Here is a 109,889-nt window from a genome sequence, read left to right as displayed (position 1 = left end):
ACTTGTACTTTTGCTCAGTCTAGCATGAAACTTGAACTCATTTTTGTGACTTAGAATTTCTTGTTGAAAATAATTCTACTGTAAGTTGTCCTTCATTTAGTTTCAAACTAACACACACTTATATATACATATTGTTTTTATATGTAGTTTTTGGCCTTCTGTATGAATTGTATTTTAGATAACGGTATAAGCTAAAAATGTTAGAAAACCCCCCGAAAAGTTTGTTTAAATTTTTTGATGTGATATTTTTGTGTGAATTTTGCAAGAGAAGTCAAATATACGAACCACATAAATGTCAGTTATGCTTCTTTTGATGTGAAATGAAAGTGATATGTCTTCTGTCATGTTTTTTGACACTGTGGCAGCCCCTTTTTCACACATCTGCAAAGACTTGTTGCACAAGAGCGTCAAAGAGATTGTGAAACAGTCCTCAAAATTATCATCAAGCTACCTTTAAACTGGTAACTACATATACATATTTAGTTGAGTTAACTTAACGATTTAATGCATTAGTTTTTGAGATTTTTTCATAAGTGGCAAAAGTACCGCATCCGAATAAAAGTTATTTCTTAATGGACATCCCATTAATAACAACAGAGATTTATCAAATCTAATTTAGGCAGAAATCTTGAAATTCAAAAGCACAGAGTTTCCCAAAGTGTGGGGCCCGCCCCCTAGGGTGGGCGCAGAGCCATTGCAGGGGTTGACAGGGCTCCCACACAAACGCAAAGCAGGAGATGAAGCATCGCCAAATATGTTTCCAAACCAACTTCCTTCCAAGCCAAAGACTAGAAAATGGTGAAGCATATCTTCCCTTTGGCTTCAGCTGCACGAGTGCCAAGGTAGGTTTCCCCTGCAGAATTGGTTTTCCCTGCGTCAGGAACACACGCTGTCCAAATCACAGACAAACTGTATCCCTAATTCTTAATTTTTAGTTCACAAACACTTCTTGTAATGGCGGGGTTAGGTGGTGGGGGTGTGTGAACATTTTTCTTGTAAAACAAAGGGGGGCCTAGCAAAAAAAGTTGGGGAACCACTGAAAAGTGTTTCATAATTTCATAATTATGAGGTTTTTATAATTATTTAAGTGCACCTGCAAATACACTGTTTTCAGTCACTATGTTTGAGTGATTTTCTTATCTGTATTTAACCAGGCAAAAAATACCCATTGAGATTAGAAAATGTCTTTTGCAAGAATGTTGTGGCCAAGATGAGAGATCTGACGCCCTCTAGTTGATGGCGCAAATGTTTTAGCCGCATTCTTCGGACGCTGGCTCGAAGCCGACCGGGAGGTCGAGGCACGATGTGCCGGGAAAGCGGTGTTCCTCCCGGCTGTAGTAGGTCTCGACCTCCCATTAGCTAACGGGAAGAATGCTGCTAAAACTTTTGCGAGATCCCGAGTTTGTTTTGCGAGATCTCGCAAAAGTCCGTCTTAATTTTTTTCCCTCCCATGTCCCCTGCGGGGCTCCGTACAATTGACATGATCAATGACATGATATCCTATAAAATCAGGAAGTACTGGGGCGGCCTTTCCCATATACCTGTTTTACACATTGGACCTGCTCAAAGGAACACACAATGGTAAGTATAACCAAACTACATAAACAAATGAAAGATTCAAATCAATTAATGATGAAGTGACATTCATCTTTAAGAAAATTTGCTCAGATGAAATGAATATAACCAATGCCACCACAAACAGACACGGGATAGTATGTAGAGCCAAGGTTACATGTGCTGTGTTTACATTAAAGCATTATGATAGACTATAAGATAACAGAACACAAAATAACAATATATGCAAGTGACAAATGGTAAATGAATTCAGTCCTAGCCACTTTGTCACAAGCACAAATAGAAAAGGATAATGTGTTGCCAACTGCTGCACCTGTGACAAAAAAGGGGGGCGGGGTGCATACAACACCTGGAACAAAAAAAAAAGGAAAATGCACAGATATATAAATCAAAAGTCAACTTGGTGTGAGTGTGTGTGCATGTGTGTGTGAGAGAGTGTCTGTGTATGTGTCTTTGTCTTAAACAAAACATGTAAACAAGGTGAACTGCAAGAGGAAAGGCAACACCTACGTCTACGTGTACTGAAACACGCACAAAAAGTCAGTGCTGACAACAATCCAGCAACCTGCTACGTCACCATCCTGTAGATCAGATCTTGATCCTATCTGTTGTTTTCCTGTTTATGACTTGTATTTTTGGCTTACTCCACAATTTTATATCTTTATTGTAATAGAATATCCTTAGTCTGTTAATTAGTGACATAATACTGAACATAGTTAAGTTCAGGTTATTGTTGGTTTGGCCCTCTGAAACAGCTCAGTGTTCTGATATGCCCCTTTGGGAAAATTAATTGCCCTCCCCTGCTGTAGATAATCGATCCCATAGATGATGATTTCATTTATTAAGGGAAAAAGCTATCCAATCCTACCTGACCCTGTGTGAAAAAACAAACAACTTTTAAACATTTGTTTAAAAAAATGCTATCTAGGTTAATTGTTTTCTTCTCTTGTGCCAAGAAATGTCGGCCAATTGCAATCTTCAATTTTTGAGCAGTTTATATTATAACAGAGAGGAGAGGATTAAATACAAATTACCTGCACAGTAGTTTGGCGTTGATAAACCGGTGTCAAAGTTAACTTTGACACTGGAAAACATTGTCTTCTGTGAATGACTGAATTATTATCTGTGACAATTCCTTTGAAACTCCACAATTTTAATGTAGGTGTGACTGGAATTTTTTTTCTTCTTTTTTTACATTTACTGAAGCATCTTCATACTTTGTCTTTTAAATAATGTATTCTGTGGTTTATGCTAAACATCTAATGCCTCTAAAATAAACTATGATCACTATAAAGGTCAGTTGTTGTTGAGCTCTAGGTGTCCATGAAAAGTTTCTATATTTGCCCTCTGTACATTTGTTTTTCTGACAGTCTGCCCAGTATTTAAATGCATTCTGAGAGAAGGAAGAAAGGAAAAGGGCCTGGTGGTTATGACCTAAAGAGAATTGGGTGTAATTGAAAACCTAAGGTCAAAGGTTCTGCTGAAAAGCTTGTGAATGTGACAACTCGAGAATGAGATGATGTAGGATTTTGAATTGATACCATAGGTGCATCTACTAAAAAATGTGTTAAAAGTATATGTATATATTTTTTTCTACAAGTAACTGATTAGTAATGACAGTAACATGTTTGAGGTAGGTGCCTGGTACTAAGAAGCTATTTAAACAATGACATTGTTCATTCCATACAAAGAACTACAAACTGACTAGTCCAAGTTTTGTTCAGTTGCCAAAGAAATACGTGTCATTGCCAACTGCTGCACCCATAAGAAAAAAAACAAAGGGGAATAAACCCACAGCACCTTGAACACAAAAACATGAAAAGCACAGTTATACATATCAATAGTCTTCTGAGGCATGAGAAACATTAAAACATAAAGACAATAAAATCTTTCCTCAGCTTTCAGCAAACACCCAACTTTTTTAGCCATTTGTTAAACTGTATTGAAAACACAATATTAGCACATAATGAGCTCAGACTCACTGCAAAGACTCCTAAACGTTACTTTAAAAAATGAAGCAGCTCAACTCACACAGACCTTCCAAAGCTAATATACACCTCTGCATGCAAGCCATTATTATTTGAATTGGATGCTCTTTGAATCCTGTGATAGACTGCAGACCTGTCCAGGGTTTAATCTGCTTCTTGCAAGACAACAGACAGCAGTTCTTATCATCTTGCAAGAGGCACCTCGCCCCTGGTGGAACTGAACTTTATAAAGATAAGATAAGTCTTCACTGTCATTGCACAGTACACTAGTACAACGGAATTGGAAACTCCCTTGTCAGCTCCATGCACAACACAACACAAAACACAACACAGTAACTTAACTTAAAGTGGATTTATAGGTTGCAAGGAAGGTATGAACAAAGGAATGGCTTAATAAATGTATGTTTATTGCAAGTTGACTATCAGCTCTTTTGTCTTGGTGATATTGAGGTCCAGGTTTTTGTCTGCACACCAATCCGACAGCCTCTGAACCTCGGCTCTATATGCCGTCTTGTCTCCCCCAGAGATGAGCCCCACAACGGTGGTATCATTTGCAAACTTAATGACTGCGTTGTCAGGGTGGGTACTAACACAGTCATGTGTGTACAGAGTGTACAGTAGGGGACTCAGTACACAGCCTTGTGGAGAGCCGGTGTTAAGGCTGAGGACTGGGAAAAGATCAGGCCCCACTCTAACTCTCTCTACATAGTCTGAGAGGAAGTCTCTGATCCAGTGGCAGGTGGTAGAAGGAGCTCCAATATCCAGCAGTTTTACTATTAGTCTGTCCGGGAGTATCGTATTAAAAGCAGAGCTAAAGTCAACAAAGAGCAACCTGGCATAACGCCCCTGTTGTTCCAGGTGAGAGATGGCGGTGTGGAGTGTTGTAATGATGGCGTCTTCAGTTGATCTGTTAGCTCTGTATGTGAAATGGACCTGGTCGAGTGTGGGTGGCAGGCAGGACATGATGATAACAGGTGTTAGAGCAACTGGTCAGTGGTTGTTGAGGCTGCTCCGCTTAGGCAGTGGGACAATTGTGGCTGACTTTAGGCACGGCGGGATGCAGGACTGGGACAGTGAAGCGTTGAAGGTCTTAGTGAAGACCCCAGCTAGCTGGTCTGCACATTTTTTTAGAACCCTTCCGGTCAACCCATCTGGACCGGTGGCCTTCCTGGGGTTCACTGCCCTCAGTGTGCACCTCACCTCATATTCCTGCACCATGAAGCTTGGGCTGCTGCTGTCATCCGATGTTTTAGCCGCGGCTGCCTCTGGTCCCTTCACCTCAAAGCATGCAAAGAAGTGGTTCAGTTCCTCCAGAAACGCCGCGTCAATGTGGTATTGCCAGGCTTGTAGTTGGTTAAGTGCCAAACTCCGTGCCATACCGGTCGTGAGTTATTGTTGTTAAAGTGGTCTTCAATCTTCCTCTTGTGTGCTGCCTTCTAAATATTAGAAGGTGGATAGATAATATTGTAGCATCTCACCTGTAGCATCTTTTATTATGTGCATGCTGCATCTTGTTTTCAATTTAGGTTGTTTTGTCTACAGTTTTATAGATGTGCATCTTCATTTAATTTTTTTTCTTTTGGACACCATCTCTTTCTAAACTGTCACGGGGCAGATGTATTAGGTTTTAGATGTATAAGTACAACTACACAAGTAGGTGCTTGAGTAAATCTATTTTCTAACATCGACAGCAAAAGATGAGGTGCAATGTGGTTGAAAAGCTGTACAGCCAGTTGCTGAAAATATAAATAATATATTCTTTTTGTTCTTTTGTCAATAAAAATGGCCAAAACAGTCTTGTACAGCATGAACAATGAGTTGAGCTGTCAGGTTTCACTGTATTCTACTTTTTCCTACCTATGAGCTATGTGACACATGCCACTCACTTATCTTACTGGTAAGATAAGTTAAGTGATATCCCACTATAAAATCTTACATCTTAAAATTCAGTTAAGCATTTGAGTACAAAAAGATTTATTTATAATGAAAATAATTGTAAGTTTCTTCTTAGTTCTCTGAATCTGCAAAGGAATGTATGCAGCATTTCCTCCTGAGCGGTCACAAGGTAAATGTATTAACTAACAGAAAAACTAAAAGTAACATCCAGCTACATAAGTAGGTGCTTGAGTAAATGTATTTTCTATTATCAACTGCAGGAGATGAGATGAGGTGTGGTTGAAAACCTGGACAGCCAACTTAACCCTTTCATGCATGAATTATGACAACCTCCATCAGGATTTTTTCTTAAGTATTTTTATTCATCTTTAGGCATGAAAAGACAAATGAAAATTCCTGATGGAGGTTGCCATAATTCATGCATGACAGGGTTAAATAACAATAATTACAATGAAACACGTCAAACATCTACAGTAACCTTAAACGACCAGTGGGTGGCAGGGTATGGAGTGACATGTCAGTGTCCAATGTAGTGGTTTATGTGCAAGTATACCATCAACACTGACACATATACAAGAAAACAGCCTTTAAATAGCTGTCCACTGTAGTGACCAGTATGTGTGAAAGGGTTAAGAAAATAGAAATAAGATATTATTTTTGTTCTTTTGAAGCATGAAGAATGCACTAGCTATAATTATTTTCTACAGGAGTTTAGTCAATGTTGTAAAGACAAGCCCGCCTTTTTTTAAAGGGAGCATATTTTATGTTAAATAAATAAAGAGGAGACTGAGGATATTTGGGTTAACGTGGACATTATGTTCAGAAATAATGTGTTGAAGAAGGACATGAACGTCTAATCTGACTTTTTAAGACTGATATTAAATGTATGTCGAAAAGAGATGACGAGCGAATGTGTTTTCTGCCTTGCTGCTGATGGTGATGATGAAAACACAGAGATACACAATACAGACAAAAATACTGGGTTACAGATCATTTTCAAGGCACTCAACAAAAGCATGGGGTTGTGTTTCTTGGCTGGAATGGGTCTCTTAAACCTTTTGGATATTTTGCACAATTCCATGATTCTGACTTTGTGGAAACAGTTTGGGAGAAGGCCCTTTTTTGTTCGAGCACGACTTTTCCCAGTGCACAAAGCAAGGCCCGTTAAGCTATGATAGCTTGACTTGCAGACACAGAGCCCCCCTTGTTTTTTTACAGGAACCCCACCCCCGGCACAAAAACATCCTCCAAACATAAACAAACATATTTGTTTTCAGTCTCCATTGCAGTGTATTCACACCTCAAACCTTTTATAAACAGTTAAACAAATAAAAGTAAAGTGCAATAAATTACAGGCTGCAATAAAATAAACCACTAAACAATTAATCTTCATGGTGTAATTATTTTTACATATAGTTTTTGTTTGGTTTTTACTGTGTAATAATATTCAACATTGCTTTGGGAACCACTGCTGTAGGTGTACAGCACGGTGGCATGTTGGTTAGCACTGTTTCCGCACAGCAAGAAGGTCCTGAGTTCAATTCCACCACAGGGTCTTTCTGTGTGGAGTTTGCATGCGCTCCCCGTGTTTGCATGGGTTCTTTCCGGGTACTCCAGCTTCCTCCCACAGTCCAAAGACATGCAGTTTGTGGGGATAGGTTAATTGATTAATCTAAATTGCCCTAAAGTGAATCTGTGAGTGAATGTGAGTGCGAATGGTTGTTTGTGTCTCTTTGTGTTAGCCCTGCGACAGAATGGTGACCTGTCCAGGGTGTACCCTGCCTCTTGCCCTATGACAGCTGGGATAGGCTCCAGCGCCCCCAATGACCCTGGAAAGGATAAGCGGAAGCTTATGGATAGATGCTGTTGGTGACCCAATACTTTTGGTCATATAGTCTATTATAGTCTATTTCAATATTAGTGAAATACCATCTGTAAAAAATTTACTATTTTGTGTAATTTCTGCTTAAAAAGTGTGAAATGACTCTGGCAAATCTCTGAGTGTTTACGGTTGTTTGTGTTGTTTAGCAGAAGGAATAAAACTGAGGAGCGAAAAGTGGAAAGCTGTGCTGTCTCTCGTTTATCTGTCACTGTCACTTACTTTAATTCATTTGGATTAAATCCTTAAACCTTGTCTCTGTGCAGTCTGACATTGTGCAGACGTCACCATCAGATCAACTGTGAGATGCCCTTTTCTGCAGTACAGCACCTCAAAAACAAACAAAAAACAGCTAAACTACTGTTTTGCTTGAGGCATTCCTTATCAGCTCGAGGCAAATGCTGAAGCCTGTCTCATTTGTTTTCTTTTTCCTGTCGTATAAAGATGTGTCTGCCATCTAGTCCTTTAAGTGTTGATATAGTTATCTCACAGGAAGTCACACATGTGAGACAGAGACACGTGTGCAGAAGGCGCCATGAACTATCTCTCATGTGATTCTCTATTTGTATTTCAGTCCTTTTTGTCTGTAGTGTGAAAGTTGAGACAGAGAAAGTGTTGCTGTCAAAGTGTTAATTTACTCCTAAGACAAAGCTCCATGGGAATGTGTTTTACATTTTACAAAAAGTCAGGTAGCTCTCCACAAAACCTGTTTGTAATGTTAAAAATATAAATATTAGGCAAACAAAACAACACTGCAGTGCTTTGTCTGCCTACATGGCTATATTAACCTGCTGAGGCCTCAGGGGGAAACATTTACTGCTTCGCTCCCGTTAACTCTTAAAATACAATCAGCCTCGTCATTAACCCAAGCAGCCATTATGGTTAAAAAGAGCCTGTTGTCCTTGTTTTTGATCACATTATTTTGCAATAGCGGATGTTCATATTAATTATGGGCCACATAAAAAAAAAAAGTTCAGTGGGTGTTCAATTAATCCCTTTAAACCAAAGGTTCAGGTTTTAGACCGCTATAAACTCTCTCTTTGAGTCTTTTTTTTTTAACTCTCAGCTGTATGTGATGCCATAGAGAGCAACAATCACTACTATAGTTATCTAGGACGCACAGCTTTTAATGGGGGCACAGAAGCCCCACCCAGCAGCTTCTTGCAAGAGTTTCTATAGGGTCCAGGAATTTAAAAAATTTGAAGCGATAACTGAGTTTTGTTCTTCTACGTCCTCACTGTGCATTTTTTTAAGGTAATTTTTTTTTATATTTCTGTCCATGTAATCTAGGTTTCTATGTTTTTGGGGTGTAAGTGTGTATGTTCTTTTATTCTTTTCTTTTTTTTTCTTTTTTAAAATCTCCTACTTTTGATTAATGTCAGACTGGTTTAATCAAACTTAGTGTTAGTGTCTAGAGTTTTTGTTTATATCTTGTTATCAAAATTTCATCTCTGTGTTCTGTGATTCCCTGTTCAGGTGTTCCTGTTTTATTTTGGTAGTCATTTGTTTTGTGTGATCTATTTACGTTACTTGCTTTGTCATCACTTTCATTAATTTTAGCAGAGTACCTCATTTGCTTCTCGGTCTCCTTCCAGTGTTTGTCAGAGTGTCTAATCTCGTTTTAATGTGGTGGTCACATTTGGACATTCTCGGATTCTAGTTTGCTTTCATCACTCGACCTTTGTACATCGTAGGCTTTAGTTTTCTGTCTAAATAAAAAAAAAACTTTCTTTGTTTCTTGTTTACTTATTCAGTCTCTGAGTTTTGGATTCGAACCATGCCTCATCATAACATGAGCAATATTAGGGCTGAAACTTTCGAGGTTAAATGATCAGTACTGAAGATTAAGGTCTGTTAGAAAATATCCAGTAAAACTGTTTTTTATAGATGCAGCTGGGCAAATTAAAAATAAAAAACTTAAGACTGAATTTAACATGAAACTACCAACGTGTGTGCAGATAATCAGGTTCTTAAGTACCATTAATATGAGTGTGTTGTGAGTAAATTCATCAACTTTAGGGCCTCCCCTCACCCTAATCCATATAAATAAAGTTGTTTAAATTCATAGTTCTGGCTGGTTTAATTTTCATGACAATGGTGGCAAGAACTCAAAGGCATTATTCATTATAGCCATATGAAAATAAAACATAAAAAAGTATTCACTCTAACACACCAAGGGATAGTCGAATGCCACTGAGAGCATCCTCACTGGATGCATCACCACCTGGTATGGCAACAGCACCGCTTACAACCGCAAAGCTCTCCAGAGAGTAGTGCGGTGCTCTGAACGGATAATTGGAGGTGAGCTTCCCTCCCTCCAAGACATCTACAGGAAGTGGTGCCTGAGGAAAGCGGGGAGGATTATCAAGGACTCCAGTCACCCCAGCCATAAACTGTTCAGACTACTTCCACCAGGAAGGAGGTTCTGCAGCATCCCGTACCAGCAGACTGAGAGACAGCTTTTTCCACCAGGCCATCAGACTGCTGAACACTTCATAGACACCTCACCCTTACTACTGGAACGTCAACATTATGCACTACACACTGTGTATAAATGGCACTTGTTTTGCACATGTTCAACTACCAACCTCTGTATATATTTTATATATTTTATTGTTTACTCTATTTAATTTGTAAAATATGTATATACACACGTACACACACACACACACACACGTAGAAAAACATATTTAGTATACACATCCAGTAATGCATACACTCTTATATTGTACATATATTTATTACTCTCAGATTTAGCCATTCTTATATTTTGCTTGTTTTATGTTATTGTATTTTTTTGCACACCTCTGTTGCTTGTGAAGCTCGCATACAAGAATTTCACTCGCATGCACTGTACCAGTGTACCTGCACATGTGATGTGACAATAAAAGTGATTTGATTTGATTTGAATGGAGTTTGGTTAAGGAGAAACTGAAGTCATCTGGAAACATATTTAAACAGACTTCATTTCCAGAACAATTACAGGGCAGTCTGAGAAATATTGTAGTAGTATATCACAGGCTCCTATAGTTCCCAAATGCCATTGTAAATTACATCTACATTTAAAAGCATTTAAAGTACAGCCCTTCAGTGAACATTGCTGAACACTCTGTCCCACTATTATTGGTAATTGTTTACAGAGTGATAATATATTAGCTGGCTAAATTTATGGCCTGGTCTCATCTGCAGCTTAAAAACAAAATGAACAGAAACTCATAAATGTGAGTGCCAAAAACCACTGGAATGAAATGCATGACATTAAAATATGGGCCAATTACAGCCCAATTAAGTTTCTAAGACTTCAGCTGACTGAACTACAGATAAAATTACTGAAGCTTCTTTTTTTTCTTCCTTCTCTTTATGGGGATATACACACAGGTTTATTTCAGTTCAGAGATAAATTAATTTGACTTGTATTAATTCTTGAAAACTAGCTACAGGTTACCTAAAAAGAACCTAAATTAACCTAATAAGCTCATAACTTATGTTTAATTAACATAAATCAAACCTGATCTAAGAAGCTATACTTGAACCTATTGTTGGATTTTATCTCCTTGCTTTTTCTCAACAAAGCCGAGAAGGCCTAACCAGATATATCTGGAAACTCTTTGCTGCCATTTTGCAAAATTTTAAAGACTCAACTCTGCAACATGCCTGTAACACAAACACACCCAAAAAACCGCACCGTTAGAAAGAAAAAAATGTTTTTTGGGTGGTAAAAAAAATCTCCTCTCTCGCCAAGCCCCTCCCCTCCCGGTGGGTGGGGTCTCTGTTCTGCATCATCATGCCCTCAGCTCTGCTGCTCCTCTAACAGAAAGGAAGAAAATCTAACTGGTGTCTGTTGCAGCTGCTGCTCCTTCGTGTAAGTGCTTTTCGGTTTGTTCTTCTCGGAGCTTTGTGCGGTTTTACCGGCCGTTTACTGGCTCGTTATGCGTCTAAAGCCGTGTATCAATCATTCTGAGTAACGGCGTGTTCGTAACTCGGGCTAGAAACTTCTTAAAGTTTCCACCAAAACTTAACGCATTTTGAAGCCAGGTTTACTCCGGATTGTGCTGTTTTTCTCTTGGCGTGGATTGCTTGTTTGTGTTGTGATTTTTAAAGGAAAGGAAAAGGCGTGAGATACTTTAGAAGGAGGCAGATAACGTTGGGGGGTGGGTTGGGGACAAATACCTTCAGACTTGAGGTCTGTACTTTTCTATTTTTGTAGCTGCCCGTCTGCTGCTGGGGGACATGCAGTTGCAGTTCTTTGTATATCCAATTTTAAGGAACCACAACTTACACAAAGTGCTTCCTTAAAATTATTTTAGAACTTTGCTCTGGTCTTTATATCTGCATCCCTATCATATTTTAGCTTATTTTTGCTTGTCCTACATAATAATAGCGATTTTCATGGTGGTGTTAGAAGATTCTCATTTGTCAACTTCTATGCCTTTCTGCAGTATTTGATGTACCTTTAGCTATAATGGCCTGCTTCATGTATTCCTGAAATATTGCTGTAGTTTATCTGTTTAAACGGACTGATTGTTTTTATTGTACTTTTAATATATTTTACCTAAGGGATGTTTACAGTATGTCTATAGTCTTGTGATCCTGTGTGTTGTAGCTTGCCTCATAGACTTTACTTATCGCTCATATTACTCCTGTAATATTCATTAGCTTGTCAGAAGTCTGTCCGCCCACCCATCTATTCATGAGGAAATGAGGACCTTACCAGAAGATTCATGTAATGCCGCCCCCTCAAAGAATATACTAACAGTAACAGTGTGGGACATCCAGTAAAGCCTTCAGTTGGTTCCACACAGAAGCGTCATCAAAAACTGTACAAGTTACTTAGCCTTCATAATGCTTAGTCAAGCAAAATAATGTATTTGCATGATAGTTTTACAAGTAAACCAATGTAAACCGGTGTCCTTATTTACAACCCTGAGGATAAATACTGATAAGCATGGAGCGAAGAATGTAAAAGTAAAAAAAAGTCTAGTTGTAGCTTGTTGTACACCACGCTATTGAAAAAAAGAACTTCTTTGAATAGGAAGTTAAGGAGAAATGTCAGGCATACATACATAAAATGTATATTTAATAGTACTTCTCTGTTATGCTGCGCTCAGTTTGGTGTATTTACACGTAGCTGCACTCTACTGTGTTATTTTCCTCCCACATCTAACTTCAGTGTATCGCTAGTCTGTAGTTATCTTACTGAGAGTCTTTATAGATTACAGTTGGTGGTGCTCGGCTGCTTTGTGTGCATTTAATGTGTTCTTGGAGTGGAGTTGGCCTGTTGTCTGCTAGTGCTTTAACAATATTATATTATGTGTTGAGGTTTTCTTGGTGTATTGTTGCCCTACTGTAGAGTTCAGCGTTAGTGTTACTGGTAAAAGAGCATCAAGTGTTTATATAGCGCAGCTGCTGTAATATTTGTGCTGTTGACAGTGTGGCCTGTTTTGACTCCAGGTTGTTATCATCTCTGTGATATTAGCCTGCTGGTAGCCTGCGATTGTCTGTGCGTAGCACTTCTTCATTACAGCGTTTCCTGTTGACATCCTGGAGACAATCAGCAGTTTTGTCCCAGACACCTTATCAACATAAATCTAATTATTAATCCTCAGGACATTTACCATTGCAGCAAAACACACACAACAGAGCAACTGTGCTAAATATAATTTTTTGTCATCTTCCCCTGGCTGTCAATATTATGCATTGCAGTATCGCTGTAATAGCAGTTAATCACTTAGTTGTTGTTGACATCTCATCATGAAACTTTAGGATCAATAGAAGTTTTCCAGTCAGTTTTAGGGCGATGTGCCTCCTCATCAGCTCACTAGACCAGTGTTTGTTTGCCTCATCACAATCAGGTCATGAACTGTGGCAAACAAATACACAGACCTTGGCGTGGTAGTGTAAAATGCCCCTGGACTGCTGACTATTTGTTGTTTTTGTGTTGGCTCTAATTCTTGGAATGCAGCGGGCTCCGCCTATGCAAGATGAATGTACATATAATAACCCTAAATTCAATTTAATTAAATTAGATCAGCAGAGTGTCAGAGATGCCAGTTGTGCTACTGGAGTCTGTATGATACCTGATGCGTCCCTATTTTCGGTTGTTCTGCAGGTCTTTGGCAAGTAGTATTTGTGGCTTCATCGTGTACCTTTTGTTGTGGTCTCTAAGTTCATGGATCAAAGGAACCCAAGACACTTAAACACAAATAAGGGAGATGGCACCATGGCAAAATCAAACAAAAGAGGGAAAAGGCCTGGAACCAACCGTCATTCAGGCTTATCCTCCAAGTTAATGTCAGTAAGCAGAAAAAAGGTCTTGCAGTAAGTTCTAAATTAAATAATAATTAAACAACACTACAAAAAGTAACTGAAGGGAAAGGCCAGTGCTGACGGGAGAGAGACCACTTGCCCCTTGGTGAGAGAATTTAAAAGAAGAAGAAGAAAGCAATCAGAGGGTGAAGGGACAAACACATCAAGACTTCTACAAATTATTTTGAACTGACAGGGCTCAGAATATATTACTTTCAAGGTCACTGTGTTCCATACAGTCCTAGCATTTTACCATAACCGATTATGTATGTATGTATTTGTAAACTAGCTGTTGATTTACAGAAGAAGGGCACGGACATATAGCCATGTCTATGATACTGACTGTCTTGTATTTAATTTTACAGTCCCAGTTATTATTGCTCTCCTGCTTTGCATTGTTTATAGTCAAATGGTAGAACAAAAAAAAAAAATCAGTGCTTTATGTTCAAAACTTCAAAGAAGTGACAGAATTGTGGTTCATTTTATATCGAGGACTCGCTACAGCCCACTTTGATCATAGGTGTGCCAGACCAGTAAAACTCCCCGTGTAATTATGTTTGGGACTGTCTGTGATATTTATGTTTATGTGACAACTGAAATGGTACGCTTGAATGTAATGTAATGTAATGATAGTCAGTGGAGCAGGTTGTGTGGTCATTTAGTGTTTTTTTTTTTTTTTTTTTCTTTTCTTTTTAGACTGGGTTGGGGCTAAAGTAATTATAGAGGCCTGACTAAATCTGAGTCAGTTTTTACAGACTCACTGTCTGCTCATTTGCCTGAATCCATTTTCATTTCCTCACCAAACATTCAGAGTAAGAGGAATTTTGTGTGGCAATACTTAATGCTGAATAGATGTTGTCTTTTTATAAAATGGACTGTCAGACTACAAGGACAGCCATTATGTAGAAAAACAGGACAATGACACGTTTAGGTTCAGTAAAAATATGTAATAAGGGTCCCACCCCCAAAAAAAATCATGCCTGTGAGTCAAGGCTTCCTGTACCGGATATGAGAGCAAGCTTTTTTTTTTAGCCTCTCTTCTTTCTGTGCTGTATTGCTGTTAAAATGTGCTGTGTGTATAGTCGATCGTCTATCTTTGTGAGGACCGCTGTAAGTTACATTTCTGAAAGTCAGAATGTTTTTTTTCCTCAGTAGGGACTGTTTGAAGATAAATACAAGGTTTTAAATTTGGAGTTGGCGTGTTTTATGAAAGACTAGGGAATGCGTTTCTGACTGTTGGTGTAGTGTGTAATTCACGAGGATTGTACAAAGTGCAATTTTAGGACATCGTGGCTGATCCTTCTTTCTTCAAAGAGATGTTTAAGGGTTCAGACTTGGACCCAAGGAATTAATTTTATATCAGTCACTGTCCTCTCAAAGGCTCAAAAACGCACGTATGGCTTTTACCTTCATAAACTTTTAAGAGCTTGACACACTTTCTTTCCTAATTCAGTTCAGCTATACTTCTGAAAATGGCAGAAATAAAGTACTGTCTCTGTTATACTTAAAGAAACTTAAATACTCCTACAATCCTGGTATCTAACAAAGGATTGTGCTTAGTGTTTACTTTGTTCCTTTGTGAATGAACAGTGTGCATCAACAAGGTGCTCAATATTCATTTTAGATGGAAGTTCACACATTGATCAGGAGTCAGTGAGTTCAACAAGAAAGAATTAGGCCTTTAAAATGAATCAATAATGGCATTAAAAGTTATTCTAACCATATCAATGTAAATTCATGGTAATCATATTATTACTGCTACAGTAAACCGGTATGTGGATCCAGATTTGGACGTGGCGGATGTCTCTCCTGAAACATGTAAATACAGGAACACAGGAAGGTTAAACAAAACTTTGGACTGTTGAATATCTTATCTGTCGGGATCAGTAGCCTATTGGTCAACAGTTTTGTATTGAAGTGAAGCAGTTTAGTTAGCTATATCACAGGAAGAAACTGACAATACAAGAAATCATCCAAAAATAAAACGGTTTATAAAGAAAAGCAGAAATTATCAATAATACCTTAATTTGACTTATTTTTCTTCTTAGTATTTTCACCTTTTTTTTACATTAGAGGAAGCATATGAGGCTCTGCAGTTTTAACAAGAATATAAAAGAGAGGGGGAATTGTTAGTGATATGAAAGACTGTGGGGAAGGCAACAGCTGCTGTGTGCAGGGCTCAAGAGTGCAAGATTTTAACTTAAATTTGCAACTACAAACAAGTGTTTGTAGTTTTGCTTTTTCCCCTCTAACTAAAATGTTATATTGACGGTGTCACAGTCATTAGAGCTGTTCTTTATTATATACAAAGTGAAACTTTCCCAGAGTCTGTAACAGCTGAGCTCATTAGTACAAGTGTAATGAAACTTTTGTGAGCCAAAGAGTTTATTACATCAGAGGATCTGGTCTGATCGTATCAAGTAGACGGAACTTACTTTTCCACGGGTCTCGACAAGGCCTTGTTCCTTTTTACAGAAATTTGAGAAAGCAAGCAGCTGTTGCTTTGTCAGCTGACTAATTTGCTTTATCAACATGGAGCTTTAGACTCCACTATAACCCAGTTAAAGTGAACGTCCGCAGTTGCCTGGACGTTTTTACACATCAGCTGAAGAGACCTTTGGTGCTGCATATTGGGATTAATAAACGCAAAAGGGACTTCTCAAAAGAGGTGTCAGAGTTCACAGAGAAGGGGAGGAAGCAAGACAGGAAGCCCTGTTGTTGCAATGTGTTCTTGGGACAGGAAATTATCTGTCCCTTTTCCCCATCCTGAAAACCCTAAAACAACATCCAGACCCTCCACTGTCTTTTCAACTCTCAACTCTCTGGGATATTTACATTGCCTTAAATCAGGGGGGTCGAACTCCAGGCCTCGAGGGCCGGCGTCCTGCAGGTTTTAGATCTCACCCTGGGTCAACACACCTGAATCTAATGATTAGTTCGTTACCAGGCCTCCGGAGAACTTCAAGACATTTTGAGGAGCTCTTATAGCCATTCAAGTCAGCTGTGTTGGATCAAGGACACATCAAAAACCTGCAGTACACCGGCCCTTGAGGCCTGGAGTTTAACACCCCTGCCTTAAGTGGATGTTTCCTATTTCGTTAATAAGGGAAACAGGTTTTCTGAACAGGTTTACAAATGTATGAAAGACTTCAGGCATGAAGCCAGCAGAAGAGGAAATGAATGACTGTCCACCCCACAGTCCAAAGACATGCAGTTTGTGGGGTTAGGTTAATTTATCAATCTAAATTGCCCATAGGTGTGAATGCGGGAGCGAATGTGAGTGCGAATGGTTGCCTGTCTCTGTGCGTTAGTCCTGCGACAGACAGACTGGATCCTATTTTTCTTAAACAAAAATCAGGTAAAAGAAATATCACGTAATTCTTTGTTTTTACATTCATCAGGTCCCAATCAGCCCAAATATAAAGAGAAATTAAAAATGCATGCCATGAAAGAGTTCGGGTCTTAGGAGGTTAGTTTGTTTTCTTCTCCCATTCCTGGACGAACTCCGCTGTTGCTCTTTTCTCTATTTTGTTCCATTTGTCAACCGATAGGCATTCAGCAGCTGCATATGTCATCTGCTTCCAGTGACGTGCTTGCTGTCCAAATGGAAAGGCGGGCAGACACATTTGCATGACTATAACTTGCACACAGAGCTTTTCTTAACTTTTATGACTTTAGGGTTGGCAAGCATCTCCATAGTCCAAACTTCCTTCTGTAAAACTGACAATTGCTGATACCATTTATGGCAGGGTGAGACACGCACACACACATATACCCGCACACACACATATACCCGCACACACACATATACCCGCACACACACATATACCCGCACACACACATATACCCGCACTGGGAAGGTTAATTATGGACTTCAACAGGGTTCAGTGTTAGAACCAATTCTGTTCACATTATTAATGCAGTATCATCAGTATAGGTTTTCAGTATAGGCAGTATCATCAGAAGACACAGCATAGATTTTCACTGCTAAGCAGATGACACCCAGCTCTATCGATCCATGTGTTGTGGAAGTTTTCCATTTAAATAAAGCCTGCAGACGAGCGGTGAGCAGTAGCTAACATTCTTTAATCAAAACACACAAAGAACAGACAACCAAGCTTGATGGAGCCCCTGCATGTCCGCGGGGCAGACGGTCAGCAGAGTCTCACTGAGCCTAACATGGCTCTCAGTTAAATACCTTCTCCAGGAACAAAAGGCAGTACAGCTGTTACACACCTTAAGGTTCACACTCCCTTGCTACCTCCCAGAGTCCTCAAAGAGACAAAAGATTCTTCCTGTGGAGTTGTCTGCTTCTCCCAACTTCCTAACTAGACTCCCACCATTTGTCTTACTGTATGAGTGTGAGACTTGTTAAAATCCAGTGGCACCAAGGCATTATACAATAAAATAATGTGATTAATACACAAGTAAAAGAAATTCCTATACAATCCCACCCTTTGATTCTTAAATCAAAGAATCACATTAATACCAGAATTTCTTTCCTGACATTCTGTATATCACATCAACATTATTGTTCACTTAAAGGAGTTTCACACTGTGTATCCTCACTTTACTGTTCTCTCAACACCCTTTGTTCATCTTTAATCTTCCCCACAATCTAAGCTCTCACATGCAAATGGCAACAAAAATGATACAGAAAGGTCTTCTCCAGAGTGTCAAAGTACTTTGCATGGCAAAGTGAAACAGCATTAGGTGGTCATTCCCAGTCACGGTCATGGCTCCTGGTGTCTGTGCCATTTACAGAGTCATAATTCCAGCGCTGATCTCTCTTTGCGCTTTCACTTTTGGAGCTTGGCATGCTCTCTCCATCCCTCGATTTCTGTTCCAACGCAGCTGTAGATTAGGAGCAGAGCAAGTCGTACACTCCTGTAGTCTTCCTCAACGTCAACGTAGAAACTCTTTATTTTATTTTAAGATTTTGCTGTTCAAAAAGTCCTCATGACAATCTTTTGGAGGCTCAGTGGTGCAGCCCACTGTCGTTTGTCAGTTGTCCTGGAGATGGTTCCTGCTTCTCACTGGTCCTCTTGAAGCCTTCTCTCCTGGTCATGGTCTGCATCTGCGCCTCAGTCAATCCTTCCATATCCCTAATGTCACGGTCTCTGCAATTTAAAAATGAAAGCTTCCCCAGAAAACCCTCTTTTGCCGTATGTCAGCTTAGCACAATTAGACATGCACAATAAAGTTGTTCATTGTCTCTTAAAAATTCCCAGGGATTCTCCCCTGGAGTAGTTTCACTCCAGGCCCTGTTGTAAGAAAAAGTAAAACATTAGCCAGCGGTGTGTCCTGCTGTAAATCGTGCAATTAGATCCCACGATTATGAGACATTTTGATCATTCTTATCACTGCTTAAAACAACACATCTCCTCTCTCTGGTTCTAAACTCTCCTTTCTTAAAACCCAGAAAGTGAGACTGTAGTTGCCCTACGTTGAAAAACACCAAACCCTCTTCCTGTTTTGTTTTTTTTTACCTTTCTCACTCACTATGTGTTAATACAGTGGTTCTCAAACTGTGGTACGTGGGAAGTCTACCCCCCCCCCCCCCCCCTTCCCCCAAACTTTTAAGATTAAATAATACACATTGATTGAGGGATTTCAGAAAAATTAAAACGTACAGCTCTGCTATCACTTACGACATAAATGAAGACAGGAAACTAAACAGCAATGACATTTGTAGGAGTTGAAGTTGGGCTAGCTGGTATATAATGATGTACTATGTGGTGGATAGCTACACAGCTAGGGTTAGCATAACATAAACACATTAGCACAGTGAAGCTGGAGGATGAACGCTAACGCGAGGGTTCCCGATGTTTAGGGACAAATCCAATTGCATGTCGGGTTGATGTAAACAGACCAAACTTCAGTCAGGAGAAATACTGAGACAATCCATCCACAATACAAGGTTAGCAATTAATATACTGCTACATGGGCTGGGCTGTAGTTACATCATAAGGTTTTAAAAACTGAGCTTTAAAATAAACAGTGGTAATAAAAGCCGAGAGAGGCCGACAGTGATCACTGCCTTTTTTTAGGGGCTTGTTCAGATTAAATAGAACAAAGTAGAAAACATTAAACGTTTTCTGGTTGACTCCAGCTCCCAGAAGAGCTTCGGGAACTCTTGTGTCATCTTTGCATAGAGATTTCCCGTGTACCACCATAGAGAGCCCAAGTAACACAGTTTGAGAAAGACTGAAATAGAGTAAAATCATATGTCATAATTGTCAGAAAGATTACACTGCACATAAGCGAGACTAGCGAAGGCTACCATGGTTTATTGGTTATGTGTGTTTCTGTCTGCGCGTGTGTGGTCATTTCCAGTCTTTGTTGTGGAGTCTGACAGCAGTTGGAAGGAAAGACCTCTGCCCACATTGTGGGTGCTGCAGCCTGCCACAGAAAGAGCTGCTCAGTGCTGTCAGAGTCTCCTTCTGGTGTGGGAGATGTTGTCCAACAATAACAACAATGTGTCACCTCTCCATAGGTCTGTGGAAGTAGATGATGATTTTGGAGATCGACCGTGGTGAAAGCAATCAGTGATTGCTTGCCAGTCTAGGTGACTTTTAGGTCTCTTCCCCAGCTATACACACAAGTTAATATTGTTATGAGCACCATAATTAATTAAATCTGCATTGCTTTAATTGCGTCCCACATCTCCACATATAACTGGCAGTTCTAACAGATGTGGTTTTTGGCTTGCATGGACACATGGACTCATCAGGAGAGAAAACAGGAGGACATTTTTGAGAGATATCTGATCTTTTCAACTAGCTGGTTCACAGGGGACGGAGCTGATGGCGGAAGGCTCTGCCTCACATTCTACTTTTACAGACTCGGCAGACTTACTTGTGGTTCCTAATCTGAGAGGCAAGTGCTCTGTTGGAAAAATAAGGTACTTGCAGGTTAAGCTAATAACATGGAATTGAAAATGGAGTGTTTAGTAAACCTCCTGATCAAATGGGGGAAAAAATAAATTCAAAAATAATAAAAGAATATAAAATATTTGCATGTACGAGTTGTATTTTGTATCAAATTTGCTACATCACACTTCTTCTTTCTTTTCTTTTTTTACTTAAAAATTTATTGTGCAGTTTCTACAAAACACCGAGTCTCAGACTGGCTGCTGCACTTTGCTTTAAAGCATTAGGGTAAGATGGCGACTGATTATTCAAGACTTTGTATGTGTGAGGAAATATTTTAAATTCAACAGATTTAACAGGAGGCCATCAAAGAGAAGCCAATATATGGGCAGTGCATATTGGAAAAATATAATAATATATACGAGACTTTTTACTACTGTGACCACTATGCTTGAATTAACTTTCCCCCCTTTTGTTCCCAAGGACGTTTGAAGCATTTCCTAATTCTCAGGGTGGATTTTTAGCAGACACGTTGGTCCGTGTGCTGCCTCCTGTGTGGAATTACAGGGCCAATCATAATATCCGCTCTGAGCTGCCTCTGTGTTAAAAGCTCTTTGTACTGGAGCAAGTTTGGACATTCCAACTTGGCATACAGTTACAGCCCCATTATACTCGCTGTGCACTGCCTGGCAAACCGCACCATTCACCACCTCTTGATTTTTGTAACCTTGGTCTTTGTACTGCAGCCACTGGGTTGAGGACACAAGTGTTCAACTGTGTTGCTTTTTACCACCATTTTAATGATACATCAGTACAGAAGCTCAGAGATTCATATATTACAGAGGAATATGTTGCAAGAGTTTGAAAATACGTTGTGGGGGAAAATCACTTTCTTTGATTCCAGTTTTGTTTCCTTCATCATCTTCATCTTCAACAAATCCAGGGGGCCCTAAGCTCTGTGCAGTTATGTTTATCCAGGAAGTTGCCTTTGTGTCAGAATCTTTGTCCTTTGAGTGCCACTCTTCTCATCTGGAGTGGATGACTTTAAGAGAAAAGTATCAATGTTGATAATCATTCGTCATGAGGCTGACTTGTTTGGTCTTGTTCTGAAAATGTTGTAACAGGTGTAATTATTTTTTTTTTTAGTTTCACTTACCACTTTGTTTACTACACCTCAATCTAAATCCATTTGGGGTTACATGAGGAAAGGCATCCAGCATAAAAACAAATCAAACAAGTGGTACTGACAGTAGCTGCTTCCTCTCATCCTACACAGGAAGAAACTCCTAAGCAATTTTTTCCAGTGATATAAAAAAAATATCTTAGATTTTAATGTTAAGTCTTTTGTGCGATTTAGATTAGATGAAACTTTATTAATTCGTCGGGTGGGTTCCTCCAGGAAATACAGTTTCCAGTAGTACAGCACCAACAGAAGTTGCATATTCCAGATACAATAAAAGGGAATGAGAGTAAGGATATACGCATAAATATACCACACATATACAGTAGCTTGCAAAAGTATTCGGTCCCCTTGAACTTTTCCACATTTTGTCACATTACAGCCACAAACATGAATCAATTTTATTGGAATTCCACATGAAGGACCAATACAAAGTGGAACGAAAATCATACATGATTCCAAACATTTTTTACAAATGGAGTGAGCGTAATTATTCAGCCCCCTGAGTCAATACTTTGTAGAACCACCTTTTTCTGCAATTACAGCTGCCAGTCTTTTAGGGTATGTCTCTACCAGCTTTGCACATCTAGAGACTGAAATTCTTGCCCATTCTTCTTTGCAAAACAGCTCCAGCTCAGTCAGATTAGATGGACAGCGTTTGTGAACAGCAGTTTTCAGATCTTGCCACAGATTCTCGATTGGATTTAGATCTGGACTTTGACTGGGCCATTCTAACACATGGATATGTTTTGTTTTAAACCATTCCATTGTTGCCCTGGCTTTATGTTTAGGGTTGTTGTCCTGCTGGAAGGTGAACCTCCGCCCCAGTCTCAAGTCTTTTGCAGACTCCAAGAGGTTTTCTTCCAAGATTGCCCTGTATTTGGCTCCATCCATCTTCCCATCAACTCTGACCAGCTTCCCTGTCCCTGCTGAAGAGAAGCACCCCCAGAGCATGATGCTGCCACCACCATATTTGACAGTGGGGATGGTGTGTTCAGAGTGATGTGCAGTGCTAGTTTTCCGCCACACATAGCATTTTGCATTTTGGCCAAAAAGTTCCATTTTGGTCTCATCTGGCCAGAGCACCTTCTTCCACATGTTTGCTGTGTCCCCCACATGGCTTGTGGCAAACTGCAAACCTCTTATGGTTTTCTGTTGACAATGGCTTTCTTCTTGCCACTCTTCCATAAAGGCCAACTTTGTGCAGTGCACGACTAATAGTTGTCCTATGGACAGATTCCCCCACCTGAGCTGTAGATCTCTGCAGCTCATCCAGAGTCACCATGGGCCTCTTGGCTGCATTTCTGATCAGCGCTCTCCTTGTTTGGCCTGTGAGTTTAGGTGGACGGCCTTGTCTTGGTAGGTTTACAGTTGTGCCATACTCCTTCCATTTCTGAATGATCGCTTGAACAGTGCTCCGTAGGATGTTCAAGGCTTGGGAAATCTTTTTGTAGCCTAAGCCTGCTTTAAATTTCTCAATAACTTTATCCCTGACCTGTCGGGTGTGTTCTTTGGACTTCATGGTGTTGTTGCTCCCAATATTCTCTTAGACAACCTCTGAGGCCATCACAGAGCAGCTGTATTTGTACTGACATTAGATTACACACAGGTGCACTCTATTTAGTCATTAGCACTCATCAGGCAATGTCTAAGGACAACTGACTGCACTTAGACTAAATAATTACGCACACCCCACTTTGCAGTTATTTATTTGTAAAAAATGTTTGGAATCAAGTATGATTTTCGTTCCACTTCTCACGTGTACACCACTTTGTGTTGGTCTTTCACGTGGAATTCCAATAAAATTGATTCATGTTTGTGGCTGTAATGTGACAAAATGTGGAAAAGTTCAAGGGGGCTGAATACTTTTGCAAGCCACTGTATAAATACAGAATATATCATATGGATATAGGGCTGTGCGATATGACCAAAATCTCATATCCCGATATAAGACATTTATCGTCTTGACAACGATATAAATCACAAAAATGTAACATTTTCTGTAAATCCTGTGAATCTCGGGCAGCTCGACTTGCGTGAAGTGTTTTCAGCTGGGCGTCGTGTACCTGGAGTCGAGTGTTTTAACCGATGCATGAAACTGTACATTTTTAGACATAGGTTGTAACGGCCGCCGTTTTCTTTGTGAGTATTTATTACATGGCGTGCTGCGGGGAAAAGCCTGTTCTAAAACATACAAGTAAAGAAAGTAAAACATTCTCTCCAAAAAACTTGTAGATTCTAAACAAGCAAATCAGTCCGTGCATGATTACATTGCTCCGCCCATCAAAAAGTACCTGAGACAATATACCGACTATCATCATTTATTGGACTGAGGAATGTCAGTTGGAAAAAATGTACATATCGCACAAATTTTCCAAGGTTTGAATGAACTAATAATAATTTTATAATATGTCACAGATGATCAGTTTCCAGATATTCCCCTGGTTTTATGATATTATTTTTTGGATGGATGGATGGATGGATATTTGGCTTTTTATGAATAAACAGAAATGCACTGCGATTTGTTTGCTTAAGGTTTTTTCAAATGATCTGAATATAGATTGATACTGGGCTCCAGAGAGTGTGATTGCCAGTGGCTGATTTGTCAGTATCAGATTTTTATGGAATCTTTAGTCAGTTCTGCAGTGGTTTTTAAGGTATTTAAACACTGCTGAGTTGCAATGCAAAGAATGCAAAAAAAAAATATGCATGTTTCACATATTTAGTTTATTATTAATGATGCAATATTCACTGTGTCTCCAACAATAGATCTTGTATCTACCAATCAGAAAGCAACAGCGGTCTCAGCCTTAATGGAGGAAAAGCCGAGTGGTGTCGTGACAGAACAAAGGAAAATGTCCAGATGACAGCAGGTGACACATTCCCACTATGCTGACATAGCTGGTCAATTGACAGCTCAAGAACACGCCCTTCCTGCTGAACACCCATAGTGCAGCAATGATTGTTAGGAGGAAGGCTTGTGTTGCCTTGGTGATCGCTACCATCCTCTTCCTCATGATTGCCAGCCAGAGCATTCAGAGGAGGTATTTCCTGTTGCAGCCTGCAGCTCCGCCCAGAGGCCACAGCGCGCCCAGTGGCAGGATGACAGGTGAAGCGCGGGTGTGAGAAATGAATGGGGGTTTTTTTTGTTGTTGTTTTTTAAGTATTGATCCACACGGCCTGAACTTTTTTCTGTTTCCAGCAGCTGAATTCACAGGCCCAATTTCAGGTCAGGACCCTCCTTACCTGAAACCTGAACAAATTCCCTTTGGTCCCACTGAGGAAGAGATAGTTGAGGAAGAAAATGACGAGGAGGAGGAAGAGATGGTGATTCAGGAGCAGCTTATGAAAAACGCTAAGTATGACATGTAACACTTGTAACCCTGCATATCCACTAATACCCTGGTCTGACACCTGTGTTTTGTGCTCTTTCAGGCTGTGTGGCTGCTCTGATGCCTGTATTTCAGACAACAATGGGTCAACATGGTTCAGCCAGCGCTACGACGCTAAACAGCAGCCCATCATCAAAGAGACCGGCAATAATTTTGACTCTGATGCACTTCAATGGTGGCTGGTAAGGACAAAATGTAGTGATAGTTCAGATTTTATTTCATTATTTCCAACTCTACATTTTTATTCTTGGACTAGATAGTTTTGCACAATTCACTTTTTAAAAAATGATCCTTATTTATCTAATACGCCACCTTAGTGTAGCCCCCAAAGGTCTGAAGGTCGGTCTGAAACAAGCTGTTTAAGCTCCTTTCCCTTTAAGTTTCCTTTCTTTTGAATGTTATTGTCCCTTTTAACCAGGAAATGTGAAAAGCAGAACTGTGGCTTTTTAATGGCCAGCAGGGTCACTAACTCCAGTGGCAGTGACTGCTTTGTTTACTTAAACTCTAAATCCAAAACACTTTCTGTGAATAGTGAATAAAGTTTAGTAGAGTTTTTTGCAAATGGTAATGTCCAAATTATAAACTTAGCCTGAATTATCAGTGTTTTTTTTATTAAAATAGTACAGCAGTATTAGTAATGTCTACTTAAGCAACAGTACTGTCTTTAAAATAACGCATCATTTGTTAATTCAACTTTTGTAAAGCTTTTTTTAAACTACATAAATAAATAAACAAGGCGTTTTTTTGTTTTTTACAGTAAATGGCTTTTATTGCAAGTAAGTAAATAATTACCAAGTCATTTACAGTTTGTCCCTTGATTTCCTTTGCTTTAGTTTATGAACAAAGAAGATTCACAGGAAATCATTGCAGCCTTCAAAGGGGAAATGACTCAACAGCAAATCAGCTTAATCTCTGGGCATTGTTTTAAATTGAAAGACCAACAGATATTTTGTAACATACTGGATGATGTTGCAGTAAATAGTCAAGACCAGTTATGAAGTTTTGTATTTTCAGAAGCCTGAATTTGTCCTTGTGGAGACTGGCTGCAGTTTGCATGAGAAGACAAATGTCTGAGTCTTTTTCCTGCATTTAGAGAGATGAACTCCTGCTGCAGAAACCATTAGTAGATTAAAAAGAGGAGGCCAGTAATGCTGCTAACATAATTAGTTCTGGGCCACAGAAGGCAGTAAACTGTGTGTGTGTGTGTGTGTGTGTGTGTGTGTGTGTGTGTGTGTGTGTGTGTGTGTGTGTGTGTGTGTGTGTGTGTGTGTGTGTGTGTGTGTGTGTGTGTGTGTGTGTGTGCGCGCGCGGGTGGGGGGAGGGGTGTCAGTACTCTTTCACCTGCTTCTTTTTTAAAATTAAGAAATGATTTAACTAAAAATTATTTTACTGTCATGAAAGACAGAGATAAGCACCAATAACAAGCCTTTTGACACTGGAAGTTTAAGAATTTTTAACGTGACTCATTATGCAAATGTTTTACTTGAGTGTTTGTCTGCTCTTCCACAGAGTCTTCAACGGGCCGGTAACGATCAGTCCTTGGAGGAAGTGATCTCAAAGATGTTCCAGGTCATATCCCCACCCTCTATAGACTTGGAGCCCGTGCCCTCACGTTGCCGTAGTTGTGCAGTGGTTGGCAACTCTGGCAACTTACGGCATTCTGGACACGGCGCACTCATTGATTCTCATGGCTCCGTGTTCCGGTACATGCACACACACACACACACACACGTACATGCACACACACGCACACACACGCAATCACATGCACACATACACACGCAATCACATGCACACACATACACACGCAATCACATGCACACAGCCCTCACCCTCCTCATGTGTTTTTTTCTTCAGGATGAACAAGGCGGTGACTGAAGGGTTTGAGGAAGATGTCGGTCGTCGGACGACGCATCACTTCCTGTACCCAGAGAGTGCAGTGGACATCAGTAATGGTACAAGCCTCATCCTGCTGCCATTCAAACTGAGAGACCTGGAGTGGCTGACCAGCGCGCTGTCCACCGGAACAGTCAAAATGTACGATATATAAAAAAACAAGTACGCTCATTGTCTCATGCATTCATCAAAAAGACATCAAAAAACATATCAGACAGGAGAGATTATTTGATGTAAGAGGGAAAAGTTTATTTAAAAAAAAATCTAAAATTAAACTTCTGGAGTCTAGACCAGCGGTCCCCAACTTTTTTTTGCGCCACGGATAGGGATGGGTACCGGTATCCGGTGCCATGATGGCACCGGTTCTGACATAAACGGTAGTAACCAGACCGAAAAGCAGCGCACATTTCGGTGCTTCATTTCGGTGCTTTTTTTTTCTGAGATGTCATACACTTTGAATTCTAGCCAATCATTTTACGTTTCCGAGGATAGTAGGCGGGCCCAGGTACGTACGTACTTTTAGAACAGAGCTACAGATTAAAAATGCCCAAGACGAAGCGGTCAAAAGTCTGGCTGTACTTCACAGCAAAATATGCAAACTCACCAGCCTGCAACAAGTGCTTTAAGGTGATACTGTGATACTGTCAAAGGAGGTAACACCTCAAATCCGATGAAACACCTGGCGACGCATAGCGTTTTTTTTAAAGCAGAAAAATGCGCTGTATTTGATAGCTTGCTGCGAGACCTCACACCGAGCGCATCTACTGCGGGTGTGGTGGTGACGGATGATGATGGCAGCAGCAGCCGTTCTTCTCTGCGTGAGTAGCTTCATGTTGTTCGTGTGCAATTTACGTTGAGTAGGCTAACCACGTTATTACATTAATGCATGTAAGGTGAACTAGCAAACACTGTCGTAGTTACGTGCAGCTGTCTTCTTGTTTGATGGCAGATACTCCCTTCACCCTGGCGAAAAGGCTAAAATGACCAAAGAAAAAGTGGAAAACAGTTAAACATGAGAGGTTTTTGGACAAAGTTTGTTTTTTCCATTGTTTAAGCACTGCTTCCAGCAAAGAGTGATATCATATATGCCCTATAGCTGCAGAAAAGGCTAACATTGTTATCTTTTTACAATAAAACCAGCTGAACATGAGAGGTTTTTGGACCAATTTTGTGTTCTCCATTCTTTAAGCACCGGTTTGAGCACCGTTTAAGCACCGGCACCGTTTCAAAAGTACCAGTTTGGCACCGGTATCGGATAAAACCTAAACGATACCCATCCCTAGCCACGGATTTAATGTCAGTATTTTCACGGACCGGCCTTTAAGGTGTCGCTGATATATACAACAAAATAAAATGATACGACCAAGACAAAACTGTGGTATTTGGTAAATATAATAATAAACGCAAATTCACTGTGTGATTGTGTAACTTTATTAGCAGCGCCAACAACATTGAGAGTAACATCCTCCTCTCTGCCCCTTAATGCTCTCTGGTTGCTATGGTAACGCGTAAATATTTCTTTCAAAATAAGACACACAACTACAACATGGGAAAAATACCCAGGGAAACAGAGTTTACAATAAAAACCCTGAAAACCATCAATTTCAAACCTGAGCCTCAACTTTCGTGTCCCGGTACCAAAAGAAAAACAGAAGGTTTATTACCACAACTGAAAGCCGTTAGTGAAACAACTCACTAGGCAATGGGGTGATGTAAACAAACATAACAAACAACTCATATATTCAAATAACGCTAATAGCAATAGTAGAACACTAATCACTAGGGCTGCACGATTTTGCATAAAATGAGAATCACGATTTTTTTGCTTAGAATTGAGATCACGATTCTCTCACGATTTTCTTTTTCAGTATAAATATTTATTGCGCTTATTAACTGCACATTAGCTTCGTAACAGTTGAGACTGAACATAAAAACAATAAATAAACATAAAAACAACAAATGTGTCACATTTTGTCGTTGCCGCAAAATGTTGTACTGCTTGAAATTCCGTCTCCACCGTCGCTCGACACTGCGTGTATAGAGCAGGTAGTGCAACAATATAAAAATAGTTGCGGGACGGCACTGTGTAGCGTTTATCTAGGGTGTTGATCATTTTCCTAAATCCCTCGTTTTGCACAGTGTTGATGGAGCCATATCTTTGGTCAGGTGATAAGTAATAGCCTCTGTAATTTCTTTGTGCCTGCGGGAGTTTGACAGGTATAGGGAAGCGCTGTATAAGGTTCCCGTTATTGATGTTTGGGTGGTTGACCGGGACGGATTTTCTCCTGTCACTTTCTCGTCATCCCTGACGTGCTCTCCGTTTTTTTTCCCTGCCAATTTTAGCAGCCAGCTTCTGTATCACGTGGTATAAGGCTCCGCCCTTGTCATTTGTTGAGCAGGAAGAGTGAGCGCTTGTTTTCATGCAGATTACGTCCCGGATCAAAATGCGGTACAATCGTCGTCGTCTTTTTTTTTTTTTTTTTTTTTTTTTTTTTTTTTTTTTAATCGTTGTCATTTGGAAATGAGATCGCACATAAGTATGAATTGAGATCGCGATTTTCTAACGCTTAATCGTGCAGCTCTACTAATCACCTAAACATCTCACCGGCAGCTACTCAAAACAAAGGTTCAAAGGCAGCAGGGCAAAGGCAGGAGGGACAGTCTGCACAGTCTATTCAAATCAACAAGTCCCCCATAGAACAGAATTAAAACCACATTCACTTTCAGCAGAAAAAGGTAAAACACTCGAGAGGATGACAGTCTGAGAACCTCCAGTATCCCTAAAATGTGCACAGGTTTTAAATCACAGGGATTGTCGGTTAGCGATACTGAGCCATCAAAAATGAATGGTTCGAAACATGGGTCCGGCACCTCATTACAGGCCTCAGCTTTCACAAAACCCACCCCTTTGGGTTGCTGAGCATTTGATGTTTTGCGTTTTAAGGCTAAACAGTCAGCAATCACATGTCCAGTTTTATGACAGTAAAAACATTCGTGGTTTTCCCTGGACCCAGACACTTTAGCTGTGTGGGGCTGTTGCACAGCGCTAACCCGTGGCTTCTCACTGCCAGTAAACGAGGCTTTATGAGTGAGCACAAACTCATCAGCAAGAACAGCAGCAGATGCGAGAGAAGTCGCTTTCTGTACATTTAAATATAACACAATACGCTCAGGAAAACAAAGACCCCCTATGAGGGATCCCGGGATATAGATAGATAGATAGATAGATAGATGAGAGAGAGAGAGAGAGAAAAGTAAGAGTTGCATATGTTTATACACTAATATACATGAATGCAAAAAGATAAAAAGAAACATGACACACTGTAAACATATATGACCTGTATGTAAGTGTGTGTGTGTGTGTCTTTTTTTCAGGACCTACATGAGGGTGAAAGCAAGAGTGCACGCTGATAAAGACAAGGTAAATTATAATCTCGACTGATCTCTGTTTTCTCTACAGCGCTTTCTTTTGCTATTTTTACTTTCAGCTTCACCCTTTTTTTTCTAACTCATTTTTTTGTTTTGTTTTTGCTGCTGCTCCTATTTTTAGTTCTTAGTTTTATCTACCGGTATTTACAAGATTTTTACAATTGCATTTGCTAAAGAATAAGGGAACCAAGATAAGCAAATAAATCTTTGTAGTATTTTTATTCTTTAAGACGAGTGAGAGTGAAGGAAGTGTCTATACCAGAAACCACACATGATGAAATATACACTTCTCGTCTGATCTGGACACAGATGCCCCCTACATTTGATGTTCAAATATGACCTGTTATGCATTTCCTTATTTTCTGTCATATCTACCCTGATAAACTCAGGGGTTGCAACAAGAGTCTTTTTATAAGTACACGAGGCTTATTTTGGAACTATGGGCAATGCAAACCTACTCTTGTGTAAAACACGTCAATTTTAAACAAACTGTGTGTGTGTGTGTGTGTGTGTGTGTGTGTGTGTGTGTGTGTGTGTGTGTGTGTGTGTGTGTGTGTGTGTGTGTGTGTGTGTGTGTGTGTGTGTGTGTGTGTGTGTGTGTGTGTAGGTTGTTGTGGTGAACCCAGTGTTCTTTAAGTATGTTCATGAACGTTGGAACGAGCATCATGGTCGCTACCCGTCCACTGGCATGCTGGCCATCGTCTTTGCTCTGCATGTCTGTGACCAGGTAAGAGGAAAGTAAAGACTGGGTGTAGCGAGAAAGACCACATTTGTTCTTTCTTTTTTTGTATATTCACAAAATATGGTGTTACTAACCAAAAACAGACTAGTCCAAACAATATTGTAGCATGTCCAGACTAGCAAGTCATGGCAATACAACCAAGACTAGGAAAAGTTGCATTTCCTGCGAAAATGCAGTTTGAATGCCGTGTAGTGGAATCTGCTAAAAAACAGCTGAAGAAGCAGAATTATCTGCTGAAGAGGTGTAGAAGCTGAACTGCTGAAGACAGTTGTATTTGAAAGGGTAGACTGAAGAGTGTCAAGAAAGCAGAGTGCATGCAAGCGGGAGAAGATGTGCGGCAACCGCCACAGGTAAGATTCGAACCTTTGCTACCGGGTCTCACGGCGGCTGCTCATCCCACTGAGCCAAACCAGTTCTGGTCCCAAACAAAGATGTGATGAGAGAAAAAATGTGTACTGTGCAGAAGAAGCTGAATTGTGCTGAAAAAAGGTGAAGAAACTTAAATTTGTGCTGAAAAGAGGTGAAAAAACTGAAAATTCTGCTGAAATGGGGTGAAGAAGCTGAAATTTGTGTTGAAAAGAGTTTAAAAAGTTGAACTGTTAACTGAATAAAATGTTGCCATAAGCGGCCTTACAGCATTCACATAAAAATTAATATGTGAGGTTAGAAGTCACACATGAAATGAAGCGTATAAAAGCGGGATGTATTTAGTATCAGTATGACCTGTCAGCAGTGTGTCATGCATGGTTGATGAAATAGCTTCCTTCTCTCTGTCCAGGTGTCAGTGTTTGGTTATGGTGCAGACAAGCAAGGAAACTGGCATCATTACTGGGAGAAGAATCAGTTTGCCGGAGCCTTCAAGAAGACCGGCGTCCACAGCGCTGATTTTGAGAGTCAGATCATCCAACACCTTGCCAACGAAGGCAAGATCACTCTACACCTCAACACAACCACATCCGTGCAGACAGAACTAGGCACCAACGACAGACTGGCACATAAACTCAACTGACCTCTACCTGGCTGATCGTCAAAACACCTGGCTGTCCTCTGGCACTCAAAAACCAAATCTGAGCCAGTTTTTAGACCATACATTTGTTGTTTTGGGTAGAAATTAGACTCCTGCACTTTTTCTGTCAGTCACCACAACTGCCTTGAGTCAGACATCCAGGAATGCTGGATTAATGAATGTTGTTAAGCTTTTCAGACAGCTGAATTACCTGTGGACACATCTGTGAGGCTTATCTAATTTAGAGATCCCCTGCCTCTTCCAACATTTGCTGGCTGAAAGAAGTTAAAGCTCAGCTCAAAAAAATCAGTCTGTTTTTCTAGACCTAAAACCAACTTTCCTGACGTGTGCAACTGCTGGGGTAGACCACAAAGACCTTTGCTGTGAGCTGGAAACAACCACAAACTTTATTTTATCCTATCTTTGTTTTTATTGGATTTTATAGGTACACAGGGATAACCTTTTTTCTTCTTCTTTTTTTAAATGTTTTAAATAAAAGCACTTTTTCCTTAAGAAGAAATGGTGGAAAGAGGCCAAGTGAAGGAAGTGTTCACTTGGCCACATACGATTTCTTGCATTGTATATCATTTATAATCCCTCCATTTTATTTGATCCTAATTTTAACACAAACCGTCCTGACCTAGAAGATCATGACAAACTTTTTAAGCCTTGTTACTTCTGCATTTTCAGAATGTAAGCCAATGATACTTGGAACTTCCTGTCCGTTCTTGGTTCTCAGCCTGTGTGATTCAGCAGTCTCCTGCAGTCTCAAGGTTTGCAGCTGATTTAATCCAAAATAGGGAGATATTAGTTTGGTTTACTTTTCTAATCAATGCACATAAGCCCCTGTTGTATCCAACCTTCATGGGAAAAGTAAAGTCAGGAGAACCAGTCCTTCTGTTCCACGTCAATACAAAAATACTCAAAATGTGGTGATACTTGAAACCTAAACTTAGTTATTGGAAATATAAGGGCTGATATTGGCACATCGCAGGTAATATCACTGTTAGTCTGCATGTCAGATACACTTCAATATGGAAACTTGTGTGTAATGTGTACACAGAATGAAAGGTGAGCGTGACGACCTTTATGCTCTCTAAGTAAAGTTCCAGGGGGTTAATTTTGCTTAGGCTAACATAGCTTGTAACTTGAGCTAGGTGCACCTCGTGATGATTATTATTAAATAAACTCAGCAAAAAGCATGTAAATTCAGTGTCAGTATAAACTACCAATCTTCTTCAGATATGCTTCGGTTATTGAAGCATAGGAAAGAGGGAGGAGGGCTATGTTATATTAACCCCGATTCTTTTGTCCCCATGATAATTAATAGGCTGGTGTGAAAAATTGCTGCCACACCGCCCCCTCGGCCTGTGCTTCGACGTTTCTGGTAGTTAGAATGACTCGGGGGTGTTGATTCATTTAAACTAACATAATCATCCGGCTGCAACCAGGTTTCTGTAAGGCAGAGTAAATCAATTTGTTGATCAACTATTAAGTCATGTACTAACAGAGACTTTGAGGAGAGAGACCTAATATTTATTAATCCACATTTCACTGTGAACTCTTTGGTTCAGATGTGGATACTGTATTGTTCTTTCAATCCCAGTTTAAAACCACTCCTGACTTCCCTCAGTGTACACTGTAAACTCCAAACAGATACAAGTAGCTTTTCTGGTAAAAGGTCCTAGATTATTTTGTCAACCTTTGGTAACATCCTCTATAGAGTTAACCTGTTTCATCTTTAAACTTTAGGCCTGGTTTCCTCGCCCCCTTTAACGGGTAGCGCATATCTTTTATGCTCACATTTAAACTGTCTTACGAGCTTTTAATCTCCTAAACACATCTTCTGGAACAATGGTTCTCTGTGCTTCTTTTTGGGGTCTGAACACCGTGGACTTGAAGAGTTAATAGCAGGCAAAAGACAGTGCAACTGACCTATAACACTGAAGGGTCAAGCAGCAGCATGTATGAATACCACTGATGGAGCTTTGAATCACAAGCTGGAAACTTGACAAGTGACATGACTGTTTGAAGGCACTGGACGTGATATTTGCCATGCTGGGAGTTAACCTACAAGAAAAGGCTGAAAGATTAACAGAGAAGAAGAAACAGCTGAGTGGAGCCTGTGTTTGCTGGAGATTTGAAGGCCACACAGGACACTGTGAGAAGAGGGACGGGGACCAGTGAGAGGTCAAGCCCGGACGAGTTCGAGTGAGAGAGTACAGGATATAATTGGATTGAAAATGGAGGCTGAACTCATGGAGGTTTAGGATTGTCCACCACATCACAAAAAAAAGGAAGAGAAAGACAGAGAAAGATAAATACATGAACTAACAATTACGTGAATGAATAGAAAACACACATACACAAATTGTTACATGTGAAATTATTTTTGGAAAGAATCAGAAGTGCGATAGTTTGAATCCACAGCTCAGTGCAAGGATGCATGAATTAAACCTGACTATAAAAATACACATGCAATGAAGAAGCAGCTTACACTCGACCTCTTTTCCCGAAAATCAAACTTGCAGCGTAACATCTCACAGTCCATGTCCACACTGGGGACAAAGAATGAGAAGAATTCATCTGTGAGTGGCAGCTGCTGATCTGGTCTCAATGTCAACTCTCCTGATGTTAAGAAGAAATTCAAATTGGGACACAAACGAACCGGGTGGAAACACCAAATATTAACCCCGATTCTTTTGTCCCCATGATAGAACAGAGAAAACCGACCCATAGTGTGTTAAAACATTTATATTTCTTTTTATTCAATCATCTTCCAGAAGAGAGAGACCCCTGCACAGCCCAAAACGCCAGTCTCAGGATCTCTAACATTAGAATCATAAACTGTGTCTCATATAGATATTATTTTGGTACTTTACACGTCACAGTTTCAATACAACCATTACTTATATGGCAAAGTTTCTCTTTTCTGTCTGGCTTCCTATATTTATTAATATGCTGTACAGCTCTACACTTCCTGTTTTCAGTCTGGCTAAGCACTTAGTTTATGAGTCAAAAGTGGCCTTTTCTCTACAAACCTTCATTATTAAAGTACATAAAACAATATAATAAGAAAATAAGGATACTAAGGATATATTAATTACATGACAGTTACCAGCTGATGTTTGCAAGCCTGGTTACTAACTAGACTTTAGATTAGTGTTAAGCAACAGACTGAGAAACAAAATCCAAAAGCATGCAAACTTTTGTTCACCAAAATTGGACCACAGACGTTTTTGTTGCCTGATAGTACAATCAGGCACATCAGGCCATGTTATTCAAATTTGGCAGTTAGAGCTGCCTACATGTGATTTTATTTCATTTCGAAGCTAGCCTCAAGTGGCCTCTAGAGAAAAGCATTTCTACTTTGGGTTTCCTTCTTGACATTAAGTAAGAAATTCTATATTAGTAGCAGTCATCACAGTAGTATGAGTAGTTTCTCCTTGAGAACATGTGGGTTTTGTAAAGATTGGGGGGAAAAGGAGCATGGCAGCTTTGAAGTATGTCGACAAAGGCAGATTCTTAACCAAGACAAAATGCTGACTAATGGATGCAGTGTGATGCACTGTCCAGAAACCAGTGGGTGATGTCACAGAAACTATTATGTCTTTTATATAAAGTCTGAGGAATCATGGCGTTTGGGCTTCACACAGTTGGGTCACATGTGCCATCATCGACGTGGGCAGGAGGTAAATATAGTATTAGATTCTGGGCTTAAGACCGGTGAAAACTGGGGGACATTTTTATCATGTTTTTATTTTTTAGTGGACTTTTTAAGGTTGTCATGAAGAGTCTGTAATTTGTCTCTGATCTGCCCCCTACTGGATGTACTTTTTAAACCACAAGTTCATGAATGCAACTGTTTGCTTTGTAATTCTGTGCATATGTGTACTTTAAAAAAAAATGGCTGTTATAAGAAACAAACAGCCTGCTGTAGTAATGAGGTTGGCGTGTTAACAGGCTGTTCTAATGCAACAAAAACGTGCATATTTGTGGTGACAATGTAGACGTATATATACAAATAAGCCAGTGTGAAACCACCCTGAGACTGATGTTCAGTGAAAAGCTCAATCTGCTCCAAAGAAAAATGTTCATACAATGTGTTGTCCAACACTCCTCTTTACCAAGTATAACTGTACAAAGTGGGTAGGATTTTTTTTTTTAATTTATTTATTTTATTGCCTCAAAGGAAAACAAAAGTCAGACACCAATAATGGAGGAATAAAAAAAAAAAATCCTTTGAGAATCACAAGCAGGCTGAGGACTTGCTGAATTTTCATTTGGAGGATGTTGCTCTGTCATTGGTGTTAGCTTGAGTGAAGCGTTTACCCTTATCTGTCTGGAACAAGTCAGTGTCTTGTAAATCCAACTGCTGCATCGCCAGAAGCCTTAATGTTAATATGAAACATCTGCTGCTTGCTCTAAACTTTTTCCATTCACTGCTAAGATCTAACACTTCGTTGCCTTGTCCAGGAAGGGAAGGAAACTTCCTGCCAAAATACCTGGGAAATTATCCAGTTTACACACAGATGAGGAATGCTTTAATGTGCCATAAAACGACAGAGCAGCAGCCCTTCTGAGTCCTGAGCTGGATTGTTGTAAACAAGTTTACTTCCTCATCTTTAACAGAGGAGTTTGTTGTGACTTTAAATCCAAAGTTGTGCTCAATGACTCTCTGCAGTCTTCAAATGTAGAGTTTTATTTCCATTGCTAGGTGCAGATAAATCCACTTAGTCAGCTGCTCGTAATTCCATTATAAACATCTGTACATGAGCTGTAGATTTAGTACAAAGTGACAACAAGTGACCAAACGTGTTCGGCCTGTGGTACCATAGCTTTAATTCGGCTCGTCATGTAAGTTTCATTTAACAAACTTGCTGATTATCAGTCCATTTATAGAGGCCAAACTGACAGAAGCATTGAAACAACAGATAAAAATCCTGAATCCACCGCTGTCACTTTGAATGAAATAAAACATTTTTAAAAAAACAGAATTCATGGGTTTTTGTTTTTCTATTTGAAAAATTGTCCGTACTCTGGAGGTAAGAGCTGAACTGATCGTCTATGGAGTTTGTCTATAAAAGCTGATTCTTACGCCAATGAATTTCTGCCTCTATGCCAAATTTTTTTCTTTTCTTTTTTTTAAATGAAGATGCTTTAACAAGAACTGTTTTCTTTCATGAAAATGTTTTAGAAAAAAAAATCAAGAAGTTTATACAAAGATGCTATAAGGAAAGGTCTTATTACAATCCCTGGCAAAATTATTTTAGGGAAGAAAAAAAATGTTCTCCAACCTGCAAAGCTCATCCGTCAGCTGTTACACAAGAAAGCTGGAATCAGCTTGATGGAGAATGTTTCTTTTCATGGATGAAACCCAGTGTTGATGTTATGGGCGAGCTTTGGGGGTCTATTCACGAAGGTCAGCTGAATTCTACTGACATTTTTCAACAATGTTTAATTTGAATCATGCTTGACTTACTGCAGCTCAAGTTAATTAATCAGTTAACAGCAGCTCATTGCTTCTGCAACAACTGCAGTAACTAGTTTGACATTTGGAGGCTCACATGGGCCTGTGTAGGTTGGACTTGTGGAAGTACTCTCCTTAGTGTTTCTTTGGAACTAAGGAGAGGTCATACATCCAGAATTATGGATACGGTTGCTCATTTTTCTTTAAAGTTTTGTGTACACACACTTTTTTTTTTTTTAGATGTTTCTTTTTAATAACAGAGCAAAATGAGTTGAGCAAAATGTCTCCTTGTCAAAACTAGTTTCCCTTCCAGTACATGTGCTCAGGCCATTGCATAAGCCTGAGGTGAGGTACTTTGATGATCTGCTTTATCAAAAAAGTATTACATTTGGTTGAGGCATGTTTCATAAAGCCAGAGCAATTAAACAATTTGTTCATTTGCTAGACAGAAGACGCTTTTTTACTCTTTTTAATAAGTCCAAACGTTTTGCCAGGGGTTATAAGCTGATATGTTGTTGTAACCAGGAATGGAAGTAGTAAAGTTGAGTGGCCACAGGTCACTAAAGTACAAATAATGCCTTAAAAAGCAAAAAGTTGTTCTAAATTCAGTCTGAATGGGTGTTAGTTACATTATGCTAGGATGTTCAGTACACAATTCCCTTTTTGTTTTGTTTTTTTGCTTCATTAAATGTACCACATAACATGGTGCCTCAGTAGAACTTATTCTATATTTTACTAAAAGTTTCACTCAAATCATACAAAATGTGCTATATGAAGTTCCGGTGCTTAGTTCACTATTACGGACTAAATAAAAGAATTACACAAACGATTAATGGGAAAATAAAACATGTAACATTAAAAACTCTTATCCAATTATTATTATTAGTGAACATACATTAAGAAGATTTGTGTTTTCTCTTAAAGCTTAAAAGTCATATCCAACACATGCAGGTTATGCACAATGATTAAATTCTACTGTCTTAAAGTACCAAGTTTGTCTATTTTTGTGCTTTACTTTTGTGCTTGATGCCATTACTTGAGTATATATGTATATTACATAAGCTTTTTTTTAAATTGTTGCTTAAGTTTAAATATGTCTAAAATAACTCAGTACTTTTACTGAGATTGAATTTTAGGTCTTATTTTTCTTTAATAGCCAAATAAAAAAATAATAATGAAACTTTCCATCCCTGGTTATAATGTTAATACAAAGGTTCTTCTTAAAACAGAATTATTTAATCACGACAGAAGTAACTCATTATAATGAGAAGTTTTGAGACTTGAGCACTGAGTAAATTCATTTTGCAAACATGGCAGCAACACACTGCTGTGTTCACTGAGGCGATGTGATCTCTTGGGACATCGAAGGCAACTGGAAGGAAATGTGAGTCTCCCATGAAGTCCACCTTTCATATCTCACTTTAGAGCTTTGGTCCTTGGCATCTCAGAGTCTTTTGTGCTATCCGGGTAAGCAGCTGTAACCAACAGATCTGATCAATAATATGGCCTGAGTCCGGGTCTATCGAAACCTAAAATGTGGCAGCAGTAGCTTGTGTGTTTTGGCTAGCCACAAATTCAGAAAACATAAATAAATTATAATGAAGTCAAAAGAAAATGAGGCCCAGATTACCTTCAGAATAAAAATCCAGGGGAATGCTGTTTCTTGTGATTTGCCCTTTGTGCTTAAATATTTTTTTTGCTTTTTGAGTAAATAAATAAATAAATAAAGTCCGGGCTACAGCAGCCTCGAGTGCTGGCTGTTTGGTCTGTCCGAGGCTGTCTCGTTGTTTTTTTCCTGACCTAACTGGAGCCACATAAAAATAATGTGTTGTCTTTACTGAAGGTCATCCATAATGTTTCCATGGTAACTGAAGGCATGAGGAACACCGGTTGCTGTGACAACAGTGTCAGGACCATGAACATTTGAAGCCTCTGAACATCTGACCTGGTCCATCTGCAGATCAGGTGTTCTGATGTGGTTTGGTTCTCCAGAGCTCTGCGGTGAGCTGGATTTGTGCTGGTCTGAGGTCAGCCCAGTTCTGGTTTCACATCAGTCAGACAGCGGCTGGACGAATGAGGACGGAAACAACCCTCTCTGGTCTGGTTCTTCCTCTATGTAACCATGCTACACACAGAGAGAGATATGTTTACCTTAATGTTCACTGGACATTTAGTCAAACAGAGGTCTGAAGAGTGAGAGCCGCTTGGGTGGATCACTGCAAAATTTTACCTTCATATTATGTACTTTTTTTTTTTTATTCTAAAGGAGGGGTAAAGATTTGATTTTGAGCCCTGGTAACTTAGGTAAAGGTAATATCAACATTAAAACGTATACTTTAAAAAAAATCTATATTTCTTTTTAATGCTCATCATAGAAAGATGATCTATAAAAGTTACTGAGGTTCAAGAGCACTTTCACAAATGGTGATGCCATTTTTTCCAGAGAATTGGTTAATAGCAGTTTGATTTCATACATTCTGATGACTAATATATATATATAATATAAGCTGCTCTGGCACAGGTTAGAGTGTCCTAGCAAGAACTGAACCACCTTTGTTAACAGTGAAAATCCAGCTAAACCCAAAGTTTATCCTATAAGCTTTAAATTCTCCTTACCAGAACAGGCCTCTGGGCACTAATGAACGAGGCTCTAATGAGAGGTCGGGTTGGCGATACTGATACCTACCCACCAATCATTGTCCTCCTGTCCCAGGACCACCAGCACCTGGCCCTCAGAAAAGCTCAGCTCGTCATGGTGGTCGGCCTGGCAGTCATACAGCGCCTGAACCCGACGACTGGATGCTCCTCGAGGCTAATTGATACATACCAAATCAGGTGTAACATTATTGCTCATGTATCACAGTGTAGCAGTTATAATTTCATTGTACTGCCAATTGGAATTTGTTCCTCTATTGTCCAAATATGATATCGATTCACTTCTTTCATTTCATTTTATGCTCATTCTTTGTACCTTTTGCTTGCATAACTACTGTACCTGCACACAAATTATTTGAATTATACCCCTTTACTATTAAGGATTTCTTGATCATTACTATGCAAATTGTCATGACCACTGATCAAAGACCATGAGTACTATTCACAGAGAGTTGGGCAATGGCTGTAATCACAGCATTGAAAGATGATGGCAAACGTGTTGCGGAAGCAACTGGATTGTGATTTTTTTTCCTTCCTAACATAAAAACACTGCAAGGTTGATGGGAAGTTAAATATTTTCAAAGATCTCACCAGTGATCTACGAGGAAGTGGTTGAGGGGCGGAGCCTCTGCTTTCACTTTCAAAGCTCTGAGAGCGCTGATTGGATGGAGAGCCATTTATTGGTGCCTTACTGTGGAGGATCTGGAAATGGGAGGAGCCACTTTCACTGTCCGCCCTCCGAAAACCTCAGACAGAAAGATTCAGGTTTTAAGTACATTCTCATTCATACAGGGACAATAATTACATTAAATATAAGCAAAAATATATATTTTACAATTTTATAATAGAGAAAAAATAATCATTAAAATGCATTATTAATCAGTCATAATTAAGTTTGAAATTACCTGAAATGACTAAATTAAATGATTTTTAAAAAAAACAAATAACGCGTTTTTGTGCATGTAAAGTAATACATGTTTGCATATATTAAATAATGTGAATATTAATCTCTAAATTCAATTCACTTCTTTATCAGATAAAATAACCATTTTTTGGAACAGTCACAAGCTAACACACGTGCTGTAATTAAGAAAAAGCAGCAAATCCTCAGATAAGATTTTAGAATTTTCACTAAAACTGCAGATAAATTTTGTTTTAATAAAAAAACAACCATCATAGAAGTCAGTGTAAACTCATAGAAGCCAAAATGTATCCTCAGATTTTGTCTGCTCTTCTGCTCTCTGGTTAAAGACTGTAGGTGCACGCTGTCTGTAAACATTTATCACGGGTAGGCATAATGGATTTAACAGACTGTTGATACGTAAAACAGACTCAGGTCTCAGAAGACGTTTTGGGACAGGAAGTACCTCTGTCAGATCGTTCAGTCAGTGAGCTGAGAGGAGAAGCTGGACTGGAAAAACAGAGACAGACAGGGAAGAGGAGAAGGAGTCCGTGTTATTGTTTGTGGTGTTTTGAAGCTCATCACACTGACCTGTATTTCACCTCCTATCCACCAGAGGTCAGTACAATCTCAATTCATCTAAGTAGAAACTGCTTCACTTTGTTTATTTCATAACTATAAGAATAAAGTTCCAGCTTTAACCTTTTAGGTCCTCTTTAATTCTTTTACAGTCATGTATGAAATAATAAACCAACAATATTCATATCTGCTGTCTGTCCCAATAAATTTACTCTGACAGATTTTGAACAAATTCAAATTTTAGGATCTCTCCTAAAATTCATTTGTTTCTATTTTGCTTAAAACTTTGTTCGTTTGAATTCTGAACAACAACATGAGCTGAATAGCACCTCAGTCTGTGAGACATCCCTTCATCGCACATCCAATTATAAGCTTCATCAGCAACATAACAAATTTCCCAGAGGAACCCACCCGAGGGATGAATAAAGTTTTATCTTATCTTATCTTATCAAAGGTTAAATTTTAGCTTTATTTTTTTTTTAAGCTAGGATACAAAAACAACTAAATTCAGTGGACCATTTTAGAACACTGAACTGTACATACAAACTCCTGTAGTGCTCCTGGAGTTTGTATTCATACACAAAAAAAAAAAAAAAAACCCACACACTTTTACATAATAATAAAGAGACACAACCAGTGTTGTGATCATCATCATTGCAGCAGCTGTTGCACCAATGATGATCACAACACTGGTTATGAGCCAGATTCTTCCTGGATGTGCTCGATGCAGTGCTGTGGATACTCACACACACTTCCTGAAGGAGGAGTCTGGACCACTGTATATCCTGGGACTGGCTGGCAACCCATAATCTACACCCACACACACACACACACACAGAGAGAGAGAGTTAATAACACAGTATCCTTCTGACTGATTAATTACAGTGTGCCTCTCAGATATTACCATGCTTGCTGGACTCAGAGCAGCTCCGCTTGTGTCGGACAGCAATGGGAGAGGGAGGGGTAATCCTTCTATTTCCTGTCAGGGGAAAGAATACCTCACCCTCTCCCTCCTCTTCCTCCCCCATACCATCTCCTCCAGACGGAGGTGGAGGAGGAGGAGGAACATTGGGAGCTGAAAGCCAAAAGAGAGCATTGAGGTTTTTCATTCAGGCAGCAGGTAAAGCCAGAGAAAGACCTTGAACCAGATAAAACATTTAAAAAATGTTTATATGAGCTGACCTTTGACCCTGGGAGGCAGCGGGGGCGCAGGAGAGGATGGAGGAGGAGGTGGTGGGCTGGGGACGGAGCCAGCGGGATGGCTGTGAAGCTCCATAGCCATGGCGAGTCTCCTCCCCACACTGAGAAGGCCTCCAGCTGGTCCTCCGGGTGTTCCAGAGGAGGACAACGTGACACAGGAGGAGTTGGACTGACTGAAGCTGAAGGGACGGGAGGAGAAGGAGAAGGAGGGGGTGAAAGAGGAGGATGAGGAGGAAGTGGAGCGCTCCTTTTTCAACGGACCATTCTGAAACAGAGGGTGAAGCACATGAAGACGTTAGCAGAGAGAAAGCAGTGAACAATTTATAAAGATTGATAACTTAAAACTCATTATGAGCATCATGACTAAACTGCAGATTTTATACACAAAGACTTTTACTCTAACGAGGAAGGAAGCCAAACATGTTTATTTCAAACAGAGTACAAACCAATGGGCTGCACCATAACCCAATAAAATAAGGATTATTTCAAATTGTGAACTGTGCAAAACTCCGATAGCAGAGTAGAGTAAATTATAAATACAAGTAACAGATCCCCCTTATACTTATATATGAAAGCAGAACATGAAGAAAAGGCAGTGACATTATTTAAATTACTCTGAGGACATTTTTTTGTAAAAATCTCAACTCAGCAGCCTGTCAGTTGCCATGGTTACCTTGTCATCAAAGTCATCATCACTGTCGTACAGGTCGTCATGACGAAGCCTCCACTCGTACTCCACATGGACGTGATGGTCAAACTGGTTGGACTGGGCTTTCTGCAACTGCACACACACAGTAAAATATTTGTAAATGAGAATCACCTTCAAAGACAAGGGACAAGGCTTTAAGAGCTACTGACCAATCAGGTTTGAGCAGTATTTGACTGCATGCTGCTTAACAATCTATGCTGAGAGTAAAAGATGGTCAGTTGAGGATAGCTCCAAAAACTAGGTGCCTCTCTATAGACTGCCTGTAAAATTCCAGATTTTACAACAGAAATTCACTTGTTTACAACCTGCTAAAATAATTAGTTTCAGCTCTGTATCTGTTTTACCCTTTTATATAAAAACTACAGAGGTGTTCAATGTGAAACTTTATCAAGGCCTTTTGGTTAACAGGTAAGCAAGTAAGTACAGTTTCACAGGCAAACAGTCACAAACCACTACAAGAGAGTAAAACAAATAAGAATATTAAGTGCTACAACAGCAATACAAAATCAAGTTAAAACACAGAATAAAATTAACAGGTAGGTGACTTAAGCTCACTATAGACAAGATAGTCTGCTAGCCTTCACCTCCACTTATATGACTCACTAAACTGGGGCTTTCACCATGTTTGATACATTTTTAAAGATATAAGATGCATTGCTGTGCAGTTAATTATAGTAACAGACCATCATTTATCTTGCTAAATACATTTTTTTAAAAATTAAAAAACTAGTAATTTAGTCCTCTGGCATCTTGGTCAAATATGGTGATAACACAGTATAACAGGTGGTTACTGATTTATCAGACAGTCTGATGTGAATCTGTAATCAGAGCGATGACCTCACCAGTGCCTCACAATGGGTGTGCTTCAACCTGCGGCTGACATCCAGAGCGGTTTCTCCTAACTCGTTCTCTGAAATAAACAGTTGAGATATTAATTAATAATGAAATAATTACTAAATATCATCAGTTTATCCAAGTCACCAAAAATATTCTACATGTAAAAACCTCAAAAAAAATCCTCACTTCTATTATATTCATAATATGAGGACACTAAAACTGTGTGTTTTACTTATTGTCTGACAGTCCTCCTGTGTTGTTGTTTTTTTATTGGGCCTCATCTATTGGCTGGAGTCGATAGGCATGGGTGCAGAAGGCAGGTGACGCTACATGGAGAGTGAGGCTGAAGACCTACAGCTCTACAGACACTCATCTTCTGTTTCAAGTTATCTTTAGTTTGTTTTTGCAATCCTTACTGTGAACCTCTGGATGATGTGGTTGTTTGAAATAAATAGTGTTTTATCTTTGGGACAGTAATCCTGGTGAACTCAGATTATTTTGGATGTGAAGAGTCTGACATTTTTCTCATATGCTTTATCAGAATGACATTAAATAACCTCTACACACAGTTGATGCTCAACTGATAAATGAGAGCTCTGACAGATACATTATACAAGTGTGTGTGTGTGTATTACTGATGTGTGTGTGTGTGTGTGTGTGTGTGTGTGTGTGTGTGTGTGTGTGTGTGTGTGTGTGTGTGTGTATTACTGATGTGTGTGTTGGCTCTGGCTCTCAGCAACAGCTTCACACAGTCGGTCTTGTTGTGTAGACAGCTGTAGTGCAACGCCGTGTTTCCCGCTGATGTCTGTATATCAACATTGGAGCTGACAAAAAAGAAAAAGAAAAACATGCAGGTAAACACACAGGTATGCGCACACACACACACACACACACACACACACACACACACTGAGGTGTAACAAAGGTTTCCATAGCAGACTGACCAGTTCTGAGCCAGGAAGTCCAGGATGTGCAGTGATGTCCTGTCAGCCAGTAGGACAGCTAAATGGAGCGCCGTCTCCCCTTTCTCCTGATGGCAAGAAAACAATCTCTTGAGATTATGTTGTTCCCAGATTATTAATACCTTGCATCTTAATGTAGCTGTGCGCGTGTAGCTGATTATACCTGGGGATTTTTATATCTGTATGTGTGTACGTGCAATCCAACATGCACATCAGTGTGCCTGTATAAAGTGTGTTTAGCTACCTGTATGTGTGCGTGCAGTGGCTGGCTCAGCTCTGCCCTCTGAGCGTACAGCTGGATCAGAGTGTAGATATCGCAGCTCTTGGTCGCCTCTTGCAGACGAAGTCGCAGCGCCGTAGTAGAGCTATGACTCCGCCTCACAAAGTTAACATCTTGATACTTTGACAGGATGAAGTCTTTGCGCTCCGGCCTGCACGTCAAAAATATACAACATCAGATTTGTTAGAGTGTGAAATATTTCCTTTGAGTGTGTGCACCTGTGTCCGTCTCTTACATGTGGCTGTGTTGAGAGGGCTTCAGTGACGGGCTCAGCAGGTTGGCTTCCAGTATTTCATTAAAACCAGAATTACCGACATTCCTGGCCAACTGGGAGATACAGTGAGAGAGAGAGAGAGAGAGAGCTCACACTCAAGGGCAAACAACATGAGGGCCATGTAATACCCATTCAGTGGGTATTGTATCAAAAATAAGAATCATCATGATTTTTAAACTCAGAATAAGATAGATTGGATTAGTTGGGGGACACTACACTGTGTTTACACTGTGTTCAGCTATTTAACAAAGGAAAACCCAGATGATTAATATTATGCACTTCAGTAGATGAGAAGCCAGTCCATTACCAAATCCCACCTGGATTGAGTTAAATGTTGATTCTGTTCACAATAAGTTCCAATTCTCAGTCAGCAGTGACCTCTGACAAACTGAAAAAGATTGTAACGTTACATCTTGATGCATTCTCAATCATCCAGGTAAGTAAATCCCCAAAAGTTGATTGTGTTCATCTGGACGTAGCGTTTTCAGTGGGGGAAACGTTTCGTCACTCATCCAAGTTACTTCTTCAGTCTCAGCTGACTGCAGGTTTCCCCAACCTTATAAACAGTACATTTGCATAATTACTGAAACTAGCACCACTAAAGTAACAATGGGCTGGGAGGTCAGTTCCAAGGAGGCCATTTACGTGAAAGGTGAAAGACAATCTCTGAATCGAGGAGGGGGCCTAAGGGTACATCTTTCGCCATCTTACAATGCTGTGATTGCAGCCATTCCCACTCTCTGTGAACGGTACTCATGGCTAGTTTCAGTCATGACTGAAGAAGTCACTTGGATGAGTGACGAAACGTTTCCCCCACTGAAAACGCTACGCCCAGATGAACAGAATCAACTTTTGGGGATTTACTTACCTGGATGATTGAGAATGCATCAAGATGTAACGTTACAATCTTTTTCAGTTTGTCAGAGGTCACTGCTGACTGAGAATTGGAACTTACTATGTCTTGCATGGATATAAATCTCTTCTCTGAATTAACATTAAATAACCAAGTTTCTAACATGTAACATTACATATGTCAGAATAAACCACACTGCACTGAAATATTAAAGATCCAGCTGCAAAGCAATGGAAATGCACAGCAGGAAAACTCTAAACGTAGAAACTACCTGAGAGTTTATCTCTAGAAATGTCTTTGATAACTGTTCACAAAGCTAACTGAAACTATGACACATGCTAATGACAGTTCTCAGCTGAGCACATATAAATGCCCTGCACAGTAGCATTTCAGAAGTGAACCCAGTTACACTTGGAAAGCATGACTGATACGCTCATTAGCTAACAGGTCTGACCTACCAGCAGGTCTGAGGTTCCCAGACTATCCAGGCTCAGAGACTGGATCCTGGAGACGTGGACCCCCATTTCCCTGTGGATGCCTGAACACTCAATACAGGTCAGGATACCCAGGTTTGTCGACAGCCACCCAGGATCTACAGTAAGAGAGGTCAAGGTCAAAGGTCAAGGTCAAATTTATTTATATAGCACATTTCCAGATAGAAGATGCTGCAAAAAGTGCTTAACAATATAAAAATGCCATTAAAAAGAAACGATGTAAAACAATAATAACAATATAAAACAATGATGGGACAATAAAAGAATTAAAACAATAACTAAAACTATTAAAATAAGATCAAAATGCTTGGGTCATAGTGTGTTAAAAGCCAGGGCATAAAAATGTGTCTTTAGTAGTGATTTAAATTGCTCAAGTGTTTGTGCAGATCTAATATTTAGGGGAAGACTATTCCAGAGTCTGGGACCTGCCACAGAGAAGGCTCTATCACCATGAGATTTGAGATTAGTCCTTGGGATGGACAGCATTAATTTTGAGCTATACCTCATGGTTTTTCATGGAGCATTAACAGAAAGGAGCTCAGACAGGTAAGAAGGGGCTCGGGCATTAAGCGACTTAAAAACAAAAAGTAAACGTTTAAATTGGATCCTGTAGGAGACAGGAAGCCAGTGTAGAGAAGCTAAAACTGGGGTTATATGCTCTCTCCGGTTGGTACCAGTTAGCAGGCGAGCAGCTGCATTTTGGACCATCTGAAGACGATGAATGGAGGCCTGGTCGAGGCTAAAATACAATGAATTGCAGTAGTCCAATCTGCAAGTAAGGAAACGGTGAATGACACATTCAAAGACATTAGCCGGGAGGTATGGCTTTACCTTGGCTAGCTGTCTAAACTGAAAGAAGCAGGACTGGACTACTGCACTCACCTGCTTATTCAATTTAAAAGAACCATCAATGTAACACCGAGGTTTTTTACATGTGTTTTACAGGAGGAGGAAAGGGGGCCCAGAGTGCTATCGATGTGATTAAAGTTGCCAAAAATGACAACTTCAGTTTTATTTTCATTTAGTGAGAGAGCTCACCCGAATACTTCCTGCAGATTTTTTCACATTAAAAGCCTACCTTGGCACAAACCACCTGATTGTAGAAATACAGACTGCTAATAAGAAATTATATAACATTTAGCTGATAAATATTAAATACAAGCTTGGAATTAAACTAAGCTGTTCATTCAGCTGTCTTATTTGCCACAAAATAATCTGTCAATTATTTACTTGATTAAATATGACACAATTAATCCAGTAATTTCTTCGGCATAACATCTAGTGTACTTTGTTGGTTTGATTACCTGGTGCGCCGCAGTCACAGCAGCTGTTGTTTCCCGGCATCCGTTTGATGTCATCGGTGATGGCTCGGGTCAGATCCTCCACGCTGCTCTCACTCCCTCCTCCCCCTTTTCTTCCTCCGTCCAGAGCCATACTCAGAGCCTCCTGCTTGCTGTTAGTGAGCACCGACATCCAGCTGAAAACAAACAACACTTCTTAATAATGTGTTCTCATTTTCAGAGCCAAGATTATGTGAGCACCACAAGAAAAAAGTAGTCCAACAATTTACCACCATTACTATATTAAAAACAAACACGGCCGCTGACATCTCAGTCCAACTTCTCTATGACAGCGTTTCAAGAGACATGCATCTCACTTCTTTAGGTGCAAAGTTTGTGCTTCATTCAGGACCATAAGCAGTCCATTGCTCACTAAACTTAATACCGTTTCCAGCCAAAAAAGGCTGAACATTTGTTTTGCAACAGCGAGGTCAATGATTTGACTCTTGATCTAAACAGTGCGTTTTGTATATACTTTGTTTAATTAAAGATGCAGATCTCCCCCGAAATTAGCAGCTAATATAGTTTAAGGCTGAAAGGTAGAGCAGCAAAGGAAACTCCCCTTCTGTCTAACTAAACATTTTCAGACTTGTAATGTTTAGTGTCTAGTGTCACATGTGCAATCATACTGCCCAAGACCTGCAGAAACATAACTCATACTGTACGTGTAAACTTGGCAGAGTAGCCCATTAACAACCTGCCCGAAGAAAGTTTTACTCACGCCACACACTCAGCTTCATCTTCAGCCAGGAAGTGGTAGGTCCGATTATCTGCAGGAAAAAGTGTTTCTTATACTTACAGAGACGTATTTATACAGTACATAATACCGATTACATGCATTTAACTTAAATTTATATTTGGATGCATACAGGTTTATCTTGTGTTAAATTATGTACGACTTCAGTTTACATGTAGAATAGCGTTTAGTGACACTTACGAGAGATAAGGTCAAAGCATTTCTTATCCTCCACGCTGGGTTTAACCTGACAGGTGAGCAGGTTGAGTCTGGTGGGAGGTTTGTTCGGCTGAAAAGCAGAAAGAACGCTGCTGATAAGATTCAGTTAATTAAAAAAAACAAACAAAGACAGCAAAGAGAACTAAGCCACACAGATTTTTCCTGCTGTTTTTATCTCTTTATACATTTATACACACGCACTCACAGTAGCATGCGCGATGGTCAGGTAACAGTTGTGAACTGAACATTTCCTCTTCTGCCACATTTTTCTCAACCTGTAACACAAACACAGTTTTAGTCCTTTTAGTGATCCTAATAGCACTGACTATCACCAAGTGTCTTAGTGCAACTTATCAATAAGGAAGACCACCTATAGTTTTGGTGATTAGCAGATTGCCAGAGTAGCCCTTCATTTGCTTGAAACACATACTTGTCTACAGCAAATTAGTAACTGCCAGGGAATACACATTTTCCCTAGCAAACTTAGGTCTCCAGTGGGTCGCTAACCAGTCGCATGTGTAACTGAGGCCTTAGAAAAGCATACGTTTGAGGTACTCTCCCTTTAAACTTCCTTTCAAACCCGAAATCTACAGCCATGTTTTATATACAGCCTGTAGGTGCACACAGAGTTCTGTTCCCTGATTTTCACAATAAATGCAGCATCTTCCCCCATCCAACATAAATATTTTGGAAAACGTTGACCAGTACGAATCCAGCACATGTGCAATGTCGCTCCTTGTCAGTTCAATATCTATATCGCCAGTTCACAACAGCTGCCTCAAGGCACTTCATTTTGTAGGGTAAAGACGCCACAATATTAGAAAGAAAAGTGAGAATAAAAGAGTGCCTTAAGCTATGAGACACAAGCCTTTAAAAGGAGATGATGCAATGACCATGATTATATAACAACATTAAACCAACGGCTGCAGGCCGATGTTGGTTAAGTGGTCCAAGAACTATTCAAATTCAAACAGTCAGTAGCTCCAAAAAGCTTAAGGACACTCCATTAAGAGCACAAGTCAGATACATTTTTCTAAATGCGTTATTAATGTCGAGGAACAAATGTTGGTCAAGGTGAAGATATTTTTAACAATTTAACATTGTTTATATGAGTTGCCCTATTTTATCAACACTTTGGTACCGTTTGTTTTTTAAATTTAAATGAATTTTTAAAAAACTGCTATTGAAAAAAATCAGTCTCATGTACTACTTGTACTACCTGGGGAAAAAATGAATACCTTTATATTTCAATGCAGTATGCACATTAAGAGTAATTGAGGCATTTAACTTATTGCACTGCTTTGGAAATTTTTAAAAAGGCGTGCAGGTTATTTTATGTTGTGTGCTTACCCGTCACTCTTCTTGTAGAGGAATCCCGTTCTCTCCGTCCCGTACTGTTTGTCTCCCAGCAGCTGATGCATATTGTACACCTGCTTAGGTAAAGAGTCCTACACGCGCACACACATGTGCAGACACACATTCATTATTTTGCATGTCCAAACGGCGATATAGCCCACATATGTGTCTGTGTCTCTGACCTGCTCCGTGTGGACGACCGGCCTCAGCTGATCTCTGAGTGTGCACAGCTGTCTCTTCTCCTCATCCTGACGTTGCTTCACCTGCACACACAAACAGCTCACCTGCAGAGCTCAGCTAATCCAGGAACACATGCTGCTGCTGCGCTTACACCGTCCAAATCTCACTCAGCAAATTTCCATTTTTAATTTTGGAGTAAATCATCACAAGTTTACTTCTCATGGTATATTACATATGTAGAGAGCTGGAGCTGATCAGTTACTGTATGAATGGATGAGTTTTGATCATGTGACTGCAGAGACAGGGCACAACCAAGCGGCAAAGTATAGTTCCTCAAGGCTGGCTCCAAAAGGAGAGTCAAATCAGAGTAAATCACTTAATTTCTTACTTCATGTAATGTCCCTCTCTATTCTGTATGTTGTATTCTTCATAATAATAATTTTTTAAAAGTAAATGACTTGATTTTAATCTCTGTGCAAATCATTAACAGTCTGCCAGCTGCACTTAAAGGCTGCTGCTAGTGTTGCTGCTGTTAGCACTTCCTGTACCGTGGTCAGGACTCCGTTGAGCTCATCCATGTACTGCTTCAGCCTCTGAGTGGTGGAAACACACTCCTGCAGGAAACTGAACACAAACATAAAGATGTAGTAAATCGCACCATTCCAGTTTACTGTATGTAGCTTTGCCAAAGCTGTGTTTGTGTGAGCTCCTACTTGTTGTGGCTATGGTAGTGTTTGATGAGGTTCTGCAGAAGGTCGACTCCTCGCTTCGTCTTTATCTCATTGACCCTAATTAGATACTGAGGAAAAAAGACAAGAAACGGTTGAAGGAAAGCTGCACATTTAAAAAAAAAATAAGTGGAAATGAAGGGGAAGAGTCACTGACCTCACACATGCTCAGTTGGAAGGAGCGTCTCTCCTTCTCCAGCTCCTCTGCGATCTCTCCTCCGCTCACCTCACTCCTAACCATCCCATACTGCCGAGCTAACTCCCTCTTCTCCTTCTCCACCTGTTTACTGCACACACAGTTTGAAGACTTTAATTTAAAAATCTTCCTGCCCCCAATACAAATGTATTAAAGTTTCCAGTCTTAGATACTAGCAAATAAAAAAAGTTAATTCAGTGTCACTCACAATCTGCTCTCATAATCCCTCCACGCTCTTTCAAAAGGCTTTTTCAGATCCTAGGAGACACAGAAGGAAACTGGAATTTGAATTATTAACCTTACTGAACACAAGCAGCAGCATCCTGAGGCTAAACCATAAAAAAAGACTACAAAGATTCTTTTTTTTTGACTGAACTCTGGTGAAATGTTGACAGAAACACTGGCCAGAGGCTCGTGACTGTTATAGTTCATATGAGTTATTTAGGTGGTATGAATGCACTAAGCAAAGATGAATTTCCTCACCCCCTTCACCTCCCTCAGGTCTCCTTTAACCAGAGAGTCCAAGAAGAAGTTGATGTTGTGGAGCATGCTCTTTAGCTGAACACACAGAAACATAAGTTATCTAAAGGGAAAAACACATACTGCTCAAAGCCATCATGTGTAACACTATGAACTGCTTAACATGAAAAACATTAAGACAGTTTAGGTGATTATGACTTTGACAGAGAGCACAAAACCATATGACACAAGGATTGTGTCACGAGCTGACTACTGTCTACTGCCGTCCAGATGTATAGTAATTAGAACTACAGTTTGGTCTTAAGTTAGGTCCTTAATCGGACAGTGACAGTAATGTTGCTTCTGTACACCAACACACTGGATTTAAGTAAAGCAATCAAAATATGAGTACCTCATTTTCAAACCCCAGAATAACTGGACAATAAATGATAATAAAATACACTCGCCATAACACATAACCAAAAAGTCTGTATTTAATCATGTAGCTGATGCTGGTCAGTCAATCATTTTGCAGATGAACTCATTATGCGCTCCTCTGCATGGGGCTTTCTGTAAAGGAAGGAGGCAGACATTTTCAAACTAGAGCAAAGACTCATTTTAAGGGTTTTTTCAAACTGAAGTAGAAACTCATCAGCTGGAGGTGTTTTGTTGCTATCACTCACCAGGTTTTTCATGGGAGAGAGAAGCTCTTTGGAAAAGTCCGCCAGGCGGCAGAAGGCGGAGCCAACCTCCGTCTCTCCATTTGAGTGACAGTTGACCGACAGCTTCTCCATCGCGTTAATGTACTGCTCCAAATGAGACACGTGTTCTGACACAGAAATGCTGTTAGTAAAGGGAACAATACGGGGATGTGCATGTGTGTGTGTGTGTGTGTGTATTTTGGGGTGTGTACCTTGACCTGATGTGTATTTGGCTTTTGCAGCTTTCTTCATCTTCTGTAGCACCAACCTGTCGCTGTCCAGAACCTGGAAGAAAAAAAAAAAAAAAACATACACACATTAATAAAGAGTGTGTGGACCTGCAGTGTGTGCATGTGTGTGTACATGTGCATGAAGGGGAGGTGGTAGTAATTCACCTGCTGACTCAACACACAGAGGACAAACTTGATGATATCGCTTGATGACATCAACGTTCCTGTGTGAGAACCATCGTCTGATCACTAAAAATCTCCACATGAAACTCCACAGTGAAGCTCTTCTCCCCATTCTGAGAAGATTTTAATTTTTTACCTTCAGCAGTTATTAACAGGTTAATAGTTTGTATAACGATTTCTACATGATTATTTCTGAATGTGTCAGACCATATATTAAATCCACATTACTGCAAAGGGAAGGCGACCATTCGTAGGACTCTAATGTCACTTGGAAGAGAAAGATGGTGGCTGCCAGTTTTCATGCGCTGCTGCTTCTTATTGATTATTAAGTACTTTTTTTTTGACACTATAACTTGAGTGTGGAAATGATGATTGATGCTTGTTATTATTGCAGTTGGAAATGTTAGGGTTATGTCAATAAACCACCAAAAATTTCAAATTTTATCATTTATTTTTTTCACATTCATCTTTCAAAGGTGTACTTATGACCTAGATGTTGACATAAATGCCATTAAAATTAAAGAAAAGTGATAATTATGCAAAAAATATGACAGGAACTAAACAAATGACCCTATCTGCAGCAGATTTTGAGGTATTCATAGCATTAATAATATGCTCTACTTTATTGTCAAACAGTGAAATAACATTTATCTATGCCTGTTGCTTGGACTGTCTATATGTTGCTTATTATTCGTGGCTTTAAAACTTTCCACACATAAAATAAATGTCACTATAAACAAGTGGTATGCCACCATATGGGTGTTTATTCTAAAAAAAAAAAATTGATATTTAATTAGAAATTATAAAATTAAATCTGTAATTTACAGTTTTTCAACCTCCTTTGAATGCAGCACCAGTGTGCAAGCTAGAACATCCTTTAAATAATTATCCCTCTGGCCCCTTCTCCTTATCATCAAATAACCATAGCTGTGAATGATTAATATGTTGCCATGGTAACATATGCCGACACTGTTGGGGGTACATGTTTGGGGCAGAAGGGCAGTGTTTTTGAGGCCAGACTTTGGGTCAGTAGCTCAACTGCTGGCTTGAGGGGCATCCCCATTCAAGCTCTCAGACCTCACACAGTAGCAGAGCAAATTTACAAACTGTTTAAGACCTTTAGTAGATTAGGTCTAAAGTTAGAACATTTTATAATCACTTTAACATCAAGAAATTACTTCTGTATATGTAAATATTTAAAGGGCTTCAGTCCATTGAGTCTACGGATGAAGGGTCCAAAATGTCCTTTGCATGCAAATATGCATGCAAAGGGAGGTTTAGACAAAACTCGGATGTAAACATTTCATGATTTTGTGCCGCGTTTCCTTCTGAAATCCTGGAAGTACACTGCAAACTATAAGGGTGATATGAAAGTCGTGGCAGACAAATGGAAAAGAAACTGCTGTTACTGCAGAATGGTATTTTAGTCAAACTTCGTAGTGAGATACAGTCTGTTTTTTGTTTTAATTCAAGGATGTTCTGAAAGGCTGTAAACAACATATCTGCAAATATAAGATGAGTAGTAGTTAAGGAACAGCTTTGTGCTAATTAGCCATGCTACCAATCTGCTGATCTAAAGAACCATTTGCACCCCTTGTGTTTTGACAAATTTTGCATAGCATGATTCTGTGTCTTCCTCCAAAAACTCAAAGTGACAGCAACACTTTGATTGTGAATGAAGTACAAAAGCTGGACTTACTTCAGTCACCGAAGCATTTGTCTAACAGAAATGATCACATTTCTTCACCAATAAGCATGTTTGCTCAAAGGGCGATTGACAGTAAATAAGAAGATTCATGTTTTTGATTAATAAGTAAAACATGGAAGATGTAGCTCTAGTATAGTCATTAAAAACAATGCACGAATTTAGCAAACAGTTGAGTAGATTGCTTTTTGATAATGAATCTGATACTTTCCTCAAAGTACAGTAATACACGAATGCATTACTTTTTCTGTACGCAGTAACTAAGAATATATCTGAACTAGTAAAAATGATTGTCACCTGTCAAAACGCTGCCCAGTTTACACAGCTTTTGTCTACAGCGGCTTTAATCTCGATATAATGGCGACAAGCTCAATCACTGCTGTTAAAATAAAACAGCTGAAGGGGTTTGGGCAATTTGACCAGGATGCCTTCCTGGAGAATTGTGCATCTCATTTGGCTTGGGAATGCTTCAGTATGATGCTTGAAAACAGCTGGAGGCAGTGGTGGTGGTGAAGGAGGTGCGGGCATACAAACCATGTATGAGGCCTGCATTGTACTCCTATAGAACCAAGTGTTGAGCTGGTGTCATGAAACCCAGTCATGACAGTCAAAAGCTTCTTGCAATAGCATTATATAGAGGCAACTTCTTTCATAAATTGCCCTGAAAATTAGTGAAAATAATGAAACACCTGCACAGCAGCGAGAGTTCTGGAGCCGCTCAATGGATAATATTTCTAAACCATGATGTCGTCAGACTTGTGACTAAACAAATGTTAAAAGACATATCAAGGTAAAACAGTCCAACCATCAGAACTGTGTGTTATAATGTGGATTAGTCTGTTTAACAAGAGTGGTGGTGAGTCTTTGTTTGTGTCAAAAGGTTGGGATAAGTAGCACAGACATTTAAATGAAATTGTGAATAGCAAGCTGAAAAGCCAACAACACTAAGCACCAGGGGTCATCGTTAGTTAATGGAAACCCGTCAATGGCAATAAATTCATAGTGCATAACTTCATGAATTACTGCACACTCCGTGTCGTAGTTCTTTGACCCAACTCTCTTCACAGCGATGATCGTCGATATAAAGGCTGTTATACTTTGACACACAAGTTGATACTTGCTCTCTTTGCAAGTTTGAGGTTTTAAAATGCATTAGTCAAAGCAGGACTACCAGGGAACCATCTAAACACAGCAGAAAGGCTGTGCTGTGCTTCACAAGGAGACAAATTTAAATCGGTTACATTTTTTTTGTACCAAGAAGAATTTTAAAAGGAATAAACTGTTTCATGCATTTATCATCTACAGTAAGTATGTATAAACAATTAATGTGCAAAGGCCTTTATGATTTTGTTAATCACATGCAAATAATATAAAAATGTTGTCATTTGTAGGAGACAGGGTTAAAAGGAAAAACTGTACATTTCACACAAAGAGGGGTTGGTATGAAGGATTGATTGGGGGCCACAGCTGCTCATTTTCCCCGGGGGACACTGAGCACTTTAGTCCGGCCATGAATGTAGACTAGAAGCCAAATAGTCAATTTACCGTGTACGGATAATCTCATTCATCAGGTAGCCTACACCCGTCCTGTTGAATCTGCACGATAAGCATCTTCAGACTGCTACCACTACCTGCTACCCCTCCTCTGTCAGTACTGACCTCCTCCAGCAGGTAGACTGTGTTTCTGCAGCTGATCATCTTGGAGGTGAAAGAGGAGGTAGTGGGAGAGTTCCAGTCCTCCTGAACCTCCTGGACGAACTCTGATACCGACACACACTCCGGCATTGTGCTCCCGAGGCCGGTAAGGACCGGGAGAGAACCAGGACAGTCCGGAACTGACAGACCAGTTCCACACAAAAGACCGAGGACACCAAGCGCAACGTAGAGTCACCAACAACACACAAAAATTAAAAATACAGCTGAAACGAGCCCATCAGTGGTACGTCCAGACTCCCACAGTCCCGGTAAGAGAAACTAGCATCAACTGGCTGATTTAAAAAAAGAAATGGGTAATTAAAGACCTGCTGGGTGATTCCTCCTCCGTCAGTGTGAGTGAACCGCAGCATCAGCTTCTTTTCTCCAAACAAAGGTGGCTAAACCCACCAGCAGATGAAAGCCCACCAGCCTCTCTGTACGAAACAACCAAAAGATTAAAACGCCGCCGGTTCACTGACGTCCTAAGATCGAGTCGGTCTCCGATAGAGCGTCTTCATTGAGAGAAAACCAGCAAACCCGCCCGTGTGTGGTCAGTGTGTGAACCCGCTGACAAAGAGCGGAGGAGAGGAGAGGAGAACCGGACCCGCCGGGCACCGGTTCCGGGCTCAGATGAGACAATAAAAGCGGCTTCTGCTCTCGGCTTCAGCCGCAGCTTCATGTCTTCTCGTCACAGATATTTCTTTTCCTGCTTTTGCTCCTTTATTTAAACCGCATGGAGAGGCGCGTTCACGGTGTACAGCGGCGGAGCCCTCTGTCGCGGCCGCGCGCACTGCTGACCGGGAGGAGTGTGAAACGCCTGCTCCTCCAAATAAACCTCAGCTCGTTACACCTGCGTCCTCTCGTTGTTCGCTTAATTCACTCAAACGGAGTTACATTTCCACAAACGGCCATTTTTTTAAAGTTAGTTCCAAAAGAAAAGGAACCATAAAAACAGGATTAGCTACTCAAAGACCCCACAATCTGAAAATCCATGTTTGTGCTTTTTTAGACTCGTTTTCAGTAAAACAAACCAAAAAAAAAAAAAAACCCAAATAGATTAAATTGGTTTGCGATAGCAAGGTTCAGTTGTTGTCTAATGACGTAAGTAAATGTCATCTTATTCGCTGATATAATGTTATCAGACAGATGTTGGTATCTGCTGATATTGGATCTGTTGCACCAGTGGATCCATAGAGTGTATACAGGCATGTTAAAAGTTAAGGTCCATTGGACTCGCTCCAGTTCTGTGAACGACCCATAATTTAGCAGCAATAACTTGAAGTTTTCTGTATGACTTTATCGGTCTTTCTTGTTGTGCAGGAACTTTGGTCCACTCTTCTTTACACGGTCGCCTCAGTTCACTGACGTGAACTACCAATTATTCGTATCGACTGAGCCTCTTATTCGTCTTCTGACATAATTTCCTTTGTAGTGTCTGAGGCAAAAAGCCAAAGTTTGTCTTGGCATCAACCATCATTATCATAGTTTTAGGGGAAACAATCAGAGCAAACCGCTATAAACAAGCTACTTCCAACTTCCTGTTGATCTGACAGAAGATAAGAATGAAGTCTGACAGCTGAGTGCAGCGTATTACTTAAATACCCCTAACAAAGAGGAAACATCCAAAGTTCTTTGATGCCTGTTTTAGATATGGGATAATAAAATGTCCCACTGTTGAAGTTAGGTGTGATATTGAGCCTTTTTCCAAGAAAATATGATAGTCAAGCTAGAAAACAGTACATCTTTTTAAATGAAGATGTAGCAAAATTCTCCTACACCAGACTAAATGTGTCGTTATGACAGAAATGATGTGTGCTCTATAACTTCAGTGCAAGAACTTCTACACAGAGGCAGCCCCATTTCTGTCCCTGCAGTTCAAATCCCAGCCAATTAATTTTGAATGACTTAATCTAATTTCACAACTTATTTTTGGAAGGGAAGAAACTGTGGTTTTCTGCATAACCACAGTGAGTAGAGACGTGGCATCTCACTTCATAATTATGTTGTTTCTCACCTTTCTACAGAATTTTAAAAAACTTGAATTTTCTGCTGTGATAGCTGTTAATAGGCACAATGACAGAAGATGGAGAAATTACTTAAGCAGAGATCAGAAATCAGCACTGACAAATCCTTACCACGTTGTCTTAGCTGTCTATAGAGTCAAATATTTTGGAAAAATATCTGGAGAACCAAGTATTAAATTCCTGAACTGCAGATTCAGCTTTTATGGTTTTTTTTTTTTTTTTTTTACCTTATTTGGATGATCTGCCAGGAGCAAAAACAGGAAATGGCAGATACACTTAAAAATGTATCAAAGTCAAAAGTTTACAGCGCAACCCAAATACACTAACATTCACGAAATTAACTTTCCTGTTGGTAATTTCCTTCAGCATTATTGCAGCTTTAAATCTTTTTCTTCTATTACGTTATGTAGAAGGCCTAATGTATGAGACCACTATTACATAGCATGCTGTATGTTCTGTGTATATAGGACTACATTGCATGTATTACTTGTATAGTAGATGCTGGATGCCGATGTAGCAGCAATTATACTCTGTGCCATTGTCTTTGACATAAACAGATTGCTTAATGCAGCACAGAAATAGAACCATCCGTTATGTAAGGAATCTGTTGTAGCTGACATTCAATTCAGATTGTTTTGGTGCAAATTGCTTTGTCTTTCAGTTACTGAGAAATCGTATAGCTCTCAGTGCTGCTGTGACGCTGATCCCACTACAATTAGCACACCAAATTTGTGCATAAAAGAAGCCAGAAAAACTGCCAAATTGGATAGAATTAAAAGCAAATTAAAGTTAATCTCCTTCACTGGGACTCTGCAGGTTTCGTTTGATCATTTGGTGGAACTTTCAGGTCTAACCTTAAACCTGTTAATTCTGACAGCAAGCAGGAGTTACATAGAAGTAAATGTAAAAGTAAAAGATCCTTGGTGTCATGAATGCGTGCTGTTATTAAATCCTTTCCTGATCAGTTTGTTGTCTCATTGAATGCATGTTCATTTTGTAAAAGAGGGTTCCTATCAGTGTCCAGCATGACAATAATGCAGGGTATCTTTAAGGGCGGCACCACCATATGAATGACAGGTTGCTACATGCGGCTTCTATCGGTTTCTTAGTCAGGTCCATCTGCATTCATGATCAAAGTTAAGATGACAATGGAGAAAATACTCTGATCGAGAACTTTGAAAATAGGAGTAACTTTCACTATATTTAGATTTAAGAACCCAGTGTCCAGGCGGATCTATTTGCAAAAATAACTTTTAGTATTCATAATTTATTTTAATTGGTATATAATCCCTGGAAAATAAGAACTTTTGCAGCTTTATTGGCTTCAAATGTGCCCCACAGCAAGAATGGGAACTATTTCATGGAGTATGATCGTTGCATCTGTCTGCAGTCTGTGACTTCACTGCTAAATGCCAGAAGGTTATGTACTTATTTGACTTACCTTCAAATTATAACACCAATATAAACCTAACTATGCATAATACACAATATTAGACGTATTACAATGAATAGAAAAGTGTTTTATTTTAACATACATACTTATTTGTTACATCAGGTTTCCGCAATTTTACAGTTCATAAAATACATGTAAATAATAGGGGTGCAACAATACACAAAATTCATGGTTCGGTTGGGTACTTTGGTGTCAGGTTCAATATTTTTAACTTATAATTATAATATTTTAACTCAAAAGTACAGTTTTTAAATTTAATGTTGCTGAAACAACAAAGTAATAAAAATAAATAAATCTATCTGATCAAGGAATCACTCATCTTTGGAAAAGAGAGTTTATTACAGAGAAATGGCTCTTTCCAAAATAAAAGCTATACTATACGCTTCTTCTGGGCTATATTCTCAGCAGCATATTAAACATATCAGGTCCCCATAAGGAGAATCATGTGCTAACTGCTGTCTAAATGACTCGGGTAAAGTTTGTAGCATGCGTGCTTGTTGTTTTTATCTGCTTCCACTTGTCTTTGCACTAGGATGATGTCAGAGTAAATGTGCGGTCATATTCCTTGTGTTCCCACTAGTGCTGTCAGCGTTAATCTCGTTAAAATGACGTTAACGCCACCACACGGCAAATCTCCGTTAACGAGCTAACTGCGCTAATGCACTAGTTCCCACCAATGTAGAGCATTGCGTGGCACATCCGACATACCGTTTTACTTTTGTCCATGAGGCGCTTACCTTCAGGGTCATACATCACATGAAAACCAAAATAGTTCCAAACACCAGATCTGAATGAGGGTGGGGGAGGTTCAATTTGCCATGTTGCAACTAGCTTAGCTTCTATCTTGCTAGCTTGCCCTGCGCTCAGTGAATCTGCGTTCGACTACTCCGCCTAGGCTGCACTGTCAAGTGCAGATCCACTGAGCGCTCAACACAGACAGCATCGTCAGAAGAAAAGTTGATAAAATAAATTAAAAATTTGTATTGTTCGATACACATGCGTACTGAACCGAAAGCACTGTATCGAACAGTTCAATATTGATATGAGTATTGTTGCACCCCTAGTAAATAAGATCAGTGTGGTTTCAAACTGAGGAAAGAGATTTAATTTCCTCTGAGGATGGATTCATTCAAACGTAAAACATCTCTTTGAATATGTAGTGCAGTCAGGATAAATACATTAAATCACCTGTTATACAGATTAGGTACACAGAAGTGAGGAATAAAAAGGACGCTGGGCCAGGTCAGGTCAACAACCAGCCATCCATTTCTTTACCCCTTGATGATGAGAGAGCTGATTTGCTGTGGCATTGTGTAGACAATGAGGACGATGAAAAGCGTGAGGATGGTGATGATAATCAGAGCAATGATATACTTCTTGTATTTCTTCCAGATGAGGAAGACGAAGGTCTTCATCGGGTTGACGAACCAGGCGAAGCTGGTGGTGGGACGACTGGAGAGACAACAGAAGACAGTTTATATGTGTTCACGCCTGGGCTGTGGAAGCCTACAGGCTGGGTCACACCAAATTCAAAACATCAGTGTTTTACCACAAAACAAACTTTCCCTGCTAGTGACCAGAAACAACAGGATTACAAAATTAGTACATCAAAGAAACAGATCAGGCTGAGCGGTTTGGAGACAAAGGTAGAGAGACAAGACTGAGATGGTTTGGACATGTGCAAAGGAGGGAGAGTGGATATACTTGATAAAGGATGCTCAATATGGAGCTGGCAAAAAGGAGGAAAAGAAGAAGACTATAGAGAAGGTTCTTGGAGTAGTAAAAGAGGACATGCAGAGGATTAGCTGGAAAGAGGAAGATGCTGGAGATAGCGGGGATGGAGGCAAATGAGCTGCTGTAGCAACCACTAAAGAGATCAGTCAAAAAAAAAGAAAATGGTTTTAGTTACATTAATCAGGGAAATTTAGAGATGAAACAAAGGAAGTTAAAGACAGTTATAAGAGAGTATTCAAGTGTATAAATATATTAACTTGAAAAAAAAAAGAGTTGTAGTGTGTCTGTGGTAGTGCACGCAGTACTTTGGTTTGTCCAGAGGCTCTGGCTCCTTGCGTGCCCGACCCACAGGGTTGGCCTCCGCCTGCTCCAATGTCACCAGCTGAAGCTCCGCCTCCACTTTTCCCTTCATAGAGACAAGTTTGTGTTAAATAAAATTCATTTTCTTCATTTGCCGTTATAAACTCAAAGACCAGAAGGCCAAAAGTGGAAAAAAGCTTTTGCTGCTGCAGAATTAAAAACCCTGTTTAAATTTCTCTTCTTGTGCCAACAGACACAAATGTTCTGTAATTTAACTAAATATGTAGTTACTGCTTCTTGAACTTCTTTCTACACTAACAAGTGATTCAGATGGATTTTTGTACCATTAACAGGAAAGTGTTGCCCATGCTGTCAGTGTACTGGATGTCCTCCTCTCTCAACTGGCTCCTCTTGTCTTTGTTCTTCTTTTTCTTTTTGCGTCCCTTCTTTTTGGCTTCCTCCTTCTCCTTCTCCTCCCTCTCAAAGTCCTCGGCGGTCTTTGGACGAGTCAGGGGCCACCAGCCCTTCATCTTCTTGGCACGAAAGATCGAGAATCGAGGGCTGGCCCGATCTTTCGCCATCGAAATCGTACACTTACCGGATGACTTTGCCGGTCGCACCATGTCGCTGAGGCGCAACTCTATTGCACCTAGCAGATGAAACATAAAAGAGGAATGACTGGGTGGAAGAGTCGGAGGTAATGACTCTTTAATCTTGTGACACATTTTAAACAGTGGATGGAAAAATAACAGCTCAGCCGTGAGTTGAATAAAGCTGAAATAACTATTACAGAAACATAAAAACATTCATTTGTTAATTGCCAAGATTGTTACTTTAGGGCATCTGTGGTATAAACCATACATTGGGTGGTGGTCTAATAATTCTTTTAAGGGCTATTAAGCATTTCCTAATTGACAGTGTTGATAAGCCTGTGTGCCTCACCCAGGAAGTCATTGGCAGCGATGCGATCGTAGTCCCAGACCTGCAGAGCCAGAACAGCCGGCTGACGAAACTCTGACTCCTCCAGAGAGAAGATGGACTCCTTCTTCTTGTACACCACCTCTTTCTACAGAAGGAGAAGATGCATTTTTAACAAACATGATACGTCTCCAGTCATTTTCTAGTACCTCTACATAACTATGTGAAATAACTAACAGATAAAAACACATATTTCATGTATTGTGACACTGTTGGTTGTTTGTTTGTTTAATTGCTGTCTTAACTATAGAGAAACTCAGTAATATTTCTGGTCAGAAGCTCAAATGTTTACAAAACCAATCACAGCAAACATCAGTTCTGTAAATACCCAACATGCTGTGCTCAGGCTGAGGCACTACCCCCCGAAATTTACATGGTAGACAGCTAAGTACATAAGGTGCTGAGTATACTAAGTACTGAGGCTCACTATGAGACATGCTAGCATCCACTAGAGCCACAAGAAGATCAGCATCTCCGTCTAGTAGTTTTTTCTCTTCTTTGATCTCTTTTTTACCCTCACTCCAACTCATTGTAGCAGATGACAGCCTTCACTCGATCCCCTGGGATTTCTTCTTGTTAGAAGGGAGTTTTTCCTCCCCACTCTTGCCAGGTCCTTCCTCATACATTTGGATACTTGGATCACCGAGGTTTGGTTATGTCATCTTCATGGATCTTTACCGTACAAAACAAATATCCTGGATATTTTTGTAATTTCATGCTTTATAAATAACTGAAGTTGTACTTTAATAATTTTTTTAAACTTAAATGCCTTTTCTGGGCAGCACCAAAGGAAAGAACACAAGAGTCAAGATGATTCATCTCCAGAGAAAGAGCGCATTTACTTATGTTTACTGATTCTGAAAAAGGAGTTTTCTGCTTTTCTACTTTATGTAAAGATTCAAGGATGATATTTTTAACATTTTATAGACTTATTAGTTATCTGGTTGTAGCCCTGGAGACATAAGAGCAAAGGTTAATTGACATTAAAAGGTCCAGACATCACCAAAATATGTGTGTACCTCAGTAGGAAGGTAGTCAAAGCGGAAAACAAATCTCCAGTTAAAGTTTCCTTCTCCAGTCAGAGAGTTGAAGTGAACATCAGTCTCCTGCTTGTCTCCTTCCAGTCCTTTTATCCAGCTGCACAGGGAATACAACAGAACAATGATCCCTAAAGGCTAAGCAGGAACACAGAGGTAAGCCCATCAAGATGTAGGCATGATGACTGCGCAGACCAAGTTAGAGTGTGTGTGTCTAACCCTTTCACATAGATGTCAGAGGACGGGTCGCCTGTGAACGGGTTCACGTCATCCAGAAACACATCATCAGTGTTCCAGATGATCACACGCAGCTCGTATTGTTCAGGTAGGCGGGGCTTTATGTCAATGGGGGGCGGAGCTGGGATGTCAGTGGGAAACATGTCCACCCACATATGAAGATAGCCCTGCAACACACACACACACACAGCTGAATATACTTATTTGCACCTGTAGCAGTGTGTTGTCCTTAATGCTGTGGTATGGTTACCTGTGGCAGTCCAGGATTGTCCTGGTTCATCAGAGACCGGATTTCCACATGCTCAGGTACCAGAGGAACAACTCCAGCAATGAATTCGTTCATTTCACTCCAGCGGTGCAGCACACTCAGGGCTGCATGCTCCTGTATTTCTGCCTCCTCCTCTGGAGACCGCTGGTTCTTCTTCAGCAGGTCTAATAACAATAACAGCGGCAGCAGCAGTGTTGTTAGAGCTGTTATTACCATTACTGTTATTAGTATTATGAGAGCTGGAGGCTGCTGTATGAGACGAGCAGCAGAAATAAAAAATGATTATGGTGCAGTTTCAGAGCTGCTAGATGGAACAATATGATGTTGTACTGTATGTTATGATTCATTTACAGATGTACAATTATGCACTGTTTACTTTGGCTTCAGAGTAAGCACTGCTTTACTTAGTACTAAAGTCTATTTAGATCTAGCTGAATCACAGCCTACCTGTCTCTCCTTTTCTTTCTGTCTTACCTTCAGGTATCGCGTCTGGTGGTACTTTGAAGATCTTGTTGAGGACTTTGACTTCAGATGGCCTGTACTCAGGAGACGGGATGCCGTACTTCCTGCAGTGCTCATTTAAGATAGTTGACGGCTTCTTTGCATCCCGCCACATATTGTAACCATCACTGGAGTGAGAAACAGCAGAGAGACAAAGCACCAGCCACTTCATCAAGTAGACATTGCTAGTACCAGTTTTGACCCTACTGTCAGAATTATATTAACACTTTAAACCCTGAGCAAATAAAACATTGCAATAAAAAGATATATTTTTTGATTCATTAAACCCTTTGAAAAAAATTATAATTAGTTCCTAAGGGATTTTGGCCTGTATTGATATGACAGTGTCACTCAGTTACTGCAGATTTGTCAGCTGCTCATCCATGATGTGAATCGTCTGTTCCATCTTATGCCAAAGGTGCTCATTTGGACTGTGGAGGCCATTTGAGTACTGAAGTTATTGTTATGTTTAAATGACAATGAGTAAGATACAATAAGATATAGTTTATACACAGTAAGAAGCAAAATAATTTTTTACGTGTCCAAGTTGTAGAATTAAATTTAAAGTGTCATTGTCCAGAGCCTTGAATGACTTGCGGTACTAACGTGTCGTAGTAAAAAGCCAGACCGCAGGAGGCTCTGTGGCTGCTGTAGAACCGGTTCTCCAAGTCAATTCGTGTCTCTCCGATACGGTCATCGGCCCCCACAAGATCGTGGTCCATGACTGTGATAGCCAGCTCCGTCTCCAGTGGGAAAGACACTGTGAGTTCAAATACCCTGAGATACAGAGTCAGTCAGTCAGGCAGACAGACAGTGAGACATATAGGCAGGTAAACAAAGAATCAAATACAGCTAGACTGACACGCATCAAACAACTAGAGTTAAATAAAAACAACTCGAAGTTGTGCAATTTTATTCTTTGTTAACTTAAAATTTCCAACACAACTGGTCTGAGGAGGTGTCACGGACCCGGTTCCTGGGACTCGGGGTCCGTGAACGGTGTGAACCTTTTATTGTTATTGTTATCATTATTATTGCGTGTATGTTTGCTGCACTGTGCTCTTGTGTTCCATGCTGGTGTGTGTGTGTGTGTGTGTGTACGTGTGTCTGCGGGTGTGGCTGGAGGATGAAGGACAGCCACCTGCAGGCCTGATGGGTGTGGCCCTGCCAGCTGCTGGTCACGCCTAGGTTCCCACACACCTGCTTCTGATCAGGCTCGTCGGGGGAGCTACTTAACAGAGCAATGGAGCTTCCTCCGGCGGAGGATCGTTGAGTTAGACTCCATGTCAGTGTCGCAAGTACTGTTAAGTGTATGCCTGCTGGAGTGGTGCCATAACGGCTGCGTCTGTTGGTTTTTCCTCAGGAGAGCGGAACACGGGACTGCAGGACGCACGGGGTGTGCGTAGGCACAGGAGCAGAGAGCACGGAATACCAGCACTTGGGAGAAGGCACGACACAGGAGTTGAGGGAGCACTCGGGAGACTTATTGTGTGGTGTATATTTACCCCCACTGTAAATAAATGCACTGTTCATTGCACTAAGTCCAGCGTTTGGGTCCTTTCTCTAACATTCCCCACGGCTTGCCCTGGCAAACCGTGACAGAAGGCTTTGGTGCAAAGGATTATGGGATGTCAGTTTCAGGCTTTTTTAAGATTCAAGAACTTCAGACAAGTTCAATTAGACAATGTTACATATTATAGTAAAAAGAATAACCAATACTAACACTAACAGTAATAAAACAAGCAGTTCCACAAAAAATAAAAAATAAAACCATAATAACTATGGTACTGACTCTCCAAATACTGGATTGAGCTGCTTGGGGATGTATCGATCTTTGGTGTCCATATTCTGCTCTCCCACTTGGATCACGAGGTAAGGGTCTGCTTTACCATTTGGGTCTGTGGGAGCCAGGCTGGTGGCCTGCAGGCACCAAACACACAGCAGGAAATAAACATCAATTGGGTCCAAACAGATATCAACCCAGTGCAATGCAGCTGCAGGCAAGAATGTGAATTTGGTTATCTAATGCACAAAGCTGTTTGTGTAAGCAAGAAGGACCTTGACAATGTAGACTCGGACTAAGACTTTAACTGGTGAGTTTTTGGGGATTCCTTTGACGATCTGACAGCTGGTGTCTTCAGTGTCTTCTGGTTCAATCGGATAAACCAGGAAGGAACCCTAGGGAGAGAGAGAAGTACATAATAAACACTATTTACCAGAATAATACACAGACAGCTCTGTATACATTACCTTGTATTTTCCCATCAGCCTCGCCTCTTCATCCTCCTCCTCATCCTCACCGCTTGCTCGACCTTTATACACAGGGAAAACCCGCAGCCAGTCCTGAAATTGACTGAATTCTGACTCCAGATCGCCTCCATACAGCTGAACACACACAAACACACAACACAGAGAGAAAAATGTCTGAAAGTCTACCCCAGCTCCAAATCTGCTCTGTTGTTACTCATCGACATCAAGGCTGCGGAAAAAACTCGACTCAGAAAATAGTCGCACCCAAAACAACTGAAGCTACAGTGCTCCTGAGAAAAATAGCCATCCACATCCTGTTTTGGTAGGGATGGCAGAAGTGGCCAAATTTAAAAAGAGTACCAAATTATCAGATGATCGTGGTAAGCTGCACCCATAAAATCTGCAGGTACAGCAGACGGGTATCTTCCAACTAGTGCTAGACTAAGAAAAGCAAAATTTATCTCACCAAAACTTGAGGTCAGTCTGCTTGGATGGACTGAATCACACAACAAGTCACATCACTTGTAAGGTAAATTCAATAAAAATTCTCTGTAAGGCAATCACCACCACCACAAACTTTATCCAGACCAGAGTTTAGTGGTCAGTGAAGAAGAGGTGAAGCCTTGCAGAATGATGCCAGCTACAGCTGCGCATGAATCACTCAAAGGGGCCTTTTCTGTAATAATGCATTGCTTTAAGCATTAATATAATGCAATCCTTTTGTTGTATTTGCAGTTATTTTAAAGGGCCAGATTATACCAAGATACTGTACTTTTTTGTTTTTTTTGTTTGACTGTATTTTGTTACCCTCTATTTATACTTGTGTAATGACAATAAAGTTGAATCCTAATCTTTTTAAACTGCCTGTAAACATGTAATTTTTTATGCTAACAGTATTTTAACAATGACGTCTATGTGGATTGACTCACAACTTCTAGTACTTTCAACTGATTTAACATTTCTACCCAAATTTCACTTCAGGTGCAAACTTTGCATGTGACAAATAAAGGATTGATTGGTTGATTGGTTGATTGATTGATTGATTGATTGATTGATTGATTGATTGATTGATTGATTGATTGATTGATTGGAAAGGTTGGCAATTGGGGAACCCTAAAAGCTTTGCAAATGTTCCTGTGTTTTTATTTTTCTAGAAGCCTACAGTGAGTTCTCTGGATTTTGTATTTGTTGTGAGCGTTTAAATGCACAGATGTGTTTTTCTAAAAGCCAATATAGCCAAAATATAATATGTGGGCTTGAGTTTAGACACCCTATTAACAGTCAAAGCAAAAAAGATGTTTATGACGAGTTTTTGATTTTATGAAATTGCCTGAATATGTGTTAGCCCTGCGACAGACTGGCAACATCCTGGACAGGTTGCCTTGCCCTAAGACAGCTCGGATAGGCTCCAGCCCGCTGCAACCCTGAACTGGATAAGTGGAAGAGAATGAATGGATGGATGGATGGATGGATGGATCAATCCAAGTGAACGGAGGTCTCCAAGTTCACAACTTTACGGTTAACATATCAGTGTGGGACCAAAACAGTTTGTAATTGTTTTTCTGACAGAATCCTAAAGACTCCTTTTAGTAATGTGGCCATAAGATTATGATTATGGATCAGCTGCTTCAGGTCGGGGATCGATTGTGAAGTCACACCTTTAGTGTTGCAATCTTTTTGCGTTTGGGAGGCTCAGCCTCCACAAGCACGGCTTCCTCCTCTTCCTCTTCAATGTTCGCCATGGTTAGATTTACTCCGTCTATGCAAAGAAGAACATTTTATTAAACACACACACATGGGCACACACACGTGCTTTTTCTGTTATATATATCTATCAAAATTTTATATTTAGACATTTGGACTGTTGGGATTTTTTCTGGATTGGGATGCCTAATGGAGAATACAATCATATTTTAGAAGATTTTATGTCAGAATGTGTTTGGCTGTTAAACATACGATCCTTGTACTTGTGTAAAAGCTGTACTACATTCAGATTTAAAGAAACATAAAATACTTAGATGTAAAAATAATCAGATGATGTGTTGTTGATATTTAATAATATAAAATAATACAGACTATTTAATATTTTTAGTGGGTGGAAAATGTAAAATACTGAACTAAATTTAGCAGTTTAACTGTACCGGTTTCAACTTGTTCCTCCATCTCCAGATTCTCAGCAGCCTGCAGATGGGATCAGAACATTAGGACAACTGAAAAATGTCCTAATTAGTGAGATTATTATTTATTATAAGCTTAAGCACATATGTAATAGACCTCTCTGTATTGAATCATATCTGTTATTAATCTCTGTCTCTCTTCCACAGCATGTCTTTTATCCTGTCTTCCTTCTCACACCCCAACCGGTCGCAGCAGATGGCCGCCCCTCCCTGAGCCTGGTTCTGCCGGAGGTTTCTTCCTGTTAAAAGGGAGTTTTTCCTTCCCACTGTCGCCAAAGTGCTTGCTCATAGGGGGTCATATGATTGTTGGGCTTTTCTCTGTATCTATGAAGCGCCTTGAGGCGACATTTGTTGTGATTTGGCGCTATATAAATAAAATTGAATTGAATTGAATTGAATATTTACACATGTTCAGTGTAAAGAAATTATTTAAACATGAGGTCTCTTGTTGAAAGTCTTAATTAAGCAGAATTTTATTGATTCTTAAGTTATTTTGAACTATTATTGAAGCCTCGCATGCATCCACGGCTCTGTTTGAAATTTATATCTACATTAAACCTTTTTGTCCATGAGGAAAATTAACAGGTACACAGGTAAATTAGTGTCTTACCTGCTTCTCGAGCTCCTCCAGTGAGGCGTAGTATTTCGACCACCAGTCTAACTCCTCCTTCTCAGGCACCTCCTCCTCTAGCTCCTCCTCCTTATTTCTAATTTTTTTCAGGGGTGCCTAAAGACATTAAACATATTTTTAAAATGTGGATGGTTGAAATTTGATTTGAAATATGTCTGAACCTTTCTAGTTCCTAGTTTTTAACACCCAGCGCAAAGTGAGTGGGAGATTAACACACATACATTAACCAGCTTTAAGGGGTTGATGGGAATCTTGGACTGTTTGACTGAAAGGTTGCTGAGTCCCATGCTCCTCACTGACATCAGAGGGTCCATCTTCATTGAACTCTTCTTCGCTGAAAAGACACACAAAAACTTTTGGAGGATGCTGAGAACACTGTCTATTGAAACCTTGTGGAAACAAATGATAGTACGAGTTACTCGCTTGCATTCTCAGGAAACAGCTTCAGAGAGCAACATTAGACTAATTTTGCAGGTCTTACCCTTTGGCTTGGGCTCCTCTTCCTCCTCTGGCTCCCCAGCAACCTCACGCGGGCCGTAGTCCATGAGGTTCTGAACCACATGGGACCCGACCAGTGCAAGATGGCCAAACGCTCGATGCTCTACCACAAACACTGTGAGAGGAGGATGCAGGTACGAATCCTCCGGCAGCTCCTAATCAGACCACAGGCAGGAAGAGGAACAAGACAGGAAATGAAATGTTACATTTTTGCACCTGTTCTGAATTCGTACAATTCTGCTTTTCTTTATACCAGAATTGTTCTCTTTAGCATCCTTAACTAGTAACTCACCACATCCATGTAGTGGACCACCTCTTTGAAGTTTGGGTTAGTCTTGTAGCTTTCAATCTCCTCAGACTCCAGTTGTCGTCCTGCACACTCGATCTTCACCTGAGGGTGCTCCACCTCAAAGAGGTGCACTCGCTTCAGGTCCCGGAGACCCCAGAACAGCACCTGAACGCACACAAACAAAGACACAGATCTCGCCCTATAAGCCAAAAGTCCACATTATCCATCTGCATCACATCAACAAACTATGTGTGTCCATGTGTGCCTGACCTCAATCCTGAAAGTCTTCAGCACAGGTCGCACTCCTTCAGGGATCAGGTAAAAATTGTGCTCTTCATCGTAGTTCAGTTCCTGCGGGTCCACGTGGCTGGGGAGAGTGGGCTGCAGGGGGAAATGTTTTTGGTATTCACTATGTTTGATCAGTTCAGACACACCACCTGTGTCTCTATGTAAAAGACGTTTCTGATTTGAAGGAAACTAAACTTAGTTGCTGCGACCATGTTTTCTTTTTTCCTCTTTAATTTTATTAACCAAATTCATTGAGATTTGTCATTAGATCTTCTATCAGATTAGAAACAAAAAAGACTGTTACTCCAGAATCCTCGCTTTAAATATGAACTTTACTTTTTTTAAGATTGTGACTGGCTGACAGTGGTTACCTCTCCAAACCCAGAGTAGTCCAACTCGATGAGTTCAAAGGCAGCCAGCAGCTCTCCAGCAGAGACCCTCCCCATGTTAACATCAAAGAAACGGAGGCGGGGCTTTTCATACAACTGCTCCACAGTTTTAAACTCAGGCTCAGCAAAAGCTCGACCCAGAGGCTTCGGACCACCCTGCGCACACACACACACACACATTAGCTATTATGACATCACTTAATAATAAATCGACAATGTGGCAAATACTAAAACATTTCATTTAAAAAAACCTGCTCCCATAAGAGGTTGACATAGAAGAACATCTTCCTCCATCTCACCCTATCCGTAGCGTCTTCCTCTCTCTACCAGCCGGTGCTATCATTTCCAACATGATAGCACGGTTCTCACTACCATCTTGTAAACCTTTCCTTTCACTCTTTGCTGCTGACCTTGTGTGACAAATCACCCCTGACACTTACTCGACCCACTCCACCCTGCTTGCGCTCTCTTCATTGTTTTGGATCATTGACTCCTTTTAAAGCCATTCATCTTCACTGCCTTTACTCATTCCATCTTCACTAGGGATGGGTACCGGTATCCGGTGCCATGATGGCACCGGTTCTGACATAAACGGTAGTAACCAGACCGAAAAGCAGCGCACATTTCGGTGCTTCATTTCGGTGCTTTTTTTTTCTGAGATGTCATACACTTTGAATTCTAGCCAATCATTTGCCGTTTCCAAGGATAGTAGGCGGGCCCAGGTACGTACCTACTTTTAGAACAGAGCTACAGATTAAAAATGCCCAAGAGGAAGCGGTCAAAAGTCTGGCTGTACTTCACAGCAAAATATGCAAACTCACCAGCCTGCAACAAGTGCTTTAAGGTGATACTGTGATACTGTCAAAGGAGGTAACACCTCAAATCCGATGAAACACCTGGCGACGCATAGCGGGTTTTTTTTAAAGCAGAAAAATGCGCCGTATTTGATAGCTTGCTGCGAGACCTCACACCGAGCGCATCTACTGCGGGTGTGGTGGTGACGGATGATGATGGCAGCGGCAGCCGTTCTTCTTTGCGTGAGTAGCTTCATGTTGTTCGTGTGTAATTTACGTTGAGTAGGCTAACCACGTTATTACATTAATGCATGCAGTGTTGGGGAGTAACGGAATACATGTACCGCCGTTACGTATTTAAAATACAAAATATGAGTAACTGTATTCCGTTACAGTTACCGTTTAAAAAGGTGGTATTTAGAATACAGTTACTTTGTTGAAATAAATGGATTACACGGCGGTACTTCCCTGTTTCATATTGTCGCGGGTCAGGACTGTTTGGGTTTTGTTTGACAGCTACGTTCTGTTGTTCCAGGCGGCAGCGTTACGGTTGCCATGGTTACAGGGTGCCGCTCTCTCTCTGCGTGTTTCCTGGGTGAGAGAGGCCTTTTGTTGTTGTTGTGCTAAGCTAATAGGCAGAATGCTACAGGTATAGCTCTAAAGAATGTAGCATCATAGGCAGTGTAGTCCGTGCTGCAGGGAGAATGGACTGCCATACCCGTTATGTGTCTGTGAGCGAGGGAGGGAGAAAAAGGAAAAGTATGAGCTGTCATGAGCAGAAACGGGAGCTGGAAGCATGTAAATATAATAATAACCACTGCAGCCAAGAAGAGTGCCTGACAAGCCCAGTTGTAAGTAAGCTATTAAAACTCGACTGTACACTGTGTTCGTGTTTTTCTCCGAAAACAATAAGTTCCGTTGGAGCAGCCTTTCAACGCCTCTCTCTGTCTCTTGCAAGCAAAGCTGATCCGTTACGTTACTCTCATTGAGTAACGTAATGGAATACGTTACAGAATACATTTTGGGGCATGTATTCTGTAATCTGTAATGGAATACATTTTAAAAGTAACCTTCCCAACACTGATGCACGTAAGGTGAACTAGCAAACACTGTCGTAGTTACATGCAGCTGTCTTCTTGTTTGATGGCAGATACTCCCTTCACCCTGGCCAAAAAGGCTAACATGACCAAAGAAAAAGTGGAAAACAGTTAAACATGAGAGGTTTTTGGACAAAGTTTGTTTTTTCCATTGTTTAAGCACTGCTTCCAGCCAAGAGTGATATCATATATGCCCTATAGCTGCAGAAAAGGCTAACATTGTTATCTTTTTACAATAAAAACAGCTGAACATGAGAGGTTTTTGGACCAATTTTGTGTTCTCCATTCTTTAAGCACCGGTTTGAGCACCGTTTAAGCACCGGCACCGTTTCAAAAGTACCAGTTTGGCACCGGTAACGGATAAAATCTAAACGATACCCATCCCTAATCTTCACCTTTCCACATATATTCTGTCTCGCTTCTACTGTCTTTCACGTTTCTTCTGCAGTGTATACCTCCACCCTAACAGGTCCTCTTCCACCTTCTTCTTCTGGAGAAATCAAATGGTATTCACTGTGCAAAAATGACAGTGAGCCACTTAGAGTCTAAATAGGGAAAATTTGTTGATTCCATTCATTAAAAAACACTTATGAAACACATTTAGCTCTCACCTACTAGATTGCTAAAGGATACCTGTTATGTCTGTCCTTGTTTTAAATACTGACACAGTGTTGGATGTTCCAGTTACAGACAGCCAAAGTGTTTAGAACTTAAACCCTGTGAGCTAAACTACTATAAGTGCCTAATGTCAAACTCTTGGACAAAAGCTATCACTCTTCTGTTTATGAGACAAACAGACAAGCAGTATAAAAGTGGCTTTAAGTGAGAGGGAAGATTTGTGTCAGACAGCAGATGAGCTGGGGGGCTCCAACAAGGTGAAATATAAGAGAAATAACTTAAATATGTCATTTTGCATCTCAATCTCCCACCTGTGCGCTGCGTGGTGACGTAGGCTCGTGCATGGGTGCCCCGGTCACAGCTCCTTTCAGCATGGCCGGAGGTAAGTCACTGCCACGTTGCTCTCTAATTAAAGTTTGTTCAGAGCCCAAGCTGCAATGTGAATACAGCCGAACCGCCGCGTTTTTGGTTGTCATTAAGAGACTCATTCGGGATAAGTTTTGTGGAGGGCGGAGTTCGCTAATATACGCTTTTGATGAGTTTTAGCCGAGAACGCAACTGAAATGCTAGCATGCTAAGTTAGCCTGATCGCTAGCGGCTTGTGAGCGTATTCGCTGCAGTTTTTTTTAACAGCGTGCACTCTTTTTTCCTTCGTCAGGAGATGTGTACTGGCAGTCGCGTGACACACACAGAACAGACACTTATTTCTGTGTTGCAGGTATGGAGATGTTCTTATGTTTTGGAGATGCAGTCTTTCATTCATTGTTTTTATAAGTACAGTGTTGTATTGCCTGTTAGATGGCAGTTATTAATATAATTGTACTGAAGTATAATGTTTGAACTATAAGCACTAGAATATTGGGTCCTGGTTATTGAATTGTATTTATCTGACTGTTTAATTGTTTTTGAATTATTCTGTTTATTGCTCTTATAAGTTGTTTTTAATAATTTTTCAGTGACATATTATTTATTTTGTGCTTTTTGTTTTTGAGAGCTTAAGTTAATGTTTTAAAACAATTTGTTGTATTTGATTTATTATATTATTGTAGTGTTAATGACGCTGCGGGCACAGCTCCTTTCAGCATAGCCGGAGGAGAGGTGTACTGGCAGTCGCGTGACACACACAGAACAGACACTTATTTGTGTGTTGCAGATGTGCAGTAAAGAGCCAAAGACCCAGTACTGTCTCCTGCCTCTTACTTTCACGCCAGAACACAACGCAAAGACGGGCGTAACACATGAACGGGTTACACAAGTATATATATGTGGAGCTGGAAATTAGTATATGAATCCGTTATAAACTTATAAACTAAAGTTCTCACTAAGTGTGAGATAATATTTTCTATTTAAATAAAAAAGAAGCGCATTATTTTATAATAACATTTTATAATAATATAATAACGAAAAAAATAACATTACCACAGCATCATAGTCGTAGATGTTGATGATGATGAGGGGCGGATCCTGTTGGAGATCCTCTGTCGTTCCCTCTAGCAGAACTCTGTCGAACACCAAGCACTCACACCAGGCAGGAGAGAGTGTGTCTGGCAACATCTGTACATATCAAAAACAGTGTGTCACCATTTCTGTGGGCTTCAGGATGACGAACAGCAGGTGCAAAGTTTACGAGCTCTGATAAAAGATCCCATGATAGTATGTAGGGCTGGGGTATATCATACCGTTCACGGTAATACCGGTGTAATTTTGGGCAACGATAGGAAAATGAAATATCGCGATAGAATATGGGTTAAACGCGCACGCGCAGTGCTTATGTTTACATACGCACATGGCGGCGACGCAGAATAAGAAGAGCAAAAGCAGATCGTTGAATGAAACAGATGAACCAGAATTGGTTTGTAAAAATGCTGCAACTTCAGTGGTGTGAAACTGGTTTAGCTTTCGTCCATCAGATACACAACAAAGCACTATTTTTGGTAGAGCATGCTAGCGGGCCGTCGTTATTACTGTGTTTTTTGGAAAATACGGCACACTTAAAATCAATCCTTTGATTTTTCTGAAAATCAACAGTGCCCCTTATAATCCCGTTTGCCTTATGTATGAATTCTGGTTGTGTGTACTGACCTTGAAACGATTTTATGTCGTACACGGCGCTCGAAAATCTGTCAAATGTTTTAGTACGACTTTGCTAAGCTACGAAGCCGCACCGCTTGATGGATTGTCGGAGCATTACGGCATTAGGCAGGCGCCTCGCAGAGTGATACGTACTGTGCTTCAACATAATATTACCGTATTGTGTGTGTATAACCTCTTTTTAAGTTTTGTGGATATTATACATGGTTATGCTGAGGATATGTCGGCCAATTTCCACTGGAAATGCCTTTTGGTTAAACTGTCAGCAAGGAATTTGCACTGTTACATTTATATATAACTTTAATGCACACAAAAAACAGCTGCTTGTTTAAGTGAAAACACATTGATGGGATTTTTTGCACTAATAAAGTTGTGGAGTTGTAAAGTATTTTGTCTAGTGTCAATTATATCGTCAGTTATATCATTATCGCAAATTTTCAAATGTATATCGTGATAAATATTTTTGGTCATATCGCCTTGCTCTAATAGTATGTTAAAAAAGAAACAGACCAACAGATGACTTTAGTGGCAGGTAAATGTAAAGAGAGACCCAATAATGATTATCTTTTTTTGTCACCCTTAATTCTCAGTTTAGCTTATTTTAGCCTCAACAATTACTTTATTTTGCACTTGCACTTACAACTGTTAAACCTGTTGTACCTACCCTTGTGACCTGGCAGTGAGTGGTGAAGACCACCCTGGCAAAGGGGTCTGACAGACCATCATCATCTGCAGCCATCAAGCCACGCCCCTGGTACATGTGACATCGCAGCTGGTAGTACCTGCGGTCTGTGGAGAAAGAACAAAACCAACATGAACAAACAGCTGAAACCGTACGATCAACAAGTCAAAATAAAAGAAACTACAAGGCTTTTATGTAGAAGTACAAATTTATCAGTTTATTGTAGGGAACTTTAAATGTTTGCAAACTCTACTTCTCTAATAAGATTATTTTTTTTCACCTGGATGCTAAGCTTCCACCAACACACAGACGTTTCAGCTGACTCACCTTGGCAGGACAGTCCGAGAGGAAGCTTCCTCCTTCCACTCGTATCAACAAGCCCCCTCTGCTCCTCTCCCTCTCCTATGTCCTCCCCATAAACTGGCACAAAGTCCTCAGGCAGGCAACTGATGACCTCTTTGCTGTACTTGGTAAGACCAAGCCACAGGTAGACCTCAAGTTTCACAAAGATCTCACTTGCTGGACCTCCCGGAGACTAAAAGGACAGACCGATAAATGGGATGAAATGGGAAACATCAGTGACTTTAGAGCGTGACCATGAGAGGAGGTGAATTATCTGTGTTGTTATCAGGTTACTGTTGGAAAAACAAACTTTATTCATCCATTGTGAGAATGGACCTCTACAAAAGTTCTTTGACTTGTCATAATTATTACTGTCATGTTTTCATTGCTATTTTATTTTTTATCGCACCTATATTGTTAATATTATAAGTTTTGACAGATTTGTGTGGTTTCATTGATTTATGAATTTATTTCAAAACAAACTGCCCCTAGTGGTATTACCAGTGCTGGATTTAACTGAAGCAAATTATCATGGGTTTCACTGATGACTAGAGACTAAATGGTTACCTTCATGTAAAGAGTGCTGACTTTGCCACAGTCCCGCCCCCTCTGCTCCTCCACCAATGAGAACAGGATGGAGTAGGCCGGGATCCTGACGTAAGCTAGTCGCTTGTTTCCACTCAGTAGCCATATGAAAGCATCTGGGATGGTACTCTGGGGCTGAAGACAGCACAGCGTGGGAAGTAGATGTCAAACTTGCAACATATTGTAGATATAGCAATTTTTAACATCTTTTTGGTGACTATCAGTGACACTCTTTGAACTCTGACCTCTACAACCAGTAGGCGGAGCTTCTTGAGGAGTCTCTTGCTCTCCATTAGCCGCTGTTTGGCAGTCCGTCTTGTAATCCTTCGCCTGGTCCTGACTGCTTGCCTGGCCAGCAGTATCTGGACAAAGTAAGACATTCAATCAGCCAGAGAGAAACAGGCAGGTAGATGGTGATGGGAAAAGGAAGGACATGAGAACAGACTCACCAAATTCTTCTTGATGAAGTTCCTTCTGCATTTATCAAGGTTGTTGGGACGCGACTGAGATCTCTTTTCAGAGAAAGCACTGAACTGTCTGCAGAGAGAAAGAAGGGAGAACATTAGAAAAGTGAAAAGACCAAAAGACAAATAAAGTTAGATCAGAACAAACTAAACTGAATCATTTCTAATACAGCTTTCAGAAGGAGGACACTGACTTGCAGGAGACCACGAGCTCCAGCAGCACCTCATCCAGTCGCTGCTTTGCTTTACTCCTCGGCCTCCTCAAAAGTTTTTCCACCTCATCGAGACCAATCTCCTAAAAGTAGAGAGAGCACGGATGGCACTGTATGCATAACTTAACATATATAATTTCATTTTTGAAATTGGAAATCCATTGAGTCTCACCAGCCTGTCTGCCATCTTGCTCAGCCAGTTAGCCTGATAGAGACGAAAGCTGTGGTCTTCAAACTGACTCCAGACAAACAAACAAGGCTTCGATTTCACTAATGGGGGATGAAGTTGGAGACACTGGAAAGACCTTAGAGGCCAAAAGACATAATGAAAGTCATGTTAGGGTCACATATAAAAAAAATCTCCTTATACAGGCAATCAAAGTATTGGAAAAGACACAGGGTTATCATTTGAAGATGTGAGATGACAGAGAATTACATGGGTCACATGCATCTTCTATCAACACTGTTCATTGATTAATTCAGTTAATGTGCTGCTTGGGTTATAGTATTTGAAGAATGAACTCTACAATATTTATCAGAAATGTCATCACAATGTGATTAATTTATTTCTGCAGAAAGTTGTCTAATGCAGAGCTTCTGCCCAGGGATGGACAAACGATGGGAAGACTTTTTCCAAACAGACATCATCTTGGATGTTCTTAAGTTAAAGTTAGAAAATTGTGATGAACCGTGTCCTAGTAATCTAAAGGGGGCAGAGGTTACCTGCTGTACTCGGTGGGTTGGGGCCTCATGGCAGCAGACACAGATCTGTTCTCAGGTTCAGGACTTTGAACCTCCTCTCGGTCCAGCTCGTCCTCTGAATCCAGCAGATTCCGAGTCTCCTCGCTTAGATCCTCTCTGCTGCTCCTCAGCTCTTCCCTGCTCCTTCTCAGATCTTCCTTCCTCTGCTTCTTCTTTGACTTCCTAACCTGTACTGCTTTCCCATAATTCCCTGTGAAAAACACATCAGTACCTGGAGTTCAAGGGTTCACCGTTGCAAATAAAATGTGAAATTTGAGCCCCAGGCAGCGAAAACCAGAGCGGCCACTGCAACCTGTGGTTTCTTCCTCACAACCACAAAAGGTTTGTCTAGCTATCAATTTACAAGTTTTGGCTCAATCTCTGATATCAACAATTTACTAAGAAAATAATAATCAGATAAACTATCAGTGAAGATAATATCTAACTGTTGACCCACAGTGACTAAACCAGCAGTTCCCATGTCCTGCAAACTGACCACCACATTTACCTATGGAGAGTTCAAAGGTTATTGGTTTGGTTCCTACAGATGGTTCCATCATTGTGACTTCAAACAGAGATGCAAACAGCAGAAACTCCTCCTTCTGTCCCAGGAGACCCTGAGGAGGAAAATAAGATGAAACTCTGAGGTCTATGCTATCTTCACCTCAGGCAGGTGATACGTTTTAACTAACTTTACTGTCTCAGCATAATGATTATATGTCTAAGATTTTATATAACTTCTCTAAAGTGATGAGCAGAAAATTACGTTAATTTCTCTACATATGCAGACAGACATATGCAGAGAAGGGAAGAGCAGAAACAAAACAATGAGAAAAGATAAAATTTGATCTCAGTGTTGAAAACAGAATAAAAAATATGTACATATATATTTTTTAAATATTCTCAGTTATCACAGTATAATTGGTACTCACCTCTGGGAGAGGGTGAATCTCCTCGACATCCACAGTCGCAGCCTCTGGTACCTCAACACTCGCCTCCCCTGACTCATCAGGTCCACTAGCAGCCTGAGACGCTGCTACAAGAAGGAAGCAAAACAAGTGGATTCCTTTATTCTGTACTTCTTTAACATTTAACCTATTTTTTTATCCTAACTATACTTTTTGTCATTGGCTTCGATTATCCAGAGTAAATAAAGGAAAACATATTGTGTTAAAAGATAAAACATTTTGTTTCAGCTCAGCTTTCAAAGAAGTCTGAGAATATTAGTGAAACAGTTTTGCCCCCAGAATTTCTTCTTGTTCACCAAAACTGAATTCACTTCCTTTTACTTCAAACTCATTAAGGTGCCACCGGGGGAGGTCATAAAGTCCTGATTTTTTTCTCAAGCTTCAGACTGTGCTAAATGCACTTTTTTTCAATTGTTGAATCTGTATGATGTCAAAGAAAGTAAATAACCCTTCTATGGTCATGTCAGGTGCACAGCTTTGCTGTCCCAATCACCTGCTTTCCCGATCTTTTGGTTATGAGATGGGTGAGCCAATCGGTAACAAGACGCTGGAAGGTGTATCAGTCAGAAGAGGAACTAGGGGTCTGCATCAAGACTCACACAAAGTGAGTCCAAGCACAAAAGCACAGAGCTGAAAATGACTGGAAAAGGTCCCTTCATCTCCAGTGATCTAATTTTTCTTGAAAAAAATGCACTTTGGCAGCTTAGACATTACTTTAGTTTATTTTCTCTCAGTTTTAGCAGACTGACCTTCCTTCTTATCTTTTTTACTGCTCCTTTTCTTCCTCGATCCCAGCTTACTCAGGGCTCCTTTCACCTTTAAGGGCAAAATATAGAATCACAAATGAATTGGTAACATCATTAATGCAGAAATCAGGCCACCAATAAAATTAAATAACATTGTATTACATGTTGTTGTTGTTGAGATCCAAAATCCCGATTAGAGCAAAACATCATATAGAAAATACTGCTGATAAACTGAAGTGTTTGCTAATTGTTTTGACTGTTACTGAAGTTTCAGCTGTTCAGGTACCTTTCCCAAGGCAGCAGAGCCTGTGTCTGCAGCGATGGCTGAGGAGGAAGAATAGACCTCCATAGAGAGAGCGAGGAGGATTCGGCCACGGTAGAAGAGTCCTTCACCCAGACCCTCATTCAAAGCCTGAAGAAGTCAGCAAAAGATATATCAGTATACATATTGTCATTGTTACATTTTCCCCCTCCACATTCCCTGTGGAAAGTAATACCAAACACCCATCCAGAACACATGGTAGGACACCAGTCCATAAAAAAAATGAGTATTCGCATAGGTTTACTACTGCTGAAGCTGTGACCTGCATGCTATAGTTCACATGTACACATAAAACACACAAATGTTAATGTGATAGGGCTGCTAGGTGGGCAAGTTTTGAAGTCTTAAACAATGTAGGTATGTTAGCACTGGATTTGTCCCTAAACCCTCAGAGATTGTATTTTATTATTTGTAATTGAATTAACTGAGGTTGCCAAACCACAGGGACACATTGGGCGGGTTTTTAGATTCCCAATATAGTAATATTATTCTCCTTCTAAGTAGCATTGTGAAAGCAGTGATGTTTTTATGTTACAAATTAGCGTGAAGTCCTCTAGTTACGATTATTTTAATCCTGCAAAGGCTACATATTATTCCTGCGGATGACTCCACAAGATGCTTGGAAGTTTTTTAAAAATTGAAATTTAGAGATGAGATTTATCTGCTTTCATCCTTCAGGGGTAGGTAAGAAAACTAACTTCAGCCTTTTTTCTGTATGTTGTGTATAAAACTGCAACCAGCAGCTGATTAGGTTACATTAGCTTAGCATACAAACTGTCAGTAGTTGAAAGTAGCCAATATTATTCTGTCTAAGGACAACACAATTGTTAGTTCTGGGGGTACTTTGGATGGTAGAGGAGATTTTTTTTATATATTTATACTGCCTTTCTTAATGCTGGTTTGCTGGGTGTATATTACCTGGTGGACATCTCCAAGGGTGGAGTTCTGAGGAGATCCATAAAGGTTAACCCAGCTTGGGCCAAAGGTGGGGTTAAATCCTGCAGACAAAGGAGGGACAGAAATTCTGCTGTTTCACTTAATAGTATAATACATTTTAGCATAATACATTTTTCAAAATAACATTTTTCAAATAATGTTGGTATGCCAAACATGTAACGTTGGCTGTATTTAAAAGGGACAAAAAAACCATTTTGTCAATACTTATTGCTTTGCTTAAAACTTTTCAGTTTACCAATAATACAATTTTTAATCATTGATCACAGCTTCCTTGAAGCTTTGTTTCATACCACAAGTGAGCAGGAAGTGTTGAAGTGATAAATACTCGGTTATCTTTGCAGATTAAGATTTGATTTTTAAGTTTTTCATCATTTTTTATAGAATTAAGGAAAAACACATTATGCATTGTTTTATTAAGATAGTGTAAATCTGGGGTCACACCATTCCTGGTGGGGTCAGAGATCTGCTGCAAGTCAAGAAAGTGAGTTGCCAAAGCGATGTCACCCATCTTAGAGTCATCGAGAATCTGAACTTTGATTCGCTGAGCCAGAGGAGGAAACTGTTCAATGAAGGAGATCTCCTCGTTCCAAACTGGGCAGTTGGTGGCAGTGGCAACAGATGTTTCCCCCTGAAAGCAGACACACAAAAAGATTATGAAATGTGGCAACTCCAAACATTGTTATCAAAAACAAAACAACTTAAAACATGTATTCTGCTTTCCGTTATTTTCTGTGATATATGGCCAACATGGCCAACAATTCAGATAGTGATGTCAGTGTATGTACAAGTAAACCCTTCAAGCTGAAAGGAGGCCTTAGACTGCTGTAAACATTCAATATCAGACAGTTCTTTCTACTCCTGGTTCTGTATTTATTCAGTCAGAAGGAACATCCCTAATGTGGTCAAGATTAGGCTGTCAGTATGAAAGCCCAACCTGCAGGCTGTCCAGACCTTCTGTTTGTGGAGGTGAACTAATTAGAAAAAAGTTGGGTTGAAGGGGGAGGAGCTAAGCAAGCCCAGTAAAATATAGGTAAGGATGATTTTAATCTCTGAAGCTACTCTAGCAAAACTAAACAGAGTTGAAAATGAGCACAAAAGATTTACTGCAATTCTAGAACTGACCTATGAATATTATAAAGCTGTGAACATCCTGTTTGTGTTTTTCTTGCAGATGTGACAATAGCAGAAACCAAAGTTTGTTACACAAGTTGAAATGCAGGAAAATTTGTTTCAGCAATGCTTCTGAACCAGCACTCAGACCACAAACAACATTTGTACATATATCTGAGTACCTGTTGGCCAGCGAAGGTCACCTTCACATAGGGGTCAATGAATACAGTCCTGTCAGTGACAGACACAAAACCCATTAGCCCCGCCTCCATGGTGGGCAAACCCTCTGCCCTGTAGATCCGGACACGGAACCGAGCCCAGGGGCGCTCAGAAGGCATACCACGAGGAAGCAGCAAGTTCCTGCAGGAAAAACACAATATCACAACCTACTGATGATGTGTGCTGTATGTTTTTATCAATCTCAGATTCAATAGTTCACAACGAGATCTGCGTTTTTGTTTTGCTGAGATTTGATGCGCCCACAAGTTTAGTGGTTGAACTCATGACAAAAGTTAGCAAACTGGAACCTTTAGAATAAAGAGCAAAATTACTAGCAAGACAGACGACCCCATCTCATAACGTCATCTAAACACAGTGAATCCTGAAGTTTAGAAAGAAATAACGTGGTTTGATCCCTTCTGTATGTTCAGATATCCTTGGGCAACATACTGAAACACATTATTTTACAGGGAGTTCACCAGGGCTCAATCCTAGAACCTCTTTTATTTCATACTGTTACGATATAAATTTATATTCTTAATGCTGTTCTGATTATATTGTCTTTTGTACTTTGTAATAGAGGCATAAGAAACTAGGTCAGAGGGTGACAGGTTGCATTGGCAACAGAGACTTCAGTAAGGGGAAGTAAAGAAAGGGGAAGTTTAGTGCAGAGACATATTAATAAATCACAGGAAACCAGACAGAAAAAGCAGAACTAGTAACACAGAAGGAGTTGTTTATATCGAAACTATGTTTGTGTGACGTGCAGCAGAACTATATAAGCATGCTGGCTTCTAATGCTTTCAGACCTGAGCTTGTGTGTTTGTGTGTTCAGGTCTCCATTTCCGGAAATGTAAAATAAAGATCATGTTTTGAGCTTGACCACTCTGAGTCCAGTCTTTCTCTGTCGCCAAAAGAATTCAAAAGAACGGAATTTAATAATACTTAAGTGCTTCCATTAGGTAAATTATCCAGAACAATAAGAGGTGGTGTTGATTTATTTATGCCCACACTTGATTTTAGGGGTCTGCTAGGACTGAGGTGGCCTTGTTAAGTCATAATCTCTGCATTCACGACTGTGTTATTTTGTTAAACAAGGAAGCTATTGTATTTTTCTTTCATTTCTGTCACTTTACAGCAATTCATACTCAAATTAGGGGGTGTATAATTTTGTTTTAAACATGACGTCAGCAAATGTGGAAATAATTCCATTTAGGGAAAAACGGGCTTTAGACTGCTCTAAACACTCAGTTTCAGGCAGTTTTTAGCTCAGTTGGCCCAAGGACTGCTATACCATGGCAAGCTAAAATTCACAAAAATCACTGCTCCTCCTGCAGCACTGCTCAGAATTACTCAAACACAGAATGACTTGAGGTCCTCATTGCCACATTTTTCATTTTATAACTGAATTGTGATGGATCAAGAGCTAGAAGAGCGAGATGACTTGTCGGGACTCGACATGATGCCAGAGAAAGCAGCAGAGTGCAGCCAATACAATCATTTCTTCTGAATACAGAAGCCCAACTTGCTGTTCAAACCGTTTCTTATGAGGGGCAACAATAAGGCGATGTATAAAGGGAGGTTGAGTGTGAAGGGAACTAAAACTGCTTGTTTCAGACAAAAACAAATTGCTGCATATTAATAAAAGTATCAGACTAGAAATGACAGGTTCTCTTTACATCTTCTGTTTTTTATGTTATTGGTAATGATTATTGTTGATTGAATTAGAACTGACTTTTCAATGTCTTCGGTGGCTCCAGACGAGGAGGACGGTGGCAGACTGGGCATACTCAGAGTATCCCCCTTCATTAGCACATTGAGGCTGGCCTTGACATAACCTTTGATCCCTGACCTTGTATCTGCAGGATCAGTGAGAGGAGCCCACTTCTGGTAGAAGCGGTGGTCTGGAGCGGCAGAGAGAAAAGAGGTCAGTGAGTACTGCAGTAGTCAGATCAGAGTACCACACTGTGAAAAGTACTTATACCCGGCTGGTTGTACACAGTAGATATGTCAATCTTGAAGGTTCCAATGTGGGTCAACAGGAAGGCCAAAGTCCGCCTGTGGAACACCTGAGAGGAAGAAACATCACAGGTGTTCACTTAGGCCATACCCGCAAGTATGTCACCATGGCAACATCATTAGAGACAACTGGAAAATTAATAGAGCTGACCTTTATCTCTATGACTTTATCAAGGAAAGTCTGTGGAGCCTCCTGAAAGTCAAACTGGAAGTTCTGAAAGAACAGAAAAAAACCTGTGATGGACTCTACTGCAGTCTACTGTGTTCCGCTCTTATCTCCACTCCACTGTACCTCGTTGTAGAACGGACAGTTGGTGGATTTCTGAGTTGCAGTGTGTCTTTTCTGGTTTCCTACGCTGATGAAAACTGCAGGGTTGATGTTCACTCCAACCAGCTTTTGGGCCTCGAGGATGTTCACATTTACCTGTACACACACAATTCAAATTTATGGTCTTTATGTAGTGTGTAATGATAGAGGACTGAGTGATATCCAGGTCTGTCTGTTGACTTTATCTAAAGCACATGTTGGTGTTAAACATAAGGCACAAGGACGAGAATTGGCCTGACAAAAAGACTCAAATCTGGCCCACTGGAGTGTTTTGGACAATGTGAAGGAGGGCACAGATTTTGGACTTTTAACTGTTTCACAGGTTTTACAGGTTCTCCCACTGATAAAGACTGAATATTTTCTATGTATGATTGATTAATTATGAAATACTCTGACAGATTTCTTTCACTGACTACAGCAGCATTTCTCTATCCTGTAGACAAACTTTATCTTTTAATTAATGGCTACCTGGGACAAGATTCCTAATACTTTCCCAGCAAATGTAAGGAGGAAAAATTACTTAATTGGGGTTGTCAAATCTTAGTTTATGGGCTATGTGCATCCCATCCCAAGTAAGACCTTTACATAAAAACTGTAAGAAATGTGTTTTTTTTTTTGTTTCATGGTATGTAAAGAAGTAAACCAAAACAGATAATAAGAATATTAACTCCAATATAACTCCTCCGTGAATCGCAACCTTATCGTGGTGGAGGGGTTTGTGTGTCCCAGGGATCCCAGGGATCCCAGGGGCTATGTTGTCTGGGGGCTTTTGCCCCCTGGTAGGGTCTCCCATGGCAAATTGGTCCTGGGTGAGGGACCAGACAAAGAGCGATTCAGAAGACCCCTATGAAAAAAACACCGAGGGAACAGTTTACCCTGCCCGGGATAGGGTTACCGGGGCCCCGCCCTGGAGCCAGGCCCGGGGAGGGTGCCCGAGGGCGAGCGTCTGGTGGCCGGGCCTTAGTCCATGGGGCCCGGCCGGGCACAGCCCGAAGAGGAGACATGGGCCCATCCTCCCGCAGGCCCACCACCCGCAGGAGGCGCCATAGGGGTCGGGTGCATTGTGTGCCGGGTGGCGGCCAGGAGCGGAGGCCCTGGCGGACTGACCCCCGGCTGCCAAAACTGGCAATAGGGACATGGAATGTCACCTCTCTGGTGGGGAAGGAGCCTGAGTTAGTGCGTGAGGTTGAGAGGTACCGGCTAGATATAGTCGGGCTCACCTCTACGCACGGCTTGGGCTCTGGAACCAGTCTCCTGGAGAGGGGCTGGACTCTGTCTCAGTCTGGAGTTGCCCCTGGTGAGAGGCGGCGGGCTGGGGTGGGTATTCTAATATCCCCTCGGCTTGCTGCCGGTACGTTGGGGTTTTTCCCGGTGGACGAGAGGGTTTGTTCCCTGCGCCTTAGGGTCGGGGAACGGGTCCTGACTGTCATCTGCGCTTATGCGCCGAGTGGCAGTTCGGAGTACCCAGCCTTCTTAGAGTCCCTGGGGGGGGTGCTGGAAGGTGCTCCACCTGGAGACTCTGTTGTCCTGCTGGGAGACTTCAATGCTCACGTGGGTAACGACAGCGAGACCTGGAGGGGCGTGATTGGGAGGAACGGCCTCCCTGATCTGAACCCGAGCGGTGCTTTGTTATTGGACTTCTGTGCTAATCACAGTTTGGCCATAACGAACACCTTGTTCGAACATAAGAGTGTCCATAAGTGCACGTGGCACCAGGACGCTCTAGGCCGTAGGTCAATGATCGATTTTGTAATCGTATCACCAGACCTGCGACCATATGTTCTGGACACTCGGGTAAAGAGAGGGGCTGAGCTGTCAACTGATTACCACCTGGTGGTGAGTTGGATCAGGTGGCGGGGGAGGACGCTGGACAGACCTGGTGCACCTAAACGCGTAGTGAGGGTGTGCTGGGAACGACTAGCAGAGGCCCCAGTCCGCGAGATCTTCAACGCACACCTCCGGCAGAGCTTCAACAGCATTCCGAGGGAGGCGGGGGACATTGAGTCCGAATGGACCATGTTCAGCGCCTCCATTGCCGAAGCTGCTGCATTGAGCTGCGGCCGCAAGGTGGTTGGTGCCTGCCGTGGTGGTAATCCCCGAACCAAATGGTGGACACCAGAGGTGAAGGGAGCCACCAGGCTGAAGAAGGAGTCCTATCGGGCTTGGTTAGCCTGTGGGACTCCGGAGGCAGCCGACAGGTATCGACAGGCCAAGCGGAATGCGGCTCGGGCAGTGGCTGAAGCAAAAACTCGGGTGTGGGAGGAGTTCGGAGAGGCCATGGAAAAAGACTTTCGGACTGCCTCGAAGAGGTTCTGGCAAACCGTCAGGCGTCTCAGGAGGGGAAAGCGGTGCTCTACCTGCACTGTGTATAGTGCTGGCGGAGCGCTGCTGACGTCGACTGAGAAAATTGTCAGGCGGTGGAAGGAATACTTCGAGGACCTCCTCAATCCCACTGACGCGTCTTCCAAGGAGGAAGCAGAGTCTGGGGATGAGGGGAATGACCCGCCAATTTCTGGGGGCGAGGTCACTGAGGCAGTTAAACAACTCCTTGGTGGCAGAGCCCCTGGTGTTGATGAGGTCCGCCCCGAGTTCCTGAAGGCTCTGGACGTTGTAGGGCTGTCCTGGCTGACACGCCTCTGCAATGTTGCGTGGAGATCAGGGGCAGTACCTGTGGATTGGCAGACCGGGGTGGTGGTCCCCATCTTTAAGAAGGGGGACCGGAGAGTGTGTTCCAACTACAGGGGGATCACACTCCTCAGCCTCCCCGGGAAAGTCTATGCCAGGGTGCTGGAAAGGAGAGTTCGTCCGCTAGTCGAACCTCTGATGCAGGAGGAACAATGCGGTTTTCGTCCTGGTCGCGGAACACTGGACCAGCTCTTCATCCTCTCGAGGATACTTGAGGGTGCATGGGAGTTTGCCCAACCAGTCTACATGTGTTTTGTGGACTTGGAGAAGGCATTCGACCGTGTCCCTCGGGGTGTCCTGTGGGAGGTGTTGCGGGAGTATGGGGTGTCTGGCCCATTGCTACGGGCCATTCGATCCCTATACAACCGTTGCAAGAGCTTGGTTCGCATTGCCGGCAATAAGTCGGACTCGTTCCCGGTGGGTGATGGGCTCCGCCAGGGCTGCCCTTTGTCACCGGTTCTGTTCATAATTTTTATGGACAGGATTTCTAGGCGCAGCCAAGTGGCGGAGGGCTTTCGCTTTGGTGGCCTCAGGATCTCATCTCTGATCTTTGCGGATGATGTGGTTCTGTTGGCTTCATCGGGTGAGGGCCTCCAGCTCGCACTGGAGCGGTTCGCAGCCGAGTGTGAAGCAGCGGGAATGAGGATCAGCACCTCCAAATCTGAGGCCATGGTTCTCAGCCGGAAAAGGGTGGAGTGCCCACTCCGGGTCGGGGATGAGGTCCTGCCCCAAGTGGAGGAGCTCAAGTATCTCGGGGTCTTGTTCGCGAGTGATGGGAGAAGGGAGCCGGAGATCGACAGACGGATTGGGGCTGCAGCTGCAGTAATGCAGACGCTGCACCGGTCCGTTGTGGTGAAGAGGGAGCTGAGTGTAAAAGCGAAGCTCTCAATTTACCGGTCGATCTACGTCCCTACCCTTACCTATGGCCACGAGCTGTGGGTAGTGACCGAAAGGACGAGATCGCGGATACAAGCGGCGGAAATGAGCTTCCTCCGAAGGGTGGCTGGCATCTCCCTTAGAGATAGGGTGAGAAGTTCGGCCATCCGGGAGGGGCTCAAAGTAGAGCCGCTGCTACTCCACATCGAAAGGAGCCAGCTGAGGTGGTTTGGGCATCTGGTAAGGATGCCCCCTGGGCGCCTCCTGGGTGAGGTGTTCCAGGCATGTCCCACCGGGAGGAGGCCCCGGGGCAGACCCAGGACATGCTGGAGAGATTATATCTCTCGGCTGGCCTGGGAACGCCTTGGTATTCCCCCGGATGAGCTGGAGGAGGTGGCTGGGGAGAGGGAGGTCTGGGCCTCTTTGCTTAGGCTGCTGCCCCCGCGACCCGGCCCCGGATAAAGCGGATGAAGATGGATGGATGGATGGAACTCCAATATAAAACTCCAATATTCTAAAATACACTCAAAAGTTCTTCTCCTACAGGTTTCTCTCTTTGCAAAGCCAGGCAGTTGGCTGGATTGGACCCATCTTGAGAACAGGTTGTGGCCTGCGTGCCGCATGTTTGGCATCCCTGACCTGGACCTGTCCTGTAAACACCAGAAATAAATAGCTGAATGAACTCACCTGGAAGCTCTGGATTCTGGGCATCGCTCCAACAGAACTTTTAGACAGCGGCCTGCAACGACTGCGCGCACACACGCACGCACAAACACACACACACACAAAACAGCAGACAGTAATCATTTCAACTTCACTCAGATAAGCTACAGGTAGTATAACATAGAGAAGGTAACCTGATTTACCTCAGCAGAGAAGTAAAGATGATGTTCGAAGCCTCCATGTCCATCATGTCATCATCGTAATCATCGTAATCATCATCCTCGTCTTCCTCATCCCTCGGAAGCAGATTCTGCCCCAGGCGCCGAGCCTCTCTGTCCAACTGATCGAGGCGGCCGATTGTCCGCTGCCTGATGGGAAAATATGAGACACAGTGACAAACTCAACCACGATTTACAAGAACGTTATTCCAGCAGTGCACGGGCTTGGACTAGAGTGAGACACCGTGAATGGTCAGAGAGGCTTGCCACACTTTTGTGAATAATAATAATAACAATAAACACGGACTTACAAAGTGTTTCCTAGTTTGAATAAAAGCCACATATCAAAGATAAGCATGCAGACACATAGGGTCACACATTCATTCTAACATACACACTTCTATACACATGAAAAGGAGTGAAAGTGTGACTCAAAATAATGAAGGAAAGATGAAGGGAAAGCATGAGGAAGATGTTATCATAGACCTATGGCCTCCACAGAGGGAGGGGTCGAGGTGGATGGAAGCAGAGATTAATTAATCATCAAGCCTGAGATGATTTTCTTGTTTCTTCTTTTTCTTTGTTTTGTATTTGTGGTATCTTTGGGCTTTTTTTTGTTTGTTTGTTTGAATATATCAGTGACTCTTTAAATATTTATTTTCTTTTGTTTTATTTTTAATATGCTATTATGCATGTGAAGCCCATTAAAGCTTTATGCATGATACATCGGGCTATAAAAATAAATAAACTGACATTACTGTAGAATGACTGCTTGATAAAAAGCTTGAATGATTAATGAATCGGAGACTCCTGTGAGGAAGAGTTTTACTCTATGTACAGAGCAGCTTTGGTGTCAGCTCACTTTAAAGATTGTGTAAGTGATGTTAATTCTCACCCTTCAATGTCATCAGCTCCTTCATTTCTGATGACCAGAGTTGATCTGAAGAACAAAAGAACAAAACTAGTCAAGCTAAAAGCATCTTGCAGTGGCCGCTTTCATAGAACAGGTCTTTACTGCAGATGAGATTAAAAAAAAAGATTTTTCTGTCCAGCATATATTACTTACTCATCCTTTTCTTCATCTATGCTCAGAAAGTCCCGTCCATCCCAGGTTCCTGCGGTTCCTTCAAGTGGATGAAACCGAATTTCCAGCTCTATGTAGATCTACAGAAAGAAGGAGATGTAACCAGAGGTGAGTGTTTGCATTTAAAATCCAGACTTTCATACAGCACGGTGTGTGATTGTGCGTCCTTACATCAGTCAGGCTGTAGCTGGCATCGGTGAGCGGTTCCCGTACCACCAACCTCCCAGAAGTCACGACATGCTGGAGGCTGATGATCAGCTTCCCAAGTAGTCTACAAAAACAAGCTTTCAGTATAACTTACACAACAGCATTTGATATTTACGCTTAAAAATACAATTTAGTCAATATAGAGAAAGTAAAAATGTATAAACATGTCAAAACTGAATTTCTTTTTCTTTCTACTCTAACACCACAGGTGCTTTTCATTACTTCATTTTCATTTTTCTCACATCTTATTCATGGAGCAACTGCAGGGCTGAATAACAATAATTAGCAAATCTGTGTCTGTGCACAGATCATGGACGGAAGGATGCTAATCAGGCTTGCTAGGGTTAGCACTCCACCCTCTCATCCAAATATGATCATTTCTGTGTATATAATCTATGTTATTAGGTCCTCCCAGCAGAGACGTGTGAGTGTTCATCATAATAACTGAAAGCACCCCATAAACTCACCAAGGACTTACCTTTTACTATTAATTATCATTATTAGTTACTATTTCATTATGACAAATTGATAATAAGATGTGATGATGAAGTTTTTGTTAATCTGTTGGATGAGTGTGTGTGTGTGTGTGTGTGTGTGTGTTACCTGTTAGAGAAGAATTTACTGCAGTTGTAAACGCTGACGGTCAAAACTTCAGTACTGATCTCTTTACCGTAGTGAGGCCATCGGAAATGCTGCAAGTACACACACACACACACACACACACACACACACACAGTTTTGAATGTATTTAATGACTTCTTCACTGAATTCAGATGACTGAGCTTCGTTCAGAGGTTTAGAAACACGGTAGTTATGCCTCCATACACTATAAAACACACTATAAAAGACTGAAGTCTTGCATCCTCTGACATCTAAACACAACGACAACAAGTAGATTTGTTTTGAGATTATTTCTATCATTCTGCTGGTAGAAATCTACACGAAAAAACATTTTTGAACAAAAAATTGACCAGACTTTGGCCAGACCTGCAGTCATTTGTACAATTCCTTCTTTAAAAAAAAAAACTGGACTCAAAACAAAAACCATTAATGGTCTTAAAACACACTCTAAGATTTAAGATCCCCAACACAAAACAATCACGAACGGGAGTTTTCCACAGAAAAAAAATGGAAACAAGAAGGGGAAAAAATGACACTTTGAGTCAAAAATCTGGGTTAAGTGATTTTTTTACAGTTTAGAAAATATTTTTTGGAATTTATTTCAATAGAAGTCACTCAGAATTTCAAAAAATAATATTTATCCCAAAGAAAAGCAAGCTGTACTTCATTTTATTGTGAAAATAAATAATACATCCATAAAACCATAACTGTAGCCTACTGGGGTGGGAATAGTTCAGGAGTTGGGATGGATTGGGGGTGTATTTTTAAGTACCAGAATATATTTGAAAATTCAATAAAGAGATGTGAAAAAGTAAGGAAAAACAAAATAAAACCACACTATCTTTGTGCCAAATCATCTTCATATTCTTGGTTTACACATTTGTTGTGTAAAACTTTATATCAGCTACTGTGCAATGCCTCCGGTGCCTACATATTCAGACACACTTCTTGTATCTGAAGCATAGATAAAAGCAAAATATGGTTCTATGATGCAGTTTGACAATTACGTCATGATTTTTAATTAACATGCTGGGATTCTCAGATAAAAGTCATAAAGAAACAAATCTGTCAGGATTCATCACTCATCATGATTCACAGTTATTTAGCTTCATTTATTTGTCAAAGTTCAGTTTTTATTTCAAATGTTAATATTTCCGTTTTCTCAGCATGACATCTTGTAATTGTTGTACTAAAAGAATTTGAGCCTTAAACAAATAGAAAAATCTAGATCCAGGAAAGAACTTTGGACATTTTCCACTTCAGCTGTTAATCACAGATACACTCACTTGGTCACACCTGAAGAACAAACAGATGTCTGACTCAGAAGCAAAGAAATATATACTCAGATACTCATGATCACGTCACAAGAGTTTCCTGCGTTACTTTATCAACAAACAGGAGGTTATGTAATGAGACTGAGGCTTTTACTCGGCTTTCTTTTTTCATCTTTGAAATAGTGTTTCTTTTTCTTTTAATGTATTTATTGGCGGAAAGGCCTTTCAAAGTACTTCCAAAATCAATCACAGAAGAAACAATAAGAGAGAAAAAGAAAAAACTAATAAGTCAATAGATACAGAATCAAGAAGGTGGGAGAACATGGATGGGGGACACTATCTGGAGACGGGGATTATAATGACCTAAAATGTGTCAGGAAGGCTTTCCACATGTGAGAAGTTGTGGGTTTGCCTCAGAGAGAATGGTTGATCGTATCAAGTTTAAGAAAAGACATTGTATCACAGAGCCACTGCACATGGGAGGGAGCATTGCTGATGGAGTAGGAATAGGTGTCACATTGCCAATAATGAGGTGAGATCTCCATCTAACTGGTGGAGAATCGTTTGTACTCCACTGGGACACCAAAGATGGCAATATGCGTGAGTGTGTCAAGTTTAAAGAGAGTATTTTTGACACTGTGTCACAGCAATGCTGCCAAAATCTCTGCTGCCCAGAAATGTTGCCAGGTGCTTCATTAGGTACCATAAACTTGTATTCTGACATTTGGCAGAGATGTATCATCTTAGATATATCTCTTTTGGAAGAATGTTGAAAGCTCTCTTTTCTTTAAAGCAAGTCAGAGCTGCAGCCAATTATTCATTATTTATAATACGATTTTACATTCTTGTACTTTTATAAATGTAGTAATATTTTACTTGTTAAACTAAAGTGTGCGCATGTTGGATGTAAAAGCCCAATTAGGGGCATTAGTTGGAAATGAACAGCTCTCTATGCAGCACATGAGTGTCATGCTCTGTCCTGGAAACATGTTAAACTGAAGTGTGTGCATTAAAACAAATATTTAAATTAAAAATAAAATAGAAGAATGCATAATATAAAAAATAATAAACATCCACTCTCTTCTGCTTATCCCTCTCAGGGTCACAGGGGTGCTGAAGCCTGTCCCAGCTATCTAAGGGCGAGAGGCAGGGTACACCCTAGATAGGTTGCCAGTCTGTCACAGGGCTAACGCATCGAGACAATCATTCGCGCTCACATTCACTCCCGCATTCAAACCTATGGGCAATTTAGTGTTTCCAATTAACCACTAACTGCATGTCTTTGGACTGTGGGAGTATCCGGGGAGAAACTGGGCAAACAGCAAACTCTGCAAAGAAAGACCCTGGCCTGGTGGTGGAATTGAACTTAGAAACTCCTTGCTGTGAGGCAACAGTGCTAACCACTGTGCTGCCCAATTAACCCTTTAAAACCGGTGGGAGCGGGCACGCTCTGTTTTGCGTAACTATTTTTAAATCCCGGTAGCTCTGCAACCACGTGAGCTAGCGCAATATTTTTTTTTGCATATGAAACCTGAGGAGTTGTACTTACATCTTATGCCATCAGCTTGTCCTAAGTCACAGTTTCCTTCCACATATAGCTTTGCAAAAACTGCATAAAAAGCGCTTGCAGCAACAAAAACATAATATTCCAGAAACACGCTTTGCCGATCCGATCAGCTGTTTGTAACACTTCCTACATTGGATTAGACGGCAGCGCGAACGATCGCATGTCCGCCATGACCTGCCCGAAACCGGAAGTGACGTCATTTCGCGGAAATGTAGTTTTTTATGGTCCGGGCCTCAATGAGCCTATACTGGTGTTTTTAAAAGTTATCTTTGACTTTATGACTTTCTGTGTCGTTTCTGGGATGCTTAGGACTCATATTGCACTGCTGGAAATAGTTTATTTTGATGCAGATGCTGCTTTTTTGCAAATTTGCACTATAATATTTATTTTCGTTTTTCCTGCAGTGTATAAAAATTGGTGTATTTCAAAAATAAAACTATGAAGGCACTCAAAATAAATTTCCTGTGGTGGGAAACTATTTTGTGCAACTTTTTTGTATTTACAGTTTTGAGGGATAAGCCTCTTAAATTTCTCTAACTAGAAATATATGTTAAAAAAACAAAAACGATTTTCAATTTTTTTGTAGTTTATTGCACTTTTTTGCAATTTATGTAATCACTATGCACTTAATTCCTACATATTATTAAAATCTAGGCTGTAATGGTTGTATTGATGTATAGCAACTTGAAATGCTCCCAAAAATGGCACTACAGCATGTAAAAATATAATATAAGCTCTGGCGGACTTGGTTCTATGGTAGGTCTTAAAGGGTTAATAAATAAATATGATATGAAGTAGCTCACCTCATGGGTGAATCTGTGCTTAAATGTCATCACCATATTTTCACTGGGCATCTCCATATCCTAATGCTCCAATCAAAATACTTTTAATACTTAAGACCCCGTAAATATTTCTGGTTTTGGCATTAATTTCTGATTAGCCCGTGGTCATGGTACCCATTTAAGAACTTCGGTCAGATAGCTTTTCTTGTAGCCTTCTGTGCTCTAAAAACACAAGTAACTAGAAAAAGGTGCCCGTTGCTATCTTCATACTCAGGATGTATAATTGATGGTGTTTGCTTTCTTTTTCAAGTACAGTTTCTGCCTCTGTGCACTGAAATATTCTTGTCTTCCTTCTATGTCATTAAATAATTCATAGACTAGCAAAGAATCTCTGCACGAGTTTCTCGGTTTGGTAGTTTGTCAGCTTTGTTGAATCTCCTCATGTCTTATGACATTTTGTTCACACAATAATGTCATTTTGTTAAACCTTTTTCTTTTGTGTGAACTCACTATAAAAGTCGCCTTAAAGCTTATCGGAAGGAATCCTGTCACAGTTACAACTCTAAATGCAGCAGCTCGATAAAATGCCACACATACATGTCATACAGTTAAAATGTTGGACTTTTTGGTTTTGGTCATAAATGACAGCTTTAGATAAATTCAAACTATGACCTGATAATAAAGATTATAAAGGACTGTGAATGGTAGTTACATCCCTGAGAATGAATCAGAATTAACTGAACAATACAGCTTCCCTGCATGATGTCTGTACCAAATGTCACAAGATTACAAGCAGAATTTGTTGATGTCCAGTGTTGTAGTTCAGTCTGGGATCGGATGGGCTGTTATGTCTATCAAAACCTTCATGTTGAGTTGTTGTTTAAATATTTTAGACCTGATCAGTTTGGTGGACCAACCAGCTAATAGACCGTGAGCCATGCCAGGAGGATGGATTCATCTATCACATCTGTCTTAAGAAAAAAATATATTCTTCATTGAACTTTCCTTCTCTCAATTTTAGTGCCATGTCCAGTGGGTGCATTTATACATTTCTGTTAAAATAACAGTTTTACATATTTTGTGTGGTTTTGTGTGTGTGTGTGTGTAAAAGAAATAAAAGGCTACTGACCAACTGTAAAACTGTGATTCATCCTAAAACATATTTTTTATGGTCCTGATCTATTTAAATTAAATATTATGCTGCAGACTAAAATACATTCACAGTAATTGAATGCATTTTATGGCACAAGGCACAAGCCAGATAATGTCGTTCTCCTCCGCCCACAGCTGGCAGAGAAACAATATTCAGTTTTTAAACATAACCTCCCCCTTTACTCTGAGCATGTTCCACAAAGCACTGTACGAATTAAGCAAAATTTTGTGTATGCACTGAATGTTTCTGTTTTTATGCCCAAATAAGCTTGTTCTACATAACTGCCTTTAGTTTTGCACTTATAATGCATGCTCACTGTTTGTAAACTGTTCTGCACAAGCTCATTCTCAGCTTTTAGTTTCTATATTTTTCGGAAAGATGATCAGAGAGCAATATTGTCTTTGTTTTCTATCCCATTTACATCTACATATAACCACATGTACAAATCACAGCTCTGTAAAGGCCAATGAACCTATTTCAGTATCGCCAAACGTGACACTTGTGAAGTTGCCTACATTAAAATAAATAAAAATTGCGTGATTGAACAAACATAGAAGTCTGTGTCATTTTAGGAGTGAAAAATCTCAAGTGGCTTGCTTCTAAAGACTGTCCCCTGTGAAACTTTATGTTCAAAATAGAGCTCTGCTATGACCGAACCTAATTTTTAGCCCTGCTGATGCCATTTAGAGATCCTATCTAAAGATATTTTCTATCCATAAAATGATGCACAGTGTTTCATATTTGCAGAAAACAGCATGCTGGTCCAGAAAACAACACAGCATGAGATCACTTTAAAAAGGAAAATGGAGAAGCTGATTTTGTAACTGTCTCAACATGTTATGGGACTGAGTATAAAAAGCGTGCAGACACGTATCCTATGTCACGTCAGTGATCATTTTAAACTTTTCTCATGTTGTTAAAAAGAAAACCGTTACACGTTTTGTGTTCACATGAAAGTAAGGTTTAGTGTGTCATTCATCAAGACTACATGGCGTGAAATGACGTATGAAAAGCCAAAAATGAGTAGTGATAACCCTACAAAAGGATTTGTCACTTGCAACCACACAAATAAATATTTGGGAGAAACATAATAACACCCAGGTTTGTATTTTTTTATATAATACTTGCAATACTGTGCAAAAGTCTTGAGCCATCCCCCATTTTTTTACATTTTGGCAGGAAAACGGAAATAGTGTCATGGTCCGGGTGAGTGCGGGGTTTTTCCACTCCGCTGGGCTCCACCTTCAGGCAGAGACTCCAATCAGCTTTCACACCTGATTCCAATCAAGTCACCAGCATATAAGACCAGCACTCACAACAGACCTCTGCCAGATCTACTGCTAACTCATGTTAGTGCTAGGCCGCCAAGCCCTTGTGAGAGCCCTTAATAATTGCATTTCTCCTCACCGTGTTTTCTTTGTCATAGGACCCACCTGGCAGTCACGCTTCCCAAGCTGAACTACTCACATCTCCGCCTGGATGCTGGTTCTGTCATCTGGCTGTCCACTTGCCTGCCTACCTGCCAAGTCCCTTGCTCCAAGTATATTCTAGACCCTCTCTGGACACTCCTCACCCGGACCCCTTTGGACACCCCCTCCTCGCATGACACTTTCACCTGCAACGCGTAAGCCCTAACCACCACAGTCAAATCCTTTGGCTATGATTCACTAGACTGCCACTGACTGCTTGTCTTCTCTCATTATAGTGACTGCATACCTCCATCCAAGCCGCTGCCCCTTTTTCCATTCCCAGGATCCGTCCATGAAATCTTGCACCTAGTCATAACACTCAGTCAGAGTTTCATGCTCATAGTTCTCAGTTCGTAGCTTCCACAGTTCATAGCATTCTCCGTTCATAGCATTCATAGTGTGATGCCTCAAAGGCATTTATGTCATTTATCTTTAATGTTTGCTTTAAAATAATTATTTTGTATGTATTTAAGTTAAAAAGAACAGTAAAAAGAGTTAAAAATGTTAAGAAGCTTTAATTTTGAAGGTGAACTTGCTAATAACCTCACTTCCTGGTGGGTTACCTGTATTGCTTCATTTCCTGTTTACTTGCTCTTCCTGGTTGCTCTAAGAGGGAGAGTGACATGCGGTCCTTGCTCTGAGGCTTATCCACAGCCATCCACCTGGGAACATTGTTCAGGCAACGCCGTAAGTGTATATATTTCATGATGAAGGTGTTAAAAAGGCATAAATAGCGGTATTTGTTAAAAATTATATTTTATTTGTGATTCATGGAGGTTGATTTGTACATGTTAAAAAAGGGCAGTTTTGATGATCATTACTGTTGCTAAAGCTAACACGAGGGTGTAAGGTCACATTTTGAGTTATTTCGTGATTCAATATTTATGTAAACGATAATTTTTTCTATTCTGTATTTCTTTTCAACTACAGTTTTCACCGCTTGTCAAATGAAGATTCTGAGTAAAAAGTCAACTCTACTCGGACTCGTGTATTCATTGACAGAGGTTTAGCTTGGTGTTTAATCAGAGTTGCTACACTCTGCAACAGAACACTACAGTGAAAAGGCGGCACTCGATGGTCCTACGTGTTCGTGATGGCAGCAAGCAACAAGTCATCGGTATCAAATACCAGGAGCAACGTGACATCCGCATCATCTGTAAGTGCAGCTCGCGCCAGAGCTAAAGCAGAAGCTGCTAAGGTACGAGCATCATATGCTAGCCAGGAGGCTAAATTAAAACTGGAAAAGGCTGCTAGAGAAGCAGAAAGGAAAACTAGAGAAGCCCAAAATCAGTTGGAAGCCGCTAGAATTGATACAGAGCTGGAAGTGCTAACATTAAATCGTGAAGCAGACGCAGCCATCGCTGAAGCACAGGTGTTAGAAGATGTAACAGAAATGCATGGAAATGTAGAAAATGTGAAATCTGAGTCAGAAAACAGGCTTAGATCGCAACGTATACGAATATGTTTGCTCTCAAAATGATCAGAATCAGTCTACCTTTGCACCAGTATCTGTCTCACCTGTTAAATCTGTAGACCGTGCAGAATCACAAGACAGTTTCAGAACATGGCATCCACCTGCAAGCTTAGCGGAATTCCAACATAGCAACAGCAAGCCCAAGCCTGAAGCGGATAATGGGACACATCCACCCACAACAAACCTGTCTAAACTGACCAGAGCTGAATCGAAGACGACGTCGAAAGGACAAACCCTTGCACGTATATAGGTGCTCAATCACAAACACCCCGGCATATGCTTCCAGTGAGCGTGTCACAACCACCAGACCTTCTGGCACAATATTTGGCGCGACGTGATCTCGTTACATCAGGACTGTACCAATTTGATGATAAGCCAGAGAATTTCCGTGCATGGCGGTCCTCATTCACTAACGCTGTTGCTGAGGTTTAACTTACAGAAACACAAGAATTAGACCTCATAACCAAATGGTTAGGAAAAGAGTCTGGGCAGCAAATAAGATGCATACGCTCAGTGCATGTCAATAATGCCAGTTTGGCTCTGCGCAAGGCATGGGAGAGGTTGAATGACTGCTATGGCGCCCCTGAGATGATCGAGCAGTCGCTGTTTCAGAGACTTGACAGTTTTCCAAAAATTGCAGCCAAAGATCACATCAGATTACGTAAACTTGGGGATTTGCTTATGGAGATACAAGACGCCAAGGAGGATGGATACTGTCATATCTAGACACCTCCAGAGGTATTGGACCCATAGTAGACAAGCTCCCATATGGGCTCCAGGAGAAGTGGGTGTCATCTGGGTCGTGGTACAAAGAGGAGAATAACGGCTGCTTCCCTCCCTTTAGTTACTTTTGTAACTTTGTCTGTCATGAGGCAAAGAAGCGAAATGACCCCAGCTTTATTCGTTAAAGCAACGGCGCAAACCCCACAAAACCAGAAAGATTACCTATGAAGAGCTTTAACACTAACAAGTCTATTGCGGTTCACAAAACAGATGTCTCTACAATCAACAACGACCCTAACAAGAACTGCCCATTGCACAATAAACCTCACCCACTTAAAAAATGCAGGACATTCAGAAACAAGTCCATCGATGACAGGAAGGCCCTTCTAAAACAGAAAGGAATATGCTTAAAGTGTTGTTCTTCAACTTCACATGTTGCCAAAGACTGCAAATCTTCCGTGAAATGCTTAGAGTGTGAAAGCATCTATCATGATGCAGCCATGCACCCTGGCCCACAACCTCAACTCACCAAGGCTCCTCCACCACCACAAGAGAACGGCGGGGAGGGAGAAGATGACTCTAATGTAACTGATGTTATAACCAGCTGCACAGAGGTTTGTGGCCCCGGCCAGTGGGGTCGTTCTTGCTCTAAGATCTGCCTTGCAAAGGTCTACCCCAAACATTCAAAACACAAAGCCATTAAAGCTTATGTAATTCTGGACGACCAGAGCAATCGCTCTTTAGCCAGGCCAGAGTTCTTTGAGCTGTTTGGTGTGGAGAACAAACCACTCTTATACCATCTCAGAACATCCTCCGGCGTCATTGAAACATATGGCAGGAAGGCAGAAGGATTCCAGATAGAGTCGTTGAACGGCAAGGTTCTCATACCTCTTCCACCACTCCTTGAGTGCCCTGAAATCCCTAACAATCGAGCTGAAATCCCAACACCAGGTGTAGTTTTATAGCCAAACACATCCCCAATCTGGATCCAGAAGCAGAGATACTCCTGCTGCTCGGGAGAGACGTGCTTAGAGCACACAAGATCAGGCAGCAAGTTAACGGGCCACACAACGCTCCCTTTGCACAACGTCTCGATCTAGGCTGGGTGGTGATAGGGGAGGTGTGCTTAGGTAATGTGCATAAGCCAACGGTTGACACATTCAAGACCCATGTGCTAGACAGCGGTCGCCATTCCATATTTCAGCCCTGTGCAAGTTTCATGCAGGTCAAAGAAACACAGCCAAGCTTCAGCAAATCTAACAATATGCCAGAGAGGATGCTAGGACACACAGTGTTTAACCAATCTGAACATGATAACAAACCGGCCCCATCAATAGAAGACATCCTCTTCCTAGAGATCATGGATACAAATGTCCACAGAGATGACACTGGTAGTTGGGTTGCTCCATTGCCGTTCAAGGAGCCACGGCAACGTTTGCCAAATAATAAAGAGCATGCGGTTAAGAGGTTTGAATCCTTGCAACGCCAATTCAGGAAGAAACCCAAGATGCAGAAGCAATATGTGGCATTCATGGAGAAGATCATTGCCAATGGTCACGCAGAGGCGGCACCACCCTTGAGGGAAGATGAAGAGTGCTGGTTTCTTCCATCATTCGGGGTATACCACCCACAAAAGCCCAACCAAATCAGGGTGGTTTTTGATTCCAGTGCTCAGTACTGCGGGGTCTCCCTTAATGACGTGCTTCCGACTGGTCCCGACCTCAACAATTTTCTCTTGGGTGTCCTTCTACGCTTTCGAAGGGAGAGAGTAGCTATCCTCGCCGACATCCAACAAATGTTTCACTGCTTTTTGGTCCATGAAAGGCACCGCAACTTCCTCCAGTTTTTGTGGTATGAGGACATCGACCTCACCACGGCAGTTATCGACTACCGCATGAGGGTTCATGTCTTTGGCAACTCACCATCTCCGGCTGTGGCCATCTATGGTCTGCGAAGAGCCATTGCTGAAGGTGCCCAGAAGTACGGTGCCGACACAGTGAAATTTGTGGAAAGGCACTTTTACGTGGATGATGGCTTGGTGTGCTCCCATCTGAAGCAGAAGCAATCAACCTTCTCCAACGGACTCAGGCTTCACTTGCTGAATCAAACCTCCGCTTGCACAAGTTTGTGTCGAACAGTCCAGCAGTCACTGGAGCTTTCCCGCCAGAAGATTGTGTCCCGCTCATCAAGGATCTGGATTTGAGTGGGGAGACAGCACCCATGCAGCACAGCCTGGGTTTGCTTTGGGAGATCAGAAAAGACACATTCACATTCTCTGCATCAACTATTATCAAACCTTTCACCCGACGTGGAGTCCTCTCTACCGTCAATAGTGTTTTTGATCCGATGGGTATGCTGGCACCTGTCACAATCCAGGGACGAGCTCTTCTTAGGGAATTTAGTTCGGAACTGACTGACTGGGATGCACCTCTCCCAGAAGACAAGCTGAAGAAATGGGAAACCTGGAGAGATTCTCTTCAAGTCCTAAAGGAGCTTCATGTGCCACGTGCATACACATCAACCTCGCTCACCAAAGCTGTGCGCACAGAGTTGTTTGTATTCTCAGATGCCTCAGCTATGGCCATTGGGGCTATCGCTTACTTGAGAGCCATCCAGGAGGATGGAAAAGTAGTTTCCTGCTTTGTAAGTTTACTAGGCACTGTAAATAAAGCACTGTGTTCACGCCCGTTTTGCCAGTGCCAGTGTTTGGTATGACCCTCTTTATTCTTTAGAAATCCTTTTAGAAAAGCTTTCTCGTCATTTCTTTAAGTAGTCTTCAGGAATAGTTCTCCAGGCTTCTTGAAGGACTTTCAAAACTGTTCTCTGGATGATGATAAAACAGCAGTTTTTGCTTGAATTCATCCACAATTTTTTGCAGGTTTTGTCTTTAACTTTCATCAACCTGAAATACCTGAGTTCCAAATAAATTAGTGTAAGGAGCAAATATAAGAGTGAATCTTATTTATTCTCACAAAATTATTAGTTACATAATCTAAAGGAAAAATTAATATTTTTTACGGGCAGCACAGTTTCGTGGGCAGCATGGTTTCGCAGTTACTGCAGTGTCACAGGTAGCGCGATTTGTCACTCCCGTGAAACTGCACTGTCTATGAAGGGGTATGTTGTTCGTGTGAACTGACCATGTCAGATCCTCTGCCAGATGTACAGCTAGGAAACGGAAGCTGTTCTCTCTTTCCACAGCACATTGGGTTATGTGCTTTACAACACCTCTAGAAGTCCACGTTCATCTCTTCTGTTTTTGTGATATTGAGGGTGAGATGGTTCTCTTAGCAATAAAGCTTAAAGGCACTGAGATCCTCCTTGTAACCGTTACCAACCACTGTTGTGTCATCCGCAAACTTCACAATGAACGACCGTGGCTCAGGGGGTTGGGAAGCGAATCTGTAACCGGAAGGTTGCCGGTTCGATCCCCGGGCTCTCTGTCCTGGTCGTTGTGTCCTTGGGCAAGACACTTTACCCTACTGCCTACTGGCGATGGTGCGATATGGCAGCCTCGCTTCTGTCAGTCTGCCCCAGGGCAGCTGTGGCTACAACCGTAGCTTTCCTCCACCAGTGTGTGAATGTGAGAGTGAATGAATAATGGCATTGTAAAGCGCTTTGGGTGCCTTGAAAAGTGCTATATAAATCTGACCATGTGAGATCCTCCGCCAGATGAACAGAGTGAAGCAGATTAACGTCAATTCATGCCAGTAGCAGGCGTGTGTGCTGAAGGAGTGGCTGTGTGTGCGCTGTAGGAGGGGTACACTCTCATATCAGTTTAATTAAAATAGTTTCAATCTTTAACAGGCAAACAGCAGCAGCTACCACCTCCAACACGTGCACAGCATTTCTGTCTTTGTGAGGAGCCTCAAACTGACCATTTATTGTCCGACGTGTCAAACAGCCCCCCTGCGAGTTCAACGTGGTCCTGATAACGATAAACAAAGAAGTACAGACCAGAACAGACAGAAAGGATGAAAAATCATTTGATCTGAAATCTCACATGCTCTCACTTACTAAAAGTGTGTATGCACAAACCTGTGCATAAATCATGTGTATGAGAGCTTCCATTAGTGAATGAAGGCTAATCTCCGCACTCCCATCTGAACAGACATCTCTTTAAACGCCAGAGTTACAGGAGAAACGAGCGATCGATACTGATGCCTCCCTTTCATTTGTGGCCTCCTATTTAGAAAATGCAAGCTAAGCATTTTCTCATCACGCTTTTCTTTTTTGATTGTTTTGTTTGTTTTTTAATCAGACACAACTAACTTGTGGATCTGAATTGAGAAACTGAGAGCATGGTATAAGTGCCAGCTTCTCCATCGCCATTTTGTTACAGCTATATTAACCCCTGCTTTAATCTAACTTACAAATTAAATATCTCGCTGTGTTGAGGAAGACTTTAAAATACAGACTGAGAATAAAAACTCCATAGTAAAGTCAAAATACGATTTAGCGTCATTGTTTTATAGACAGACTCGCATCTTCATGCAACCAGAGGAGTCGCCCCCTGGAGATCATTAGAGAAAAATGCAGGTTTCAAGGAACTGGGTTTATAACTGGTCATAGTTTGAAGATAGTTTTGGAAAGCAGATTCGTCAGGTAACTATATATCTGGGGATTATGAGGACGGGTAAGCTAGCCTGGTAACTTTAGACTCTGGAGGTCTGCATAGACCATTTACCCAAATCCAACTAATGCCTGTGATTGTTCAATGGTGCTCAGAAAACAAGAAAAAAGCAGATGGAAACCAGAAAGCTTCCAGCACCAAAAATCCTTTGGTTAGAGATTTTAAATGTTCATCTGCAGAATATGCTTACAGGAATACATCCAGCTGGCGCTTTTCTGAATGACATGAGCATGTCCATAGCATAATATGGTTTACTGACCTCATTGAAGATAGCCACATTCTCACACTGCAGGACTCTGGTTTTATGGGTGAAACCTGAAGGAAAGACAGACAGACTGTGATGCTTTTGTCTGCACACTGTAAATAAAATATAAACATAGCAATAAAACAATACTGCCTTGTCTAATGTTCCACTTTGTGGCTATGTTTTTTTTGTTTTTTGCTTTGTATTTACGTGTCTCTTTCTTCTTAAAAAAAGATGTGTAATTCAATAACTTGCTGTAATTTTCATCATTTCAAGCTGCAACATTTCAGAAAAAAATGTACCTCATTGTTTTTTTGCACAGAAATGAGTGATCCTAAACTTAAATATGTTTTAATTTAAACTATCTGACAACATTTACAAATACAGCTTTAATGACTATTTAATTCAAAGTAATGTAAATGGTATTATTTTAATAATTACAATAATTATATATAATATATATAATAAATATATTTTGGCCAAAAGCTCATTCACTGTTAATTATTTTAACTTCATCGTCATCATAGTATGAATTTATTACAAAGCCAAACCAGAGCAGTTGTTAGAATGAGCTAATAAACAGATTGTAAGATTATGAAAAAATTATAAAGATCTTACAAAAAAGCACCAACTGAAGTACAGCAATGTTTTATTTACACGTTAATGCATCAATAAAACACTCTAAAACCAGTTTATAATGGCGTGGTGGTCACAGTTACTTAAATACTTTAAATGCATCGCCTTTACTTCTAATTGAATCCCTGATAATATACGCATCAGCATCTGAATACTTCACCTCTGCAGTGTAGGGACTTATTTTAATATTGACTGAGTAACACCCATACGTGTACATGTGTAGCAATTTAATGTTTGTTCAAATGCTGACAAATAAACGTTTCTGTACGCTGTAATGAAAAGACCATCACAGAGTACACTTTAACGCTCTTCTTAACACAACCTGTTTTACACCAGTACAGCTCCTGGCAATAATGAAACAATAAGCTGGTTTCAGTCGAGACTGAAGTTGGCTTCGGACCACATCAAAAAATCCTCAGTAGATATCAGGAAAAACTAGATAAAATTGATTAAAACAACAACAACAGCAACAAAAAACACTGTAAATGTAAACCTAAACAATAAACATCGTCCTTGTGTAGTTTAATGCTTCTGTAATCCTGTCAATCATTTGAGCTTCAACATGTTTTTACTCGTCATCTGAGCTCCATGTTTGATTTTCTTATTTGTTCACTGTATGAAATTTAAATTCATGCAGTGAATTTCTCAGCTTAAAAATAAACAGAATAAATAAATCTCCACATGCCAGCAGTGCTAAAATAACTTTTCACTTACTACATCTGTTTGTAGTTTATGTATTTGTTCCCATTTCTCCTCCTCTTACCAGTGTCCCTCCAGAGGAAGTGAAGCAGAACAAAATCAAGGATTGGCTGAAGTTTAAAAAAACAGTTTATCTCGAACGTCAGAGTCTCAAATGTAAACAGAAGATGTAACGCAGTGACAATGAACTCTACACTGCTCTGCCACCACAATAAAAACCCATAATTACAAATCAGTAATGCAGCTTTTAAATGTAATACTCTGGATTTACTTGTGTTAAATTATTGGCACTTTTCTGCTAGTTTTTATACTTTCAGTATTTTTATGTAGAATTTACATTGCTGTATTTTTACAGTTTGGTACTCTTACTTTTACGATAAAAAAAACCCCGATAGAAGTTCAATAAAGCAAACCAAGAACACAGATCATGTGTCCTCACACTTTTGTTTCACTTAATGTGCCAAAGAGACCAAAGATGTGTGCGGACATTGCTGCTGTGTGTTACCGACCTCTGAAGCAGAGTTCGACCTTTCTGTCAGATCGTCCTGGCAGGTTAAAGATCCTCTTCAGATTCACAGTGATGGACATGATAACAGACACCTGTTTTTCTGTCTATTTACATCATGTTCTTATGAAGTCGACTCATTGCTTCTTCTCCGTCTTCACTCTTCAGCGGTATGAAACTGTGTGTGTGACTGTACAGTTAGTCTTGTTAAAGTGTGTGTGTGTGTAGGGCAGGTCCTTTTAAATGTTTGAGAAAGCAAATACAGTTGCTCAACTAGTTTCCTCCTCAGAAAGCACACACGCACACACTCCAGGCTTCTGCAGCGTTCACCTGCACCGTTCCAGGAGGCAGTTTTAACTTTGAGTCGATGAACTCTATGATGGGGAAACAAATGTTTGATTCCAGCACAGCTGATCAGATAGTTTGACTAGCTCTGAGTGTGTTCGACTGAATATAAAGAGCAAAGCCTCCATTTCAACCCAATGGAGCTGAAATATGAACGTCAGTATGTTTGTGTGAGAAATCATTCATGCTGAGAGGTAGACTAGCTAAACAAACACAGTCATCCTTCTTTCAGTAAGTAAAGATAAGAAGAAAATGGCATTTTTACAAGAACAGCAGCAGCTCAATGAAACACAAAAACCACCACGTTTTCCTTTTCCCAGTTTTTATTACCATCTTGAGAAAAGCATTCTTCACAGACAGGTTTATTATTGGTTATACTGGTTTAGTTACACAGGTAAGTCGATAGTAGTTAGCCGAACAAGCAGTGGAGCTGCTAGTCACATTATGCTGTGGCTCCACAAACTATTCTAATCACAGCCTGCAGCAGTGTGGGAATACTATGGGAGATGTGGTGCTTTCTCATTATTAATACCTAATCTTAAGCTTAATTTGTTGCTACTGTGGGTTTGTGAGATGACTGCACCATGTGACCAATCAATATGATCAACAATTGTCTCCTAAAATATGTTTTACTAGAACAAAAATATATTTCAGTATTCAACATGTGAAAACAGAAGTTTCCCTTTCTTTAGAAGCACCAGGTGAGGGTGAAAAACAACCTGAAAGAAAAAAGCTTCCTACTGAATCTACTAATGTTTGGTACAAAAAAACCCCCAAAACAACCAAAATGAAATCCACTATTGTTCTGATTTTATTATCTTTTTCTACAACAGTTTAGAATTTTCTGTTTGCAGAAGATTCAAACACTGCAGGCCTGTTTCTAAGACCAACCCTAACGCCTTTGCCACAGCAGAAATAAACCAGCAGCTCCCAATCTAAAGCTTGGCATAGAGCAGAGCATGAGATGAAGAAAAGAAATTTAAAGAAAACAAAACAAAAACTGACTTTTTCCCCAGATTTTGTCCAATACGTGGAACTTTAAAAAAATAAATAAAAATTTGCCGTTGTTAAAAATGTATTTAAATGATACGGATCTTTCTGTTGAACTGATCACAGCTGTTAATACAGTAGTTGTGTGCGCTGCTGTGATAATTATAGTCAGTTCTGCAAGGAAAATGATTTTGGCAAACAGTAAAGCAAAACAAGGGAGATGGTGTTTTAATAAGAATCAGTTTATCCCATTCAGCTGATCTCTGAACTTCTGTGACAAAATTAGCAGAGGATTCACTTCCTGCGAGTCTATCAGGACGCTGTGCAGAAGAGGTGGCTTTCTATTACCCATATTCATGGTGAAATACTGTTTCAATTAAAAATAGATAAAACAACGTGTTTGATCACTTTTGCCTGACCTGTTCCCCTGGAGATCTGATCTCTCAGAGTTTTAATTGAAGAAAATCAAACCAGCACTTTCATGAGACTGAAACAAGAAATCTTGGCTCAAGTTAAAATAAAAATACAATCAATACAGAGTACAAGAATTTGACCTAAAATTAGCTGTGAAAAGCGAACATTGATTAAC

At 40.7% G+C, this 109,889-nt stretch overlaps 3 protein-coding genes and 1 long non-coding RNA gene across 7 annotated transcripts; 2 read left to right on the top strand and 2 right to left on the bottom strand.

Moving 5' to 3' along the window:
* Positions 1-11,098: 11,098 nt before the first annotated feature.
* On the top strand, positions 11,099-37,158 carry st3gal8 (ST3 beta-galactoside alpha-2,3-sialyltransferase 8). Of its 2 annotated transcripts, none has more exons than XM_087840900.1 (9): positions 11,099-11,200; positions 24,466-24,805; positions 24,902-25,055; positions 25,132-25,270; positions 26,598-26,791; positions 26,946-27,125; positions 30,360-30,405; positions 31,021-31,140; positions 31,934-37,158. In XM_087840900.1, exons 2-9 carry the CDS (start codon positions 24,655-24,657, stop codon positions 32,162-32,164), a joined length of 1,215 nt encoding a protein of 404 aa, XP_087697026.1. In that variant the 5' UTR covers positions 11,099-11,200; positions 24,466-24,654; the 3' UTR covers positions 32,165-37,158. The 2 variants fall into 2 exon arrangements, with proteins under 2 accessions (XP_087697026.1, XP_087697025.1); XM_087840899.1 differs by having other exon boundaries at positions 24,899-25,055.
* unm_sa1614 (un-named sa1614) lies at positions 35,309-61,475 on the bottom strand. 3 transcript variants are annotated; one of them, XM_087840898.1, is made up of 28 exons: positions 61,318-61,475; positions 53,503-53,575; positions 53,273-53,418; positions 52,614-52,688; positions 52,339-52,388; positions 52,092-52,221; positions 51,920-52,005; positions 51,755-51,830; positions 51,209-51,289; positions 51,021-51,118; positions 49,876-49,945; positions 49,653-49,740; positions 49,437-49,485; positions 48,680-48,852; positions 47,340-47,473; positions 45,990-46,081; positions 45,719-45,905; positions 45,457-45,542; positions 45,221-45,336; positions 44,518-44,585; positions 43,640-43,747; positions 42,949-43,231; positions 42,671-42,841; positions 42,513-42,576; positions 41,654-41,697; positions 40,878-41,032; positions 40,318-40,443; positions 35,309-39,756 (listed from the first exon to the last, which is right to left on the bottom strand). In XM_087840898.1, exons 1-28 carry the CDS (start codon positions 61,327-61,329, stop codon positions 39,682-39,684), a joined length of 2,916 nt encoding a protein of 971 aa, XP_087697024.1. In that variant the 5' UTR covers positions 61,330-61,475; the 3' UTR covers positions 35,309-39,681. The 3 variants fall into 3 exon arrangements, with proteins under 3 accessions (XP_087697024.1, XP_006783007.1, XP_087697023.1); XM_006782944.3 differs by lacking the exon at positions 61,318-61,475 and adding an exon at positions 57,068-57,849; XM_087840897.1 differs by lacking the exon at positions 61,318-61,475 and adding an exon at positions 57,068-57,849 and having other exon boundaries at positions 53,273-53,575.
* Positions 61,027-63,402, top strand: LOC148102793 (uncharacterized). The gene is made up of 3 exons (XR_015719044.1): positions 61,027-61,052; positions 61,973-62,226; positions 63,101-63,402. It is a non-coding gene; the product is annotated as an uncharacterized LOC148102793 (long non-coding RNA).
* On the bottom strand, positions 61,552-108,072 carry fer1l4 (fer-1 like family member 4). The gene is made up of 49 exons (XM_087840896.1): positions 107,970-108,072; positions 106,141-106,196; positions 92,789-92,877; positions 92,150-92,249; positions 91,961-92,058; positions 91,790-91,834; positions 90,880-91,044; positions 90,701-90,761; positions 86,417-86,548; positions 86,276-86,338; positions 86,090-86,174; positions 85,841-86,009; positions 84,069-84,246; positions 83,218-83,404; positions 82,738-82,817; positions 81,784-81,909; positions 81,501-81,567; positions 81,245-81,247; positions 80,716-80,819; positions 80,292-80,400; positions 79,766-79,994; positions 79,215-79,347; positions 79,025-79,125; positions 78,816-78,903; positions 78,612-78,728; positions 78,349-78,501; positions 77,767-77,974; positions 77,422-77,546; positions 76,086-76,220; positions 72,140-72,313; positions 71,751-71,861; positions 71,484-71,645; positions 71,175-71,346; positions 70,915-71,027; positions 70,673-70,789; positions 70,027-70,066; positions 69,544-69,644; positions 67,886-68,020; positions 67,694-67,813; positions 67,428-67,555; positions 66,242-66,412; positions 65,609-65,763; positions 65,117-65,298; positions 64,849-65,033; positions 64,612-64,729; positions 63,557-63,680; positions 62,959-63,263; positions 62,620-62,720; positions 61,552-62,032 (listed from the first exon to the last, which is right to left on the bottom strand). Exons 1-49 carry the CDS (start codon positions 108,046-108,048, stop codon positions 61,852-61,854), a joined length of 6,180 nt encoding a protein of 2,059 aa, XP_087697022.1. The 5' UTR covers positions 108,049-108,072; the 3' UTR covers positions 61,552-61,851.
* Positions 108,073-109,889: the final 1,817 nt, after the last annotated feature.

The sequence above is a fragment of the Neolamprologus brichardi genome, chromosome 5, assembly GCF_056152115.1.
Source record: "Neolamprologus brichardi isolate AB-2024 chromosome 5, ASM5615211v1, whole genome shotgun sequence".
Taxonomy (NCBI): Eukaryota; Metazoa; Chordata; class Actinopteri; order Cichliformes; family Cichlidae; genus Neolamprologus; species Neolamprologus brichardi.
The sequence above is the reverse complement of the archived record's forward strand: the minus strand, read 5'-3'. Positions and strand labels throughout refer to the sequence as shown.

What these genes read in the sequence shown, in the direction of transcription:
- st3gal8 (XM_087840899.1), top strand. Translation starts at nt 24,655, where the DNA reads ATGATTGTTAGGAGGAAGGCTTGTGTTGCCTTGGTGATCGCTACCATC. An exon ending in ATGCACTTCAATGGTGGCTG is followed by an intron (nt 25,271 to 26,597) that starts GTAAGGACAAAA and finishes GCTCTTCCACAG; the next exon opens with AGTCTTCAACGGGCCGGTAA. An exon ending in CTCTGCATGTCTGTGACCAG is followed by an intron (nt 31,141 to 31,933) that starts GTAAGAGGAAAG and finishes CTCTCTGTCCAG; the next exon opens with GTGTCAGTGTTTGGTTATGG.
- unm_sa1614 (XM_087840897.1), bottom strand. Translation starts at nt 57,193, where the DNA reads ATGCCGGAGTGTGTGTCGGTATCAGAGTTCGTCCAGGAGGTTCAGGAG. An exon ending in ACCTGAGGGAGGTGAAGGGG is followed by an intron (nt 52,389 to 52,613) that starts GTGAGGAAATTC and finishes TGTGTCTCCTAG; the next exon opens with GATCTGAAAAAGCCTTTTGA. An exon ending in TCAACGGAGTCCTGACCACG is followed by an intron (nt 51,290 to 51,754) that starts GTACAGGAAGTG and finishes TTGTGTGTGCAG; the next exon opens with GTGAAGCAACGTCAGGATGA.
- fer1l4 (XM_087840896.1), bottom strand. Translation starts at nt 108,048, where the DNA reads ATGTCCATCACTGTGAATCTGAAGAGGATCTTTAACCTGCCAGGACGA. An exon ending in GCAAGATGGCAGACAGGCTG is followed by an intron (nt 79,126 to 79,214) that starts GTGAGACTCAAT and finishes CTCTACTTTTAG; the next exon opens with GAGATTGGTCTCGATGAGGT. An exon ending in ACAATCCTGGACTGCCACAG is followed by an intron (nt 65,034 to 65,116) that starts GTAACCATACCA and finishes TGTGTGTTGCAG; the next exon opens with GGCTATCTTCATATGTGGGT.